The 118,786-nt window shown below is 50.6% G+C and overlaps 4 protein-coding genes and 1 long non-coding RNA gene across 6 annotated transcripts; 1 reads left to right on the top strand and 4 right to left on the bottom strand.

Moving 5' to 3' along the window:
- Positions 1 to 6,527: 6,527 nt before the first annotated feature.
- Positions 6,528 to 11,703, bottom strand: LOC129046931 (uncharacterized). Its single transcript, XR_008508829.1, has 2 exons — positions 11,597 to 11,703; positions 6,528 to 7,302 (listed from the first exon to the last, which is right to left on the bottom strand). It is a non-coding gene; the product is annotated as an uncharacterized LOC129046931 (long non-coding RNA).
- MFSD4A (major facilitator superfamily domain containing 4A) lies at positions 11,299 to 33,278 on the top strand. Its single transcript, XM_036398366.1, has 10 exons — positions 11,299 to 11,767; positions 18,530 to 18,728; positions 19,659 to 19,898; positions 25,421 to 25,589; positions 27,461 to 27,576; positions 27,946 to 28,119; positions 29,402 to 29,549; positions 30,598 to 30,668; positions 30,830 to 30,950; positions 32,033 to 33,278. The coding sequence occupies exons 1-10, from the start codon at positions 11,328 to 11,330 to the stop codon at positions 32,095 to 32,097; spliced, it is 1,743 nt and encodes a 580-aa protein (XP_036254259.1). The 5' UTR covers positions 11,299 to 11,327; the 3' UTR covers positions 32,098 to 33,278.
- Positions 33,279 to 34,628: 1,350 nt separating this feature from the next.
- On the bottom strand, positions 34,629 to 63,380 carry ELK4 (ETS transcription factor ELK4). 2 transcript variants are annotated; one of them, XR_008508828.1, is made up of 6 exons: positions 63,279 to 63,346; positions 50,979 to 51,194; positions 48,765 to 49,700; positions 47,127 to 47,243; positions 41,259 to 43,174; positions 34,629 to 41,174 (listed from the first exon to the last, which is right to left on the bottom strand). XR_008508828.1 is itself a non-coding variant. In XM_036398533.2 (5 exons), the coding sequence occupies exons 2-5, from the start codon at positions 51,183 to 51,185 to the stop codon at positions 43,076 to 43,078; spliced, it is 1,359 nt and encodes a 452-aa protein (XP_036254426.1). In that variant the 5' UTR covers positions 51,186 to 51,194; positions 63,279 to 63,380; the 3' UTR covers positions 34,629 to 43,075. The 2 variants fall into 2 exon arrangements, 1 of the variants encoding a protein (XP_036254426.1); XM_036398533.2 differs by having other exon boundaries at positions 34,629 to 43,174; positions 63,279 to 63,380.
- Positions 63,381 to 71,145: 7,765 nt separating this feature from the next.
- Positions 71,146 to 73,494, bottom strand: LOC118696406 (Krueppel-like factor 15). The gene is made up of 3 exons (XM_036398562.2): positions 73,092 to 73,494; positions 72,557 to 72,968; positions 71,146 to 71,473 (listed from the first exon to the last, which is right to left on the bottom strand). Exons 1-3 carry the CDS (start codon positions 73,492 to 73,494, stop codon positions 71,314 to 71,316), a joined length of 975 nt encoding a protein of 324 aa, XP_036254455.1. The 3' UTR covers positions 71,146 to 71,313.
- Positions 73,495 to 81,865: 8,371 nt separating this feature from the next.
- On the bottom strand, positions 81,866 to 111,781 carry SLC45A3 (solute carrier family 45 member 3). The gene is made up of 7 exons (XM_036398617.2): positions 111,732 to 111,781; positions 111,200 to 111,287; positions 97,669 to 97,956; positions 92,654 to 93,038; positions 91,089 to 91,925; positions 84,781 to 85,046; positions 81,866 to 82,884 (listed from the first exon to the last, which is right to left on the bottom strand). Exons 4-7 carry the CDS (start codon positions 92,799 to 92,801, stop codon positions 82,411 to 82,413), a joined length of 1,725 nt encoding a protein of 574 aa, XP_036254510.1. The 5' UTR covers positions 92,802 to 93,038; positions 97,669 to 97,956; positions 111,200 to 111,287; positions 111,732 to 111,781; the 3' UTR covers positions 81,866 to 82,410.
- Positions 111,782 to 118,786: the final 7,005 nt, after the last annotated feature.

The following is a 118,786-nucleotide window of genomic DNA, read 5'->3' as shown; positions in this document are numbered from 1 at the left end:
TTTGCTCAGACAAGCTGCCCTGCACCCCCTGATTTTTGGGGAGACCACATTAGGACTGCTGGGCACGGCCTGGCCTGGCACTGGGAGCAGCTGGGGCACAGCTGGGGCACAGGAACCAGGGCAGCCCCCCAGTATTTCCCCTCTGCCTTCAGAACCTCCTTTCCCCTCCCTGTTTTGGTGCCCAAATCCAGCTGAGGATGGAGCAGCCAGAATTCCCCCTGCTGCCCTCAGGCCCTCCCAGTTCCTGCCCCCAAACCGGGACGTTCCTGCCCCCAAACCGGGACGTTCCTGCCCCCAAACCGGGACGTTCCTGCCCCCAAACCGGGACGTTCCTGCTCCCAAACTGGGACGTTCCTGCTGCCTTCATCCTCTCCCAGTTCCTGCTCCCAAACCGGGACGTTCCTGCTCCCAAACTGGGATGTTCCTGCCCCCAAACTGGGATGTTCCTGCTGCCTTCATCCTCTCCCAGTCCCTGCCCCCAAACTGGGACGTTCCTGCCCCCAAACTGGGACGTCCCTGCTCCCAAACTGGGATGTTCCTGCTCCCAAACCGGGGTGTTCCTGCTGCCCTCATCCTCTCCCAGTCCCTGCTCCCAAACTGGGACCTGGACTGGCACCTGGGATCGGGATTAGCACCTGGGTCTGGCAGCTGGGGCTGGCACCTGGAGCTGGGATTTGGCACCTGGAGCAGGGTCTGGCACCTGGAGCTGGGGCTGGCACTTTGCTCCAGCTCTCGGTGGGGCTGTTCCCTCCTGGAGCAGGCAGGGATTCCTCCAGCAATCCTTGGGAAATGCTCCATGGGAAGGAAAATGATCCTGGAGCTGCCCCGGTGCCACCCCAGCCCTGCCCCAGCCGAGTCTCCAGACCCTGCATTGTTTGAGCTTTGCCCAGCCCTGCTCTGTTCCCTTCCCGGGATTTCCAGCCTGAATTGTTCCCTAATTGATTCCAGGGCATGGGGAAGAGCAGGAACAGCCCCCAGTGACGCATTTGGGGCCATGTTTTCCTGGTCCCTCCTGGTTCCCTCTTTTCCTGGTTCCCTTTTTTCCTGGTTCCCTCTTTTCCTGGGTTCTCCTGGTTCCATTTTTTCCAGGTCTCTCCTGGTTCCCTGTTTTCCTGGTCTCACGATTCCCTCTTTTCCTGATCTCTCCTGATTCCTTCTTTTCCTGGTCCCTCCTGATTCCATTTTCCTGGTCTCTCCTCTTTTCCTGGTCCCTCCTGATTCCCTCTTTTCCTGATCTCTCTTGGTTTCTTCTTTTCCTGGTCCCTCCTTATTCCCTCTTTTCCTTGTCCCTCCTAGTTCCCTTTTTTCCTGGTCCCTCCTGGTTCCTTCTTTTCCTGGTCCCTCCTGATTCCCTCTTTTTCTGGTTCCCTCTTTTCCTGATTCCCTTTTTTCCTGGTCCCTCTTGGTTCCTTTTCCTGGTCTCTCTCGATTCCCTTTTTCCCTGGTCTCTCCTGGTTCTTTCTTTTCCTTGTCCCTCCTGGTTCCTTCTTTTCCTGGTCCCTCCTGATTCCCTTTTTTCCTGGTCCCTCTTGGTTCCTTTTCCTGGTCTCTCTCGATTCCCTTTTTTCCTGGTCTCTCCTGATTCCGTTTTCCTGCTCCCTCCTGTTTTCCTTGTCCCTCCAGATTCCCTCTTTTTCTGATCCCTCCTGATTCCTTCTTTCCTGGTCCCTCCTGGTTCCCTCTTTTCCCGATCTCTCCTGATTCTCCTTTTCCTTGCTCCTTTCAGATTCCCTCTTTTCCTGGTTCCCTCTTTTCCTGGTTCCCTCCTGCAGCTCTCCCAGTGCCACCCTTTCCTCCCACAAAGGAATTTCCTTCCTTGGCACCAGAGCTGCCCTTCCCGGGTCTCCTGCCAGGACCTGGACAAGGACAGGGCTCCTTCAGTGCCTGGGCTGAGGAATTCTGCTCTTCCCATGGGAGCAGAGCCTGGAGCAGGGCAGGGACCCTCCCTGGGCATCCCTGACCTCTCTCTGCTCACTTTTCCTGCTCACTTTTCCCATTCCCACAATCCAAACAACAAAATTCTTTTGGAGTTTGTAGATTCAGGACAAAATAAGTGCTTTTTTTTTTTTTTCCCCTTCTTCCTTACACAAAAAAGGGGGAAAAAAAGGAACTAAAGAGCATTTTCCCAAGGTTTTCCAACTCTGGGAGTGAGAATGAATTTCCAGGGGCACTGGGCCATGCCACATCTGCAGGGGGAGAAATTTACACCCAGATCCAAAATTCCTGCTGGAGATCGAGGCAAACTGCTGGGAGAATCCCATGGAACCAGGACAACATTCCCAGGATTAGGAAAAGCCCTGCTGGATCCTGTTTATCCTTGCACAGCCTTTCCCTTTTTCCCTATAAATCCCCCCAAAAAGGGTGGGGGGGTTTGGGTTAGGGTTTCCACCTTCTGAGAGAATTCCCAACATTTGGCAATGCCCAAAACCTGGGAAAAAAAATGGGAATTTCTTCCCTCCTAAACTTTTTTTTTTTTCCCTTTCTTTAGAATCCCAGTTTTTCCAAGGAATTTTTGCCAGATTTTTTGGGGGGGATTTTTCCCCTCTGGCATCACGCCCAGAACCCCCCAAGTTTACAGAATTCCAGAGAATTCCAGAGGGTTCCAATTCCCCTGTTACTGATCAGCTCCCAACAGCCCCAATTCCAGATAATCCCGTTTATCCCATGGATATTTGATTCCCACTTGGGAATGTAAATATTTGGTGCCACGCTCTGATCTCCACAGCTGGAAAAAACAACAGAGCAGGGATTAAATCCTGGAATTAAAATCCCTCTTTTCTAACCCTGTCATAAAATTCCAGCCCTTTTAGGCTGGGTTTAGGGGGAGAGAAAAACCCCCTGGATGCCCCATCCATTAAAAAACCCCATTCCTGTCCCATCCCCGAGCAGGATCTCCCAGGTTTTGGAGCACCAATTGGAATTTTCATGGAAATGTTGGGAATTTCTGTGGTTTTCCAGAATTATTTCCCCCTCATTCCATGGATTCTCCCATCCACCGCATCCAGGAGCAGCCACTGCTCAAGGGCAGGCAAAAAAAGGAAGTTTTGCTGCTTTGTCTTGCACCGGTTTTTCTTGGAATTTTTTCCCCCCTTTTTTTTTTTTTTATTATTATTATTACCAGAAAAGAGGATTTTTGGCTGTGCCCTCAGGAAGTCTGTATTCCTGGTATTCTTTTGTCTGGCCAGCTGATGGTTGGGTGAAGGAATGGAATTAAATCAGGGTTTGGGACAAAAACAACAACAACAACAACAGCACTTGGAGGCAGAGCTCCCACCCCTCCATTCCCACATGGATCCTCCTTTCCTGGCCCAGCACATCCACGTGGAGAACCCAAACAACAAAATTCCTTTGGGTTTTGGAAATTCGGGGCAAAATAAATGCATTTTTTTTCCCCTTTTTTTTTTACACAAAAGATGAAAAAAGTGGAATTAAGGAGCGTTTTCCCGAGGTTTTCCAATGTTCTGTTTGGGTTTTTCTGCCTGATCTCCAGCTGTGCTGCACATCTGGACGCTCAAATGGTGCAAAATTGGAATTGGATTTTGGATGTCCCTCCAAAATTGGATGTTGGAGCACAAACAATAAAAATTCCACATTTCTTCATTGCCTTCCTCCATCCTCAGCTCATCCTCCAGCAGGAGAAATTGATGGGAGGGGCCAGGATGGATCCCAAACTGTGAATTTCTCTGGGGTGATTCTTTGGCAGAAAACTGAGAATAAATGTATTTAACTAGTGCTGTACAAACAAAAGACTTGTTTTAAAATAAATGATTTTAAGGATTTATTCCAAAAGAAGTAATGATTTTTTTATATATATATATAGAGAGAGAAAGTTTTTCTGGAATAAATGGAAAGGTACAAAAAATAAATAATAAATAATAATAATAAAGGATTTTATCCATCTGTCAGTCTCTTGGTTATATTTTATAAGAATATTTCAAATTTTCTACTTCAGAAAGATAGAATAGTAAAATATTTCGATTTCTCTTTTCCAGACGAAAAAGATTCTATTTTTCTTTTTTTTCTATTTAAGAGTTTTTTATAAGATTTATATTTTTTCCAGATGATTTTGTGCTTCTTTTTTCTCTCCTTTTTTCTCTCATTTTCTCTCCTTTATCTCTCCTTTCTCTCCTTTCTTTTTCTCTCACAGAAAGAAAAAAAAAAAAAAGGAATTAAAGAGCATTTTCCCAAGGTTTTCCAATGTTTTGGTTGGGTTTTTCCGTCTGACCTGTTGGATTGTGAACTCTCCAAAGTAAAATTTATGGAATATGGGATGGGTTTGTATGGGATGTCTTTTGTATGGGATTTTTCCTCCTTTTTTTTTTTATTTTGATAGGAGAAGGATCTGAGGTTTTTTAGGGTGGAAGGAAGGTGGGAAGTGTCAGGAGTGCAGGTCCTGGGAAGGGTGAGTGGCTCCAGGGAAATCAGCTCTTCCTGCAGCTCCAGCCCCTCTCCCTGCTGGAATTTTGAGCACAAAAATATTGGATTTACAGGGATCCTGGACAGGGAGGAATGATGGATCTCCCTCCATGTTCTCAGAAGGGTTATTTATTATTTTATGATTCTATACTATATTAAAGAATGCTAAACTAAATTGTACTAAAGAATACAGAAAGGATACAGACAGAAGGCTAAAAAATAATAATGAAATAACAAAAAGATAATAATGAAATAATGAAAAAATAATAATTAAATACTGAAAAGTATTTAAATAATACTTTAATTACTTAAATTAAAATTTCATTACAAAATATTTCATTACAAAATAATGAAAACTTGGGACTCCTTCCAGAGTCCTGACACAGCTTGACCATAATTGGCCAATAAATCAAAACAATTCACATGACACCAATGACACAATCACCTGTTGGATAAACAATCTCCAAACACATTCCAGACCAGCAAAACACAGGAGAAGCAAATAAGATTTAAATTGTTTTCCTTTTCTCTGAATCTTCTCGGCTTCCCAGGAGAAGAATTCTGAGAGAAGGGATTTTTCCAGAGACTGTGAATGCCACAGGTTGGATATAAGGAAAAAGTTTTTAGTGAAAGAGTGACCAAGTCCTGGAATGGCCCTGCTGCCCCTGGCGCTGTGTCCAGGCCCTGTGAGGAGGGGCAGCACTGACAGAACCAGAGGACACAGCCCCAAGGGAAATTCAGGATGGGGTTGGATTTGCAGGGAAACCTCAGAGCAGGCAGGAATGATGAATCTGACTCCATGCTCTCAGAGGGCTAATTAATTTATATTATATTATATTATATTATATTATATTATATTATATTATATTATATTATATTATATTATATTATATTATATTATATTATATTATATTATATTATATTATATTATACTGTGTTATGTTATATTATAATTACATTATATTATATTACATTACATGATATCATATTACATTATATTATATTACATTACATCATATTATGTTATGTTATATTATATTATAGAATGCTATACTAAAACTATACTAAAGAATACAGAAAAAGATACCTACAGAAGGCTAAAAGATAATAATGAAATAATGGAAAGATAATGATGAAAACTTGTGACTTTCTCCAGAGTCCTGACACAGCTTGGCCCTGATTGGCCAAAGAGTCAAAACAATTCTCATTAAACCAATCAAACAATCACCTGTTGGATAAACAATCCCCAACCACATTCCAAAGGAGCAAAACACAGGAGAAGCAAAGCAGGTAATTATTGGTTTCCTTTTTCTCTGAGGCTTCTCAGCTTCCCAGGAGAAGAATCCTGGGCAAAGAGGATTTTTCCAGAGAATGTGAATGCCACACAAAAGGAGCTTGGCAGGGAAAACGTCCCTGGTGTCCTTTGCAGGGATCCCAGAGCCCTAAATAAATATTGGCACAACCCTTTGGGCAAATAAAAGCCAAAGCTGCCAGGTCCTGCCCAGGCTTGTGGGGCAGAGCTGGGGAAGAAACGAGCGACAAATTTTTGCCACAAAATTTTCAGGGAAAAAAATTTCCCTTTTCCCACCAATCCAGCTGCTAAAATCCCATGGGATTTGGGATACCCAGCTCTGGAACCCTTTGGGATATTCCTGGAGAGAACCCTCAGCATTGCAGGGAGCTGGGGAGAGCCAGACTGGGATCTGGGGGATCATCTGTGGGGCCTTTGGGGGATCTGTGGGGTCTTTGGGAGATCTGTGGGGCCTTTGGGGGATTTGTGGGGTGTTTGGGAGATCTGTGGGGCCTTTGGGGGATCATCTGTGGGGCCTTTGGGGGATCTGTGGGGTCTTTGGGAGATCTGTGGGGCCTTTGGGGGATCATCTGTGGGGTCTTTGGGAGATCTGTGGGGTGTTTGGGAGATCTGTGGGGTCTTTAGGGGATCATCTGTGGGGTCTTTAAGGGTTCTGTGGGGTTTTGGGGGATTTGTGGGGTTTTTGGGGGCTCTGTGGGATCTTTGGGAGATCCTTTTGGGGCATCTGTGGGGTCTTTGAGGGATCTGTGGGCTCTTGTTGCTTTAGGACATGAAATAAAACCACAGGGACACTGGAATCTCCAAAGTAAAAAAGAAAGAGGTTTAATTTCTGACTCCAACATTTAACATTTTTTATAACCTAAAACTATATTTAACACACTACTTAAGAGAATTAATACAGCATCACTTTCTAACACAACACATACAAGATTCATTTGAATATTTGTGAAAAGCCAGTCATAAAATACATGCATTTTTTTTTCACAAGGATGGTTTGGGTGTCCTTCCATCCCTGTCCTTCCATCCTCTCTTCCCTCCCATTTTTGGGGGCTCAGCCTGGCTGTGCCACCCCAGCTGCCCTCCCTGGCACGGATTTGGGCAGGAAGGAGGAGGAAGCACCGGGGTGGCAGCTCCAGGGCACTGGGTGTGGGAGCAATTCCAGCTGGCTGGGAGGGGATCTGGAGGCAGCACTTCCTCCTCCAGACGAGTGTGACGAGCTCTGCCACAGGTTTCAGGCTGGTGTTTGACCTAGAATGGGAGCCAGGCTCCCCAAACCTGCCTGGCTGGGAGCTCCTGACCCCGAAAAACAGGAGGTGAACACTCCCTCTCTGTCTCTCTGCTTTGCTGAGCATCTTTCCTGCAGCCAGCCCCTCACAGGTGGAGTTTTCTGTGTTCTCAGGAATTCCTCAAGCAGGTTCAGTGGTTCAGAGTTATTTTCTTATCAGCTCAGGTGGTGCTGGGATGTGACCGTGTTCTCAGGAGTTCTTGGATGGGGGAAGAGAAGAGGGGATCTGACTCCATCTTTCAGAAGGCTTGATTTGTTATTTTATGATATATATTACACTGAAAGTATCCTAAAAGAATAGAAGAAAGGATTTCATCAGAAGGCTGGCTGAGAATAGAATAGCAAAGAATGATAACAAAGGTTTTGTAGCTCGGCTCTCTGTCCGAGCCAGCTGGGCTGTGATTGGCCATTAATTAGAAACAACCACATGAGCCCAATCCCAGATGCACCTGTTGCATTCCACAGCAGCAGATAACCATTGTTTGCATTTTGTTCCTGAGGCCTCTCAGCTTCTCAGGAGGAAAAATCCTAAGGAAAGGATTTTTCATAAGAGATGTTTGTGACACTGGGATTTTTGTTTGATCCCATCTCCAAACGAACACGGAGCTCCTGGACCCATCACATGTGGCTGCTGGGGTAACTCTGGGGGTTTTAGGGGTCTCTCAGCCCCAGTTTGCCCTAAATGGGGACAGGGAAAACTTCCCCAACATCTGAGCTCCAAGTCCTTGGCCAAGCTGCCAACCCAAACACTGGGGAAAGCCTTGGAGGAGCTCCAGGATTCTGCTGTCCTGTGGGGCCTCAGGTGGTTCCACCCCAGGGAAACCCTTAGAAAATTTATTTTTGGAGCTGGATTTCCCCACTGTGTTGAGCCTGGGCTGAGAGAGGTGATTCCAACAGCGCAACAAATCAGGGCTGGAGCTCTGCAGTCACTGCAAGCAGGGCCCAGCACTGTAAAAATTACTCCTCTGGTTGAAAATAGTAACTTATATGCCTAAAAAAAAAAATCCTTTCTGCCCCAGAAATGTGCAAGGGCATGGAAAAACCAAAGGATGGTGTTTCCCAAAGGCCACCTGGACCCTCTGGAGCATCCCTGGTGAGCACCAGGGACGCCGTGGCTGCAGCCTTGCCCTCCCTCCATTCATGGTTTCACTCTGCAGCCTGCAGCAAGTGCAGAACTGGGGGTGTTTTAATTCACTGCAAGCACAACATTGATTCCCGTTTGGAAACCAGCCTGGAAGTGCCTCCTCGTGGAGCTAATTCTGGGCTTGCATCTCCTGTGGCTCGCATTTTGATGAGCTCCCTCCGGGGAGAGGAGCTGCATTTCTGTGGAACCAGCAGGGATCTGGGTGTTCTTGTGCTGACTAAACCCACCCACGCCTCGGGGCTTATTTGCAAGCAGATCCTGCACGGCTTGTGTCAGCCCCGATGGAAGGGCCTGATGTTCCTGGGAGATGGCACTGTGATATCCCCAGGAAGTGGCACTGATATTTCCAGGAGTGGCACTGTGATATTCCCAGGAACTGGCACTGATATTTCCAGGAGTGGCACTGTGATATTCCCAGGAGTGGCACTCTGGTATTCCTGGGACATGGCACTCTGGTATTCCCAGGAGTGGCACTCTGATATTCCCAGGAGATGGCACTGTGATATTCCCAGGAGTGGCACTGATATTCCTGGGATCTGGCACTGTGATATTCCCAGGAGTGGCACCCTGGTATTCCCAGGAGCTGGCACTGATATTTTCAGGAGTGGCACTGTGATATTCCCAGGAGTGGCACTGATATTCCTGGGATCTGGCACTGATATTCCAAGGAGTGGCACTGTGATATTCCCAGGAGCTGGCACTGATATTTCAAGGAGTGGCACTGTGATATTCCCAGGAGTTGGCACTGATATTCCCAGGAGCTGGCACTGATATTCCAAGGAGTGGCACTGTGATATTCCCAGGAGATGTCACTGATATTCCCGGGATCTGGCACTGATATTCCCAGGAGCTGGCACCCTGGTATTCCTGGGACATGGCACCCTGGTATTCCTGGGAGCTGGCACTGATATTCCCAGGAGTTGGCACTAATATTCCCAGGAGTGGCACTGTGTATTCCCAGGATCTGGCACTGATATTCCCAGGATCTGGCACTGATATTCCCAGGAGATGGCACTGTGATATTCCCAGGAGTTGGCACTAATATTCCCAGGAGCTGGCACCCTGGTATTCCCAGGAGTTGGCACTGATATTCCCAGGAGTGGCACCCTGGTATTCCCGGGATCTGGCACTGATATTCCCAGGAGATGTCACTGATATTCCCGGGATCTGGCACTGATATTCCCAGGAGTGGCACCCTGGTACTCCTGGGAGCACCCAGGTCACCGGTGTGCTCTGGGTAGGGGCTGGGTTGACATTTCTCACCTCCGGACGCTGCCTCTGTGTCCGGGGTGGTGCAGAGAAGCTGCAGAGGTAGGGAGGGCCTTGCTGGGCCATTTCAGGTTTGGGAATTCAAGCCCTGGAGAGCTGATGCCATCCAGAGAGGGAGATGGAGCAGAATTCAGGTCTCCCAGCTCCCTGGATCTCACTTATCTCCAGATAAAGATCAGGAATGTGGCCCAGGGGAAGCTTTGTCAGTCGTTTCTTTGGGCCATAGCCCCTGGAGTGTGGGACACGAGGATCAGCTCTTCCACCAGTGCAGGGAGATGGATGGGAAAAGGGAGCTGGGAGATGGCAGAATCCTGGAATTGTTCAGGTTGGAAAAGACCTCTGGAGATCACCCAGCCAGGGCCACCTGGAGCAGGTGACACAGGAGCACACCCAGGTGGGTGCTCTGGTGCTCCTGGCTGCTTTTCCCAGCAGTTTTTTATGGAAAAGCTTTGTTACCCCAACCCTTTTGGTAGAAAGGCTTTGTTATCCCAATCCTTTTGGGTAGAAAGGCTTTGTTATCCCAACCCTTTGGGTGGAAAGGTTTTGTTATCCCAACCTTTTGGTAGAAAGGCTCTGTTATCCCAATCCTTTTGGTAGAAAGGCTCTGTTAACCCAATTCCTTTTGGGTGGAAAGGCTTTGTTATCCAACCCTTTTGGTGGAAAGGCTCTGTTATCCCAACCTTTTGGTGGAAAGTTTTTGTTATCCCAACACTTTTGGTGGAAAGGCTCTGTTATCCCAATCCTTTCTCCCTTCTGCCAGAGGAAGGGAAGCAGAGGCTGCTGCAGCAGCCCGGCCTCAAATCGAGTTTTTGCCCGGTAGGGAGAGCCCCAGGCTGTGGCTCAGCGTCCCCATCCGGGCTGGTTTGGGAGGTGTTTCATGCCCTAATGATAAAACCCGGTTTCCGCCGTGCCCTTGTTGAGTCATGCCCCGTCCCTGAGCCTCATTCCTGCCTGGCCCTGGCTGTCCCCATCGGTCACGCAGCACAAGGACGCCGCTCCCGGCCCTCGGGGCGCTTCGGCTGCTCTTTGATTGTTTAATGGCCTCAGGTGCCTGGCAGCCGCAGGAGCCTCGAGTCTGGGGCATTTTGGGGGGGGATGGGGTGCGCTTATCACCCATCCCTCGCTGTCACGGTCCCTTTGTGCCCTGCGGTGCTGGTAGCAGGAGCCGTGCCCGTGTTCTGCGGGCAGCTTGGCACGGAAGAACAAGGGCTGGCATGTAATTTAGGGTTGGCTAAAGATTAAGCTGTGGCCAGGTGCGAATGAGCACCTGCGGCCCCGGAGCGACATTCCAGAGGCACAGGGTCACAGGATGGGCGAGTTCCCGTGCCCGGCCACCTGCAGCCAGCGCTCCGTCATGGCCGAGCTCCGCCGGCTCTTCTCTGCCTGGAAAGAGTGTTCTAAAAATTGCCAGCCTTCCCCAGCTAAAGTAGGTGAAATATTTATAAACCCATCCTCTGGAGAAGAACCTTTTGCGTAAGCATCAACCGCTCCGGCTTTAAAACCCGCGCCCTGCCCCCGCCCCAAGGCGCCTTGTGCTGCTTTACCCAGCGAAGGGGCAACTTTAATTGCGTTTGTCTGGCACGGTGGCACCTTTTCAGGGCCACGGGGAGAGGAGAGAAAGAAAAAAAAAAGAAAAAAAGAAAGGGGGATTTCTGGATTTCCTGCTCCGTTGTGCTTTATTACATCAACGGGTGTAGCCGGGGGCGGGGGCGGGGGGGAAGGAGAGGGGTCGCCCCATTTTGGGAGAGGATGATGCGACCCCCCGGGAGGGATGAGGAGGAGGAGGATGAGGATGGAGGAGGGGGATGATGGAGGAGGGGGAGGGGGAGAGAGGCAAAGCGCCGCTCTCAGCGCCCGGGGGATGCGCGGAGTCCGGCGGGGCGGCTCCGGGGGCGGCGGGCATGGAGAGAGGCCCCGCTCCGCCCGGCCCCGGAGGCGGAGCCAGCGCCCGGCGCGGCGGGATCGGGAGCAGCCACAGCCCGCAAAGGAGGAGCGGGGAGCGGGGCCGGGCACGGCAGCGGGGCGGCGGCAGCGGGGCCGGAGCCGGAGCCCGGAGCTCGGAGCTCCAGCAGCGGGGCCGCCCCGCGCCGCCGCCAGCGCCACAGCGCAGGATGTGGTGGGACGAGCGGGTGTCGGCGCGGTTCCGGAGGAACCTGCAGCCCACCCTCACCTACTGGAGCGTCTTCTTCAGCTTCGGCCTCTGCATCGCCTTCCTGGGGCCCACGCTGCTGGACCTGCGCTGCCAGACCCAGAGCTCGCTCTCGCAGATCACCTGGGTGTTCTTCTCGCAGCAGTTCTGCCTCCTGCTCGGCAGCTGCCTCGGAGGGGTCTTCAAGAGGACGTAAGAGCCTGGAAAACTCAGCGCTCCTCCATGGGGGGCTCCCCGCGCACCCCCCTCCCTCAGCCCGTATCGCGGTGGGCAGCGCCGGCCGGGCTTGGGGGCTGAGCCGGGCTTGGGGGCTGAGCCGGGCTTGGGGGATGAGCCGGGCTTGGGGGATTGAGCCGGGCTTGGAGGGGTGAGACGAGCTTGGGGGATTGAGCCGGGCTTGGGGGATTGAGCCGGGCTTGGGGGATGAGCCGGGCTTGGGGGCTGAGCCGGGCTTGGGGGGTTGAGCCGGGCTTGGGGGGTTGAGCCGGGCTTGGAGGGCTGAGACGAGCTTGGGGGGTTGAGACGAGCTTGGGGCGCTGAGCGGGGCTTGGGGGTCGAGCTGAGCCGGGCTTGGGGCGCTGAGCCGGGCTTGCGGGGATGAGCCGGGTTTGGGGTATTGAGCCGGGCTTGGGGGATTGAGCCGGGTTTGCGGGGATGAGCCGGGCTTGCGGGGATGAGCCGGGTTTGGGGGATTGAGCCGGGTTTGGGGCATTGAGCCGGGTTTGGGGGATTGAGCCGGGTTTGGGCATTGAGCCGGGTTCGCGGGCTGAGCCGAGCCGTGGATGCTGCGTGGGAAAACCATTCCCGAGTGGAAGCGGGCACGGGGGGGTCGCGGAGGGTCCGCAGCCCTCGGGGCCCCCTCGGGGTGGGAATTCCTCCCCCGGCAGCCCCGCTCGGCTCCCGGTGCGGTTCCATCCCCCGGAGAGGACGGAGCCGCCGCTCCCTGGAGCTCCGCTCAGCCCCAGCGTGAAGTTCCAGCCAGAACTTCCCGCGAGGGATTTGTTTTGTTGTTTTCTGGAATTTTTTTTTTTTCCTCCTTAACCTTGGTTGTTTATCGCCCAACCAAGAATATTTTTGGAAGCGCGTTTTAATAACCTCGGCGTCGGAAATGGTGGCAGCGCCGCGTTTGGCAGGAGTTTGGGAGAACACGTGGAGGGATGCGAGTGGTCCTCGTGGTGTCCTGATGGAGAGGGGGGGACACCGAGCCGGGGGGGACCTGGAGGGGCCCCAAAAGGGACTCGGAGCCAGCCTCGTGCCCAGGATGTGTTGCAAACAAATCACCCCGGCTGGCTCAGGGCTGAGGATTGCCAGGGAGGCGTTTGCTTTGGGGCTGGGTGACAGCTCCGGCATCAGCTGATTATTTACGTTGTCACCGATCCTGGGGCGGTGATGTAACGCGTGTGCGTGATCCACGCACCTGGACGGGAGAATTCCCCAGGAATCCTCGGCAAAACCTCCTTAAAAACCGCTGGGTGTGAGATGTTGGTGGATTGAGGGGAGCCCCGGCTCCCGGAGCAGCTGCGAGCGGAGCTGTCCTGGTGCCCCCAGGGTGGAGGGGACAACTGGGGCATTGGGGACAGCACGTGGGGACCTCGCTGCGGCTCTGCCACAGCCCCGGCAGTGCTGGGCCAGCAGCAGAGCCTCTGCCAGCCCCCGGGGCTGCCTCGCATATGTTTGGAGGAGCAGGGAAGGAAAATGCAGAATTCCTGCTGCCAGCTCCTTCCCAAAGCTCCACAGAACCCATCGGGGCTTTTGTGCTTGGGGATTCCCAAACTTTGAGCTCCACTGCTGTGTTTTGGGGGAAAAGAGTGTGTTTGGTGCTGGTTGGGGGAAGCAGGATGTGTTTGGGGTTTTGGAGAAAAAGGGATTTGTGGAGTCCCCACTGGGGACTGACAGCCCTGCCAGGCAGGCAGGAGGGAATATTTGGGATATTTGGAGCTTGTGAGTGTTGTGGGGAGGTTACTCAGAGCCTTGCAGCCTCCAAATGTGTGGGAATAAGAATCGTTCAGGCTCCAGGAGCTCCGGTACAATCCCTTCTTCAGGGATGGATGGGCTGAGCCGCCCTGCCAAGGCTTTATAAATCAAATTACGCCGCCCTCAGGGCCTCGGGGCCGCCAGGGAGGAGCACTGGCCAGGTCATCTTTGCCAGCTGGGAGATGGAAAACTGCTGTGGAGCATCCCTGGAGCCTGGCTGGGAGCTGAGTGTGATTCCTGGTGCCTCAGGGACGCAGATTTTGCTGCTTCCTTGGGGTTAAATGGGTCTGGGTGACCCCCGAGGGACAGCAGTGCCAGGCTCTGGGGCAGGAATGGGTGGTGGCACCTGAATCCAGGCTCTCCTGGGTTCTGCTGGGTGCTGCTCCCTGCTCCTGGAGCTCTGGGAGGAGGGATTTCAGCGCTGCTCTGTCCCTTCAGCACGACCCAGCTCCAGAATTCCAAGGAGATGCAAAGTTGGCACTGGTAGGGGGTGGAGGAACGATGCTGCCGCTCTGCCCTGCAGTCCTGGATTGCTGCTGATCCCTTCCCTGGGTTTTGGGGGTGCAGAGGCAGGGCTGGGGGAGCAGGCCCCCTGGAAATGGGGTCTGAGCTCTCAGGGGACACCCCTGGGGTTTGCTGGGAGGTGTGAGGAGCTCAGCTCCAGGAAATGCAGATTTTCCCAGGAAATGCAGATTTTCCCAGGGTTTGTATCCCTGGGGATGGGGCTGGAGCCCTCCTGAGTCCCTGCTGCTGCTGCTGGGGGGCTCCAGGAGCACAGAGAGCCCCCCAAAGGAGCCCTGAACCCCCCAAGGACTCTTCATGCCTGGAATCAGCTGGAAAAGATTCCCAGGAGCCCCTGAGGGGGAAGCAGGAGCAGCTCCAGCGACGGAGATGGGATGGGAGAGCTGGGAGCACCAGCCTGGGCTCAGACACACCAGGGGGAGGTGAAATTTTGGGGAAATCCTCACTCCTGGCACTGCCAGCTCCAGAGGGAGTTCTGTGCACCTGCATTTCACTTCCCTTCCCCATTTTGTTGCATTTCAGGCTTGAATTGTGAGCTTGAAGCCCTGCACACGCTGCTGACAGAAGCACCAGAGTGCCCCAGATTGGTGTTGGGATTTTTTTTTTAAATTCAGAAACAGCATTTTTGTGTCTTGTTGGAAATTTGCTTTTTTGGGGCAGCCCTGGGCTGATCCCAGTGGTGTGGGCAGAGACCAGGAGGGCACTGGGGAAACTGGGGCTGTGCTGGAGGCCTGGGCAGGCTCCTCTCACCCTGATCCACCCCATTCCTGCAGGGCTGAGGGGATGGGACCCTTTTCTTCCCCTGTGTGTGTCAGCCCTGCTCTGTCCCTGCCCCCAGATTCCATCTCCTGGAGGTTTTGGAGCTCTCAGGACACTTCATTGTCACTGCCACCTTTAGCTGGTCAGAGAGCAGCACAGGATGAGCCCTTTGGGGACACAAACCCCCCCGAGGGTGGCTCTGCTTCCTGCAGGAGCCCAGGGGAGCTGGAGGCTGCAGTGAGATCATCCTCACCTCCTCCACATCCTCACCTTGTCCCCTCGGGGCTTTGGCTTTCTAATGATCGGTTTTGCAAGTCTGAGCTGGCCTGATTATCATCCTTCCTCTTGATCTGAGGGATTTGGAAAACGTTCCCTGAGGTGGGGAAAAAAAAACAAAACCAAACCTGTGCTGGGAGCTGGAGGGATCCTGCTGCAACGGGAACACCGAGGTGGGGGCTCCTAAATCCCTGTGGGAGGGATTTGCTGGCTGGAGCTGCAGGATTGGCTCTGGAATTGCCCATCCTGATCCTACAGGGATCAGCCCAAACCTCTCCTGGGCAGCTGTGGCCTTGGGATGGAGGCAGGAGGTGCTCTGGGTGCTCTGAAATGAAATTTGGGACATTGCAAGGCTCCTTTCACACCCTGCTGGAGGGGAGCCTGCCCTGGGCTGTGCCAGAGCTGTGCTGGGGACACAGAGACCAGGCTGTGACACCAGAGCTGCTTTCCCAGCCCTTTGGAAGGGTTTGGCATCATCAGGACAGGCTGAATTCACAGGGTGCCTCATTTTGGGTGCTTCCCAAGGGTTTTGTGTCTCAGGAATTCATCCCTGGGTGCTGAGCTGAGCCCCCCAGCCCCACCTGGGTGGGGGCACTGACAGCAGCAATCCCTTGGTCCCCCCCTCGTGCCACCACCCTGGGCTGGTGGCATTTGCAGGGGGCACAATTGTGTCCTTAACCCATGGCTGGGGGCAGGGATTTTGACCCGGGGTGACATTTTTAATGCTCATTAAGGACATTAAACCCCCCCAGTCAGTGTTTCACTGGTGATGAAGCTGCTCCCCAGCCAGGCAGGGGGGTCCTGCAGAGTTTTCTTTGTGCTTTTCAGGGTGTGTGTGACTCTGCATCCCTCTCTGCCCCATCACACAGCCCATGAAATGTAGGATAGTCCAAATCATGCACTAGGCCTCTCCACAAAAAAACCCCAAACATTTTGCAGTTTTGGGGATGCTCTGGGAGGTTTTCCCATTGCTCCCAGGCTCAGGTTCCCCAGCTCTGGTGCCTCTGCACCCTGGAGGGAGCAGCCTGAGCTCTCCAGGCTCGGAGCTGCTCCTCTCTCATTTGCCAGGCGCTTTTCCTGCCGTGACTGTGCACATCTCCCAGCTCCCTCCCTCCTTCCCTCCTTCCCTCCCCCAGAAATCCCACGGCTCTGCTGTCAGAGGACCATCAGTAGTCACAGCTTGGAAAATACTGTCTGCTCCTGCCCTGGGCTGGGCACTGGGAGGCTCTGGCACGGCCAGAAGGGGCAGGAGAGGGGCAGGAGGTGCCCCTGGCCCCAGCAGGAGCTGTGAGCAGGACATGGAGGGCCAGGTCACTGTGGGGCTGCAGATGTGACAGGGCCAGGGACAAGCGACATGGACAATGACAGAGCCAGGGCTGTGATATGGCCCAGGGACAGTGACATGGACATGGACAGTGACAGGCCCAGATCTGTGGTATGGCCTAGGTCTGTGATGTGGCCAGGGACAAGTGACATGGGCCAGGAACAGTGGCATGGCCAGGGACAGGCCCAGATCTGTGACAGGGCCAGGGCAGTGACATGGCCAGGGATAGTGACAGGCCCAGATCTGTGATATGGCCCAGGGACAAGTGACATGGCCAAGAGCAGTGACATAGCCAGGGCTGTGATATGGCCTAGGACTGTGATATGGCCAGGGACAAGTGATATGGCCCAGGAACAGTGACAGGGCCAGGGCAGTAACAGGCCCAGATCTGTGACATGGCCAGGGACACTAACATGGCCCAGGGACAGTGACATGGCCTGAGACAGTGACAGGCTCAGGGACAGTGACACAGCCCTGGGGGCAGTGACATGGCCATGGCCAGGCTGTCCTGGCAGGGCAGGAGGGTCTGGCTGGCAGCTGAGTCTCCTCCACCCTCCTCCTCCTCCTCCTCAGAGCCTTCTCCAGCCTGGCTGGGGCTGTGGGGCAAGGATGGGGGGGTTTCCTTGCTGGGCACTGCTCAGACCCACATCCCCCAATTACTGCTAATTACCAACTGCCACCACCCCGGGCTGTGACAGGGACCTGCCGGTGCCACTCTGTCTGCTGTGCCACCCCAACCCCATCTCTCTGCTCATCCCAGTGCTCATTCTCTGCTCCTGCTTCCTTCCCTCCTTCCTTCCTGCCTTCCCTCTTGGCAGCCCCAGGGCCATGCAGTGCCAGCCTGGGCACTGCTCGCTGCCAGAGCTGGGAGGGGACAGATCCCGGCCCTGGGAGGGGACAGATCCCGGCCCTGAGAAGGGACAGATTCCATCCCTGGGAGGGGACAGATCCGGTCCCTCAGAGGGGACAGATCCCATCCTTTGGAGGGGACACCCCCTGTCCCTCGGGCTGCTCCCAGCAGCAGGGGTGGCCCTGCCAGACCAGGGCACACAGAGGGAGCTGCAGAGGCTCCCTGGGAGCAGGACAGCCCAAACAGGCCGCTCTGGCAGTGCCACCAGCCCTGCTGGGAGCCAGCCCTGGAGCTGCTCAAAGTCAGGATGTTTGTGGCCTCACCTGCCCAGCCCCACATCCCTTCCCGTGCCCCCATGGAAGGGACAGGTTGTTATCCTGCCTGGAACAGGGGTTGGGAGGGGTGGTCGCTCTTCTCCTCTGCCCCTCAGAGGCATCACCTATAGGAATGTGCCTCTGGCCTTTGTCCTCTTAAAAAGAAAGTTTCTCCTCAATTACATGAGAAGACATCTTATAGGACCTGGGGGACTTCATCTCAAACTTAAGGAGAGCCAATTGGACAGAAACCAAAAATCCCACCTGAGCAATTTACTAGAAAAAGAAGAGAACAAAGAAACAAATCCCTTTTGTGAGGTGTTTTACCAGGAGCAAGAACTTCTTGCACCTGGCTGGGTTTTTCTCTATAAAGAGTTTTGTTATTTTGCCTTTTATTGAAACCTTTTTGTTTCCAACACTACCACAGAAGCCATCCTGCTGATTTTATGCCTCCTAAGGTAGCTGAGCTATCTTGGGTGTGAAATAGAGGAGAGGAGACCCCTATTTCAGGAGGAGGTGGCAGTGCCCAGGCTGGCTGCAGGGGTGGGTGACACTGGGCTGAGGTGTGGAGCATCTCCCTCCTCTCACCAGGAAATCTGGGGCTGCAGGAGCTGGAGCTCAGTGAGATGGGGGGGCAGCATGGCTGTTGGATTATATGGATTATATCTTTTTCTGACCCAGAAATGGGGTAATTGAGAGGTGTCTTAAAATCTTTTATTCCATTTTCAGTCTCATGAGAAGGGTGAGACAATACAGGTGTTACAATTCACACCATCACAATCAGAAGGTATCTCCTAATTACAAAACACTTGGTCTATCAGCTTTAACCACACCATGCTGTAAATGCCTTAAAACCAAATTTTTTAATAAATTTTCCACCTGTGACTGCTGCTCTGCTGGTGGCCCTGATTCTGTCCTGCCTCTCTTGTCCCCAGGCTGGCCCAGTCCCTGCTGGCCCTGTTTGCCTCGTCCCTGGCCATCTCGCTGGTGTTTGCCATCATCCCCCTGTGCCACAACGTGGTGGTGCTGGCCGTGGTCATGGCCATGGCCGGGCTGGCCATGGGCTGCATCGACACCATCTCCAACATGCAGCTGGTCAAGATCTACCAGAAGGACTCTGCCATCTTCCTGCAGGTGAGAGCGGGGTCCCCAACCCCCCTGGGCAGCTCTAGGATGGACTTTAGGTGGAAATTCTTCCCAGAAAGGGTCCTTGGGCATTGGGAGGGTGGCATCGCCATCCCTGGAGGTGTCTGAGGAAAGCCTGGCTGTGGCACTGGGGTGCCTCCACTACCCTGGGCAGGTTTAGAGTGGAGTTTAAGAGGAATTTCTCCCCAGAAAGGGTGGTTGGGCATTGGGAAGGTGGCATCACCATTCCTGGAAAGCCTGGCTGTGGCACTGTGGTGCTCTCATCACCCTGGGCAGGTTTAGGATGAACTTTAGCAGGAATTTCTTCCCAGAAAGGGTGGTTGGGCATTGGGAAAGTGTCATCACCATCCCTGGAAGTGTTGGTGGAAAGCCTGGCTGTGGCACCATGGTGCCCCCACCACCCTGGACAGGTTGAGGATGGAGTTTGGGAGGAATTTCTTCCCAAAATGGGTGGTTGGCATTGAGAGGGTGGCATCACCATCCCTGGAGGTGTTGGTGGAAAGCCTGGCGGTGGCACTGTGGGGCCCTCACCACCCTGGGCAGGTTTAGGATGAACTTTAGCAGGAATTTCTTCCCAGAAAGGGTCCTTGGGCATTGGGAAGGTGGCATCACCACTCCTGGAAAGCCTGGCTGTGGCATCGTGGTGCCCTCACTGCCCTGGGAGGTTTAGGATGGAGTTTAGGAAGAATTTCTTCCTAGAAGGGGTGGTTGGGCATTGGGAAGGTGGCATCACCATCCCTGGGGGTGTTGGTGGAAAGCGGCACTCAGATCTGGTGACACAGTGGTGTCAGCTCACAGGTTGGGCTCCATCACCCCAAAAGTCTTTCCCAACTGAATTAATTCTGTGATTCCGAGGAGGAGGAGGAGGAGCTGGGGGGGCTCTGCCACCCTCCTGCTCCAGCGTGTCACCTCCTGCAGGCCCTGCACTTCTTCGTGGGTTTCGGGGCCCTGCTGAGCCCCCTGATCGCCGACCCCTTCCTGTCGGACACCAACTGCATCCTGGCCAACGGCACGGCCAACGCCTCCAGCAACCTCCCGCACATCCGCAAGTCCCTGCTGCCGCACCACCCCGGCAACCTGTCCCACTACGACCTGCCCATGAAGGGCATGGTGGTGACACGCGTGTCCTACGCCTTCTGGATCATGGCCCTCATCAACGTGAGTGCTGCAGCTGGGGCGTCCAGCTGGGATCGTGCTGGGAGTACCCAATGGGATCATCCCCGCTCCAGGGATTTGGGGGGTTTGTGGTGTTTGGGGGATCCAGCTGGGGTCATCCCTGGATTATCCAATGGGATTGTCCCAGAATATCCAGCTGGGATCATTCCTGGGGTACCCAATGGGATCATCCCAGAATATCCAGCTGGGATCATCCCTGGGGTACCCAATGGGATCATCCCCGAATATCCAGCTGGGATCATTCCTGGGGTACCCAATGGGATCATCCCTGGATTATCCAATGGGATCATCCTGAGAGTACCCAGCTAGGATTGTCCTGGGAGCACCCAGCTGGGATCATCCCTGAAGTATCCAATAGGATCATCCAAGAATATCCAGCTGGGATCATCCCTGGGGTATCCAATGGGATCATCCCTGGAGTATCCAGCTGGGATCACCCCAGGAACATCTAGGTGGGATCATCCCAGAATATCCAGCTGGGATTGTCCTGGGAGTATCCAGTGGGATCATCCTGGGAGTTGGGATCATCCCAGAAGTGCCCAGCTGGGATCATCCCTGCTCCAGGGATTTGTGGGGTTTCTGGTGTTTGGGGGGGATTCAGCTGGGATCATCTCAAGAATATCCAGCTGGGGTCATCCCTGGAGTGCCCAGCTGGGATCATCCCAGAATAGAGTGCCCTGTCACAGATATATTTTATGAAAAATCCTTTTGTTAGGATTTGTTTCTCCAGAGAGTCTGAGACAGCCACACTTTGATTGGCCATTATTTAGAAACAACCCCATGAGACCAATCACAGATGCACCTGTTGCATTGCACAGCAGCAGATAATTCTTGTTTACATTTCGTTTCTGAGGCTTCTCAGGAGAAAAAAATCCTGGCAAAAGGATTTTTTATAAAATGCGTCTGTGACAGTTCCCAGCTGGGATCACCCCTGGAGTACCCAGCTGGGATCATCCCAGAATATCCAGCTGGGATTGTCCCTGCTCTGGGGATTTGTGGGGTTTCTGGTGTTTGAGGGGTCCTGGAATGGGGTGAGACTCAGGGAAAGGGACATTTGTTGCCAGATCCTGTTTTCATCATGGCTCTTCCCCGCTGGGATTGATTCTGGGCTTTGTCTGAGCTCTCTGGGAGCGGTTGGTGCCTCCAGCACCTCCCAGGCACGAGCCGGACCAGCAAACTCTGCTCACATCCAGAGTTTTTCCTTCATGCTCAGCTGGGGATGGCCTGGCAGGAGGGGATTTGGAAATATTCCCAGGAAAGTGCCCATCAGTGACCTGGATGATGGGACAGAAGTGATCAGGACCTCTCCCTGGTTATTCTTTTCCCTAGAGGTCCCCGCAGGTGTAAAAGTCCTTCCTCTGAGGGGGACAGGAGGGATCTGGTGTCCCTTTTGCCCATCCTAGGAGCAGTAAAATGGGTGATCCTGCCTGGCAGCTCTTCCCCTCTGGAATTCAGCTCTCAGAGCTTGAGGATGTGCACATTCCCCTTCTCCTGTCCCTGGTTTGCCACCCCTCCACCAGCGCCAGGCAAGGGGAGCTGCACCTCCTTTCCTTGGGCTCTCTCCATTTATTTGCACCTCCTTTCCTTGGGCTCTCTCCATTTATTAAATTATTAAAACCCCCATTTTCCCCCATCCAGGGGTTTCCAGGCCCTCCCAGCTCCCTGTGGGAGGAGCTTGGGCAGGTGCTGAGTTGAGTTTCTGGGTAGAATTACCCAAAAAAAGGCCCAGCCCGGGAGGAGGGGCAGCTTTAATTACCTCCAGCTCTGTCTGTGCCACGGGAAATGTGATTTTAATTACTCCAGAGCCAGCAGATCCCGAGCAAACACGTTTAGTTTGGAAGCAGAGTTTCACACCTGCTTTGAGCCCGGTGATGGGTCTGAGTTGGGAATTTCCAGAGCCCTCTCTGTCCCCAGCAGGGACCTGAGGGGATTTTTGGGGTAGGATGGCACCAGGGTCTGTGGGTTTGTGCATCAGGACACGCTGGAGTGCTGCATGCACCAGTGGGTGGGTGGAATACAGAATTCCCAGGATTCCCACAGGCTGTGCAGGAACATCAGGAACGTGGAAAGGAGGCTGGGAGACTGAGAGGTTTTGGGATTAGGGTTAAATAACAAACACCCAGTGGGGAGTTGAGTGTGCTCAGCTCCTGAGCCAAGCTGTGATTGCCTTTCCCAAATCCTCACGGAGGGAACTGATTTTTATTTTATTTTATTTTATTTTATTTTATTTTATTTTATTTTATTTTATTTTATTTTATTTTATTTTATTTTATTTTATTTTATTTTATTTTATTTTATGTTATGTTATGTTATGTTATGTTATTTTATGTTATTTTAATGTTATTTTAATGTTATTTTATGTTATTTTACTACCCCAACCCGCTGGAGATGCTGGGAGCAGCTCAGCTCCAAAGTGCTGACCCTTCTCAAGGTGGAAACAGCAGAGGAAGATGATGGGAAGGGGTTTTTAAACCTCCAGGGATGTGGGTGAAAAGAGTTAAGAACAGAAATGGAAACCAGGAGCAGCAGCTTGGTTATAAAATGGCCAAATCCCACATTTCCAGCCCGGTTTTTGTGTGGATTCTGACAAGGCACGAGCTGAAATGATTCATTTTGAGCTCTTGCTTTTGTTTAGAGTGGAAATGTCTCAATCTGACTCTGGCACAAGTGCTCAGTGCAGAGCTGACAGCAGAGCTGTGCCGATGTTTTTGAAGCAAAATGGGTTTGCTTTGGGAAAATGAAGCAGCTCAGCATAATCAAAACAAAGCGCTTGGATCACTCCCAGCCAAAATCTTTCGCTCAACGAGAAAAATTTTTTGCCTTTTCATCCAGATTTTGGAACAAAACCCCCATATTTTAGAGTTCAGTTCTCCCACAGAAAGGAAATTTCATCACCCAGCCCGTTGGAAGGGGCTGGAAATCAGGGAAATGTTCCGTGGAGAGGGAGGTGTTTGTCAGGAAGGTGCTTTCCCAGGGGAAGTGTGGGACACTCCATTGTGCTCTGAAGGAGCCTGGGACACAATGGCAGGGAAGGATCCCGGATTCCTGGGGGGAATAGCCAGAAATAGCAGCAGGAGGGAAGGAGGGAGCTGGAATATCCCCACGCTGAGCTGGGGGATGCAGCAGCTTGTGGGGTTTTTGGGGATGGAGAAAAGCTGCCAGGTGAGGGAGGGAGCAGCTCTGGGAATTTGGGAAGTGCTGGGAATTGGGGGTTCTGGTGAGGGAGGGAGCAGCTCTGGGAATTTGAGAAGTGTTGGGTGCTGGGAATTGGGAATTCTGCTTGGCCAGGTGAGGGAGGGATCAGCTCTGGGAATTTGGGAATTCAGGGCTCTGCTTGGCCAGGTGAGGGAGAGAACAGCTCTGGGAATTTGGAGGGAAGGAAGGGAGGAAGGAGCTGGAATATCCCCACGCTGAGCTGGGGGATGCAGCAGCTTGTGGGGTTTTTTGGGGATGGAGAAAAGCTGCCAGGTGAGGGAGGGAGCAGCTCTGGGAATTTGGGAAGTGCTGGGTGCAGGGAATTGGGGGCTCTGCTTGGCCCTTGGCTCCTGGTGGGGAATGCTCTGGTGTCCCTTTTTCCCTTTGGAAAAGAAAATATTCCTGCCAAAAAAACCCCAAAAAACACAAAAAGCAGCAAAAAATATTCTGGGAAGGAATTCTGGGAGAAAATGGCACCAAAATCTGGTTGTCCAGGAGGGATGGTCAGGGATGGGACGAGATGGTCACAGCCATGGGTGGGACCTTCTAAAAATGTCCCGGCCTGGTTAAAGCAAAAAGGACCTGCTGGATTTAAAGGTGAGGGTGTGGAGAGCAGGGAAAAACCCAGAGTGGGACTGGGAATTGGGGAATCCCAAACTGGGGGCAATGGATACACCCAGAGTGGGACTGGGAATTGGGGAATCCCAAACTGGGGACTGGGGTACACCCAAAATGGGACTGGGAATTGGGGATCCCAAACTGGGGGCAATGGATACACCCAGAGTGGGACTGGGAATTGGGGAATCCCAAACTGGGGGCAATGGATACACCCAGAGTGGGACTGGGAAATCCCAAACTGGGGGCAATGGATACACCCAGAGTGGGACTGGGAAATCCCAAACTGGGGGCAATGGATACACCCAGAGTGGGACTGGGAAATCCCAAACTGGGGGCAATGGGTACACCCAGAGTGGGATTGGGAATTGGGGAATCCCAAACTGGGGCCTTGTCCTCGAGGCTGGGAGTGCCCAGGGCTGTTATCTGCACAGCCAGGCCCTCTGAGGGGAGGGAATATTTTTGCTAAATCTGCAATTCAGAAGAATGAAATCTGGTCCTGACCTCCGGAAGGATCAGAACTATCAAGCAAATGCGTTTTTCTTCCATGGGACCGAACTCACTGTTCCTATTCCCATTGTTCCCAGAACAATGCAGGCCTCATAAATGAATTCAGGCTCGAGGGGCGGGGTGGGAGGCAGGGTGGGGGGAATTCTCCATACATTTAAATCATGCCACGAGCCAACAAAAGGCAGGAAATTTGGAGCTGGAGCTCACACTTGCTCCCAGACATGTAGAAAACAAGGGAATGAGCTGTCACTTAGGATTTCCTGGCTTTCTCCCCCAGTTGGTTGCAGTGTAAACACCGCTGGGCTGTGCTGGGAGGAGACGGGAGAGCTTTGCTCGCTCCCCTCTGTTTCCTCACCAAAAAGAAAAGAGAAAAAAAAAAAAAGGGAAAAAAGAAAAGGAAAAAAAGAAAAGGAAAAAAAGAGCCATTCCCTGTGGAATTGGAGGCACCAGGGAGTCGTGGCTGTGGGCTGGGATGGGCTCATCCCCTAGGATCGCCGTGCCGGGGGGTCCTGCTGCCCCATGGGCGTGGGGTGGGACTGTGGGAATTGTGATGGGACCATGGAGTGCTGGAGCACCCCTGGATGCACAGAGGACCTCAGAGCTGTGCCTGGAGCCTCCCTGCTCTGCTCAGGCCGTGCCAAGGGGCTGCTGGCGGGCACTGGGCTGTCCCTGTTGGCCTGGGAACCACGGGCTCCTCTCTCAGGAGGTGCTGAGCAACCCCTGCTAATGGCTGGGGATGGGGCTGGGAGCAGCTCCCTCTTCCCTCGGGCAGAATTCCAGCTGCTCTGCTCCCACAGGCTCTGGGCTTCCACTCTTTGGGCAGCAGCAGCCCAGTTTGGACCCCAGAAGGTTTGGGGTTTGTAGGGCCGGCACTTTGGGAGGTTTGTCTGGGGTGCCTGTGCCCATTTCCAGGTGAATGCTGGAGCCTGGGACTGGCTGGGGATGCCCCAGTGGATCAGGAGACTTTTCTTCCAGTTTTCTCCCTCTTTTCCCCTCTCTCCTATCCCACCCAGCCTCAGCATCTCCCATCCCCAGCTCTCCTTGCTCTGAAATTCCCTGCAGGCACCTCCCCTGCGGAATCTGAGCCCAGCACCTCAAAACGCTGCTGCTGGGGCAGCTGGGCGGTGGTTTTGGGGTGGTTTTGGGACGTTCAGGTTCTCACCCCCCCTCTGTCCCCTCCCCAGCTGCCAGTGCCCATCGCTGTGTTCTTCCTGCTCTACAAGGAGCGGATGGTGCCCTGCTTCAATGGCAGCAGCCACCCACTGCTGTCAGCTGATGAGCTGGCCCTGGAGACACGGCCTGGCGACAAGGACGAGCTCTCCACCGCTGCCCAGAGACCCCACACAGCTGCAGGTGAGCTGGAGGTGCCTCTCTTAGGGATTTTGGGGAGGAAAAGCCATATTTGAGTGGCTGGGTGTAATGGGAGATCCAGCGCTGCTGTCTGTTGCAAAGTGTGCACAGGGTTTTCATCCAGGAATACCCAAACAATCCATTTAGTGCCCAGTTGCCCTCAAGTTAGATGGAATCTTGAACAGAGGTTGGTGTCCCAATCCCAGTGAGGTCTCCAAGCTGTGTTTCTCCATTCCATGTTTCTCTGAGCCATCCTGAAGCCAACTCTGGGCTCTCCAACCCTTTAGGGACACGTGGCAGTTGTGCCCCTTCATTCCCTCCTGGTTTTGGGTCACATTTCTTTCTGATTATTCAGTTTAAAAGTGGTCATTGTGCTGCAGATGCTGATTTTTATGGGAAAGGAATAAGAAATAACCAATTTCCCCTCCCTTGTTTGAGGGGAAAAGTGAAATCCAGCAATAGTTTGCTCTTGACCTCATGGCTGCACCCTGCCTTGGGGACAATGGTGACATTGTTCTTTCCTAGCCAGCAGAGACGTGTCACAGTCAATTCTTTGGGTAAACAGCGAATCTCAGAAGTAAATATGGCTTAGGACTTTGGGAAGTGTTCCGTGTTATTCCTGGAGATACGGCTTTGGCCCTGGGCAATGAAAGGGAATTTCAGGGAATTCTTCAAGGTGAGGAGATATGGGAAGGCTCAGGGGCGATGCCAAGCTCTGTGTGTGTCCCCCTTTCCCAAAGGTGCCTTGTTGGGTGCAATGTCCCTTACCCAAGGATCGGGGGCTCTCCTGGGCAGGGCTCCCCTGCGGAGCTCCGGGGATTCGGGGTCATGAGTGCCACGGTTGTGTTTTCATTGCCTGTGAGAGCAGGGCCAGAAGGGGGGAGCCCCAAAATGGGAAAAGGAGCAGGAGCAGCTGCAGTAAGAGAAGTGGCAGCAGAGCCAGGATTTTGGGGTGTGGAGAGCCCAGGATTTTGGGGTGTGGAGAGCCCAGGATTTTGGGGTGTGGAGAGCTGGGATCCCAGGGTATGGAGAGCCCAGGATTTTGGGGTTTGGAGAGCCCAGGATTTTGGGGTGTGGAGAGCCCAGGATTTTGGGGTGTGGAGAGCCCAGGATCCATGGTGGTGAGAAGAGCCAGGATTTTGGGGTGTGGAGAAGCAGGATTTTGGCATATGGAGAGCCCAGGATTTTGGGGTATGGAAAGCTGGGATTTTGGGGTATGGAGAGCCCAGGATTTTGGGGTATGGAAAGCTGGGATTTTGGGGTATGGAGAGCCCAGGATTTTGGGGTATGGAAAGCTGGGATTTTGGGGTATGGAGAGCTCAGGATTTTGGGGTGTGGAGAGCCAGGATTTTGGTGTATGGAGAGCCAGGATTTTGGGGTGAGAAAAGCCAGGATTTTGGGTTATGGAAAGCCCAGGATTTTGGGGGGTGTGAAGAGCCAGGATTTTGGCATATGGAGAGCCCAGGATTTTGGGGTGTGGAGAGCTGGGATCCCAGGGTATGGAGAGCTGGGATCCCAGGGTATGGAGAGCCCAGGATTTTGGGGTGAGAAAAGCCAGGATTTTGAGGTGTGGAGAGGCCAGATTTTGGGGTGTGGGCAGCAGATACCCCAAAGAACCAGGATCCCAGGCTGGGGAGATCCAGGATCCCAGGCTGTGGGCACACCCCACTCCCATTCCCATTTCCTTCTGGAAGCTTAGAGGAAGGTGAAGGTGAGGTGGAGCCCCCCGAGCTCAGCTGTGCCCCACGTTCAGGGTCCAGGCTGGGTCTGTCCTGCAGCTGTCCCACAAAGCAAACCCCACTGAGAGCTGGCAGCCACCCAGCCCCGGGGGGACGTTCTGGTCAGGTTTGCTCTGCATCATTGTTCTCCAGCAGGTCACGAGGATTTGTTCAGCTGCTGCCAAAGCAAGAACTTCCGAGGGGTTTCCTTCACCTATTTTGCCGTGCACATCACCGGGGCTCTGGTTCTCTTCATGACTGATGGGATCGTGGTGAGTGCAGTTGCCCAAATCTCTGGATTTTTTTCCTCCCAAACCCCTGTGAAACCCTCAGGGGCTCCTCAGTGGTGAGAGGGGTTGGACAGGAATGGGAATTTCCCAAGCTCTCCATCTCCAAGGATAAGCAACCCTGAGCCCTAAATGTGATGTTTGGAGAGTGTGGAACTCCGAGAGGGCAGATCCTCCCTTGGGAAGGGAGGATCTCTGGATTTTCCTTGGAATTTTGCCCTTTTAGGACAGACTAAACCCCACATCCTGCTGCTGGTGGATCTGCAAACCCTCCCACCATGCACAGGCTCTCCAGTGAGGGTCAGAGGAGCCTGAAGTCCCCACAGGGATGTGACAGGGAGGTTTTTCCTGCAGGGAGAGTACTCGGGCTTCGTGTACAGCTACGCCGTGGAGGAGCCGCTGGCCGTGGTGCACAAGGTGGCTGGGTACCTGCCCAGCCTCTTCTGGGGCTTCATCACCCTGGGCAGGCTCATCTCCATCCCCGTGTCCTACAGGATGAAGCCAGCCACCATGGTCTTCATCAACGTGGTAAGGATGGGGTTGATTCCTTTGGTGGGTTTGGGGCTGCAACTCCTCTCACACCTGGGGCGTTTGCACAGGTGGGGTGGGCATGGTGCCCTCTGGGTAGCCATGATTTAAAATTTGATTGCTCAACTTTCCTGAGTCTGCTCCTCAGCTGGGAAAGCAGCAGGGAGAGCTGGCACTAAAAAATTGCCCATTTTATTGACATTACCCAGTGACTCCTTCATCCGTGGGGAAATGAATTCCTGGGGTGGCCATGGCCAAGGGAAGGTCACGCTGTAAATTCTCTGCTGAGGCTGCAGCAGCTGGCAGAGCTTGCTGAAGTCAATAAAACACCTTGGGAAAGGGGCAGGAATCCTTGTGAGATGTGTGAGGAAGATCTGTGTGAGGACATGGCAGAAAACAGGGAGGGGATGATCCTAATCCCACTTCTTACAAAGAGAAAAAGCACGAGCAGGGAGTTAACTGCCAATTTACTTGAACCAGAAGTGATTTTGGTGGCTGTATTCTGATAATAAAACACATTACAGTGTGTTATAGTACCCATCTGACAGGGTGGGGGGAAGATTTTGGGATGTTCTGAGTAAGGATCCTCCTGGCTGCCACTGACCCTGTGCAGTGCTGGGAGCTGCTGTAGGACCCAGCAGCTCCTGGAGTCATTGCAGCATCATCGTAACAAATTCCAGCTCGAATTTGGCTTCTTCAGGATCCAAATTTCTGCTGAGCTGGAATATCAGAGCTCCCTCTGCTGACTCTGCCCTGGATCACTCGGGCTTTCCCCAGAGTTTTTGGTTATTTCCCCTACAAGCCAGAAGTGAGGGAAAGTTGATTTAAATGCAGTTGCCTTTTTGGCTTTAATGATGTGGCTGCTTTCTGAGCAGTTATTAAGAGTTAATTCTGTAATTATTGGGAGTGACTTCAGTCTTACTCAGCAGAATAAAGAATTATTGGTGATTAAGACATGTAAATATTGTGGAAGGTACTATTGCATTTAAAAGTATATGTTTCAGATAAAGCCTTAAATTTCTATGTAATGAAATTAAGAATTAATTACCAAGTTATGTAATGAAAATTAGCAAATTCAAAGCCAGATGGATTTTCTTTGGCCATTCAGTTTCTCAAACACTGATTTTTTTTTTTTTTTTTACAGCATATATCCTCTTCCAGACCATTTTCCCTTAAAAATAAACACATTTTCTCTTCCAGAATATTTCCTATTTAAAACCAAACTCTAGACCCTCTTGCACTCGGCATTTTTCTGACTGATTTTTGTGGGTGCTGCTCACAGGTCGGGGTCCTCATCACTTTCCTGCTGCTCCTGATTTTCTCCTCCAGCGTGGTTTTCCTGTTTGTGGGCACAGCATCCCTGGGGCTGTTCCTCAGCAGCACCTTCCCCAGCATGCTGGCCTACACCGAGGACATCCTGCAGTACAAAGGTCAGCTGCCATTTCACCACGTGCATTTTTAGACCCCTATCCCCTTCTTTCAGCTCTTTCCCTCCTCCCTCAGGAGGCCTGGAAGTTCAGGTTTGCTTTTAAAGGCAGATTTGTTGCAGGGAAATGTCCAATTCTCTGTTATGCTGATGAATAAAGACCCCAGGCAGGGATCCAGCCTTGGTTTCGGGTTTGGGGAGCTGAGGGAAGGGCAGGAACGCTGCTTTGGAGGGAGATGGTTCTGAAAACATCACCAGATCACCTGAGCTGGTTCTGAAAACCTCACCAAGTTACCTGAGCTGGTTCTGAAAACCTCACCAAATTACCTGAGCTGGAAAGCCCAGAGTTGTGGTGGTGTTCACAGGGGTCCCAGGATGAGAATCTTGACTCCATGTTTCAGAAGGCTGATTCATTATTTTATGATATATATTATATTAAAAGAAAGTGATATATTAAAACTATTCTAAAAGAATAGGAGAAAGGATTTCATCAGAAGGCTTGAAAGGAAAGGAAAGGAATGATAATAAAAGCTCGTGACTCTCAGAGTCCAAGACAGCTGGACTGTGATTGGCCATTAATTAAAAACAACCCCATGAGCCCAATCCCAGATGCACCTGTTGCATTCCACAGCAGCAGATAATTATTGTCTACATTTCGTTTCTGAGGCCTCTCAGCTTCTCAGGAGTAAAACCCTGGCAAAGGGATTTTTCAGAAAATATCACAGACCCTGGCCAGCTCCCCCAGGAGCTCCCTGCCAGCCTCTGTCTCGAGGGCAGTGAGACAGAAACACAAAAACCTTCCCAGCACATCAGAGGCACCATCAGCTCTGCCAGCACAGACAGGTGACAGGAGATTGAATTTTTTTTTTTACTTCAACTTTCACCTTTCTGCACTACTGCAGGTCTGCTGAGGTATTTTCAGCATTTAGTGGGAATACACATTGAGTGGTTTTGATTTTTGTGTGGTGAGATCCACAGGAAAGCTTTAAGGGAGCACAGGGTGGCCCTGCTGGCTGTGTCACTCTGCTGTCACCACCTCTGTTTCCTCACAGGTTGTGCCACCACAGTGCTGGTGACTGGAGCTGGCATTGGAGAGATGGTGCTGCAGCTGCTGGTGGGCTCGGTGAGTAGCCAGGAGCTGGCAAAACCCAAAATAACTTTGGAATTTACAAGTCAAACCCTCAGTTCTGCTCCTGGGCACTGCCTGAGCAAAGCCCTCCCTGATGATCCACGAGGGATCTGAGCGGTGTCTGATCCCTTTTTGTATTTCCCATCGCACTGCAGATTATCCATGATCGGGGCAGCTACAGTTTCCTGGTCTGTGGGATGATCTTTGGATGCTTGGCCTTCACCTTCTACGCCCTGCTGGTGTTTTTCCACAGGATGTACCCCAAGCCCTGCCCAGGTAAGGGAACCCCAGCCCTGAGCCCAGCTTTGGGATGGGAGTGAGAGCAGCACAAGCCTCACTCCAGAGATTCCAGCAAAATGCAAGGAAATGTTTATTTTCCTGCTGCTTCCTCTCCCCTCTTCCTGCTTTGTCGTGCCCACAAAGCCTTGGCAGGCACAGCTCAGGGTTTGCTTTCTTTTCTGCTGGAGAAGCAAGGGAAAAAAGCAGGAATCACAGACAGCACCAGCTTCCCTGTTTGGCTGAAATCCAGGGAATAAGCAGGGCTGCCATCCAAGGGCAGCTGTCAGGCTCTGGGAAAAGCCTCACAGATAAAGGATTTTTGGGTTATCACCTCACTCTGGAGCTGCTGGTTGTTTTTATATGAAAGGAGCAGAGTGGGACTGGCAAAAACCACATCCAAGTGTGGCTTGGGCTGTGCTGGGCATTGCTGGGCCCCCAGTTTGAGGGGCTGGGAAAGGAATGGAGATTTGGAGAGCCCTGAGGGAGCTGGGAAGGGTCTGGAGAAATCTGGAGAGTTTGGAGAATCCTGAGGGAGATGGGAAGGGTTTGGAGAGTCCTGAGGGAGCTGGGAATGGTCTGGAGAAATCTGGAGAGTTTGGAGAATCCTGAGGGAACCAGGGAAGGGTTTGGAGAGTCCTGAGGGAGCTGGGAAGGGTTTGGAGAGTCCTGAGGGAGCTGGGGAAGGGTTTGGAGAGTCCTGAAGGAGCTGGGCAGGGGCTCAGCCTGGAGCAAAGGAGGCTCAGGGGGAATTTCTGGCTCTGCACAACTCCCTGCCAGGAGGGGACAGCCGGGGGGATTTGGGATCTTATCCCAGGGAACAGGGACAGGAGGAGAGGGAACGGCCTCAGGCTGGGCTGGGGAGGCTCAGGTTGGACACAGCAGGAATTTCCTCATGGGAAGGGCTGGAAGGGGCTGCCCAGGGGGGTTTGGAGCGCCCATCCCTGGAGGTGCCCAGGGAAGGCCTGGACGTGGTGGGGTGATGAAATAACAACATTCCTGAGGGAAAAACCTCACACCCATCCCCTTTAATCTCAATCAAAGCATCCATTGAGGTGAAATACCGATTTAATCTTTGGCAGAGCTGGACGAGGCCTCCCCGGAGAAAGCAGCAGTGCCCGAGGACACGGGGCAGTACCAGCGCTGAGCGAGGGCCCGGCCCGGCACAAGCAATAAACCCAGCCCCAATTAAACATTACTCCCAAGGGTGATTTCACATTTAATGAACTGAATCATGCAAGTTCTCTGCAATCAAAAGCACAGTAGGTGGGGTAAGGCAGAATCGAAGAAATCAAGCCCAAAATGTCGAGCTGAGCACGGGGGTTGTGCCAAAAATCCTGCCAGCCTGATCCTGGGACCAAAGGCAGGGACATTTGCACAGCAGTTCCTCCTGCAAATGAAGTTTTTTTTTTCTCCTGCAAATGAAGTTTTTTTTCTCCTGCAAATGAAGTTTTTTTCTCCTGCAAACGAAGTTTTTTTTCTCCTGCAAATGAAGTTTTTTTTCTCCTGCAAATCAACTTTTTTTTACCTGCTCAGGACAGAGGGTGAAAAGGAAAAGTTGCTCTTTGCTCCTCATCCAAGACTGAATGTCTCCTGGCTTGAATAGATTTTATTTCTGGCCTGTGGTGCACAGGAACCCCCTCGAATTTGCAGCACAATCCTGGGGTTTTATTTGTTTTTGTGACTAATTCTGTGTCACCTCCCTTGATCCTTCCAAAGGGGGAAGTCCCACAGTGGCAGAGCCCCCCAGGTGCACACACAGGCAGCAGGGCCTGTCTCTATTTGCACACTTAATTCCTGTATATTCCACACTCTAAACAGTGTCTTACTCAGCATGCTCAGGCCTCTTCAATGATTTTAAGTAATCATTTGCTTTTTTAAATTTTTTTCTTTTTTGGGAGGGGTTTCTTTGGTTTTTTTAAGTCAAGAATGAGCTGTGCTGGTTCCTTTTGCTTTAAGTCACTCCTCAAGCTGCTCCAGCTGCGGTGTCTTATTTTAATGTTGGTTTTATTTCCAACTTCCAAGCCAAGCTCCAAGAGAGAAGGGATTTATTTTTAATTTTTTTTTTTAATTTTATTTTTGGGAGCCAGGCTCCAGCTGCTTCTCACCTGTGCAATCTCCTCATCCAGGTGCCTTGTGTAAGGTACTCCCACAGCCCCAGCATGGCCTGTCCCAGCCACCAGGAAAGGACTGGAATTTTGGGGAATGTCAAACTCCTCCTGCCAGGAGTGGCTGTGGATGCAACTCCTTGCTTGAACTGCTGTATGTGATGTACATATGTACGTGTGTATATAAAGCAGTGTTTAATTAAAGGTGATTGATTGCTAATTGCTCACTGGCTGGACTCACTCCAACACCTCCAGTTCTCAGGTTTTAAACTCATAAATATAAAATCTAACAGGTTTAAAAAAAAAAAATTAAATTGGTTTTGGCATTTGAAGAGTTGTGGAATGGTTAGGGTTGGGAGGGACCTTAAATCCCATTTTCCCTTAAATCCCATAGAGCCTGAATGCTCTGGGGTTGAACAGAACTGGAATCTCTGCTAGGGCTGGAATCAAATCCCAGAAGGGTTTAGGATGGCAGGATCCTAAAAACCTTCTCATTCCAAGGCCAGGGACACTTCCACTGTCCCAGGTTTCTCCAGCCTGGCCTTGGACACTTCCAGGGTTGGGGCAGCCACGGATTCTCTGGGAAATTCCCATTTTTCCCAGCAGCAGCTCTTCCTTGCCATAAAATACCTCCTCAAACTCCTGCAGAACAGAGCCTGGAGTTGTTAAATTGCCATTTTCCTCCCTCAAGGTGAGCTTGGATCAGGTTAGTGCAGCTGAATTCTGGGTTTAGCTCATCCCTGCACTCCAGGGGCACCTCCTGCCTCAAATCCCATCTATTCTGTGATCCTGTAATGAAACTAAACCCAATTCCAGGCCAAGCTGGGGCACCCCGGGGTGGAATTTGGAGGTTTTTAAGACGCTGCCATCCCAAACCCTTCTGGGATTTGATTCCAGGCTGTAATTCTTCTCCAGCTCCACAGGATGCCACTGTTCCTCTCCTGGACCTGCCCAGATTAAATCACCCGCAATGAAAACAACCACAGACTGCAAAAGCCGTTCACAGCAAAATAAAACCCCTCAATCTGTCCCTTCCTCGAGCCCCTCCCAGCATGAGAGCATCTCTGGGCCCTGCTGGGAGGAAATGAGCACCAAAATTTGGGAAGAAATCTCCTCAGTTTGTGTCACAGCAGGGCTGGCAGCTTTGAGATCATCTCTCATTCTGGCCTGGCAGGTTTGGTAAAGCACAGCTCAATTTCTTCTCCATTAAAATCCACCAGCACACACTTCTTGGGCTTGGTAATTCCAAGAATTAAAAGTAAGTTCTGTTTGGTAAAATTAAAATTAAAATGAGTTCTGTTTGGTAAAACAGAACTCGATTTCTTCTCAATCAAAATTCACCATCGCACTTCTTGAGTTTGGTCATTTCAATCTCCATTTTGGCTACTTAGAGGAAAAACAAAAATCCTAATTTAAGGAAATTTTCACCAGAATAGCACCTGATTTAGCAACACTTTAAAATACAATTTACCTCAAAGTCTGAATTCCCTCCTTAGCACATCCCCTCCACTGTAACTTTCTATTTTCTCTACTGAAAGTAAAAAAAAAAAGCAGTCAAATGAGCAGAAACTTTGTTAAAAATATTTATTTAAAAAAATACAATTGTTTTGCATGTCTGGTTGCACATAACTATTAACATATGATTGACTTGAATAATTTGCTACAATGCTTTTTTTAAAGCCAGCTTGCATTATACAAAGCAAAATCCCTCTGTCAGTTCTTACATAAAATAGTTTTCTTTAACTATTCCCACCCCATTTTTTTTTAAAAAAAGATTGCAATACATTGATTTTTATTTTTATTTTGTTGTTTGTTTTTTTTTTTTTTTTTTGCACAAAAATCGAAGCAATAGAAAAAAGTCACCTGATTTCTCAGGAAAGACCTTCATGATGTTTGAATAACAATTCCCAAAGAGCCACTGCCAAAGCAGCATTTGTCACTTTGAAGTGTCAGGACAGTGCAAAGGAAGTTTTGCATCTTGAAAGCTTTGCCTCTCCTGATTGTATTCAAACCTGAAATGTGCTCAAACAACTCCATCCCTGCCCTAATCCAGTTGCTCATACTTGGAATTTTCAGGATGATTTACACGCTGAAGGTCTTCCTAAATGTTATCTCAGAAGGTTAAATAAAAGCAAAATTTAGTAACACTGAACAATTACTGAAAACTTTGGCTATTTATGTACTTGCATTACATACCAGCATTTTTTTTTTTAAACACAATGGCATTAAGATACTCTAATAAAGTATTTAAAAATAAAAAGTTAGACTGAGAAGCAATTCTGTCCCAGGCAGGGTCACCTAGCTGGAACAAGGGGTGACTTTTACAGTTGTCTTGTCCAGAAAAGTCTCCAGTGTAGGAAGTTTCAGACACTCACTACAACATAACTTTGCCTCTTTAATTTGTAATATATATATATATATATTTATATATATTTATAGAGAAAAGAAAAATGCAACTCTGTTCTGGAAAGAGCCACTGGAAATGTTCCCCTTTTCTGCTGCTTTCAGGGGAGTTTTCCCCACGGATTGTTCTGAAAATCCCAGCAGGGTCAAACTGGGAAAGGGAAAACTCCAGCCCAGAGTTCCAGAGGGAGGGATCAGCTCCCAAAACACTGCCAAGAACCCAGCTCAGCCTGAACATTCCAGCAAGGAACCCACTCCAGAATCACCTTCCCAAGCCAGATGTGCACTCCAGGAACGAACAGGACAACACACACAGCTGGACGGGGGTGCTGGAGCGGCTAAAATTCGATTTAAATTGATTTAAATCCCTTCAAAACACACAAAAAACCTGCCCAGCCCAGGGAAGCTGGAGCAGCTGCTGCTGGATGTGCGCTGATTCCCAGGATTTTGGCCTCCCAGAATTCCTGCTGGTAAAGGATGATGAATTCCAGCTGCCCTGATCTCCTTGAGGGGACATGACCACTCTGTGTTTCCCTGGAATTTTTTTCCCTTTTTTTTTTTTTCTTTTTTTTTCAGCTTTATGATTCCAAATCAACTTCTCAGCTCTAAGAACAGAGGGGAAGAAGCATTAAATGTGCTACTGTACCCATCACAAAGCACTGTGACGTACATAAGGCCATCTGGTAACACTGCAACAGGCTACAAAAAACAGGTTTGGAAAAGGGAATTTTAGGATCATTTTTCAAAGCTACAAAGAATAAATCTCAACCCTGTTCACAGAGAACGAAACGTTTCCAAAGTATATTTTATATAGAAAAAAAACAAAACCAAAAACCTCTGTGCAACTGAACAACAGCACAATAACAACAACAAGAAGAAAAAAATAAAATAAAAGTCAACACAATTCTAGGAAGCAGTTTCAAAGCTTGGAGGGGTTAGGACATGCTAGGGAAAAAAAATAAAAATAAAAATAAAAATGAAAATAAAAATGAAAATAAAAATAAAAATGAAAATAAAAATGAAAATAAAAATGAAAATAAAAATAAAAATAAAAATAAAAATGAAAATAAAAATGAAAATAAAAATGAAAATAAAAATGAAAATAAAAATGAAAATAAAAATGAAAATAAAAATGAAAATACAGCCCCAAAAGCCACCCCAAGGAGCTGAGAACAAAGCCAGGGCTTGGAAAAGGGGAGCCCCCATCCCAGCACACAGCAACACTCCAGGAACCATGCACAGCCTTCCTAAATCACAGAAAAATCACCCTCAAGGAAAGGGAAAAAATCGAAATAAACAACAACAGCTTCCAGTTATTGGTACAGCACTGCTGAAATGGGCTCTGCCATCAGCTGCAGCCCCTCCTGACTCAGATCCCTGATTTCCAAAGGCTCAGGATTCTCCTGTTCCAGCCCTGACTGAGATGAGAACCTCCTGCAACACAACCTCGCAGAGAAATCTTGGAAATCAAGCCCAGCCTTTTGTTCCATGCACACAAAACTACTCAAAAACACATTTAAGACGCTTTTTTTTTCCTTTTTTTCTTTTTTTTTTTCAGGAAATGTGGCAACCAACAATGTCAAAAATAAACCTTTGGCAACTCCCGAGTGCACGCTGAGGGCAGGATTGATTTGAGGGCTAAAAGAGAAAAAAAACCCAAAAAAAACCCTCCCAAAAGAGTGCAAAATATTTCAAAGTGGCCACTGCAGAGTGCAGAATCTGCTCAGAGGGAGGATGGGGATATTTCTGTGGATTTTTGGGGATATTTCTGTGGATTTTTGGGAACACATCCTGCCAGGCATGACCCATCCAGGCAGACTTAAACACTGAGGAATCTAAAAAAAAAAAAAAAAAAAATTACAAAATTCCAATTTTTCAGCTCTGAGTGTGCTTCTCATCAGGGCCTGGAAGAGCTCCACAAGCAAAATCTGCTGCTTTCTTTGGGAGGTGGAAACAAAATTCTTTTTTTTTTTTTTTTTTGCCAGTTTTCGGGTGGTTTCGTTCCAAAATAATTTATAGGAAGCAGATATTTTGTTGTTCCAACAGGGAAATGTTGGAATATCCAGGGAGGAGCAGGGCCTTGCCCACCTGTGGTCAGACAGAAAAAACAACCTGCAGGGAACAGATTTCTTCTGATTCCTGCTTGTTCCTGGCAGAAAGGCAGGAATAAAATTCAGGATTTTAGAATAAAATTCAGGATTTTAGAATAAAAATCAGGATTTTTAGAATAAAATCCAGGATTTACTGACACCAAACCAAAAATTTCACCTTTCTGCTCCAAGCCCTTCAGGGAATCCTGACCAAAATGGGCAGCGCTGCCCTCGTGGCTTCTCTGTTTTGCCCTCCTGACTAAAATGAGTCAGGTTTGAAATTAAAATTGCTCTGGAGGAAGATTTGGTTCCATTCCTAAGGATTTCTCTGTGTCCAGAGCCACCTTTCCCCTCCCCATTCACTCCCAGTGGAATTTTGTGCCCCAAAAATCATCAGGGATGAACAGGACAACACTGGCACCCAGTTGGATGGGATGGAGGTGCTGGAGTGGCTAAAAATTGATTTAAATTGATTTAAATTGATTTAAATCCCTCCAAGACACACAAAAAAAAAACCAAAACAAAACCCCTGCCCAGCCCAGGGAAGTTGGAGCAGATGCCAAAATCACCTTCCCAAGCCAGATGTGCACTCCAGGAATGAACAGGACAACACACACAGCTGGACGGGGGTGCTGAAATTGGATTTAAATTGATTTAAATTGATTTTAAACCCTCCCAAGACACAAAAACCTGCCCAGCCCAGGGAAGCTGGGGCAGCTGCTGCTGGATGTGTGCTGATTCCCAGGATTTTGGCCTCCCAGAATTGCTGCTGGAGAAGGATTCAGCCCCAGATGAATTCCAGCTGCCCTGATCTCACACACCACTGCTGTGTCTCCCTACGATTTCCTTTTATTTTTAATTTTTCCCCAGTTTTATTATTCCAAATCAACTTCTCAGCTCTAAAACCAGAGGGGGAAGAAGCGTTCCCCAAGGCAAAGGGGACATAAAACTTTAGGGATTAACTGCATTTGACCCCAAAATCTTCCTGTGTCAGCCTGGCCCACTCCCCTGGAGCTGCTCCCACTCAACAGCCACTGCTAATTACTGCTTAATTAATTAACTCCTAATCAACCCATAACGCCTCTGGTTAGGCAGCACAGCCCCATCAACCATCCTGGACAGCTCCTGGGTGAATATTCCAGAATTTTGGGCTCTTCTGCCACATGGGAGACCCTCAGGGGCTGCTTGCAAAACCCCGCTCTGATTGCTAAGACAAAACCACCCCACCACACCTGAGAGGCCAAAAAATCTCTTATTTTCTTTTTTTTTTCCCCCCTATTTCTACTCTTCCAGATCCAGATTCTATTCCTCACAGAGCTGAGGAAGGGAACAAACCAAAACAGTCACCCAAAGCTGAGAAGTTTTGAAGTTCCTGTGGATTTTAACAACATTCCCTGCCCCACTGCTGAGGCTGATCTCCAGAGCTGGACTGAAAACAAATCTGCCTTAAAAATGGGAGAGGTTCAACTGCAGAATCAACATTAAAAACCCAAAATGTTCCATTTGTGAGACAGCTGAGGTCTGAAAATGCATCAGAAGGGGGAAATGACCCCAACCAAAGCCTTTCTGTTCTCACAATTCCACCATCCCAAAGATTCCATGGATTCTGAAACCTTGAGATGCTCCAAGTGAAAACAAGGAATTGTCCAATTCCAGGGATTTTATCCCAAGGATTCCATGGATTTTGAAGCCTTGGGATGCTCCAAGTGAAAACAAGGAATTGTCCAATTCCAAGGAATTTATCCCAAAGATTCCATGGACACTGAAACCTTGGGATGCTCCAAGTGAAAACAAGGAATTGTCCAATTCCAGGGATTTTAACCCTTCCTGACCTATTGCAAACCAGAGCTTGAATGTGCCAAAATCTGGCACTGAATCTGCCACATGGGCCAAATTCTGGCACATTTTGCCCCAAAGATTCCATGGATTCTGAAGCCTGGGGATGCTCCAAGTGAAAACAAGGACTTGTCCACCCCCAGGGATTTTATCCCTTCCTGACCTATTGCAAACCAAAGCTTGAATGTGCCAAAATCTGGGCACAGGAATTGCATCCCCTGCTGAGGACAGGTCTGAAACAAAGCTCTAAACCTAAAGCTGCTGCTAAAAAAAAAAAACCCCAAAATTCCTCCATCACCCTCTTTTGACCAGGATCACCCTCCCAGGAATGACAGAACACCAAGGGTTCCATAACCATGGGACATTTTTCTGCTTCCAGGGGCTGCTCCTGGCCAGGAACCCTGAAAATCCAGGATCCCAAACAGAGCCAGGCAGCAGCAGCAGCTGCCCATGGAGAAATCAACCAAAAAACCAAGAGATTTCCAGGAACAAGACATGAGTTCAGCTTCCAGGATTCCCTAAATCCTACCAGTTTTTTTGAATGGTTGTGTTCCATCATTAGAGGTTTTTTCCTATTTCCAGGAGCTGGGGAGGATGCTGGGTTCTTGTTTGTCTCCTACCAAAATTCTTTGAACCTTCCACATAACCCAAGCCAGGCACAAACTGATGCAAAAATTACCAAACATTCCACAAAACCAAAGCTACTCCAGCAACAGGAACCTAAGGAAAAAAAAAGCTTCTGTAATGCTGCATTTTTTTTTAATTTTTTTGTTATTTTTTTTAAAATCACCACGGTACAGAACTAAAACAGAATCTACTCTAACCCCACCTGTCTTAGGCTAAATTAAAAACAAACTGTGAGGAGCTGCACAAAAGTGCTCCTGAAGTGACCTAAAGAACCAGCAGGTGACAGAGGGAGCCCCCAGGGAGGCTCTGCCAGGAATGGGGCCCAGGAAAAGCTGGCAGCTCCCTTTGGAACAAGGAAATCTTCCCTTCAGTCACCTGAAAACTGCAGTGGAGAAAAGGCAGCAAAAGCTGCTCCTCTCCCACCTCTTTCTCCCTTTTCCATCATCCTGTCCACGCTGATTTTTGGTTTTTTCCTGCCTCATTTTTATTTTTCCTGTTTTACCTGGTGGAATCTTTCCCATCCAGGCTGCATTTCCACAGGAAAACCTGGATTCTCTGTGGCACAGCAATTTTGGGAAGCTTCTTGGAGAGGAGCAGGAGCCCACAAATATTTTTTGGGCTTGACCCTCTGCCCAAAGCTATAAAAGCTCACAAAGAATTAAGTGCACAAATTTTTTTTTCAACAGCTAAACTTGGCTTTTCTCCACAAGGGGAACAAGGGGGAAGGGAAGCAATTAAATTGCAAGTTTTTAGTGCTCATTCATGAATTTTCAATTCGAATCCCAGCCTGCAAATGTCAAAAGTCCAAGTATTTGGTAGGCATAAAATTGGCCAACCTGAACCAACCAAAGTGCTGCTATTTACACATAGCTCTAGAAATTTCCCAGAGCAGGCTTTTCCCAAACATGCAAACCAAAATAAAAAATTCCAGATGCCTGCTCTTCACCATCACCCGCAGCTTCGCTTCTGCATTTCAAAAATAAAAATAAAAATGGAAAAAAAAAAACACAAAAAAAGGTCAATATTGCACATTTGAAGAGCTGCTGGCGCAGGAATTTCCTCCTGCATCTGCTGATGTCTAAATGTGAAGCATTTTTTGCCTCAGACAGGAGCCAACAGGAAGACAGGTCACTCCATGAGCTCACTCCCTGCTTCTCCACCTGAAAAAGGAATATTTATTTTTTTTTTCTCCCACTTTTCCCCTGGGCAGGTGAACAATGCCCAAGAAAAAATGTTCCACCCACCTGTCCCAGGTGTCACATCAGGAACACACAAAAAGTGGTTTTGTTTTTTTTTTTTTTTGTATCTCAATGTCAGGATATAGAAAGGGAACAGCACTGCAGGAAAAGAAAAGTCCTGGGTGTTGTGGCTTTTAAAGGGAATTCCAAGCCTGCAAAAGTGGCAGAAGGAAAAGAAAAAAACAACTCTGGAAAAGTTTGAGTTCACCACTTCTCCATGGAATAGGTGCAGTATTTACAGCAAACTCTGTCAGCTCCTCGTGCTGGACAGGGGAAAATCTTAAAATCTTCCTCTGCTCGTGGCAGCCCGGAGGATGCTGAAGGAAGGAGATGTCTCCATCTGTTTTCTGGGAATTTTTAATGGGGAAGATGCTCTGACACCCCCAACTCAAAGCCAGAAGTTGCTGCCTGACATCAGATGCCCCAAATGTGGAAAGACACAAACCCAAAGCCCAACACTCCCAGACTGAGGGGCTGAGAGAGGAGCAGCTCTCATTTTCTCACCCCTCAGTTTTCTCAAAAGGCCTCCTGAGGTGTAAAAAATCCACCTACAAACTCCATCTCACCTCCAATGGCTCTGGAAAAACAATCCTGCATCATTAATCCAGGACACCAAGGAGGTAAAAACAGATTTACCACGAGGTTAAACCCCATGGAACCCCTCAGCCTGGTTTGGGGTCCAACAAAAAAAAAAAAAAAAACTCAAAATCAACAGCTCCACTGCAAAACTTGGGATAAGAGCTGGCAAAAGAGGAGCTTTTCCACGTGGGGAAAAGCAGGAAACTTTTCCAGAACTGTGGGGAAAGAAGAGCAACACTTAATGCTGGGGTGTTGCTGGGCTCTGGAATTGCAGGTCAGGCAGCAACCCCCCCTAAAAACCAAGGGAAAATTCCCCAAAAACTGCAGGGAAAATCCCCCAAAACCCAGGGCAAATCCCCCAAAACTGCAGGAAAAAAGCCCCAAAACTGCAGGGGAAATCCTCCCATCCTGCTGATCCAGCAGGGAGCTCCCAGGCTGTGGCACAAGAAATGTCTGGACTCCAGCATTGAAACTCTGTGAGAAGTGAAAGGAGCTCATCCCACCACTCATAGGAAGGGAAACATCCAAAATCCAGCCCCAGGGGCTCCACAGAATTGTCCTGGATATAAACTTGGAATAAATCCTTGGAAAAAAAAAAAAATTCTCCGTGCAGGAAAAAAAAACCAAAAAAAAAAACCAAAATAAAAATAGAGACAAGGGCAGCAGAAAAGCCCTGGTGCTTTTGTTGCTGCAGAGGTTGTGGTGCCCCCAGGGCAGAGCTGGCAGCACACACCCCATTCCCAAACTTTTCCTGGAATGCCAGCTTCCATCAGGATTCAGGGTTCTCCTTGCTGAGCACAGGAAGCAGAAGAACAGAGGGTTTTGTTTGTTTTTTGTTTTTTTTCCCAAGAGTCACAGAGAAAAGCCTCCTCTGGTGCTGTTTGCTGCAGTCAGTGCAGGGGCAGTTGCTGCAACACCACCCAAAATTCCTTTTGGACACGGGGGGAAAAAAACCTTCCAAAGTGAGGAGGAGAAGAAACTGGAGCTGCAGCTCCTATTAAGGCGTTTGCATATACATTCCCAACCTGGGTTCTTCCAAAAAAAGGGGGAATTTTTGCACAAAAAAGGCTTTTTTTTGTCGGTTTTTTTTTTTTTTTTTTGGATTCGGGAATGGCAACAACTCCGACTCCGACTGTTGAGAATCTCTGTGGAATTACAAACTGCTTGTTTTAAAAAAAAGGTGGTGGAAGGGAAAACGTCCCATATCTCTTTGCCTTGCTGTCCTTGTGCAGAAATCCCATGTGCTATGTCTTCTGCAGGTCTGGGGAAAAGGGGCCAGGGGTGGAGGGTCCATCCAGTCCAGACAGGGTAAATGGGCCGTGACTGTTCAGCACGGATGGGAACTAAGAGATAAAACAAGAATCATCAAAAAAAAACCACTTTAATTCAATGTTCCTCCCACACCTGGGCACGAAGAAGGGCAAAAAAATCCCCAAATGTAACAACAAAACAAAGCAAAGCCACCCCAGATTTCAAGGATGCTCTTGGCTCCTCACTTTTAATTTATTTTTTAATGCCAAGCAGTGTCACAGTGACCCCATATCCTCATTAAAATGTGACTTTAATCCAGGTTCTGAGGAAAACAGGGTCTAAATTACCCCTCAGTTAATTATCAGCTCTTTCCAAGCTGAAATACCCACTGTCATTCCAGCCCTCCTTGTTTATTTTATATCCTCATGGTACAGATGAGGAACTTCCTTCATCTCCATGGAGATGACAGATCCCAACCCAGAAAATTTCATTACATTCTTAAATTTCAAAGAAATTAAATAAAAATTAATTAAATTTGTTAAATTCTACCATTTGCCACAGCAAATTCAGGCAGCAAATGTGGTAATTCCAGTGCCAGAGTGGAAGTGTGAGGGAAAAACATGAGAATTACAACTAAAGGAGTGGTTTTTTTCTTAAATACAGTGGATTTTCTCCTATATAGTAAAAAATACCCTGACCTTGGACACTTCCAGGGATCCAGGAGCAGCCACAGCTTCTCTGGGCCTCTCCACCCTCACAGGGGTGAATTTTAAAGATTTCTTCCATAAAAATCATCAAAAACTGTGCCACACATCAGCACAGAGATCAAACACATACTCTTTCTCCTCATTGGTTGTGAGATTAATTAATATTTTTTAGTTGTGAGATTAATAATTAATTTTAGTTGTGAGATTAATGAATATTTTTAGTTGCGAGATTAATGAATATTTTTCATCAGGAATGATTGGAACAATCAATAGAGCAGAAAATTTCTAAAATTCATGAAAATCCCAACCAAAAAAAAAAAAAAGTTACAAGGAGGAAATTTTTACAGGAAGAACAGACCTAAAAAGGACAAATAATCTCTCTCTAAAGCAGCCTGTGCTGCAGTTGATTTCAACCATTCCTGAAACACCAACATTTACAATATCCTGAAATAAAACCGGGTAAAAAAATAAAATTAATGCTGCAACAGGGGGTAGGAAACAACAACTCCTGGATTATTTCTGCTGCAAATATTGGGAATAATTGCAGGTGTGTTGGAAGCCAGGAAATTCCTCTGGCTGCCCTGGAGGGCTCAGAGACCTTGGCCCAGAGCCCTGGACCCCTGTGCCTTTGGTTTAGCCCTTGGAAAAAACAATTCCCAAACTTCTGTGAAGATTTACAGGCCACAAAAGTTTAGGCAGAATGACAGTGAATTTATCACAGGGTGAAAAATAGATTTTTGAGGTTTTTAGAATGGGGGCTTGGGGTCTCAAGATGGAGGAATTGGGGCGCGCCTTGTCCTTTTTCCTTCTTCTTCTTCTTGGCCTCCATCTTCTGGGTGATGTTGGCACTTTTGGATTGGTTTAAGGTAGGAACTTGTGGGGATCTCTCACTGCTCACAGTGACCCCAAGAAGAGTTGGAAAGTCTCTTTTCCCAGCCCAGTGCTCGAAGAAGGAGTCAGGGCTCTTCATTTCTCTGTCTCAAGGTTGTTCATTGTTTCTTATCTATAAAAATTCTTTCTCCTGCCCTGCCGAGGTCCATCCAGCAGGACAGTTCCAGGCACTCTGCCTGCCCCCAGGGCAGGGTTATGTCTGTATACTAAAAATACATTATTTACAATTACTTTCCAATACCTATCACCTATGTTAGACAGTGAGCTTCTACTCTAAACCAATCCAAAAGTGCCACCATCACAGCAGAAGATGGAGGCCAAGAAGAAGAAGGAGAAGAAGGACAGGACATGCCCAGTTCCCTCTGTCTTGCCTCATGAACCCCCATTCTAAATCCCCAAAATTCTACATTTTCACCCTGTGATTAATTCACTATCATTTTACCCAAACTCTTGTGGCTTGTAACTCCTCACACAAAGCTGGGAATTGTTTCCAGCCCTTGGGGTGCTGTTATGTCTTTTTACTAAAAACTACCTGTACAATATTTACAATTACTTTCCAATACCCACCACCTGTGTCAGACAGTGAGCTTCTACTCTAAACCAATCCCAAAGTGCCAACATCACCCAGAAGATGGAGACCAAGAAGAAGAAGGAGAAGAAGGACAGGACATGCCCAGTTCCCTCCATCTTGCCCCCTGAACCCCCATTCTAAAAACCCCAAAATCTCCTTTTCCACCCCGTGATAACTTCACTATTGTTCTACCTAAACTGTTGTGGCTTGCTGATCTTCACCTAAGGTTGGTGATTTGCTCCATAATCAAACCCAGAGGTGTTTTGGGCTCTGTGCCAGGGTCTCTGAGCCCCTGGCAGGGTCTGGGCTGTTCTGGACAGCCAGAGGGATGTGCTGGGTTCCCACAGAAACTCAGTGTCTAACAAAGGTGATAGGTATTGGGAAATTATTGTAAATAATGTATCTAATCATAATTACAGTAATTATGTAATTATTGTAAATAATTACAATAATGAAAATTATTGTCTAACAAAGGTGATAGGTATTGGGAAATTATTGTAAATAATGTATCTAATCATAATTACAATAATGTAAATTATTGTCTAACAAAGGCGATAGGTATTGGGAAATTATTGTAAATAATGTATGTAATCATAATTACAGTAATTATGTAATTATTGTAAATAATTACAATAATGTAAATTATTGTCTAACAAAGGTGATAGGTATTGGGAAATTATTGTAAATAACGTATCTAATCATAATTACAATAATGTAAATTATTGTCTAACAAAGGCGATAGATATTGGGAAATTATTGTAAATAATGTATGTAATCATAATTACAATAATCATGTAATTATTGTAAATAATTACAATAATGTAAATTATTATCTAAGAAAGGTGATAGGTATTGGGAAATTATTGTAAATAATGTATGTAATCATAATTACAATAATCATGTAATTATTGTAAATAATTACAATAATGTAAATTATTGTAATTATTGTAAATAATTACAATAATGTAAATTATTGTCTAACAAAGGTGATAGGTATTGGGAAATTATTGCAAATAGTGTACATGTGGTTTTCAGTCTAAAAAGACAACTGAGGGTGGTCAGTGTGCCTCAAGCCAACCTGCCAGACAGATCTCAGCAGGCCAGAGAAAGAATTTTATAGATAAGAAGCAATAAATAACCTTGAGAAAAATCCTGACTCCTTCTTTGATTGCTGGGCTGGGAAAAAGGAGCTTGGAGGTATCTCAGGGTCAGTGTGAGCAGCAGAAATTCCGAGAGGAAGGAAGTGGGAACTCCTGGAGAATGGGAATCACCTGGGAAATGGGAATCCCTGGAGAATGGGAATCCCTGGGAATCCCTGGGAAATGGGAATCCCTGGGAAATGGGAATCACCTGGGAAATGGGAATCCTTGAAAATAGGAATCCCTGGAGAATGGGAATCCCTGGGAATCCCTGGAAAATGGGAATCCCTGAAAATGGGAATCCCTGGGAATCCCTGGAGAATGGGAATCCTTGGAGAATGGGAATCCTTGGGAATGGGAATCCCTGGAAAATGGGAATCCCTGGAAAATGGGACTCCCTGGGAATCCCTGGAGAATGGCACTCCCTGGAGAATGGGAATCCTTGGGAATGGGAATCACTGGGAATCCCTGGGAGATGGGAATCCCTGAAAATGGGAATCACCTGGAGAATGGGAATCACCTGGGGAATGGCACTCCCTGGGAATGGGAATCCCTGGAGAATGGGAATCCCTGGGAAATGGGAATCCCTGGAGAATGGGAATCCTTGGGAATGGCACTCCCTGGAGAATGGGAATCCCTGGGAAATGGGAATCCCTGGAGAATGGGACTCCCTGGGAATGGCACTCCCTGGGGAATGGGAATCCTTGGGAATGGCACTCCCTGGGACTGGACTCACCTGGAACAGGGTGTTAGCACCTTGCAGGCGGGCAGGGCTCAGGGGAGCCACGGGGCTCAGGGTGCTCCAGAAGTGGATGCTGGAGAGCAGAGGGCTGGGAGTCAGCAGGATGGGAGTCTGGAAAGGGAGGAGGAGAACAGCTCTGTCAGAGCCCTTCCCAGGGAATTCCAGCCCTTCCCATGGAATTCCACCCCTTCCCACAGAATTTCAGCCTTTCCCCACAGAATTCCAGCAGGGAAATTCCACCCTTTCCCCATGGAATTCCACCCTTTCCTCATGGAATTCCAGCCTTTCCCGTGGAATTCCAATAGGGAAATTCCAGCTTTTCCCCACAGAATTCCAGCAGGGAAATTCCAGCCTTTGCCCATGAAATTCCAGCCCTTCCTCTGGAATTCCAGCCTTTCCCTATAGAATTCCAGCCTTTCCCTATAGAATTCCAGCCTTTCCCCATGGAAATCCAGCTCTTCCCCATGGAATTTCAGCCCTTCCCCTGGAATTCCAGCTTTTCCTGTAGAATTCCAGCCCCTCCCCATGGAATTCCAGCTTTTCCAGCCTTTCCCCTGGAATTCCAGCCCCAACGCCCCCTCAGCTGCCACAACTCCCATCCCCTCCTTCCTCTCCTCCTCCTCCTCCCTGCCAGCCCCTTCCAGCTCTCCCTCCCTCCCCTCACTGAGCAATCCAACCCCTTTTTTTTCCCCCCCAAATCCTGCTGGAAGCCACAGCAGAGCAGCTCCTCCTTCAATCCAGCACTCTGGAAAAGTGGGATTCTGGATTTAAAAAGGGAAAAAAAAAAAACCACCCCAAAACAATGGGCACGAGGCTGCTGCTGGTGCCACTGACAACGCCAGCAACAACAAAAGGAGTTCCCATCCAGCTCCTGAATATTCCAGGTTCACCAGCCAAGCACTTCCCAGGGTGCCAAAAGAACAACTCCACTTGCATTTTGTTTTTTTTTTTTTTCTTTTTTCCCCCTGTCTTCAGCCACTTCAGTTTTCAACCAGCAGCTCCCCCATGGTTTCATTCTAATCCCAATTTATTGCAGGGGAGAGATCACACAGATACAGAATGATTTAACAGCCCTGCTGGATTCAGTTCCCTTCCAAGTTTTCCATGAGACATGAAAGCTTTCCTTTCCCACACAAAGATAACGACCAAATTAAGCAGCTGCTCTTATGGCTGCCTGCTCACAAGCACTTTTGGCTTTAACTAAATGCTGCTAACTGAGGGAAAAAAAAAAAGCTCAGCAGACACCTCTGTGGGGCTGGTTTTGAAGGATTTGCAGGCCCAGCTGAAGGATTTAGGAATAACTCAGTATTCCCCTGGCAAGGTTTACAAAATCCTGCTGGAGCTGGTTTGGGTTTTGCCTCCACACGCCCAGCACCTGGGCACACTTTGGGGTGAATTAACACCAAACTTTTGTTTGATTCAAAAAAAAAAAAAAAAAAACAAAACAATAAAAAACAACCAGGGAGTGACATCCTGAGTTTCAAATCTCTGCATACAATGAACTATTCATTTTCCACTTGCTGTTTTCAAGCATAACATCATCACTATTGTTAGTTTAAACAAAAAAAAAAAAAAAAAGAAAAAAAAAAAAAGAAAGAAAACCAGGAAGGGAATTGAAGGGAATTTGATCACCTGAGAGAAAAGTGCTGGAGTAAGAGAAGCAGTTGGGAGAGAAGGACTCAGGATGCCCAGAGGACTCGGATCACTGCCTGTGATGACCAGAGTGGGAGCCAGCTCCAGCCCTTTGGGTTTTTTCGACCTGGAGAGGTGATTGGCAAACTCCTTCTCCAACCCTGCAGCTGAATCCTGCTGCTCTTTGGGCTCTGGGGATTGGTGCTGGAGGCTCTGGGCCTGCTCCAGCTGCTGGGAAGTCACAGATTCGATGTCTGTGTCAATGTCCAGGTCGGGGTTGGAGCTCAGGGGCGGCGAGGGCGGCGTGGAGGGCACCTGGAGGCCTGGGGACACGGAGGAAATGGGCGGGGTCGGGGTGTAGCTGGTGCTCAAGTTTGGCAAAGGTGCTGGAGGAGCTTCAGGGACGCTGAGCTTGGGCAGGACCAGAGTCTCCAGGGTCTGCAGAGTCTCCTCAGAGCCCAGGGGGAGCGAGGAGGACACGGCGGGGGTGGCAGAAGCCGTGGAGGTGACAGCCACAGCCGAAGTGGTGGAAACCAGGGGGGCAGAGGGCGGTGGCTTTTTGGAGGGCATGGTGACAAACTTGATGACAGAAGGGGTGGGGTCCTGAGGTTTCTTCTCCGTCAGCTTCTCGGCCGGGTTCTCGATCTTGATGGACCTGAAGAGCTTCACGCTGGAGGAGTTGAGGGAGTTGAGGGTGAAGGAGGAGTACAGGCCTGAGTGGATGTAGTCATTACGGCTGGAGGACTTTGCACACGACTGGGATTTCTCCTTGCCACAGTTCTCCACGTCCTTGGGGGTGCTGGTGACCTCCCCAAAGCCGGGCATTTCGGGGTCCCCCTCGATCCGGCCCACCACCAGCGGATCCATGTTCAGGATCTCCGGGTAGGACACGAATTTGTACACAAATTTCTTCCCATTCACCTTCTTAATGATATTCTGGTGGGGAAGAAGACAAAAGTATATTTAGACCTTTCTTCAGATTAATTTTCTTCCTACAAACACTGCCTAAAATAGGCAGAGGAATTAAAGTCTGTAATCTTTCAGCCAAAAAAAAAAAACCCAAAAAACAAGAGAATGTTTCTTCTTTTCCTGTTTTAAAAACACCCTGCGTGTTCCAGTTCTGTTCTCGGAGCTGGCAGACAAAACACTGCAACAGGTGAGCCTAACCTGACATTAAACATACTAAAAACAGCTTAAAAAATGCCAAGAAATCCTCATTAATATAAAAAAAATGCCCATTACCCCCAGCAAGAATCACTTAGCTGGGTACACTATGGGTAATTTAATAGAAGAACTTGCTAAAGGGTTTCTCCAGGACTGCAGAATTGAGAGCTTGCACTTCAAATCAAACCACCTTTATTCTTAATAAGATGATAATAAAGGAAAATAAGCAGCTGAACTTGTCAGCAGAATGCAGGCTAATCAGTTATTTCAATACCACAGAACAGCATCTGTCAAACTTGTTTTGCTCCTCAGCGAAATGCCACACACACTTTGGACTTGGAATTATCCTTATTTATCATTGCCTGATTGCTGCTGAGATCTCTCAGCACCAAAGCAGATTTGTGGCACCCAGTAATGAACACCAGCACCCTCCCACCTGCTCCAGGCTGAGGCTCCTCAGAAACTGGGGGTTATTTTTATCTGCTCCACTCACACACGAGCAGCCGTGGGATAAAGGGAAACAAAGGTGAGACTCCAAGATGTTGGATAAACAAAAGCTTCTTACTCTGCTGGGCTGAAAACAATGGTCAAAGTGAAGGTGAAATACACAGGAAAAAAATAAAAATACTTAGGGATGGAAAATGTTGCTTTTGAAAGAAATAAACGTAAAGAGAAAGCTGCAAAAAGACCTGGAAGTCGTGGTGCAATATTCACGCCCTCCATCATCATCCTCTCCCTGTGCTTTACCTGGATTTTAATCCTTGCAAGGCTGTGTATTTTTGGAAGGGGGATGAGAATCCAAAGGCAAATTTCTATGAGCAAAGCCACCAAGCCACCAGAACCTCCCAAAACCACCAGCGAGGAGGAAACAGCACAGCGATAAATGAAATTAAAAACCGACCCAACACCTTCAAACAAAGCAGCTCAACTTCCTTCAACCTGGCAGAGGCACAGCGAGGAGGAAGAGGAGGAGGAGGAGGAGGAGGAGGAGGAGGAAACAAAGCTCCTTAGCTCAGAGGGATAAGGATTGGAGCAGGATTTCCAGCCTACCTTCACGTAGTAGTAGCGCAGCGCCCGGCTGAGTTTATCATAGTTCATGCTGGGCTTGTTCTTACGGATCCCCCAGAGCCTGGCCACCTCCTCTGCCTGCAGCAGCTTGAATTCCCCGTCGTTGGAGGTCCAGCAGATGATGTTCTTGTTCTGAGGCTCTTGGAGCAGCTGGAGGAGGAACTGCCACAGGGTGATGGCACTGTCCATAGCAGAGAGCTGCAATTCACAAAGGGGAGGTTAAGCCCGGAGCATTTCCCTCCTCTCTCTCCCTACAAGGGGGTGAAAAAATGGAGCAGGGATTGTTATTTCCAAAGGCAGCAAGAGTAAAAAATTATATTAGTCACCAGTCGTGAAAGATGTTCCCTGCAGAACTGAGGGGCTGAGTGCCAACTCTGGCGTCTCCTCCCACATGTCAGTACTTTTCACATGGGTTATATTTAGCCTCATTTAACTAAATCAGGTCACTTTGGGTAAGTTGCAGTGAGTCACTACCCCCCAAAAAAAAAAAAAAAAAAAAAGTTTCCAAGTTGTTCCATGTTCACCCACTCTGGCTTGTGGTGCTTTGTGAGAAGGAGCTCAGGTACAGCCAGGTAGGGATCAAAGCACCCCCTCACCTCCTCCTCTCCCTCCTGCTCCCACCTCGCCGGGAGCACAGCACAACCAGGAACTGCACAGCTCCACGAAGATGCCAGAGCCAAAACAACCCAATCTCCCCTCAGTTTTCAGTCTCCCAATCACCCCAATCTCCCTTCAAATCTTTCTTTTCCAGGTATCACCCCGTTCTTTTTTTTTTTTATAAGAATAAACACAAAAATAAATTAGAATTATTCCAAACACGGCCTTTGCTCCATCCCTGCCACGTCTTACCCACATCAATGATCTAGGCTGGGACTTTCTAGGACTGGTATCAATGATTTAGGCTGGGACTTTCTAGGACTGGTATCAACGATTTAGGCTGGGACTTTCTAGGACTGGTATCAATGATTTAGGCTGGGACTTTCTAGGACTGGTATCAACGATTTAGGCTGGGACTTTCTAGGACTGGTATCAATGATTTAGGCTGGGACGTTCTAGGACTGGTATCAATGATTTAGGCTGGGACTTTCTAGGACTGGTATCAATGATTTAGGCAGGGACTTTCTAGGACTGGTATCAATGATTTAGGCAGGGACTTTCTAGGACTGGTATCAATGATTTAGGCTGGGACTTTCTAGGACTGGTATCAATGATTTAGGCTGGGACTTTCTAGGACTGGTATCAATGATTTAGGCTGGGACTTTCTAGGACTGGTATCAATGATTTAGGCTGGGACTTTCTAGGACTGATATCAATGATTTAGGCTGGGACTTTCTAGGACTGATATCAATGATTTAGGCTGGGACGTTCTAGGACTGGTATCTGCCAGTTGATTCCTGCTCTGAAGTTGTTGATTTTCCCTTCTGCTCACCAGGAGCACAGCACAGCCAGGAACTGCACAGCTCCACGAAGATGCCAGAGCCAAAACAACCCAATCTCCCCTCAGTTTCTATTCCAGCCTCTCAATCACCCCAATCTCCCTTCAAATCTTTCTTTTCCAGGTATCAACCCTGTTTTTTTTTAAAGAGAGTAAACACAAAACCAAATTAAAATTATTCCAAACATGGTCTTTGCTCGACTCTCCATCCCTGCCATGTCTTACCCACGTCAATGATTTAGGCTGGGACTTTCTAGGACTGATATCAATGATTTAGGCTGGGACTTTCTAGGACTGGTATCAATGATTTAGGCTGGGACTTTCTAGGACTGGTATCAATGATTTAGGCTGGGACTTTCTAGGACTGGTATCAATGATTTAGGCTGGGACTTTCTAGGACTGGTATCTGCCAGTTGATTCCTGCTCTGAAGTTGTTGATGCATAAATTCATCAAGGACAGACCAGGCAGGTAACATTTTACCTCAACCATTTCTGACTACACCAAACAGAATTTCCACAAATATTTTTCAGCAGAACACTCATCATTCTGGGTAAAGATACAGTGGGAATTAAACCAAGCAAAATATTAATTCAGCATCTCCTATAGATTCTCTAATTAAGGCAGTTTAAACTTCTTCCTGTGAAATAAAAACAGGAAAAAAATGCTCTGGGGTAGTGAATAACACTGGATATACATAATATTGGATCTACACTATATTTTTCCCTATTTTTTTACCATTTTTGACTACACCAAACAGAATTTCCACAAATATTTTTCAGCAGAACACTCATCATTCTGGATATTAATTCAGCATCTCCTATAGATTCTCTTAGTCCAGAACTGTTTAATTAACACAGCCTAAACTTCTTCCTGTGAAATAAAAACAGGAAAAATGCTCTGGGATAGTGAATAATGCTGGATATACATAATATTGGATATACACTATATTTTTCCCTATTTTTTACTACACCAAACAGAATTTCCACAGATACTTTTAAGCAGAGCACTCATCATTCTGGATAAGGTACAGTGGGAATTAAACCAGGCAAAATATTAATTCAGCATCTCCTATAGATTCTCTTAGTCCAGAACTGTTTAATTAACACAGCTTAAACTTCTTCCTGTGAAATAAAAACAGGAAAAAATGCTCTGGGATAGTGAATAACACTGGATATATGAAATATTGGATCTACACTGTATTTTTCCCCCTCGGAAAGGGGGTCCAGGGGATCCATCTGGGCGGGTTTGATATTCTAACACGAATCCCAAGATATTCAAGCACCGATCCCAAGCTCCAAAGCAAAGGGAGCCGGAGCCAGGCGGGTGTTGGGTGATGTCCCTGTGCACACAGGGCTCAGCCTGCCCTGCCAGCTCATCCCTGCTCCCAAAGCCTTTTATTCCAATCTCATTAGTGCCCAGCACTTGGCCAGCCCTATATAAGGAAGGGAACTGTGTCCAGAGCACTCAGGGAGCCCTGGGACAGGATTAGAGCTGACACTTCACACAGGGCTCGGGGGAAACCAGCTGCCCTGGGGGCATGGCACCTTTCTGGGCACCTTTCTGGGCATTTCAGCCCTCGTGCAGAATCCCTGCCTCGTGGCACACGCTGCCTGATGTGACATTGATCCAGGCAGGGAAATTGCTGCAATTACACGGAACAATCTCCGAGCGAAGGCCACCCACACCCCCTGGTGAGGCTGGCCCGAGGTGCTTTCCCTGTTAATTACAGCACAACTCCCTGCTTGCCCAAATTAATTGCTCAGCGCTCGAAGAAACTGGAGGCTGCGCTTCCAGACTCTTCCCACACCTCTCTGCGCTGTGCCAGCTGATCCATCCGGGATTTAGGCACCAGGAAAACACCTTCAAACCCTTCCAGCACCGCCCTGGTGCTGCCACGGTGTTCCCAGCATCCCAGGCACAGGGCTGTGCCTCGTTCTGCAGGGGGATGATGCAGCCACACGTGGTGGAGCGGATGGAGAGCACGAGGACTGGGCTGTCGGGAGCGCGGAGATGCACCGGGAGCGAGCAGGCAACCGCAGCTGAGCCATCGCTCCCACGCTGTGCTCGGCTCCGGCGCCCCGGGAGCGCTGCAGCAAACTGGTGCAGCGTGGAAATCACGTTAGCAACAGCAATTCACACTGGCAAAGGCTTTGCTTTTAATATTTCCCCACCCCTCCTGCTCAAAATCCACGCAGCTTTCACCCCAGAACTGAACTCCTGTTCTGCTTCCTTGAGGAAATTCCACCTTGCTGTTAATTCCAAGCTAACCCAAGGGGTTTTTTTAAATTTTTCCCCACCCCTCCTGCTCAAAATCCATGCAGTTTTATCCCAAAATTGAACTCCTGTTATGCTTTCCTTGAGGAAATTTCACCTTGCTGTTAATTCCAAGCTGACCCAAAGCTTTTTTTTCATATTTTTCCCCACCCCTCCTGCAAAAATCCACGCAGGTTTCACCCCAGAATTGAACTCCTGTTATGCTTCCTTGAGGAAATTCCACCTTGCTGCTAATTCCAAGCTGACCCAAGGCTTTTTTAAAAATTTTTCCTCACCCCTCCTGCTAAAAATCCACGCAGGTTTCACCCCAGAATTGAACTGGTGTTAGTTATTTCATGGGGCTGCTGCCCTTGAGGAAGTTCCACCTTGCTGCTAATTCCAAGCTGACCCAAGGGGTTTTTTTCATATTTTTCCCCACCCCTCCTGCAAAAATCCACGCAGCTTTCACCCCAGAACTGAACTCCTGTTATGCTTCCTTGAGGAAATTCCACCTTGCTGCTAATTCCAAGCTGACCCAAGGGGTTTTTTTTAAATTTTTCCCCACCCCTCCTGCTCAAAATCCACACAGTTTCATCCCAAAATTGAACTGGTGTTAGTTATTTCATGGGGCTGCTGCCCTTGAGGAAGTTCCACCTTGCCTTGCTGTTAATTCCAAGCTGACCCAAGGTTCTTTTTTCATATTTTCCCCCACCCCTCCTGCTAAAAATCCATGCAGTTTTATCCCAAAATTGAACTCCTGTTATGCTTTCCTTGAGGAAATTCCACCTTGCTGTTAATTCCAAGCTGACCCAAGCCAAGCGTTGCTGCCCAGGTCACAGCTGGTCTGGAATCCAGCTGGAGATGCACAGAATATTCTGTAAAATATTCTGTAAAGCAATATTATTATTACAATTATTACTTATAATATATCATACATAATATATAAAATATACAATATTATATATAATCAATATATAATAATATATATTATTACATCATTATTATTGTTATTGTTATTATTACTACTACAATATTTTGTAAAACAGCACACAAAGAATGGCCAAAAATACTAGACACTAAAAAACAAACAGGATAAAAACCCCAAAGCACCTTTCCCAGAGATGAGCTAAACTGTTCTAAGGAGCGTTTACCAAAGTGAAGAGCTCAGGCTGCTCAAAGCCTGCATTTTCCAGCTGGAAGGATCCTGAGCCAGGGGCAGAGTTACAGACTGTACTGGAGAGCAATTTTGATCAAGTTCCTCCTGATGTTTCTGGCATTTGCAGCTCCAGGCGTGTCACGATTCTGTCTGTCACCCAGAGGACACATGGCACGTCCCCAGCTTGGAAAAGTCTTGTCTAAAAACCATTAAAAAGGGTGGAGAGGCCTCAGTGATCCCCTGGCTGTCACAGAACGGGAGCAGGGAGAATTCTGGAATTGTTCATGGATGGGTTTTAGAGCATAAAACTGAATATTCCTCTTTATTAAATATTCACTGCATTCATCTCCAGGGAATGATGGAGATCCCACAGTGGAAGCTCCTGGAAATTTCAAAGAAATGGGGAATGTGGAGTTTTTCTGGAGGTTCTATCCAAAAGGAAGGCCAGAAAACAATCCTGGCCAAAGCCATGGGATCACAGGTGGATTGTGCCCCTTCAGTGGCCAGGACAGAGCTGATACCTGGGAAAGTCCAATGGGCATCAGGACACAAAGCTGTGTCTCACTGACCTTTACTACCAAAGCAGAAAAATACATTAAAAACCTCTTGTTTCTCCAGGATAAACCAGAACATAAAAAAACCATCACACAAAATGTAAAATCAAAAGCAGCACAGGTGAGCTGAGCCTTAATAAATGTGAGGAAAAGGTTTTTCCTTCTCCAGCTGCTGCAGCTCCTGAGCACTGACAGGGATGAGAAGTGGCTCAAGAAGCCCCTGCCCAAGGTTGTAAACAGCATTTCAACTTTTTAAATCCTCTCACAGCACAAAACCCCTCCTAAACCCAGCTCCTTTTCCTCCAGGATGGGGAATAATTATCAATAATTACCAACACCCCGCCCCAAACCATCCTTTTTTGAGGGTTCTTTTCCCTCCTGAGAGCCCATGGAGAAAAGGGATCCCACAAAATGTAAAATTAAAAGCAGCACCGGTGAGCTGAGCATTACTAAATGTGAGGAAAAGGTTTTTCCTTCTCCAGCTCCTGCAGCTCCTGAGCACTGACAGGGATGAGAAGTGGCTCAAGAAGCCCCTGCCCCACATGACTGAGGGTGAAATGTCCTCACAGTGTGTAAACAGTATTTCAACTCTTTAAATTTCCTCAAAAGGCCCCACTCTCCTCCTCTCACAGCTCTCCAGCAGCACAAAAACCCCTCCTAAACCCAGCTGCTTTTCCTCCAGGATGAGCACACCAATAATTACCAACACCCCACTCCACACCATCCTTTTGTGAAGGTTTTTTTCCCTCCTAAAAACCCGTGGAGGAAGGAAAAGGGATCACACAAAATGTAAAATTAAAAGCAGCACAGGTGAGCTGAGCATTAATAAACGTGAGGAAAAGGTTTTTCCTTCTCCAGCTGCTGCTCTTGCTGAGCACTGACAGGGATGAGAAGTGGCTCAAGAACCCCCTGCCCAAGGTTGTAAACAGCATTTCAACTTTTTAAATCCTCTCACAGCACAAAACCCCTCCCAAACCCAGCTCCTTTTCCTCCAGGATGAGCACACCAATAATTACAAACACCCCACCCCAAACCATCCTTTTGTGAGGGTTTTTCCTTCCTTTTGTGAAGGTTTTTCCTTCCTTTTGTGAGGGTTTTTCCTTCCTTTTGTGAGGGTTTTTCCTTCCTTTTGTGAGGGTTTTTCCTTCCTTTTGTGAGGGTTTTTCCTTCCTTTTGTGAAGGTTTTTCCCCTCCTAAAAAACCCATGGAGAAAGGAAAAGTGAAAAGGGAATGAAGCTGAGATCTTTTCCCTCCCAGCACCATGTGAGCAGGAGGAAAAAATAGTTGCTAGAGGCAGAGGGCAGCTCTGCTTTGTAATGAGGGAGCTAAAATAGAGCACTATTATTGTCTTGAGATCTTCTCCGACGCCTACGGGTGACCCTGGAGTTCAGCAGGAGCTGCCAGGCTTTGGCACAGAGCTCCCAAAAAACCTGAGCCTCCTCCCCTGCTGCTGCTCAGCTCTGCTGGAGGCCTGGCTCTGCACGAGTTTATCCAGAAAATTGGGATTTGGGATTTGTAATCCCCTCTGTGCGACGGCAGGGCCTGGAGGTTTGGATTTTCCTGGCAACGCGGCACCAAAAAATCCAAATATTCACCCTCTGGGAAAGGAGTAAAGGCAGGATTAAGGGGTTTAGGCCTGGCCTAACCCCCTCCTTCAAGGTCTTCTAGCAGATTTCCTGTGCTTTGACTCAACAGCAAATAATCCCCAATAATCTTTCACCTCCATTTGTCGCAGCAGCCTCTGCTCAAGCATCTGCAGCATCTGATGATTTCTGCAGATGGGCTGAATAAAAAAAACAACAACAAAAAAAAAACCCTTGTCAGGCCCCCAGACAGGAAGAAAAGCCCAGAGGAAAGGGAAGGATGTGCCAGGCACAGAGCAGAAGCATCCCCAGCACGGTGTCACAGGCAGGGGACAGCCCCAAAAAGGGCCCTGGAGACACAGAAAGGGCTCCCAGCCCCAAAATAAAAATTGGAATTAAGGCAGCAACAGGTTTGGGGAAGCTCGTGGTGTAGGTGAGAAAATCAAGGTTTCGGTTCTAGGAAATTATTGGAAATTATAGGAAAATCCAGGGAAAAGTCCAGGGAAAATGTAGGAAAAAAATGCAGGGGAAAAAAAAAAACAGGGGGAAAAAAAGGCAGGGGGAAAAAAAACAGGGAAAAAAAAACAGGGGAAAAAAAAAACAGGGAAAAAAAACCAGGGAAAAAAAACAGGGAAAAAAAAACAGGGGAAAAAAAAACAGGGGAAAAAAAAACAGGGAAAAAAAAACAGGGGAAAAAAAAACAGGGGAAAAAAAAAAAAACAGGGAAAAAAAAAAAAAACAGGGAAAAAAAAAAAAAAAGGGAAAAATAGGCAGGGAAAAAAAATCCAGGAAACAAAATCCAGGAGAAAAAAATCCAGGAAATTCCAGGAAAAAAATCAGGAAATTCCAGGGAAAAATTCAAGAAATTCCAGGGAAAAATTCAAGAAATTCCAGGGAAAAAATTCAGGAAATTCCAGGGAAAAAAAATCAAGAAATTCCAGGGAAAAATCCAGGAAATTGCAGGGAAAAAATCAGGAAATTCCAGGGAAAAAAAATCAGGAAATTCCAGGGAAAAATCCAGGAAATTGCAGGGAAAAAATCAGGAAATTCCAGGGAAAAATTCAGGAAATTCCAGGGAAAAAAATCAAGAAATTCCAGGGAAAAAAAATCAAGAAATTCCAGGGAAAAATCCAGGAAATTGCAGGGGAAAAATCAGGAAATTCCAGGGAAAAAAAATCAGGAAATTCCAGGGAAAAAAAAATCAGGAAATTCCAGGGAAAAAAATCAAGAAATTCCAGGGAAAAAATTCAGGAAATTCCAGGGAAAAAATTCAGGAAATTCCAGGGAAAAAAAATCAGGAAATTCCAGGGAAAAAATTCAGGAAATTCCAGGGAAAAAATCAGGAAATTCCAGGGAAAAAAAATGAGGAAATTCCAGGGAAAAAAATCCCAGGAGAGCAGAGCTTGCTGTGATTGCCACTTCCCAAAGGTATTCCCAGGGATTTTTCTGGCACCTTGGGAAGGGCACGGTGTGTGAGCAGCAGGAATTCTGCAGCCAATGATTCTGTTGTGCAATTTTGCTGTGGACACAAGGCCCCGGTGCCTGTCCCAGGAAAACAAACAGAGGTGGGTGAAGGAGAATTTTGGAGGTCACAGGCCCAAGTCCACGGTGAAAAGCTCAAAACCTGAGCAGGATTTTGCCCTCTCTTTGTTCAATTAAAGAAATGAAGAATTGTTGATTAAATAATTGAATAAATAAATGGTTGCCCTATCCCTGACGTGGTTGATGAAGTGTCCAATTCAAATGGGTATCAAAATAAAAGCAAGCAACAGTTTTATCAGCAATATTCCATTCCTAACAAACCTTTCCTAAAAGCTTTTCCAGCTCCCAGGGCTGTGACTCACCTGAATTGGTACTTTGAGGGTTTTATCCATTTTAATTCATTTTAAAAAGAGCCTATTGTCAAAAAAAACCCAAAAATCCACAAATCTGCTGTCCAAACCTCCATTCCCTGATGTGGTGGGAAGCACAGCAGGAAATTGGGTCCTTTTCCAGAGCACACACAGGTGAAATGCCAGGTAAAAACCTCTTAAATGTGTAAAATAAAGGAATTAAACAAAGAATTCTAACTAAACATCCGGAATTCTACACTCCCTTAAAAAATCCCAACCCCTGGCATCTTTCCAAGTAGCAATCCAATCAAACCATCTCTAATAAATAACAAAAACCAAGGAAAAACAAGGAAAAAAACCACCCCAAACTCTATTAAATTCCTGTTTTCCCTTTGCTTCTGGCATTCCCTGCACAGTTGTTCCCAATCCAGGCAGGAAAATCAGATTATTGTGAAGGAGAAGCCGTGGTTATCAAGGCAGGAAGTTCCCTGGAAGGAAATGCTGAAGGATGTCCTCATGATAAGAGCTGCTCCAGAGTTTTCATTGCCTAATTCCACTCCAAGCCTCTCTTTTATTTTTTTTTTTTAACTCAAAACAAATGTTGCAATCAATTTTGTCTCCCTGGCTCAAAATTTGGGCTGCTTGAGACGAAATTTAGGTGTTTTAGCAAAAATGTGAGGGGTTAGGAACCAACTGTTTCAGCTTTTAAGTGCTGAGAAAGAAATATTTCCTTTTTTTTTTTTTTTCTGTATTTTCCAGTTTTTCCTCAGTGTTTTCTGGCCTTTCTGAATTGGCCAAGATCAGGAACAAACCATGAAGGACAACAATGACATCAGGATTTCCATGGGACTCAGGGTGGCAGCAGATGAGCCCAAGCAGTTTTCTGGAGGTATTTGAATCCTGAGACAGAGACAAAAGGGCCCCTTTTTTATTTCAAATTATCACACCTGATAAATTGATGATAAATTAATGGAAAACAGGGGGGAAAAGGGGATTTTAAAGCCCATTTTGTGACATTCCTGCAACTGCTGCAATCCCTCTGCTCCTCCATCCCTGCCTGGGCATGACTGGCATCCCACCACTGATGATGAAATTATTAATTTCCCTGATTTGCCACACTTGGATCAGCATTATTCCTTCCCTAACTCTTTTATTTTTTTTTAGGATCTAAGAGCCCAGGGAAGGTTTAGGACACACAGAGGGGATGGGAAACTTCAAAACCAAAAAAGCCTTTGATGGGTTTGTGACCCTGCTGGGATTGTTCCCCAGCGAGCCATAAAAAAACCCTCAGATTTCCTGGAAGCTCCTAAGGAGATTGCACTCACTTCCTCCTCATCTGGGCCCCGTGTTTACCAACAGCAGATTCAATTAAATTGCCTTGCACAGGCACAATCCCTCTGCTGGAAGGAAAAACATCCCCAGTTCAGAGCAACAACAACACCCCCCCAAAAAAAAAAAAATAAATCCCAATTTAAAATTCCTGCTGGATGGTGAAAAGGAAAAGTGATTGAAGCTGGAAAAGCTCCCCTGGAACAATGTTTATGGTACACTCAGCCCCGTTGTCATGGTGATGGAACAACTATTCCCTGCAAACAGGCACAGAGACCCTAAAAATAAACAGCCCAGCCGAAATCCCCGTGTCAGGCATGGGGAGAGAAATCCCAAATCCCAAGAAACCTTTCCTAAAAGCTTTCCCAGCTCCCGGGGCTGTGACTCGCCTGAATTGTACTTTTAGGATTTTATCAATTTTAATTCATTTTTAGAAAGAGATTTTTTTTAGAAATTTTAGGAAGAAAATTTTTACTGCCCAAAAAAAAAAAAAAAACAACCCAAAAAATCCACAAACTTGCTGTCCAAAACACACACAGGTGAAATGCCAGGTAAAAGCCTCTTAAATGTATGAAATAAAGGAATTAAATTCAAACTAGAGATGCAGAATTTTACACTTCCTTAGAGTGGAGCCTCCAAAGCAAACCACTGCCTCGCTCAGGAGCTGCTCCTTAAAAATCCAGACAAAATAGAAATTCAGCACTTAAAAATCAAGCACAGCTCTGGAGGTTGTCCAGCCCTGCTGGGGAATTTTTGGGGATGGAGAGGAAGGGAGGGAGCTGGAGGTGGAACACAGGTATGGGATGTGTGTGGATGAGAGAACACCAAATAAAAAGCAGGATTTGCAGGATTTGCATACTTTCTCCTCTGCCTCCCCTATTGATGTGGGCAGGAATCCACCCAGTTCAGACAGGGGAGTGAAAAAAAAATAAAATAATAGTGGTGAGGAATTAAAAAATAAAAAAAAAACAGCAGCCATTGGAGCCAAATAAGCAAAGCCTGGATCCAAACAACAGCTGGACTCAGCCTGCAGGGCCTGCACCCAAAAATCCCCTGCACCCAAAAATCCCCTGCGTCCCACCAAGGAACCCCAGGATCCAAACAACCAATTTCTGGATCAAAAATCTCCTGCACCCCACTAAGGAACCCCTGGATCCAAACAACCAATTTCTGGATCAAAAATCTCCTGCACCCAAAGGTTCCCTGCATTCCACCAAGGAACCCCTGGATCCAAACAAGCAATTCTTGGACCCAAAAATCTCCTGGATCTCACCAAGCAAGCCCTGGAGCCAAACAAACTCCAGGATTCCACTGAGCCATCCCTGCATCCAAACAACTCCTAAAGCCAAACAAGCAATTCCTGCACCCAAAAGTCTCCTGCATCCCATCACCCAAATTCTGACTCTAAACAACCCCTGGACCCAAAAAAACCGATTCCTGGACCCAAAAATCTCCAGGATCCAAAAACCTCCTGGATCCCACCACCCAACCTCTGACTCAAAACAACCTCTAGACCCAAAAAAACAATTCGTGGACCCAAAAATTTCCAGGATCCCACCAACCAACCTCTGGATCCTAAAATCTCCTGGATCCCACCAACCAAACTCTGACTCAAAATAACCTCTAGACCCAAAAAGCCAATTCGTGGACCCAAAAATCTCCTGGATCTCAAAATCTCGAGGATTCTACCAACCAACCTCTGACTCCAAACAATCCCTGGACCCGAAGAAAACCCAATTCCTGCAGCCAAAAAACTCCTGGATCCCCCGAACCAACCTCTGGATCCTAAAATCTCCAGGATCTCATTACCCAACCTCTAACTCCCCTGGACCCCAAAAACCAATTCCTGCACCCAAAAATCTCCAGGATCCCACCAACCAAACTCTGACTGAAAACAACCCCTGGCCCCCAAAAATCCGATTCCTACACCCAAAAACCTCCCGGATGCCACCAAGCACCCCCAGGACGGAACGAAGCCGCTCCAGCCCGGATCCAAGCCCAGCCCCGGCTCCCCCCAGCCCAGCCCCGTCCCGGCCGCTCTCCGTGCCCGGTGCGGGTCCCGAGGGGCAGCGCCGGCGGCACCGCCCGCACCCCGCAGCCCGGCCCGCCGCTCCCCCCGAGCTCTCCGCCCCCGCTCACCGAGGAGGAGCCCCGCCGGTGCCCGGGTGCCGTCGGGTGCCGGTGCTGGGCGCGGCCCCCCCGCCGTCCCTCATGCCCGGCGCGGCCGCCGGGGCCGCATCCCGGGCGGGCGGGCGGAGCCGGGCGGGCAGCGCGGGGCGGCCGCCTTCCACACGGCCGGGGGCGCGCGCGCGGGACGGACCCTCCGCGGCCGCCGTAGCGCCGCTTCCGCCCACGGGCCCGCGGAGCTCGCGGGAGGCGGCCAATCGGAGCGCGGCAACGGGAGGGCGCGGGCCAATGGGAGGGCGCGCTGAGGGCGAGGGGCGGGGTTAGGGGCGGGGCCTGGGGCGCGGGCGGGACGCGCGGTCCCGGTGCCCGGACTGGGCCATGTGCGCGGGCCCGGCCCCGAACCGGCCTCGAACCGGGCCCGAATGGCCCCGAACCGGCCTCGAATCGGCTCCGAACCAGCCCCGAATGGCCCCGAACCGGCCCCGAACCAGCCCCGAATGGCTCCGGAACCGGTCCCGAATGGCCCCGAAACGGCTCCAAACCAGCCCCGAATGGCCCCGAACCGGACTCGAATGGTCCCGACATTTTGTGACCATTTGGGTTCATCTTGTGACCATTTGGGTTCACGTTGGGTTCGTTTTGTGACCATTTGGGTCCATCTTGGGCTCATGTTGTGACCATTTTGGGTTGTGCTGCCCAAGGTGGATCCATTGAGGCCTCTTAAATCCCTGTTTTATCCTTTAGCTCTGTCCAGTCTCTGTTCCAGCTCAGCCTTCCCAAGGCCTCAGGAGAGCTGTTGATGCTGGAGCTCATTTCAGCTGCTCCTGGAACGGTTTGGGGTCCCCAAAGACCCCCCAGTGCCACCCCAGCACCTTCCACCACCCCAGGCTGCTCCAGGGATCCAGGGGCAGCCACGGATTCTCTGGGAATTCCATCCCAGCCAGGAATTCCTTCTCAAAATCCCATCCTCTGCCACTGGGAAGCCATTCCCTGTGTCCTGGCACTCCAGGCCCTCGTCCAAAGCTCCTCTCCAACTCTCCTTTATCAGAACTTTCTGCACAAGAAAAGCAGGAAGGAGCTAAAAGCAAGGAAAGGCAGAGAATTTAGGATTTGATGAAGGACAGGGATTTCCCCCCAGAGCACATTGTCACAGGGACAGAGGAAGTTTTCAGCCAGGCTGACCATTAGTTATTCATTTACAGAAGTTAATTTTCTTTTAAAACGCAGCAGAGTTAAAAGTTTTTTGTGTTTTTCCCAGCTCCACTTTCCAAAAAAACCCCAATCAAAATCCAACCCCCCCACTAAAAAAAAAACCAAACAAAAAAACCCAAACAAAAAAAAAAACCCAAAAATAACAAAAAAAAAAAAACAAAAAAAAAAAAAAAAAACCAAACCCAAAAGGGACCAGGCAGGGAGGAGAAAGAAAAGAGGAAAAGAAACAAAAATTCCTCCAAAATCAGATTTCTCAGCTTTCAAAATAATTAAACTCCTCAGAAGTGAAAGCCTGGACATTTTCCCTTTTCTTTTTTTCCTGTGGAAAACATCAGGCAGTATTTCCACATTATCAGAGCTGCTTTTCCCTGGGGAATGCCCGAGCCAGGAACCCCCCCCAGGCTTTTCCCCGTGCCCACCCCTCTTTATCCTGGAGTCCCTTTTCCCCCAGCAAACCCCAGAACAAAGAGGGAAATGAAGCAAAACCCTCCCAGGCTCTTCCTGTCGAGTCACAGGTGGGAGCTTTGCCAGCATCTCCAGCTCAATCCCATTTTTTGGGACAGCTCCAGCACCTGGCTGTGCTCAGCTCGCTCCCAAATCCAGCTGGTTCCTCCAGGAGCTCCCGTGGGGATGGAAAAATCTCCTTTGGGAAAAATCTCCACCACTCCACATCCTCCCCTGGATTTGTCTCCACTCCCCACCAGCACCCCCTAAAATTTTGGCGCTCAGGGAAAAAATGCAGGACTGAACCCCCTAAAAAAAAAGCAGCACAGAGAGGGGCAGCGCCCAAAAATCAACCCCAAGCTGCTCCTAAAGCTGCATCACGGGGGTGGCTGCAGTGACAATCAACCTTTTTTTAATTTTAGGGGGATAAGAAATTTCCTACTTCGTGCAACTCCCATTTTGTTCTGCTCCCACTGCCGGGTGTTTGCAATTCAACGTGGGCTTGTTCCTATCTTAGACAGCATCAGCCAGGGGAAAAAATATAGGACAGACAAAAGGGATGGAATAAAAATCAAGCAGGGAACGAGGCAGGAAAAAAAAAGACAAAAAGCTCACGTGCAAAGAGATTTTAGGAAAGCGGCTCCCGTGTAAACAGCTCCCATTTTAACGGGGAAGAGGCAGCAGAAAAGGGAAAATAAACATATTTAATTGGGGATTTCTGGTGAATGTTAATCAGGTGGCAGCACTTGGAAAATGGATTTTGCAATTTCCGAGGCAAGGACAGAGTCGTGACGGGATACAGAGCCCCCAGTTCTAGGAAAACCCAGGACAGCCCAGGCAGGGGAAAGCAGAGAATTCCAAAACTCATCCCAACCCTCCCCGCACGGCTCTTGGCTGGAGAGGGAGCCAGGAGGGAATGGGAAGCACAGGGAGAAGCCAGAACATTCTGCAGCAGCTGATCCCAGCCCGCCAGGGCCCCGCTCCAGCACGTGGAGCTGTGTCTTGGTTTGAACAGACAGGTTCTGCTCAGGAAGGCAGGAGCCTCCCCTGAAATGGAAAACGTAAAACCCTTCTCTCCTATTTGTTATAAATTTGAAATTAAAAGGCTCTCAGGCAAAGAGATGGGAGCAGGAATGACAGTTCTTTACTAGGGAAGAAAATAAAAATAAAATAATCAATGCAGTAAAACAAAAGAACCCTGCCAGAGTGAGAGCAGTCCCTGCCCCCTGTGTGTCAGGGGGTGGCACAGCCCCATCCCATGGGGGCTCAGCCCTCCTGCAGTGCCAGCTGTGGCTCTGCTGGAGCAGGGATCCTGCACAAGGGGGGAGTTTTCCTCTGCAGCTCCAGGGCTGCTGCAGATGGGCCTGGGCTCCCTCTGGCCATGCAGGGCAGCAGAAGCTGCTCCTCTGGCAATGCACTGGGCAAAGGCTGCTGGGCTGCCCCAAAGCTCAGATTGTGCCCAGGTAGGAATGCTTGGCTCCTCCCCTGGGCGGAGCATCTCCCCATGGGATGATGGGATTGGATCAGCCATGCTGGGACACTCAGTGGCCATGGACAGAAGATAATTAATAATTAATGGCTCATTAACAGCAGATTTCCACCAGGAGCTGGCCCAGCTGGTGGCTGGAGGAGCTCTCAATTGTCCCTCTCTGATTGACCCTCTCAATTGTCCCTGTCTGATTTTCAGGTCCCATTCCCACAAAGGCCTTTCCCTGCTCCTCTAGGAAAACTCAAATTTTCAAAAACTCTTATTTTCTCCCCGCCTCTCAAGCGAAATTCTGCTGCTGAACCACTGTGAGCAGCAGAAACTCATCCAAGAACTGCATTTCCCCCCAGTAAAAACGAAACCTGGAAGGGAGGTTTAATCATTAATGAAAATCCAGTTCTGACTTTATAAGGGAAAAAAAAAAAAAAAGAAATAAAGAAATAAAAAAAAGAAATAAAGATCCCTAATGCTGTGATCCACCTTAGGGCTGTATTTCCAAAGGGTTTTAAAGCAGGATTTGCAGTGGCCCTTGGCTTGGCTCATCCTGCAGGATGAGCAGCCAGCACGAGCTCCACGTGGGCAGCCCAGGGATGTCACTGCTGTCACTCGTGCTGCAGGGAGGGAGGGAGGGCTCTGCTGCTCCTGCTTTCCCCACAGCCCCAGCTGCAAATTTAGCAACAGCGCCTGAGCTCCTCTTTGTGCTCTCCCACGTCCTGCCCCGCTCCAGCTCCGGCTGCCTGCCTGGAGTTCTTCAAAAGCTCTGCTTAGCAACCTGGCAGCCCTGGCTGCAGCGCCGGGCAGCCGCTCCTGCCACCGCAAATCCGGCCACCCCAAATCCTGCCATCACCCCCTGCCATTCCTGCTCCTGCCACCCCAAATCCGGCCACCCCAAATCCTGCCATCACCCCCTGCCATTCCTGCTCCTGCCACCCCAAATCCGGCCACCCCAACTCCTGCCATCACCCCCTGCCACCCCAACTCCTGCCATCACCCCCTGCCATCCCAACTCCTGCCATCCCCTCCTGCCATCCCAAATCCTGCCATCCCAACTCCTGCCATTCCTGCTTCTGCCATCACCCTTGCCATCCCCTCCTGCCATCCCAACTCCTGCCACCGCAAATCCGGCCACCCCAAATCCTGCCATCCCCTCCTGCCATCCCAAATGCTGCCATCCCAACTCCTGCCATCCCCTCCTGCCATCCCCTCCTGCCATTCCCACTCCTGCCATTCCCACTCCTGCCATCCCAGTCCTGCCATTCCTGCTCCTGCCATTCCCTCTCCTTCCCGTTCCCACTCCTTCCCATTCTCCTCCTGCCATTCCTCTCCTCCTATTCCCACTCTTCCCATTCCTGATCCTGCCATCCCGCCCCTGCCATTCCAGTCCTGCCATTCTCCTCCTGCCATTCCCACTCCTTCCCATTCCTGCTCCTCCCATCCCCACTCCTTCCCATGCCCACTCCTGCCATTGCTCTCCTCCCATTCCCACTCTTCCCATTCCTACTCCTGCCATTCCATTCCCACTCCCTCCCATTCCCCTCCTCCCATTCCCACTCTTCTCATTTCCCCTCCTGCCATCCCGGTCCTGCCATTCCCACTCTTCCCATTCCCCCTTCCTGCCTGCCACGGGGATCCCTGCAAATACCACAGAGAAGGGCCTTGGATTGAGGATGAACCCCAAACCTTCTCACCCCCGAAGCTGGGAGCTCTGCCAGCCCCGCAGTGCCTGCGGCGGGGAGCGGAGCGAGGCAGGACGGGGCAGGTCCGGGAGGAGCTGGGGGAGCGTCTGGAGCCAGGCAGAGCAGCAAAGGGGGCAGATAAAAGCACGAGACGGGCGTGAGTCAGGCTGGCACGGGGCCTGGGCACAGAGCAAACTGAGCCAGGCTGGGCACGGAGCCCCATGGCAAAGGGGGCATGGAGAGAACTGAGCCAGGCTGGGCACGGAGCCCCACGGCAAAGGGGGCACAGAGAACTGAGCCAGACTGGCACACAGGCTGGGCACAGAGCCCCACGGCAAAGGGGGCACAGAGAACTGAGCCAGGCTGGGCACCTGGGCTGAGCCAGGCTGGCACATGGTGTGGGCACGGAGCCCCACGGCAAAGGGGGCACAGAGAACTGAGCCAGGCTGGGCACGGAGCCCCACGGCAAAGGGGGCATGGAGAGAACTGAGCCAGGCTGGGCACAAAGCCCCACGGCAAAGGGGGCACAGAGAACTGAGCCAGGCTGGCATACAGTGTGGGCACAGAGCCCCACGGCAAAGGTGGCACAGAGAACTGAGCCAGGCTGGGCACAAAGCCCCACGGCAAAGGGGGCACAGAGAACTGAGCCAGGCTGGGCACAAAGCCCCACGGCAAAGGGGGCACAGAGAGAACTGAGCCAGGCTGGCACCCAGGCCAGGCACAGAGCCTCATGGCAAAAGGGGCACGGAGCAACCTGAGGCAGGCAAAGCCTCTGGAACAACAGGCAGCCCCAAACAGGCTCAGGCAGAACTGGCTGCTGGTCCTGCAGCATCACCCCCAGCTGGGCTGTGCTCCTCCTGGCACCTGGCACAGCTGGCACAGCTGGCACAGCTGGGCACACCTCTCCAACCTCTGCTCTCCCAACCTGTCCAGCCTCTGCTGTCCCACCCTGCCCTCCACAGGGCATCGAGAAGAGCTGAGCTGATTTTGCGCTTTGGACACAACCCAACTCCCCTCCCCAGAGCAGCTCAAGGGCAGCACGTGGAGCTGTGCCCTGCCAGGGCATCGGGGCATCAGCAGGAGGGCACGAGCCCAGCCCGGCTCAGAGCCTGCAGGCACGAGAAACCAGCCTGAGACGGGCTGGCCCAGCCACGTGGAAAGGGCACCGGGCCCTGCCACAGCTCCTGACGCTGAGCTGTGTTTGTGCAAGCGCCTCCTTCCCTCCCAGATGTTTGCAGAAGCTCGGGGAGTTGGCACCGCAGCCGGAGCTGGACTTTAATTAACCCCAAGGCAAACAGGAGGAGGACGTCAGCAGCCTGGAGCTGCCCTGCTCCCCTGGCAGGAGCTCCCAGCTCCTCACACGTCCGTGTGTCCCCTTGGAAATGTCCTTCTGGGGTGGCAAGGCCTTGGCTGGTGCTGCTTGCTGTTCTCCTGGTGGCTTTGAGGCTTCACAAAATCCATCTGCTGCCCCTCTCACCTTGTCAAGCACCCACGGTGGCCAGGGCCAGCCAGGTGGGAAACCATCAGCACAAAACAAAAAGCAGATTTAGGGACAAAACAACCAGGCTGGAAAGTGTCAATATCTGCTGCAGCCCCCACAGCTCAGACCCCCTTCTGTGGTGGTGCTCACAGGGGTCCCAGGACGAGGGAAGAGATGAGAATCTTGACTCCATGTTTCAGAAGGCTGATTTATTATTTTATGATATATATTATATTAAAAGTAAATGATATATTAAAACTATACTAAAAGAATAGGAGAAAGGAGTTCATCAGAAGGCTTGAAAGGAAAGGAATGGAATGAAATGATAATAAAATCTTGTGACTGACCAGAGAGTCTGAGCCAGCTGGACTGTGATTGGCCATTAATAAAAAACAACCCCATGAGCCCAATCCCAGATGCAGCTGTTGCATTCCACAGCAGCAGATAACCATTGTTTGCATTTTGTTCCTGAGGCCTCTCAGCTTCTCAGGAGAAAAGATCCTAAGGAAAGGATTTTTCATAAAATGTGTCTGTGGCACCCATCCATCCCCGTTCCATCAGGGATGGAGGGACAGCACCCAGGGATGGTTCCCACTGCCAGAGCAAGGAGAGACGGGATTTGGGAAGGGATTCCTGGCTGTGAGGATGATGAGGGGCTGGGATGGAATCCCCCAAGAATCCCTGGCTGCCCCTGGATCCCTGGAAGTGTCCAAGGAGCACCCTGGGATAGTGAGAGGTGTCCCTGCCCATGGGACGAGCTCTAGGATCCCTCCCAACCCAAACCATTCTGGGATTCTGGGATTTTGAAACACCCAATTCTGGTTCACAGTGTGACCCCAACATTCCTACACACAGCCCAAATCCACACTGATTTCCATCATGTGTATTTCAAAGAGCAGGGCCAGAAACAACTTGGGAACATCATCACCCTTGAAAGGAGGCACAACAAAGTCTCCTGTCTGCTCAGGAGTCCTTTCCCCCTCCTCAGCAGCGGGTTCTGCTCTCTTTGCCCACCCTGGGCTGGCAGAGAGGAGCAGCAGGAATTAACTCCTGCTGTGTCTTGGTTTGAACAGACAGGTTCTGCTCAGGAAGGCAGGAGCCTCCCTAAAATGGGAAATGTAAACCTCCTTCCTCTGAATTGTTATAAATTTGAAATTAAGGGGGGCTCAGGCAAAGATGTGGGAGCAGGAATAACAGTTCTTTATTAGGGAAGAAAATAAAAATAAAATAAACAATGCAGTAAAACAAAAGAACCCTGCCAGAGTCAGAGCAGTCCCTGACCCCTGTGTGTCAGGGGGTGGCACAGCCCCATCCCATGGGGGCTCAGCCCTCCTGCAGTGCCAGCTGTGGCTCTGCTGGAGCAGGGATCCTGCACAAGGGGGGAGTTTTCCTCTGCAGCTCCAGGGCTGCTGCAGATGGGCCTGGGCTCCCTCTGGCCATGCAGGGCAGCAGAAGCTGCTCCTCTGGCAATGCACTGGGCAAAGGCTGCTGGGCTGTGCCAGCACCTCAGATTGTACCCAGGTAGGAATGCTTGGCTCCTCCCCCGGGCGGAGCATCTCCCCATGGGATGATGGGATTGGATCAGCCCTGCTGGGACACTCAGTGGCCATGGACAGAAGATAATTAATAATTAATGGCTCATTAACAGCAGAGGATTGGTTGTGGAAGAGCTGCAGAGACCTGCCCAGTGAGCAGCAGATCCCTGCCGCCTGTGACAGGTGACAATGGGACACCAACGGTGCCTGGCAGTCAGGACGTGCCGGCCCTGCAGGGCTGGCCCCGGTGGATCCTCAGGTGCTTGCCCAGGTGGTCACTGCGGGCAAACTTCTTGTGGCAGGCCGAGCACTGGTAGGGCTTGAGCCCCGAGTGGGAGCGCTTGTGGCGGGAGAGCTCATCCGAGCGGGAGAACCTGCAGGAGGGGGAAGAGTGCGGATTCTATCACTGGCTCTCTGCAAATATGAAAAGGAATACTGGATGTGTTATGTTGGAAAGGGGTGCTGTATTAATTTGTAGTACTGTATTAATATTTTTAATTTTTTAGTTTTTAATTTCTTTATTTATATTTCTTTATTTTATTTATTATATATTTTATATTCATATTTTATATTTCTATGTAATTTATTTTTATATTAATAATTTATATATATTTATATATTGTTATGTATTTTATTTATTTCTATTTATTATTATATATCTATATATTTTCTTTTTACCTACTCATTTATTTATATATTCATATATATTTTCTTTGTTCATTTTTATATAAATTTATTTGTAATTTATTTTTATACATAATTAATTCCTATATTTTTCATATATTTATTTTTAATTTTTATCTTTATATATTATATGCATAATTTATTTTTATACATTTATAATCTTGATGTAATTTCATATATTTATTTATAGTCATTTATTTTGATATATTATATATTTATATATTTAGATGCATAATTTATTTTTAGATATTTATAATCTTGATATAAGTTCATATATTTATTTATAGTCATTTATTTTGATATATTATATATTTATATATTTAGATGCATCATTTATTTTTAGATGTTTATAATCTTGATATAAGTTCATATATTTATTTATAGTCATTTATTTTGATATATTATATATTTATATATATAATATAGATATAATTTATATACTTATATTTATATATAATAGATATAATTTATATACATAATTTATTTTTAAATATTTATAATTTTTATATATTCAGATATTTATATTTTTATTTAATTTTAATATATTATATATTTATATACATATTATATATAATTTCTATCTATTTATATATGTATTAATTTATTTGATCGATTTAATTTTTAAAATTTTAAATATTTTAATTTCCTGCTAAATATCGTTTTAGGCTGCCCTCTGTACCCCCGGGGCACGGGGGAGTGCCCCCTCCCTGCTGTTCAGGGTTCCCTCGGTGGCACTCGGAGGCACCAGAACCCCCCCGGAGCCCCTTGCTCACCTCCAGCCGCAGTCGGGCCAGGCACAGGTGTAGGGTTTCTCGCCCGTGTGCCGGCGGAAATGAGCCTTCAGGTGCGAGCTCTTGGAATAAACCTTCCCGCAGCCGGGGTGGGAGCAGCGGTGCGGGCGGAGCGGGGCAGGGGGACCCTGCTGGCCCCCGGGGGCTGCCTCTGGCCCCCGCACGTCCCCTGGCCCCGCCGGCAGAGGGGCGATCCTGACGTATTTCTGCTCCGGGATGGAGCCAGGCGGCTGCAGCTGAGGGAGGACGGGCAGGTTTGGGCTCTGCAGGCTGATCAGCAGCTGGGCCACACTGACACCCCCAGGGTGTGCTGGGGAGGGGATGCTGTCCATGGGGAGAGGATGGAGCTGCAGGACAACGGGGATGCTGCCAGCAGCCAGAGCCTGGTCACCAGTGGCCACCACAGGGTCACCAGTAACCACCACAGGGTCACCAGCAGCCAGCACATGGTCACCAGGAGCTACCAAATGGTCACCAGTAACCACCACAGGGTCACCAGCAGCCACCACAGGGTCACCAGCTGTCCCCACAGCGTTTGGGCCATGTCCTGCTCCTCCCTCCTGTGCTCTGGGGATGGGCTGTGTCCCGGAGCCGAGCTCAGCTTTGCTCTCCCCGTTCCACCCTGCTGGGTGAGGCTCTCCTGCCTCACCCCCGGGGAGCTCTGCCTTCTCCCTGAGGAACTCCTCGATCTCCTCCAGCGTGGGGATGAAGTCCTGCGAGGGGCTGAAGTCCGGCAGCCTGAGCTGAGCCTCGCTGAGCTGGGCTTTGGGGGGCCCCTCTGGGTGTCCCTGTGTCCTGTCACCGCCGTGTCCTGGCAGAAGGGACGGTGGCATCCTGCACTGCAGGGCGCTGGCCAGGCTCTCGAGCGGGGAAGGGCTGGGCAGGGAGGGCAGCAGGTCCTGGCAGCTCACAGAGACCATTTGGTGCCTCCCCACACGCAGCTCTTGGCTCAGGAGCTGCTGGGAGAGCTCAGCTGGGCAAGTCTTGGTTCATCTGCAAGGGAACAGCACCGAGGTTATTTCTGAGAGGAACAGCAGGTTTGTCCTTCCAAATGAGCTGTGGGGCTGCTGGTGGATAAAAACCAGCGCTGAGAGATAAAAGAAACAACGGGAAGGATTCCACTGATTGGTGAATGGAAAAACATATTTGATTTTACAAATAAACTTTAGGTTTGCTGATAAACTAAATTAGACATTGAGAGATGAAAGAAGCAATGGGGAGGGAAAAACCCCTAAATTCTGTAAGAATTAAAAATTAAAAGGGAGGGTTGTACATTAGAGGGAAGTCTCTGGGATCAGGTGTTTTGGGAAGTCTGAACCTCTCAAGTACCTCAGAAATGGGGAAAGAGAGAAGGGAAATGTGGCTGGGAAATTGGGAAAAAAGGAGGCTGTGTCCTCCAAAAATTCAAGAGACCCCAGGGCAATGCCCCATGGCCTCTCCCTTTATTCTAATAAAGCCAAAAAAGGACTCCTCTGTCTCCTTTTTGGACATAAACCTCTGGTGTTTGTGGATTCATTTTCCTAACATTTCCAAAGGAGAAAACAAACACGCAAACCTCAACCTTTTAACAAAGCCGGGCTGTGCACCGAAAAGAAAACAGCAGAACCTGGCAGGGCCTTTGTTTTTGAAGAGTCTGACCGAGTTCCTCCAGCAAAGAGGCAGAGTCCCCCCAGGAGCAAACTTCTCTGGGGAGTTTCTGGAGGTGCAAACACACAAAGAAACCCTTCACCCCTCCCTGTGCCACCCACGCCAGAGGGCAGCTCTGCGCCGGGCCTGGCTCCTGATTAGCCAGGAGTTAATTGTGAGCTGTTAATTGAGAGGCTGCTGAGGCTTCTCCAGGCTGCAGGTGTGGGTAGGAGCACGCCCTGACACGGACGGGGCTGGCTCGGAGCTGCCCACCTGCACAGGTAACCCCGAGGCAGCTCCGAGCGCTGGGGATGCTCAGCCGTGCCCGCGGGCACCGCGGTGCCCAGACGTGCCCCAGCTCTGCCCAGGCAGCTCTGCCAGCCTTGGGCACGGCTCAGAGAGCGCCTCAGCCTGGCTGCAGCAAAGCAGGGCCTAAACAAAGGGAATTCTTTGATTCTCGCTCCAAACAGAGCCAGAATTGCTTGTTAAAGCCACTCTGGAGGGGTTCCCAGACTCCTCCTGATGGTGCCCTTGGCGTGTCTGCTGCACTCACAATTTTTTCCTTTTCCTTTTCCTTTTCCCTTTCCCCTTTCCTCCCCAGGGCCCCTGAGGACACAAACCCCACGTTTGCAAACATCTGAGACAGAGCTCAGCATGTCCAGGTGGGAGCTGTGTGCACTCAGGAGGTCCCTGGTGACTGTCACAGAGCCCCCAGGCCCCGCTGGGGCTCAGGGGCTGGAGGGAGGTACCCAAGGACCCCCAGAGCATCCACACACTGTCCCTGTCCCGCTCTGGAGCACCAAACCACCCAGGGCACAGGGATCTGTTCATATTTAATGCAGATTTGGAGTTTCCAGGGGAAAGAAAACCTTTGTCCAAATCCCTCAAGAACTTTTTCCATGAGGTTTCTGTGGAGCTGCAAACCAGTCGGGCCAGTCCTTGTTATCAGCGCTCCTCAGGGTCCTGAGAGCTGCCAGAGGGAATTCTGGAGCCCTCTGGGTTCCATAGAAATGCTCTTTTCCCTAGGAAATTCCCCCACGTGGTGCCAAACCTGCCAGGAACAAGAAGCTGGGGCACTCCCAGTGTGTCCAGCGCAGCTCTGCACCAAGTCACAGTGAGCAGGGACTGTCACTGTCACACGGAGCTAAGGAGGTGTTCAGGCCAGTCTCAGCCTCCAGGCTTCGCATTTTCATCACAGCCCAAATCTGTGCCCTGAACAACCTCTTCCAGGCAGCTCCACTCCAGTTTTAGGATCTTTTGTCTTTTCTTCTCCATCTCCTCTTTTTGCAGGGAAAGCCTCCCCACTCTGGCTACCAAAGGCTCCTGTTTACCTCTCCCAGAGTATCCCAAAACCTGATTTTCCAAGCAGTTCCTGCAGAGCAGTTTGGGGATCTCCATCCCTCCAGCATGCCCCCAGGACAGCTGAATTCAACTCAGGGAGCACAACCCTGTGCTGAGCTGACAGCGGGAATGAAGCATGGCCAGAGGGCAGGAAGGTGCAGAGATTGAGCTGCTGGTTCAGGACTGAGGAGGTCTGAGCAGGGCAGCCCTGGGCAGGTTCTTGGAGCGCTCTGCTCCTGCGTTTCCTGTCCCATTGGGGGCACTTTTCCTGACCCATCCCTCCAGGAATGTCCAGGTTCTCCTGTCCCGTCCCTCCAGGGATGTCCAGGCTGTTCTCCTGAGGTTGTTCTCCTGACCCATCCCTCCAAGGTTGCCCCAGCTGGCAGAGCAGCGCTCTGGGGCAAGGTGGCACATTCCGTGCCCACAGGTACCTGGCACAGGTGTCACTGCCGTGTCAATCCACTTTGCAAAATGCCACCAGCGCTGTCACCCACCCCAAAGCCACCACAAGGAAACGATCCCTGGCTGCAAGGGCAGCACCATTCCCGAGCCCCCCTTTGCGTTTGTGTCCCCGCAGTTTTTCCGAGCCCCAGAGCCCCGGGTTGTGCAGGGGAGCAGCACACGAGCAGCCCGGGCACACGGAGAGCGGCACTCGCCCAAGGTCAGGCACCGAGCAGCGGGAGCTGGGAACGCCAACAAACACCGGGAACCCCCGGGAACCCCCAGCGCCGAGCAGAACCGGGGCTCGCCGAGCCTTTGGGGACAAACCCCGCGGTCCCGGCCGGTGCCGATCCCTCGGTGTAAAGCGATCCCAAGGACGAGCGGGGCTCCGGCTCCACCGCAGCCCCCAGCCCCGGCGGGCACTGCGAGCCCGGGGCTGCCGGAACGGGACACTCCGAGCCCGGGGCTGCCGGAGCCGGGCGCTCCGAGCCCGGGGCTGCCGGAGCCGGGCGCTCCGAGCCCGGGGCTGCCGGAACGGGACGCTCCGAGCCCGGGGCTGCCGGAACGGGACGCTCCGAGCCCGGGGCCGCCGGAGCCGGGCGCTCCGAGCCCGGGGCTGCCGGTCACACTGCCCTGTCCTGCCCGGTGTCCCGAGCAGCGCTGGCAGCGGCGCCCCCGCGTCCCCCGCGCCCCTTACCCCGCTCCGCCGCCCGCGGCTCCCGCGGCTCCGCCGGGGGCGGCTCCGGGACCGCCCCGCCCCGCCGAGGGCTCGGCCGCGGCCGCCGATGCCATTGGCACGGGAGCAGGGACCGGGAGGGGCACCGGGATGGCCCGGGAGGGGCATGGGAAGGCTCGGGAGGGGGACCAGGATGGCCCAGGAGGGGGCACGGGATGGGCACCGGGATGGGGCACGGGAGGGGCACCGGGATGGGCACGGGATGGCACAAGATGGGCACCGGGAGGGTCCCATCCTGTCCCACAGGATGAGCCGGTCCCCGCTGGAGCAGCTCCCGCAGGGGATCCCCCCACCCCGCCATCCGCTCCCCGCGTGCTCGGTGGCCCTGGGAGCGATCCAGGGAGCTCCAGCGCCCCGGGAAAAGGAGGAGAGACCCTGCAGGGAGAGGGAGCCGCTGGAATCCGGGGGGATCCAGGTGTGTGGGGGGGTTTGAACCCAGGGGGATCCAAAGTGGGGATTTTAAATCTAGGGGGATCCAGGTGTGAGGGGGAGGTTTGAACCCACGCGGATCCAGGTGTGTGGCAGGATTTAAATCCAGGTGGGTCCATGGTGGGGATTTTAGATCCACGTGGATCCAGGTGTGCAGATTTTGGGCAGGGCTGTAGCGCTCGGATGCTGCAAGGAGTGAGGCGTGTCCTTGTCGTGGCTTTGGGCTGAGCCCCACCGAGTTCCTCTGCTCCGGGAGATTTTGGGGCTGAACAAAAACACCTGGGCCAGGGGGAGGCTTCAAATTTACAGAAACCAAAACAAAATGGGAAAAACAACCTGAAGGTGCACAGAAAGGGTGACCCGGGTGCTGCTGCGTGTGTCACTGACCCTGTGCCACAGCCTCGCAGTGCTCAACATTATTGCTGATAACACATCAGATAAGCACTGATAATAATTAATAATACTCATTTATGGCCTTGCAGGGCTTGGGAAGGTCTCAGAATCCTCAGGTACTCCCGGCTGCCAGGGTTCAGACACGGAGGGCTTTGATTTACACCGTGTCACAAAATTCCTGGGGACAGCAGCCGGGAGCGGCTCCTGCTCGGGGTTTGTGGCACAGCTGAGCGGGATCGGAGCTTTTTGGGGGAAAGAGGAGTGGCTGTGCAGCCCCACGGTGACACCCGGGGACACCAGTGCCACTCGGAGCCGGACAGCGCGACCTGGAGCCCTCCTGGCCATGCCCGTTATGCTGATTTCCCTGCCCATGTCCCCGCCCATAAAACATTAACCCCGCCCCCGCCTCGTGGCCACGCCCATGTCCCCACCCCATCATCTACCCCACCCTCAAACCGCCCCTTTGTGTCTGGCCACGCCCTAACCCGACCCATGACTCCTCCCCATTTAAAGCCCCGCCCTCGACCCCGCCCATTCACTGACCCCGCCCTCTGACCTTGCTCCCGCCTGTCCCCATCCCAAAAGCGGCCACGCCCAGGCTCTCAACCCCTCCCCTCATTCATTGGCCGCACCCCAGCCATGTCCGTCATTCTCTGGCCACGCCCCCATACCGCCAGTCATTCATTGGCTACGCCCACCACAGCCTGACATTCGTTGACCATGCCCACACATCAGACGTCATTCCCGTGGTCACGCCCACTCACTGTCAGTCATTTCCGTGGCCACGCCCACTCGCTGTCAGTAATTCCCATGACCACGCCCATTCGCTGTCAGTCACTCCCGTGGTCACGCCCACTCACTGTCAGTCATTTTCGTGGCCACGCCCACTCGTTGTCAGTCATTCACATAACCACGCCCATTCGTTGTCAGTCATTCAGTGGCCACGCCCATTCACTGTCAGTCAATTCCCCGGCCACGCCCATTCACTGTCAGTCATTTCCCCGGCCACGCCCACGCGTCCTCCCGCGCGCTCGTGGCGCCCCCTCGTGGCCAGGTCACGCATTTTTCCCTTTTTCCACACCTTTTTATTTCCCCCCCCTTTTTTCCATAAAAATTTATAATAAAAGCCATAAAAGCCTTCCTCTCGCGCCGTATACAAAATATTCACTCTACCAAATAAATAAACCACAACGTCTCACGGGCAGGATGTGACCTCAAAAAGGAAAACCAGCATCCATCCATCCATCCCCCCAGTCCTTCCCTACCCTAGGGAATTTACACAACAAGTGATCCCTCCTCCACCTTCCAAGTTCACCTGTGAGGAAGAGAAAAGCTCCTGCTCGCCAGCTCTGAGCAGCTCGTACCCAAACCTGTGGCCAGACAGGACCAAATCCTGAAGAAATTCTGTGGTCACACAGGGAATATCAGGAACAGCAGTAAGGGATGCTCTTACCCAGACCAGAACATCCATTGCTGCTCTTACATGTGATCCTGACACAGAAAGTTTCTTAGAAGAAGCCAAAAAAAGCCAATTTTGTGAAGATCTCCTCGTCCTCCTGCTCCCTCACCCTGATTTCCCATTATTAGCCCCGGCTCTGCCCCTCTCTTTATCTCTGCTTTATCAGCTGGGGGTTTGAAATGAAGAATTTGAGCCCTTTTCCCCAAACCCCTTCACCTGAAATGAAGAATTTGAGGCCTTTGCCACCAAACCCTTTCACCTGAAATGAAGAATTTGAGCCATTTGCCACCAAACCACTTCACCTGAAATGAAGAATTTGAGCTCTTTACCCCAAACCCCTTCACCTGAAATGAAGAATTTGAGTCCTTTACCCCAAACCCTTTCACCTGAAATGAAGAATTTGAGGCTTTCATTTCCTACCAAACCCCTTCATTGAAATTAAGAATTTGAGCCCTTTCCCATCAAACCACCTGAAATGAAGAATTTGAAGCCTTTGCCACCAAACCCCTTCACCAGAAATGAAGAATTTGAGGCCTTTCCTATCAAACCCCTTCACCTGAAATGAAGAATTTGAGCCATTTTCCCCCAAACCCCTTCACCAAAAATGAAGAATTTGAGTCCTTTCCCACCAAACCACCTGAAATGAAGAATTTGAGCCCTTTCCCATCACCTGAAATGAAGAATTTGAGCCCTTTCTCACCACCTGAAGCTCAGTGTGGAAGCACTTTAGGCACTTAAATCATCAAAAGCATTTGAGCATCAGGGCAGCCTCTGTGCAGGGAAATTTCCTCACATTCACATGAGGAATATTCCAAATAAAGGGGTTTTCAGCCTTGGCTCAGGGGGGGGCAATTTATTCCAGGACCCCCCCAGCTCTGGCAATAGGATTTTGTCCCAAATCCTTCCTGCTGCAGCCTGCAGTGGACAGAGCTCAGGGTAGGGAGTCCAGACCCCAAAAGTGTTTCTGGAAGTGGTTAAGGCAGAGCCAAGTCTGTCCCAGAAGAGCTGCGAGTCAGCGCTGTGGGAAAGGGCGGCTGGCAGCCTTTAATTGAGACAAAAATGAAACCCACAAACGCTGACCCCTGACGGGAAAGGGACGATCCCAAAGCTTTGAGGGCCCGGCTCAGACAGCAGGGGAGTCACCCAGCCAAGGAACAGGCTGACAAAACTCGGCCAAAATAGCAACACTGCACCCTCCAGCCCAACCTCACAAGCGCCTCTGGCTGCCCACACACCTCCACAAAACAAAAAATAATCCCAGACAGCTCGTTTGGGGCAGGCAGAGCTGGAGTTTGTGAGCTCCCAGCACCAATCCAGCCTTCCCTCCCGACTTGGGGTCATTCCTGACTTGGGTCAGCTCCTCCTGGAGGGGCAGGAAGCTGCCAGCAGCAGATTTGTCCCAGCTGGGCCACTGGGGACAGGGAATGGCTCTGGCCAGGGGGAATCGGGCTCTGCTGCCAGCAGGAAGGGACTTGGGGATGGGAGCCAGAACAGCCTGGGCATCCCTGCAGAGATGGGACAGGAAAAGAACCTCAGGAGAACAAGCTGGGCATCCCTGGGGAGGTGGGACAGGAAAAGAACCTCAGGAGAAAAACCTGGGCATCCCTGGAGGGATGGGACAGGAAAAAAACCTCAGGAGAAAAACCTGGGCATCCCTGGGGAGGTGGGACAGGAAAAGAACCTCAGGAGAACAAGCTGGGCATCCCTGGGGAGGTGGGACAGGAAAAGAACCTGGAGATGGGTGAGGAAAACAGCCTGGACATCCCTGGAGAGATGGGACAGGAAAAGAACCTCAGGAGAACAAGCTGGGCATCCCTGGGGAGATGGGACAGGAAAAGAACCTCAGGAGAACAATCTGGACATCCCTGGAGAGATGGGACAGGAAAAGAACCTCAGGAGAACAAGCTGGGCATCCCTGGGGAGATGGGACAGGAAAAGAACCTGGAGATCAGGAAAAACAGCCTGGGCATCCCTGGAGGGATGGATCAGGAGAAGAACCTGGAGATCCCCAGAGGGATGGGAGCCAGACCATCCCTGCACAGCCCTGGAGGGACAGGAAAAGAACCTGGGCATCCCTGGAGGGATGGGTCAGGAGAACAGCCTGGGCATCCCTGGAGGGACCTTTGGGCCCTGGTCAGGGCAGCAGAGGAGCTTTGCCTCCCTCTGTGGGATTAGGGATTCCTGACTGGGAATAAAAGACATTTTATACAGCCCAAGGAGCCACGGGCAGTGAGCAGCTCCAGGTGCGAGTTTGACTCATCAGGAGAGCTCCTCCTGCCCTGCCTCACTGGGCCAGGGCTGAGAACCCCTCTGGGGACTGATTTCCCTGGTGTGTGGCAGCTCCTTTCAGGGGCCACACGTGGAAGAGGCACAAGAGCCTGGATCCATGAGGGGAGAGAGCAAATGCAGGCACTGAGGTGAGACTGAGAACTGTGTGAAGAAAGGTAAAAACAATCATTAAAAAAAAAATATATATAAAAAGTTCTCTCTGTCTGATGCAAGCCAGTACACAGGTAAAGGTTATGTCACTTTTTGGAACTGGTCCTAATGGGATGTTCCTTGTTTTTCCCAAAACAAGGCACAGGAACTTTTCTCCTGGATGGTTTTTCATGGAGGTGGGGAGGGCAGGAATGTCTGGGTACACCTGGGCACCTCCTCAGCCAAACCTTGGCCTCCACACTGCTTTTTTTACCCCCCAGGAAATCTCCTCCCAGTGCCCCAATTGCTGAAACATTGCTCAAGAAATGGGGTAAAACTACAACAAACAGGGGGTGGAGAGGGAAGGAAAAGGAAAGAGAGGAAATGGGAGGAAAAAGAAGAGGAGAGGAGAGGAGAGGAGAGGAGAGGAGAGGAGAGGAGAGGAGAGGAGAGGAGAGGAGAGGAGAGGAGAGGAGAGGAGAGGAGAGGAGAGGAGAGGAGAGGAGAGGAAAGGAAAGGAAAGGAAAGGAAAGGAAAGGAAAGGAAAGGAAAGGAAAGGAAAGGAAAGGAAAGGAAAGGAAAGGAAAGGAAAGGAAAGGAAAGGAAAGGAAAGGAAAGGAAAGGAAAGGAAAGGAAAGGAAAGGAAAGGAAAGGAAAAAGCCAGTGGTTGATCCCCTCCCTGTGCTGCTCCTGCTCAGGAACAAGACCCGTTATCACCAGAGGAAAACCCCAGTTCCCCTTCCCCCTGCAGGACCCCTTTGGTGCTGCTGTGCCGTGCTTCCCTCTGCTAAAGGCACCTTTGGAAAGCACTTCAGGCCCTGAGCACAACGCCCCAAAGCCTCTTATTTACACCTGAGATGAACCCCAGAGCTGGCAGCACCAGCGTGGGGACAGCCGGTGCCACACGAGCGGCCCTGTGGGCATACACAGTGTCCTGTCACCCTGGGACACGCACACAGGGCTGTTTGTGCCACCCAGGTGGCTGTCCTGCTGTCACACGGGGTGCCTGGCCATGTCACCCTTGTCAAAGACAACTTTGGTAGCGAAGTAGATGGCAACCAGGCCGAGGGCAGCAGCTGACACCATGTAGGCAGTGACAGACTGGGTGAGCTGCACGATGGAGCCCATGAAGAGCGAGGGCACCACCTGGGACAGCAGGAAGGCGCTGTCCAGGATGGCCAGGTCCAGGCAGATCCCTCGGCCAGGAGCCCCCAGCTCCGGCTCCCCCACCATGATCCGCAGGGAGACGTCGCAGGAGGAGCTGACACACAGAGCAGAGCTGGGCACGGCCTGAGGGGAGGCTGGGGACGAGGAGGAGGACGGGGAGGAAGAGGAGAAGAGGCTCCCAGCGTGGCCATTCTGGTAAGACAGCTTCTGGCTGGAGAGCAGCCCCTTGGAGAAGGAGGGTTTCTTGTCCAGCAGAGCGGAGTCCTCCTCCTCTTTCCTCTTGTATTTATGGAGAAAAACCTGTGGGAGGCAGAGAGGTGGGTGAGGAAGGAGTTTGGACTCTGGGAGATGAGTGAGGAAGGAGCTGGGACTCACAGGTGAGTGAGGAAGGAGCTGGGACTCAGAGGTGAGTGAGGAAGAGCTGGGACTCTGGGAGGTGAGTGAGGAAGGAGCTGGGACTCAAAGCTGAGTGAGGAAGGAGCTGGGAGTCTGGGAGATGAGTGAAAAAGGAGTTGGGACTCTTGGGACTCTGGGAGGTGAGTAAGGAAGGAGTTTGGACCCTCAGAGGTGAGCGAGGAAGGATTTGGGACTCTGAGAGGTGAGAAAGGAGCTGTGAGTCTGAGAGCTGAGTGAGAAAGGAGCTGTGAGTCTGAGAGCTGAGTGAGGAAGAGCTGGGTGTCTGGGAGGTGAGTGAGGAAGAGCTGGGTGTCTGGGAGCTGAGTGAGGAAGAGCTGGGTGTCTGGGAGCTGAGTGAGGAAGAGCTGGGTGTCTGGGAGGTGAGTGAGGAAGGAGCTGGCACGCCAAGGGAACCTTGTTTTTGTGCAGGAGAGCAAAGCCAGAGCTCTGTGTGTGCTCAGGGCAGTGCCAGCCCGAGCCTGGCCCACGTGAGAAGGGCTCTGGGAGCCCCGGGCTGGCTCTGCCCCACTGGCACAGGACCCAGAGCAGCCCTGACTCACAGGCCTGGGCTGTGCTCAGCCTCTGGGGCTCAGCAGCCAGCCCGGGGACATTCTGTGCTTTTGTCACCTCCTCACTGGGTGCCACTGGATGTTTTTGGAGTTGGTGCTGAGATCAGCTGGGGCAGGGCAGGAGTGAAGGGCCAGGGATATCAGACACCTCGGAGAGTGCAAACAGGAATAAAACAGGAATAAAACAGGAATAAAACAGGAATAAAACAGGAATAAACCAGGAATGTTTGGGGTTTGTGGGGTGGGTGACTGGAAACCCAAACCCAGAGCCCAGCACGAGCAGCCACTTCTCATCTGGGATGCTTCAAAGTGCCACCAGCTGGGACACAGCAGCCCTGGGAACTCAGGGAAGGGCTCTTTTCTCAGCTCTGCACCAAACCTCAACCAAGCTGCTCCATCTGCCTGCCCAGACCCTCCTCACTCCAGCCAGGAAAAGAAAAGGGGCCAGAGGGAACCGAAATCTTTCCCTTCTCACCCTTTTTTCGCTCGCTCTGCTCAAGCTGTGAGGTCTCTGCAGAGTTCCCACAGAGAATCTGCTCACACCAAGGGCAGGAGGGACCAGAGCCAGCTGTGCCCTCCCTGCCTTTCCCTGCCAAGCCTTTGGGAGTGTGGCCTTCCCCCTGCCAGCCCGTGGAGTTTGGGTTTCATTCCATTGATAAAACATCCACGGGAGATCCCAGCCAAGCTGCAGCTCCTGCCAAGCTGAGCATTCCCTCACCCCCTCCATTCTGACAGCACTCCTGGTGCCAGCTGGGATGGGTTTGTTCAATGGGAACATCTGGATGCCTGTGGTAACAACTCCTACTCCTTCCACAGCACAGCCAACCACTGCCCTTGGGATGAAAGAGCTGCTCTCAAACCACAAATTAATTCTGCATTTGCAGCACAAGAGGAACTCCCATTAATCCAGTGTGCAGCTCAGGAACCTCCTAGGACTTCTCCACAAGGATAACATCTGTGGGACAGGGTTTGTGTGTCACAAGTTTCACAAAGTTTCTTCTTCTTGGAGCTTAGGGAATAGGAAGAGCTTGGGTTTTCATTTTACTGATCCTGGTGCTGTGGATGAAAACTGGGAAGCTGTGAGGGCTGAAAATCCTTGGGTTTTGTAGCCCCTCAGGCTGGCAGAGCTGCAGAATTCACACAGGGGACAACTAAACCAGACCAATTCCCCTAAAACACAGGAAAAACCAGAAAATCTGCAGGGCCAGGCTGCCCTGGAGCAGATCCCCACCTGTTTGTCGTGGTGGTAGAGGGATGCCAGCGTGTAGGGCAGGATCTGGAGGGCAGAGAAGGTGAATCCAGTCAGGGCAGCAGAGATGGTGACCACGGTGACGCTGTGGGACAGGCACATGACACAGGCTGCCCCGGGGAAGAACACCACGCTGGCCAGGTACACCGCCCGCGTGCCAAAGCGCTTCACCAGCCTGTCCATGATTGTCGAGAAGAAGATGGAGGTGGTGCACTGCAGGAAGAGCCCCAGGCTGCCCATCCGGACACCTGAGGGGACAGGGGATGGACACTGCCCTGGCTGCCCCCGATTCACACAGCCAGGCTTGCTGCCCTCTGTCCCAAACCCCCAAAACAGCCTTCTCTTGTCCCAAACCCCCAAAACAGCCTTCTCTCAGCCCCAAACCCCCAAAACAGCCTTCTCTTGTCCCAAACCCCCAAAACAGTCTTCTCTTGTCCCAAACCCCCAAAACAGCCTTCTCTCAGCCCCAAACCCCAAAAACAGCCTTCTCTCGGTCCCAAACCCCAAAAACAGCCTTCTCTCGGTCCCAAACCCCAAAAACAGCCTTCTCTCGGCCCCAAACCCCCAAAACAGTCTTCTCTTGGTCCCAAACCCCAAAAACATCCTTCTTTTGGTCCCAAACCCCAAAAAATCCTTCTTTCAGTCTCAAATCCCAAAAACATCCTTCCCTCTGTCTCAAACCCCAAAGACATCCTTCTCTCAGCCCCAAAAACGTCCTTCTCTTGGACCCAAATCTCAAAATATTCTTTCTTCTCTATCAGTCCTTAACCCCAAAACACCCTTCCCTCTCCATCAGCCCTTAACCCCAAAAACATTGTTCCCTGTCAGTCCCAAAGCCCAAAACATCCTTCCCTCGGTCCCAAATCCCAAAAACATCCTTCTATTGGTCCCAAATCCCAAAATATTCTTCCTTCTCTATCACTCCTTAACCCCAAAACTATCCTTCACTATCAATCCCAAACTCCAGAGACATCCCTCCCTCTGTCCCAAACCTCAAAACATCCTTTCCTCTCCATCAGTCCCAAACCCCAGAAACATCCTTCCCTGTCAGTCCCAAACTCCAATTCTGTCAGTCTTTAACTCCAAAAACATCCCTCCCTCTCCATCAGTCCCAAAGTCCAGAAACCTCAAAACCTCCTTCATTCTCCATCAGTCCTTAGCCCCCAGAACATCCCTCCCTCTGTCCCAAACCCCAAAAGGTGCCTCTGTCCCAAACTCCCAAGGAGACAGCGAGGCCCAGAGAGCTCAGCCAGCCTGGGCTGGCTCAGGGGACAGAGCAGCATCACCCAGGACATGCCAGGATTGCAGCAGCCACCCCCAGAGCCCCCTCCTTCCCTCCTGGACACCCCTGGTGTGAAAAATGCATGTATTTTATGATTGGCTTTTCACAAATATTCAAATGAATATTATATGTGTTGTGTTAGAAAGTGATGCTGTATTGATTCTCTGAAGTAGTGTGGTAAATATTGTTTTAGGTTATAACAAAATGTTAAAATAGAAACTGTGCTGTGTAGGATACATTTTTAAAAGAAAGGATTCACAGTGAGATGGCAGCCACGGGACACCTGAATCTTTCAGAGAAAGAGAATTTATTGCTCCATTATCAGGAGAAACGAACTTCTTCCTGCCTTGAAGGTGCTGTTAGGATTCAGAGGAAGAAGCTGACCGTGCCCAGACAGAATCCTGTGTTTGAATGGAATTTATGCATCATGGATGAGGTGTATGAATATGCAACAGGCTGTTGCTTTTAAGGGTTAATCCTCTTTTAACGTGGGGCCTTTTTCGGGCTCGTGCTGCCCAGAAAAGGTACCTGGACATCTGTAACTCTTTGTATTTATTGTCTCACATTGTCCTAATTCAATTTATCCAAATTGTTATTACTCTAATTGCATCGCTATTTTTTTTTTCTAACCATTTTATTACTATTAAACTTTTAAAAGTTTAAAAACAAGCGACTGGCGTTTTCCACACCTGGGACCCCAAACGCCACCCCTGCCTTTGGCACCCCTGTTTGTCCCTTCGTCCCGCTCTGTCCCCAGGAGCTGTCACCTGCAGCTGACCCAGGATCCGCTGTTATCTGATGCCAGGGGCAGCAGCGGAACAAAGGCGAGGAGGGATTGTGCCGGAGCCAAGGTAAAGTACAGAACGTGCCCCAAACTGATGCATCCGGTGGCAATCCGGACCTTACCCCCTTGACAAAGATCGCTCAGATTTCAGGGAATTAAAGCCATTAACCCTTTGGAGCAGGGATCATTACTCAACACGTGTTTCTATGACAGCCAGCACAATGGAGGGCTGAGCTGCTGGCAGCTAAACAGTGCAAGTGTTAAGTAATAATTAAGCTGCCTCGAAGTTAAACAGACACCCAGCACAAAGGGGCAGTGTGCTGCAGGGCCCTGCGAGTGCAAAACTGCAGGAAGGTGCCTCCAGAATAAAATATTTGGATTAAGGAGACCAAAGGAGTGGTTAGGAAGGGATTGAAGGCTCTGGCACAACGCAGCAGGAAAAAATGGGACAGCAGGTGACACGTGGGGACAGGTGAGGGCTGCTGGAGCAGCGTCCCAGCCTGGGAGGTGGCAGCTGCTGGATTGTGAGCAGCTCCAAGGCACAGGGGAGCTGCTGGAGGGCGGCTGGAGGTGGGAATCTCCCAGCAGAATGGAGGGAAGGAGCAGCAAATCCACCCCAGTGCTACAGAGCACCCCTGAAGTAAAGACATTAAAGAATGAAAACACCCTGCTCTGCAAGGATGGGAGCACCCAAAACTCCCTGCTCTGCAAGGATGGGAGCACCCAGAACACCCTGATCTGCAAGGATGGGAGCACCCAAAGACCCTGCTCTGCAAGGATAGGAGCACCCAAAACACCCAAAACACCCTGCTCTGCAAGGATAGGAGCACCCAAAACACCCAAAACTCCCTGCTCTGCAAGGATGGGAGCACCCAAAACTCCCTGCTCTGCAAGGATGGGAGCACCCAAACACCCTGCTCTGCAAGGATGGGAGCACCCAGAACACCCTGCTCTGCAAGGATGGGAGCACCCAGAACACCCAAAACTCCCTACTCTGCAAGGATGGGAGCACCCAGAACACCCAAAACTCCCTGCTCTGCAAGGATGGGAGCACCCAGAACACCCTGCTCTGCAAGGATGGGAGCACCCAAAACTCCCTACTCTGCAAGGATGGGAGCACCCAGAACACCCAAAACTCCCTGCTCTGCAAGGATGGGAGCACCCAGAACACCCTGCTCTGCAAGGATGGGAGCACCCAAAACTCCCTGCTCTGCAAGGATGGGAGCACCCAGAACACCCAAAACTCCCTACTCTGCAAGGATGGGAGCACCCAGAACACCCAAAACTCCCTGCTCTGCAAGGATGGGAGCACCCAGAACACCCTGCTCTGCAAGGATGGGAGCACCCAGAACACCCTGCTCTGCAAGGATAGGAGCACCCAGAACACCCAAAACTCCCTGCTCTGCAAGGATGGGAGCACCCAAAACACCCTGCTCTGCAAGGATGGGAGCACCCAAACACCCTGCTCTGCAAGGATGGGAGCACCCAGAACACCCAAAACTCCCTGCTCTGCAAGGATGGGAGTGCCCTAACACCCTGCTCTGCAAGGATGGGAGCGCCCTCACCCCTCGCTGGGAAGGGAGGGCAGAGCTGTAGCCACGGTATTTTCTGAAAAATCCCTTTTGCTAGGATTTTTTCTCCTGAGAAGCTGAGAGGCCTCAGAAATGAAATGCAACCAATGGTTATCTGCTGCTGTGGAATGCAACAGGTGAATCTGGGATTGGTCTCATGGGGTTGTTTTTAATTAATGGCCAATCACAGTCAGCTGGCTCAGACTCTCTGGTCAGTCACAAGATTTTATTATCATTCCTTTCCTTTCCTTGCAAGCCTTCTGATTAAATCCTTTCTTCTATTCTTTTAGTATATATATACATACTATAAATATATATTTTTATATCAATTTAAATATATATTAATATATATTTTTAAAATATATATAATATATATTATTATATTATTATATATTATATATTATATAATTAATATTAATATTACTATATTATATAATATATTACTATTAATAATATATTAATAATATATTAATATTATAATATATATTAATATATTATATATATAATTTTATATATTTAAATTTAAATATATATATTAATATATATTTTTAGTATATATGTAATATATATGCTAAAAATATATATGATACATTCTTTAGTTTTAACAGATCATTTTCTTTTCATATAATATATATATCATAAAATAATAAATCAGCCTTCTGAAAGATGGGAGCCAAGATTCTCATCTCTTCCCTCATCCTGGCACCCCTGTGAGCACCAGCACAGAGGGCAGTGCCAGGATCTCTCCATCCAGCAGGGCCTGCAGACAGAGCCAGCTCCGTCCTGCCAGACCCAACAGCCCAGCCCCAGGCCAGGGCTGCCCTGCCAGATCCGTGCTGGGAAGAACCAGGAGGTGTTTCCCAACCTTGTGCCACGCTCTGGGAGCCATGGGAAAATGTTCTTTCCTGCCCTATCTGCAGAAAGCCAAGTTTGCTGTAGGTTTTTTTTTTTTTTTTTTTTTTTTTTAATTACCAACAGAGCTGAGCCCATCCCCAGCTCCCAGGAAACTTTTTTACCCCAGGGAATGTGGCAGCAGCTCTCTGGCCACAGAGAGAGGCACAACTTTCCCAGGCATTGGCCTGGGGAGGGCTGTGAGATCAGAGAAAAGAATGAGAAACAATTCTTATCTTCTTTTGCTACACCTGTTATTGTGAACAGGTAAAATGTGCTATGGAGATTTGTTTACCAAAGGGTGGTTTCTTAATTAGCCAGTGGTGATGGTGTTTGGATTGGAGGACCAATTATATCCAGCTGTGTCTATAAAAGGAATGGGTTTCTTAATAAAAATGGAATCATATAATATGAATAATAAAGTAATGGATCAGCCTTCTGTGAATCATAGAGTCAATGCTGATTATTGCCTGGCTGGGGGCCTGTGGTAATCACATATCCTCTGAACAGAGAGAGACACAGCTCTCCCAGGAAAATCCTGGGAAGCTGTGGGAAACTTAGAGGAAAGAATTAAAACTGAAATTATTATCTCTCTCTCTGTAACCGTTGTTTATAGGTATGGCTCTCCAGAGTGTGCTGTTCACAGCTCACCAATGGTGTGAGAGGTTTTCACTTTGACACCAATCAGCTCTCAGCTTGGCAAGTCAGGCTATAAAAGTTGTACCTTTTCCTAATGAACTGTTGTCCTGGATTGCCAAGGGAATTGGATTCTATTTGCCATCTGTAATGGCAGCTGTCTTCTGTTCAGTGGGCAGTTTTCCTTATCTCTTCCACACCCACTCCTCCATCCGGGAAGGATAATAATACTATATTATAAAAATAATTATCTGCTGATATTATAATAATAATAATAATAATCTGCTGATAACAGGCCATTGAACATCACTGTATGGCTGATAAGAGCTACAGCATCCCATTGGCAGATGTGAGTCCAGGGGGAGGAGCCAAGCATTCCTACCTGGATATAATCTGGAGATTCTGGAACACCAGCACAGCTGCTGCACTGGATTGCCCAGAGGAACAGCAGCTGCCTCTGCCCCTGGATCTTCAGAGGCAGAGACTGCACCTTTCTCCAGGATCCCTGCTCCAGCAGAACCAGCCCTGGCACTGCAGGAGGGCTGAGCCACAATTCCAATGGTTCTGCTGCCAACAGCCTGACCCACGGGGTGTCAGGCTGGGTTCTGACTCTGGCAGTGCTGGTTTGTGATGGTGTTCACAGGGGTCCCAGGATGAGGGAAGAGACGAGCCTCTGACTCCATGTTTCAGAAGGCTTGATTTATTATTTTATGATATATATTACATTAAAACTATACTAAAAGAATAGAAGAAAAGGTTCTCATCAGAAGGCTGGCTAAGAATAGCATAGAATGGAATGAATAACAAAAGCTTCTATCTCAGACAGAGTCCGATCCAGCTGACTGTGATTGGCCATTAATTAGAAACAACTCCATGAGACCAATCCCAGATGCACCTGTTGCATCCCACAGCAGCAGATAACCATTGTCTACATTTTGTTCCTGAGGCCTCTCAGCTTCTCAGGAGGAAAAATCCTAAGGAAAGGATTTTTCAGAAAAGTTGTCTGCGACATTGGTTTAGTTTACTGCATTATTTTATCTTTTTATTTTCTCACCCGAATAAAGAACCTCTTTCTCCTGAGAAAGTTTGGCCTCGTTCAGATTCATAACACCCCCACACTCCTCACCTTCATCGTAGTGCCGCCGGGCCTCCGTGCCTGGCTTGGCCCTGGGCACGCCGTGGTACAGCCCCTCGCCAACAAAATCCGTGTAGAACAGCATGAAGGTCATCAGGGCCATCCAGCTGCACAGCTCGGCCACGAAGAGCCTCCGGATGACCCTGGGGATGCGGCAGTAGAGGCCGTGCAGCCGCGGCAGCAGCAGGCACAGCTTCCTCCCCGCCTGCAGCACCCGCCTGCCCTGCAGCAGGCACGGCCCTCGCGCCACCCGCCAGCAGCAGCAGCACCACAGGGACGGCTTTGGTGGCTTTGGGGACACGTCCTTGAGCGCTGGCCCGTCCAGGAGATCCCCCTGCATGGCCGCCTCCTCTGTCACAAACAGCGTGGCCAGCACACAGCCGAGGAAGATGAGGGCCAGCAGGGTGAAGAGGCAGCTCTGCTGGCTGCCCAGGTAGGGCGCCAGGAAGGCCCAGTCGATGGCGGGCAGCAGGTACCCAATACAGCCCCCCAGGCTGACCATGAAGGCGTACATGGAGAAGGCCTGGCGGCAGTTGTCCGGCTCCTGGAAGAGGTCAGAGAGCAGGGCCTCCAGAGGGGTGAAGCACACCTGGCCACAGAAATCCAGCAGGCCGATGCCCACGATGAGGAAGGCGATCTCCAGGGGCCGGGGGTTGAGGGCACACAGGCTGGCCAGGCTGCTGGCGTGGGGGATGACAAAAAGGCTGAGCAGCACGCCCAGGCACAGCGCCCAGATGAAAGGTCTCCTGCGGCCGTAGCTGCTGTGCCAGTGGTCACTGGCCGAGCCGATGAGAGGCACAAAAACCAGCCCAAGCACGGGGCCTATCCCTGGGAAAGAGACACGGGTGTTACAGGGACACAGCTGCTCTGTGTGCTCTCCTAAAATGGGTGTTTTGTCAGTTTGGGAGGTGGCAGTGGGTCACAGCCCCTCTCCCTGCCCTCACTCACCCCCACCCTCCAGACTGCAAGGTTCAACAAAAAAAAAACTACGCAGAAACATCCTTCCCTGTAGCCATGATATTTTCTGAAAAATCCTTTCCTTAGGATTTTTCCTCCTGAGAAGCTGAGAGGCCTCAGGAACAAAAAGTAAGCAATGGTTATCTGCTGCTGTGGAATGCAACAGGTGCATCTGGGATTGACCAATAATTAGAAACAACTGCATGAGACCAATCACAGATCTACCCGTTGCATTCTGTGATTGGCCATTAATTAGAAACAACTGCATGGGACCAATCCCAGATGCACCTGTTGCATTCCACAGCAGCAGATAACCATTGCATACATTTTGTTCCTGAGGCCTCTCAGCTTCTCGGGAGGAAAAATCCTAAGGAAAGGATTTTTCAGAAAATATCATGGCTACACTTCCCTCTGTCCCAAACCTCAAAACATCCTTTCCTCTCCACCAGCCCTTAACCCCCAAACCATCCCTCCCTCAGAGAGGCGACAAAATCTCTCTCAGGGAGGTGACAAAAGCTGCCTACCCAAAACCATGGTCATGAACTTCTCCTCCATACCTAAACCATCCCTCCCCCAGAGAGGTGACAAAAGCTGCCTACCCAAAACCATGGTCATGAACTTCTCCTCCACGCCCACCTCCAGCAGCAGTGGTGGCACGTAGGTGATGCCAGCGGCCAGGCACACCTCCAGCCCGAAGGTCAGCGAGTTGACCAGCAGCAGCTGGGTCCTGCGGCTCTGCAAGGACATGCTGTCCCCAGCCCGACCCCTCAGTGGCACAGGGCTGTGTCCTGCCAGCTGCAGAGCTCCCAGGGATGCCCCCCAGGCAAGGATTGGAGCTTCCCGACTCGGGCTGCCGGGGAGATGCTGCTTCCCATTTTATCAACGGCCAAGAAACCGTCTGCTCCTCTTCCTCTTCTTGTGAGGCGCGGAGAGCCCAGGCAGGGATCCCACTGCAGGCTGCTCCTCCTGCTCACAGGCTGGGGACTGTGGGGAGAGCATTAAACACAGCAGGGAATGAGTTAAAACCGGGGGCCACACGGATGTGTCACTGCTGAAAGGGACAGCGCCCATCCCAGCAGGGTGGGGAGGGATGGGAACAGGGGCAGGTGAGAGGATGAAAGCTCCATCCCTGGTTTATCTCCAAAGGAGGATGGAAAGCTCCATCCCAGGTTTATCTGCAAGGGTTTGTGGGGTAAAACCAGGAGCCACAGGGATGTGTCACCACTGAAAGGGACAGTGCCCATCCCAACAGGGTGGGGAGGGACCAGGAGAGGTGTAAGGATGAAAACTCCATCCCTGGCAGGTTTATTTCCAAGGGTTTGTGGGGTAAAACCACAATGTGTCACCTCTGAAAGGGAGAGTCCTCATCCCAGCAGGGTGGGGAGGGAATGGGAGAGGTGGAAGGATGAAAACTCCATCCCTGACAGGTTTGTCCCCAAGGGTTTGTGACAGGTGAGACAGGGTTTGGAAAAACCCAATCCTGCCCTGGGGGATTGATGACCTCTCTGTCCTGCCAGGGCACCTGGTACAGATGGCAGAGACAGAGGATTTGGGGTCTCCTCTCACAGGGAAATCACTCAAGAGCCCCTCCAATGATCAGAGAGTGCCTGCAGCCACATGGAGTCACCCCCAGAGGCCACCACAGCCCTGCCTGGTGACCAGAACACCCCTGTCCAGGTTCCAGGCTCTGGGGGAAGCAATTTCACCCCAATCCCATCCCTGCCTGGTGACCAGAACACCCCTGTGCAGGTTCCAGGCTCTGGGGGAAGCAATTTCACCCCAATCCCATCCCTGCCTGGTGACCAGAACACCCCTGTGCAGGTTCCAGGCTCTGGGGGAAGCAATTTCACCCCAATCCCATCCCTGCCTGGTGACCAGAACACCCCTGTGCAGGTTCCAGGCTCTGGGGGAAGCAATTTCACCCCAATCCCATCCCTGCCTGGTGACCAGAACACCCCTGTGCAGGTTCCAGGTTCTGGGACAGGTGATTTCACCCCAATCCCATCCCTGCCTGGTGACCAGAACATCCCTGTGCAGGTTCCAGGCTCTGGGGGAGGTGATTTCACCCAAACCCCATCTCAGAATGGGGCACAGAGAACACTCAGTGCCTCCGTGGAGTTTCACAAACAAACCTGACCCACTTTAGCCTCATCTAACAGCAAATGGCAATTATCTTACTCATTAGACTGAGTCATTTATTTGCCCTGTAACTGCTCCCTTCTCTCCAGAGGGGAGAGGCCACGGGATGGGGACAGGGGCTGAGCAGATGCCTCTCAAACCCCCCAGGCTCGCCAGCAGCCAGCCCAGCAAAATTTGCTAAAAACCCCTCGGGGAGGTGAGATCAGTGCTCCCTGAGCCCTCCAAAAGCACACAGGTGTGTGCAGGCAGTACAGCAGGGAGAGTTCTGTCACTTTTCTTTTCTCTCTCCCCCTGTGTCGAGGGGGTGGCTGGCAGGGTGGGGGTGAGGCTCAGCCATCACTCCATCACTCTCTCTCTGTGGAGAAATGCCAATCCTGAGCTCAGGCTGCCAGTGCCACTCAATAAATACCAATTATTCCCCTTTGGGGACGGTCACTCCCCTCAGCTGTCACAGAGATCCCTCCTTTCAACATTTAAACGCCTTGCCCGAGGTCAAACAGCAAACAGAGGGGGGGAAAAATCAGAGGGGGAAAGGTTTTGTTTTAATCACCAGAGGCAGCTTCAAAGGCAGCCTGGGCCAGGCTGAGCATCCCTCCAGCCCACCTTGCTCAGATGTGGCTCCACACAGGATGTGTCAGGGGTGCCCAGCTGGAGCCCAGCCCCAGCATGAGGAATTTCAGCTCCAGCAGCTCCCAGAGTCACAAGGAAAAATTGACTGAGGCACTCAGCCCTAAAGGGGGATGTGATGTCCACTGCCTGCTGTGCTCTGGGGTGTGGGGAGCTCAGAGAGGGGGAGTTACCCCAAAAGAAACCCCAAACATCAAGTGAAAGATGCCTCACACAGATTAAAAGTTGATTTTTTTGCCGTTTGCTGCTGTGACAGAGCTCTGGGGAGGCAGCAGGGATCTCTCCACCTGCCTGGGAATTCCAGTGTGGAGGCAGAGCTGGATTCCTTATCTGCAGGTAGGAACAGACCTCTCCTCCCCCTCCACACCCTCCCAGGGCTTCGAGGAGAAAACAAATCCCTGAAGCAACAACCGTGAACAGCCAGGGATGGGAAATCCCAACTGCAACAGAGCTGCAGATAAAACCGCAGCAGATGATGAACTTCACCCCAACACCCATTCATTCCTCTGTAATTTTTTTAAATTTTCCACAGAAGAGAGACAGGGAAATGTGCTGGGTGGGGAAATCACCTGAACTGCAGATTTGGGAGGACAAGGGCTGGGAAAAGGAGATTTGGGAGGCTCAGGGAGCCAGGACTCACCTGCAGGTGGCTGATTTGGGAGGACAGGGGCTGGAAAAGGGGATTTGGGGGGCTCAGGGAGGCAGGACTCACCTGCAGGTGGCTGATTTGGGAGGACAGGGGTTGGAAAAGGGGGTTTGGGAGGCTCAGGGAGGTTTGGGGGGCTCAGGGAGGCAGGACTCACCTGCAGGTGCTCCCTGCAGCCCAGCCCAGGCTCTCAGCAGAAGCTGCTGCAGCGTTTGCAGGGCAGCAGAGGTGGAACCCAGCACGGGTTTGGTTTCAGGGCCCTCCCTCTGTGCTGATAACAGCAGTGTTATTGTCACCGTGCCACCCCTGTGCCCCAGCCCCTTGCTGAGGCTGAGCAAACACTGCTGGCAACCCCTCAAAGGTGCTGCCCTGAGGAAACCCCAGCTCTGGGCTCACACCTGAATTTTGCCATTAAAAAAAAAAAAACGCCCTGAAATTCACATTTATCACCCTCCTTTGCAGATCTGCTGGTGCTCCAGCAGAGATTTAGGACGTGGGGTTGGTATTTTGTTTTTAAAGGCAACGAGATGTCCCTGCAGTGGCAGCCCCAGCAGCAGCAAGACCAAACACCCTCTCCTCAAACCCCTAACCCAATCTTTCCCAGGGGGATTCATGGACTTTGCAGCTCTGGCATGGAAGGAGTCAGGAAAATCCATCCCCAGCTGGGAGAACAGCAGCATGGGCAGCACCTGCCCATCCCACAGGCATTTTGGGGACCTTTCCCAGCCCCATGGGGACAGCCGGTGCAGGTTGCACTGGCACTTCTCACCCTCCAGCCTCATTTCCCCAAATTCCCACAACAGGAACAGGGTTTGTCCTTTCCCCCTCAAGGAGCACCTTGACAAGGACAACAGCAATCCCCAAAAAGGGATTTTTAGAGGTTTCCTGCACTTGGGAGCAGAAGGGAGCCACATGTGGGCCTGTCCCACAGCTGCTCCCAGAGCTGGCGTGCCATGGGACAGACATCAGCTGCTGCTGCTCCTCTTCCCTCCCCAGGGAGAGCCAAACATCTCAAACCCATGGCTTCCTTCTAAAAACTCAAACCATCTCAAAACCATGGCTCTCTTTTAAAAAAATCCAAAATCTCCAAAGCCACAGCTCTCTGGTTTGCTTTTAAAAAACCCAAAGCATCTCAAACCCATGGCTTTCTTCTAAAAAACCCAAAAATCTCCAAAGCCATGGCTCTCTTCTAAAAAACCCAAACATTTCAAACCCATGGCTTTCTTCTAAAAAACCCAAAAATCTCCAAACCCATGGCTCTCTTTTAAAAAACCCAAAAATCTCCAAACCGATGGCTCTCTTTTAAAAAACCCAAACCATCTCCACACCATGGCTTTCTTTAAAAAACCCAAACATCTCAAACCCATGTCTCTCTTTTAAAAAAACCCAAAATCTCCAAACCCATGGCTCTCTTTTTAAAAACCCAAACCATCTCCAACCCATGGCTCTCTTTTAAAAAACCCAAACATCTCAAACTCACAGTTTTCTTTTAAAAAACCCAAACCACCTCCAAAGCCATGACTCTCTTTTAAAAAACCCAAACCATTTCAAACCTATGGCTTTCTTTAAAAAAAACCCAAACCATCTCCAGAGCCATGGCTCTCTGGTTCTCTTTTAAAAACCCAAACCATCTCCAAGCCATGGCTTTCTTTTAAAAACCCAAACCATCTCCAAAGCCATGGCTCTCTGGTTTGCTTTTAAAAAACCCAAACCACGGCTCTCTTTTAAAAAAACCAAAACCATCTCCAGACCCACAGCTCTCTTTCAAAAAACCCAAACATCCCCAAACCATGGCTTTATTTTAAAGAACCCAAACCATCTCAAACCCATGGCTCTCTGGTTTGCTTTTAAAGCTTCCAAACCAAATTTTCCCTGCCCTTTCCCTGCAGAGAAGCAGCAGATCAGCTCCCAGAGGCTGCCTCACCTGGCAGCCAGGTAGGAGGGCGGGTCCAGGGCAGGAGCAAAGCTTGGCTGGACAAGGGCAGAGGAGAAGGTGAAGCCAGGGAAGATTTTAGGAAAAAAAACCAACCCCAAACACCTGGAGAAGGAGGATTTGCTGGGCATTGATGGACACACACAAAGGAACCTCTCTTCCTCCTAAATCTTCCCAACACAGGGAAATCACATCTCAGCAGAGCTTAGAGTGAAGAGTGAGGGCTGGTTATTTTAAAAATAAAATTAATAAAATGTGGTTGTACTTACCTGGCAGAGAAAATCTCATTTCTTCCTGGAAGAATCCATGTCCTGCTACTCCATAATCTCTGCTACGGGTACAGAGGGACCAAGGGATGATGGTGAATGTGGCTTTGTAGGCTTTGATTTGCAGTGGTTTGTGCAGCTCAACAGACAGCAGTGACCAGACACAGAGAATTTGGCTCAGGGTGAGGATGCTGAGGCACTGGAACAGCTTTCCCAGAGAAAACGTGGCTGCCCCATCCCTGCAAGTGTCCAAGCCCAGCTTGCAGCAGCCAGAGATAGTGGAGGGTGTCCCTGCATGTGGAACAAAATGAGATTTAAGATCCCTCCCAACCCCCAAACCATTTGATAATTTTATTATTGCTGAAGATTGCAATGCAAGATGTTTTCAATTACCATCTGTAGGGCAGATTACCTTTGTCCAGTGGGCAGTTTGCCTTATCTCTCTCTGAGTGACCACAATCACTCCTCCCTCGGGAGGGGACCTGTGCTGATAACAGCCATTGAATGTCCCTGCATTGCTGATAAGAGCTACAGCATCCCATTGGGAGATGTGAGCCCAGGGGGAGGAGCCAAGCATTCCTACCTGGATATAATCTGGAGATTCTGGAACACCAGCACAGCTTCTGCACTGGATTGCCCAGAGGAACAGCAGCTGCCTCTGTCCCTGGATCTTCAGAGGCAGAGACTGCACCTTTCTCCAGGATCCCTGCTCCAGCAGAACCAGCCCTGGCACTGCAGGAGGGCTGAGCCACAATTCCAATGGTTCTGCTGCCAACACCCTGACCCACAGGGTGTCAGGCTGGGTTCTGACTCTGGCAGTGTTGTTTTAGTTTACTGCATTGTTTATTTTATCCTTTTATTTTCCCTTTCCCTATTAAAGAACTGTTATTTCCTGCTCCCATATTTTTGCCTGAGAGCCCCTTAATCTAAAATTTACAGCAATTTGGAGGGGTGGGGAGGGTTTACATTCTCCATTTCAGGGGAGGCTCCTGCCTTCCTTAGCAGACTCCTGTCTTTCCAAACCAAGACAATTATTAATTATTTCTGCCCTGTCAGGGCTGCTTTACTCCCTTAGGAAGGGAAATCCCTTGGCTGAGGTGGGGCTGCTCCAGCCCAGGTGATTCACTCCTCACCTTCCCTGCCCAGGTTTGGCACCCAGAGACAGGGACAGGCAAAGAGCTCCCACTCACAACCCCAACATTACATTTCCAACCTTCTGAGGGGCTCTTTGTGAATTCCCTGAAGCCCTTTGGAAGAAAGGGTGGCAGAGAGCTGCAGGGGGAGAGAGCTCAGGAGCAGCCAGGGCCTTTCACAGCTATCAGTGTCCATTCAGTGCTGCTGAATGGGAAATGCACCATGGAGAATAGCTCTGGCAGGCTCCTGGCACGGAATGGAACCCTCACCTGACCTCTCCTGACCCCCTCCCAAATCTCCTTGACCCCATTCACAGCTCGGGGAGGGGATGGATCCGGGCTCTGGGAATTAACCCCGCGTTTCCTTTGAGCCCTGGGGCTCCATTCTTGAGGAAAGAGCAGCAGCAGCCTGGAAATCCCCTCCAGAGCAGGGTTTGGGATCCCTCCCTCATCTCCCAGGGCAGGGCCCAGCAGCCAGGATCCCTCAGGCCACGGGAGTCACCAAGGGCCATTCCTGGTGGCAGCTCCAGCTTCCCCAGGGACACCCTGGATTTGGGGGATGGTTCTCTCTGCACTGCACCCCCCTGCAAGGGGATCCTGCTGCTTCCAGGGCTAAAATCCCGAGTCCTTTAGGGCACAGAGGGATCCCTGGCACAAGCACACAGCTGAGGGCGCCTCCATTTGGGAATGCACAGCCCATGAGGAATGCTGGCAGGCTGGAGGAAGCTCTGTCCTGCCCTTCACCCTCACACCTCACACTCCAGGGATGTCCTAACCCCATCCCAGAGCCTCTGTCCCACAGCCTGCACCCTCCTGTGGCACAGCAACTGCTCCTGCCAGGATCCTTCCTCCCAGCAAAGAGCAGCCAGCTCCAGCCAGGCCTCCTCCTCCTCCTCCTCCTCCTCCCATTCCAAACAGAGCTCCCTGTGCCTAAGGGGGTCACTGGCTCAGCAGAGGCCAGGCTGGCACTGCTGGAGCTCTCTGGGGCACAGACACGAGCCCAGGGTCATGCCAGGGCTGTGCCAGGGCCAGCAGCTCCCTGCTCCTGGCTGGGCTTCAGCCTCAGGCTGCCCGGGGCATCCATGCAGGGGCAGGGGATGGGCACAGCTGGAGATGGGCACAGCTGGAACTGAGCTCAACTGGAGTTGGGCACAGCTGGAGCTGGGCACAGCTGGAACTGAGCTCAACTGGAGCTGGGCACAGCTGGAGCTGGGCACCCTGAGTCCTGCAGCCAGCAGGGTCCAAGGCTGCTGGGATGCCCCTCAGCCTCAGCCTCACTTCACCCCCATCCTCACCCTCACCTCATCAGGAGCTCCCCAAAGCTGAGTTCAGGTCAGGGCTGGGGGGCTGAAAAGCCCCAGTAAAGCCCAGCTCAGCTGCTGAGGGATCTCCAGCCTGGGCTGGGATCTGTGCTGGTGCTCAGCAGGGTCTGGCAGCGTTGTACCCACTCAGGACTGGCATCTCCTCACCAAACTTCATCAAGCAAAACCTCCCAGACTCCTCAGCACTCCCAACACCCCCAAAATCAGCAGAATTTCAGCCCCGAGAGGCTCAGCCCTCGTGGTCACGCTCCCCTGAGCCAGTGTCAGGGCTGCTGCAGCATTTCCAGCCCTCAGACAAGCTTGGCTGGCTGCACAGCAGAGCCCCAGCTTTGTTTTGCTGCTGCACGACCCAAGCTCTTGCTTTTATTCATGAGAGGAGCCCCCGTTCCGGAGCAGGAGGGGAAATGAGATGATCTGCTTCTGCTTTTCACTCATTTCTGCCGCTTAAAGACTGTCCCCATCACCCCTGGCACTTGATCCAAATCAACCTCTCCCCCCAGGGTCTTTCTTCTCTGCTTATTATTTTTTTTTCCTTTTTTTTTTTCAAGCAGAAGAATCAAAATGTAAATTCAACTGGAAAGGGGGAAAAAATCAGCCCCCTCCAGGTGCCCCCTTCTCCTCAGTGTGGGGACGGGCACAGATTATATCCAGCACCACATGACCAGGGCCTGTATTTATGTGTCAGAGTGTAAAACCCACCCTGCTGAGCTGCCTTTTCTCTGCCTGGGGCTGGGGGCTTCTGCTCTGCGTCTCCTCCAGCAGCCCCACAAAGGGGATTAAGGAGAGCCCCTCAGCCCTGCAGAGTAATCCATCAAATTATCCCTTGTTGGCGTTGCTGTCCTCTTCAGGGGAAAGAAGAAAAAAAAAAAAAAAAAAAAAAAGAAGAAGAAGAAGAAAAAAGCCCTCCAAAAGCTTTTAAAAGCACTGAAATTACACTTGAGCCTGAAACACTCCACCCAGCTGCTGGAGCCCCCAGCACAATGGGCTGGTTGTGAAGGGGATCCCAGCAAGTGAGGAGCAAGGAAAAAGAGATGGACACTTAAAAAGGGCAGCGGCCTCCCCAGGGCTGCAACCCCAACAGGTGCCTCAGACCCCCCATTCCCCAGAGCCTGCAGCTAAAGATTCAAATTTTTCATCTAAATATTTCAAACTGGGAGCTGCTCTGAGATCTCCTTGTCCCCCCAGCCACCTGCAGCAGATCCAGCCCTGCAAGGCTGGCTGGGCACCCACTGAGAGGGAATTTGGGGATTCAGGCCCTGCAAGGCTGGCAGGGCACCCCAGTAACCACTGAGAGGGAATTTGGGGCCTCAGATCCCTCCATTCCCCTGAGCCTGCAGCTAAATACGAAATTTTTCATCTAAATATTCTAAACTGGGAGATGCTCTGAGCTCTCCTTGTCCCCTCACCCATCTGCAGCAGACCCAGCCCAGCAAGGCTGGCTGGGCACCCACTGAGAGGGAATTTGGGGCCTCAGATCCCTCCATTCCCCTGAGCCTGCAGCTAAATACGAAATTTTTCATCTAAATATTCTAAACTGGGAGATGCTCTGAGCTCTCCTTGTCCCCTCACCCATCTGCAGCAGATCCAGCCCAGCAAGGCTGGCTGGGCACCCACTGAGAGGGAATTTGGGGTGCTGGGATGGGTTTGGTGAGCCCTGATGGCCCCAGGGATGCGGCCTCAGAAGAGGTGAGTCCCCAACAAACTGGAGCTGGGATCACAAACTGGGATCACAAACTGGGATCACCCCAACAAATTGGGGCTGGGATCACAAACTGGGATCACAAACTGGGATCACCCCAACAAATTGGAGCTGGGATCATAAACTGGGATCACAAACTGAGATCACCCCAACAAACTGGAGTTGGGATCACAAACTGGGATCACAAACTGGGATCACCCCAACAAACTGGAGTTGGGATCACAAACTGGGATTGCCCCAACAAACTGGGGCTGGGATCACAAACTGGGATCACAAACTGGGATCACCAAGTGCTTATCCTAACAAACTGGGGCTGGGATCACAAACTGGGATCACAAACTGGGATCACCCCAACAAACTGGGGCTGGGATCACAAACTGGGATCACAAACTGGGATCACAAACTGGGATCACCCCAACAAACTGGAGCTGGGCAAAGAGAAGAGCAGAGCTGGTGGCACCCAGAGCACCCACGTGGCCCCAGGGGCCAGCTCAGCACTGAGCACCCCGACACAAAACCCCTGAGTTAAAAAACCACCAGTGCTGAGTGAGACAGAAGCGTTTCCCCATCTGCCACGGGGAGCAGGCAGAAGCCTCAGTGCTCTGCTCTTGTGAGCCCTCCTGTCTGCTCACATGGCTGGGAAAATGGGAAGCGAAACTGGAACTTGTTGTTTGCAGCCGGAGCAGAAATGCTGGGTGAGGGGACAGCTGACCCCTCTGCAGGCCAGCTCTGCCCCAGCACTTCTGGCTTTATGTGGAAAATGACAGTCACAGGGCCAGCCAGAGGAGTCTCAGCAGTGGCTCTGGGGTGGGAAGGACAGTTCTGGTGTCTCAGCAAAACCCAGGGGCCAGAGCAAAGCCAAGGCTGGACACGAGGCTGCAAATCCAACCCCTGGGCTGTGGAGCAGCTCAGGAACAAATGGGGGAGTTTCAGGAGGGATGAGGGGTGTCCCTGACCCCAAACTGTGCCCACACAGGGGTCAGACAAATTTCATCCCAGCAGGAGCCACCAGCACCCAAAACTAAACTCCAACATCCCATCCTGCTTTGGCCAGGAGCTTTTTCCTCAGGAAAAAAAGGGAATAACCCAAACTCCACACATGCTCCAGGCACACACTTCCAGGAGCCACCAGCACCAAAATCTGAGCTCCAGCCATCCCATCCTGCTTTTGCCAGGAGCTTTTTCCTCAGGAGAAAAAAGGAATAACCCAAACTTCACACATCCTCCAGGCACACACTGCCAGGAGCCACCAGCACCAAAAACTGAATTCCAGCCATCCCTGCACCTGAACTCTCTCCATCCTGCTTTTGCCAGCACCCAAAACTGAACTCCAACCATCCCTGCTTTTGCCAGGAGCCCGTTCCTCAGGAGAAAAGAACAACCCAAACTCCACACATGCTCCAGGCACACATTTCCAGGAGCCACCAGCTCCCAAAGCTGAGCTCCAGCCATCCCTGCACCTGAACTCCAACCATCCTATCCTGCTTTTGCCAGGAGGTTTTCCTCAGGAGAAAAAAGGAACAACCCAAACTCCACACATCTTCCAGAACCCCTCTGGCTGCAAATTTTGGGAGCCTGACCTCATGCTCCTCCTCAAAGGAGACACTTGGAGCCCTGGACACACACCCAGGGCCCTTCAGCAGTCACAGGCTGCTCAGGCCATCTCCCCACAGCAATTTTGTGCCCCACGGTCCCAGTTATTTGTGTCCCTGCTAAAAGATCCCTCAGGCAGCCCTCTGACCTCCCCTGGCAGGTTGGGGGGTTTCTCCCTCTCTGTTTTCTGTCTGTAAAATGAGGTCATGGCTTTGAAGCAGACAAAAGAGCCTTTGCAGGGTGAGGAACAGCCCCAGGACAGCTGGGAGAGCTGAGCCCCAGCACTCACAGCCCAGAGCTCTGAACACCCCCCTGGTGCCCCTGGCATGGGAATGGGCAGAGGGAACGAAGCAAAACTCTCTAAATATTTTAAACTGGGAGCTGCTGTGAGATTTCCTTGTCCCCCCACCCATTTTCACCCTCCCATTCACCCCTCTGGCCACGGAGAGGAGTTTTTGTGCCAATGTCACATCAGAGGGGAAGGTGTGCAGGCAATAATGGGAATTTTCTGGGGTGTTTTAAGGGCAAAATCCACATCTCAGGGCTGTAAAAAAAAAACAAAACAGTTTCACGTGCCTGGCTCTGCCTCCTGCCTGCAGCACATCATCAACCCCTGGGGGTTAATGAGGGGCCTCAGATCACTGGGAGACTTTTCCTTATCGCGACAGAGCAGCCACCAGGCCTGGGCCTGAAAACGGCAGATTCCACAATTTTATTTTTGCCTGATAATTGCAAAGATAAGGAGCAATCAGATTTTTATTTCCTGAGGCAGATAAGTTTCACTGGAAGGTCTTGATGGAGAACTTAAGGAGCTTTTGGCTTTCCCCCTTCTCACTATCGGTTTAATGTGCTGTGGACTCACAGCATGCAGGGGTTTAACATTCACCAAAACAAACAGAGCAGTGAGGAATATCTGGAAGGGAAATTTTCCACTTTAAAAAGAAAGGAAAAAAAAAAAAAAAAACAAAAAAAAAACCAAAACCAAAAAACCCAAGGAGGTTCAAAGCTGCCATTTGTCCAGGAGGTGGATGGAGTGAGGCATTTTTACCACCCCCTCACTCCCCACCCAGACAGGAACCTCACTTTCTATTTTGAGCCCTGGAAAGAACATCAGCCCTGAATAAATTATTAGCTTTTTTACTAATGAGGCATGGGGTTCAAGTTCAAAGCTGCCTGGATTTTGCAGAGCCCTCTGAGGGGTTCTGTGGCACAGGGCACGAGGGGGACAGGCAGGAAGGAGCTCTGAGAGCTGAAATTTCTCCCTGTTTGCTGTTAAAAACAGGAATGGAGGTTTGTGCAGCAAACACTGAGCAGGGGCAGGATTTTCTCTCCATGCCAGGCTGCCTCTTGCCATTGTTTGCTGGGGTAAAGTTCAGAGAGCCACAAATGAGGCCCAGAGATCTCTGATATTCCTGCAGAGTGCCCTGGGCACACAGCCAGGGCACCTGGGGCTGGCACCCAGCCCTTTCCTGGGCCACGCTGGCTGTGCCACCACAGGGACAGCCCAAAGGCTCATCTGTGGGAAATGGGTTTGGGGAGAGCCCTTAGGGCCTGACAGAAGGCACACCCAGGGTGAATCTGTGTGCAAACTTTGGGGAATGGCATCTACAGTGTGGTGTGGCTAAGGCTGGCAGGAAAAGAAATGCTTATAGGGTTTTGTGATTTGGAAATAGTTAATTTCTGATTGTGATGCCGTGAATTATACCATATTATATATAGAATAAAATTATATATTATATAATTAGATTTATATTATATTTTCTATATTATATTATATGATCTATTATATTTTCTATACTATATTATATTTTATTACCTATTATCTATTTTATTCTATTAATTCTATTCTATTAATTTTATTCTATTAATTCTATTCTATTACATATAAAATAATTATATATAATTATATCTAATATACTATATCATTATATATCATATTATATATTATAGTCTATTATACTTTATAGTATATATTATATTTTATATTATATTTTATTATCGATTTTATTTTATTATATACTACATTACATTATATTACATTATATTATATTACAGTACATTATATTACATTATATTATATTACATTACATTGTATTATATTACATTACATTATATGTAACATCTGTATTGTCTCATCCTTCTCACAAGACTGAAAATGGAAGAAAACTTTTTAAAACACCTCTCAGTTACCCCATCTCTGAGTCAGGAAAGGGTTTAACCCAACACTCATCCTCTGCTCTCAGCCTGGGATGGATGGGAGGCTCTGGGGGCAGCACAAGCCCAGCCTGGCTTGGAGAACCACAGGTGAAGGAGTCCCTGTGGGATCACCTTCCCAACAGCACATCCTCCAGCCTGAGTGAAGGCATCTCAGCCACTGAGGCTGCAGGAACTTCCCCTGAAACAATATCCATGGGCTAGAAAGATTTAATAGCTGGGAAGCGTCCGTCTGTCCTTCCTTCCCTCCCTGCAGCCATCCCCTGTGTCATTCCTGAGCTCTGCTTTGGATTTGCACACTCAGGGCCTCCCCAGCTCTGTCCTAGACCTGGCTCAGTCAGTCCCCACGGAAAGCCACCCCTGCAGGCCCAGCTCAGCCAGTCCCCATCCAAAGCCACCCCAGCTCAATCAGTCCCCATCCAAAGCCACCCCTGCAGGCCCAGCTCAGCCAGTCCCCATCCAAAGCCACCCCAGCTCAATCAGTCCCCATCCAAAGCCACCCCTGCAGGCCCAGCTCAGCCAGTCCCCATCCAAAGCCACCCCAGCTCAATCAGTCCCCATGGAAAGCCACCCCTGCAGGCCCAGCTCAGCCAGTCCCCATGGAAAGCCAGCCCTGCAGGCCCATTAGCTGCTCACTCGGCCTTGGCCAGGGCACAGCAGCCTTTTGTTCCAGCTGCTCCCGCCGGCCGCCCCTGGTGCACGAATCGTTTGTCACCGATGTTCCCAACAGGAATTGTTTGTGTCCAACACTCCAAAATGTACAGGAATTGTTTGTCACCAACACTCCCGAACACACAGGATTGTTTGTCATCCATATTCCCATCAGGAATCATTTGTCACCAACATTCTCAACAGGAATCATTTGTCACCTACACTCCCAAACACACAGGAATAATTTGTCACCAATCTTCCCAACATGAATGGTTCGCCACCAACATTCCCAAAGGCACAGGAATCATTTGTCACCAATATTCCAAACAGGAATTGTTTGTCGCCCACATTCCTAACAGGAATTTTTTGTCACCAACACTCCCAAACGCACAGGAATTGTTTGTCACCAACATTCCTAAAGGCACAGGAATCATTTGTCACCCACACTCCATCAGGAATTGTCACCCATATTCCCAAAGGCACCTCTGGATCCCAGCAGTGGCCACACAAAGCCCTCCCTGTCCCTTTTGCCCGTACCTGGCACCCCAGCCCGCTGCCACTGTCCCCTCCCTGTCCCTTTGTGCTCCAGCTCGGGGTTTATGGGCCCTGCTGACCCCCAGGGAAGAGCTCACCCCGTGACCACAACAATCCTTTATTGTCTGTGCACAGCTCCAAGGCAGAGCTCGGGAATTGTGCCAGAATCCAGAGTGAGGTAGGCAGTGATCACAGGGAGAGCTCCAACAGGACACCCTGTGTCAGCCCAGCTCCTGGAGGTGACCAAAAACCACTCTGGGTATCAACTCCCCACACTGAAGTGACCCCACAGCCCTGGGAGAGGGGAAGGAACAGGAAAACATCCTGGAGCAGGGGCAGATCCAGCCCAACATTCCCCAGAAAAGGCACAAAATCACCATCAGGGATAAAATCACTCACCAGGTCCAGTTAAAGTGGAGGGGTTTGGTCAGACCCACTTCAAATCCCACCCAAGAGCCAGCTCTGCTCATTAATCCCAAATTAAGAGCAGGGAATTGGGATGCAAATCAGCAGCAGAGCAGAGGTCTGAGCCTCACCTCAGCCTCTCCATGCAGCAAGTCAGATCCCAGCAGGATTCACTCCTCGTGTTTGGGAAGCAAAGTGTGATCCAGGGATTTTCCTGCATGCCCCATTTCACCCAAAGTCTCAAGGCATAAATCTAAAGCAGGATTTCAGTGCTGCCCACAACTCTGTGCACATTATTCCTGGGGCTGGCTCCAGCCTGCCCTGTGAGAACATTAATGTCTTCTGAGTGCTGACAACCTGCACGGATTTGAGTCACTGCACTCATTATATTTCTGTTTTTCCTGAAGTCCCAGCTCCTGCAGACAAATCACCACAGAGAACTTCAGCTCCCAACAAAACAAAGGTGGGGAAAAAAAAACCAAAACACCAAAACAGCTCCTTTGATTGAAGGGAAAAAACTTTCACACCTCACAAACCAACCCCAGCACCCGACATTGTTTTATTTTCAAATAAACCTCAAACTTTGCCAGAGGCCATCCTTGAACTTCCTGAGTGTTCCAGCCCTGGCCAGGATGAGAATTCACCTGCAAGCCACCAAAAGCTGGCTCTGAAATCCCCAGAATTCACCTGCAAGCGACCAAAAGCTGGCTCTGAAATCCCCAGAATTCACCTGCAAGCCACCAAAAGCTGGCTCTGAAATCCTCAGAATTCACCTGCAAGCCACCAAAAGCTGGCTCTGAAATCCCCAGATCAACAAGCCACGAGGTTCCTGGGTGAAGGACAGGGCCAGAACTCGGGATGTGCACTGAGGGCATTTTCTTTTAGCTCATGTGCAGCAGCAGAGAGGAGGAAAAAATGGTTCAGAGCAGCAAATCAGGCACCTGCTCCTTGCTGTGTGTGTTCCACCCCCAGACAAAGGAGCCTTTGGGACCACATTCCTCCTTATTTTGCCAGACAATATTCACGGGGGTCTGTTTCTCCTCTTCCGCAGGCTGGCAAAATGTTAAGCAAATATTTGGGAAGGGCCAGAGGAACTGACATTTTAGGATATGAAAACAAGGAGGAAGGGCACAAACTGGGGGGGGGGGGGGGGGGGGGGGGGGGACGACCTCCAAGGAACACCAGGCAGACAAACAGGAATGGAATGGTGGCCTCAGAGTCCCACTCTCAGCTTTGTTTTCTCAGCAAGCAGCCCCACAGCTCAGAGGGTTGGGCACATCAGCAACTTCTGCAGCTCCATGAGGCAGGGCCAGCCCCTTCCAGCAGCGAGGAGCAGCAGCAACACAAGGAACAGGACAGGTCTCCCACCATCAGCCTGAGATAACCAAACACTGGGGCACAGAACTGCTAAATAATCCTGTATTTTTATTATTTTTCCCATTTTCCTCTTCTTTTCTTCTTGACTACCTTGCAGGGATGGTTTTAAAACTTCCCCCTGCTTCTGAAAGGCCAAGATTCCTCCCTGAGGGGTCTCCATGCCCTTCCTCAGCCGAGCTGGGGGTCCCTGCTCTCACAGGGACAGCCTGGATGTCTGACATGGGACAACCAGAAACCAAGAAATCAGCGCTGGGAAGAGCTGAGAGCTGCTCACGAGCCTCTCGTGACTCCCTTGCTGCACACTCAGCTTGAATCATGGGTTACACGGGGCTGAGGGGGCACCAGACTTGCCAGGGTGGCTCTTTGAGCTGGGTTTTAGCAGTTTGGGCTGGGTTTTAGCAGTTTGGGCTGGGTTTTTAGCTGCTTGGGATGGGGTTTTAGCTGCTTGGGATGGGGTTTTAGCTGCTTGGGATGGGGTTTTTAGCCACCAGGAGCTCTGCTAGGCTGGCTGCCCACTCCAGGAGCCACAGGGCACCATCACCACATGGAATTATTTCCAAAAAGAGGAAATCCAGCCCACTTTGGGTTCTGTACCCACTTTGGGTTCTGTACCCATCCCTTCTGCTCTCCCTGCTCCTGACAAGGTTTTACACCTGCAATTCTGCTGACCCCAAGCACCACCTCCCATCCCTCTGCTCCTTTCCCTCCTGGCTCCCTCAGAGCCTCAAATCCATCAAAAACCTCCCCAAATTTCCCCCAGCCAAGCCAAGCTTTGCTCTGATGTTGCCTCAGCCGTGATGAGGAGACAGCAACTCCTTAAAGAGCACCTAAAGCAGCCCCTCCTGGGGGATAAACACAAACTCAGAGCTCTGATTTTAAGGATTCCCACACTCTGGAAGGCTCAGCCACCCCCTCTGTGACAAAAACACTGCAAAAATCTGAAGGGAGTAAATCACAGGACGAAAACAGACCCTGAGCACAGCACTAAAGTGATTTTTTTTTATTATTTTTAGGAGTCTGAACTCCCAATGCCATCAAGAGAGGCACAAGAGCCCAACCATCACCCTGAGCTCTGTTCTGAGGCTTTGGCTGAAGAGAAAAGAGATGAAACTCAGGGAGGAAAAGCCAAAATCACCCCTCCTCCCCTCCCCAGCACTGCCACTTGAGTGCTCCAGCGAAATAAACAGTTTGGGGAAAAGGTTACCAAGAGTTTATGCTAAACATCATTTCCTAGGGACTCTGGCAAAGATAAAGTAGACCCAGGGCTGTGTTTTTTAACTCAGGGATCAGCCCAATGATTCCAGCCTCTCCCAGCACAGACATGGGCAAAAATCTGCTGATAAAAATGGGATTTTGCTCCTTTTTGCTGCTGGTGGAGTTTGTTTGGAGCATGTGGAGGTGCCCACCAGTGCTCACAGGGGATGGTGCTGGTTCTGCACCTCCCAGCAGCCTCCTGATGCTCACTGGGACCTGCAGAAGGGGACACAGCACCCACAGAAATCACCACAAACTCCCTGTTTGTAGGGGAATATCCCCAAAGCAGCCACAGCAAGGAGAATTCCCTCCCTAAATCCCAAAATCTGGGGATTTATATCCCCTGCAAAGCTCTCATTTAATTTGCTGTTAATTCTGGAGATTCTTGTTATCCGTACCAAATTTCTAATCCTTTTTTTTCTTTTCACTCCCAAATCCTATCAGTCAAGCGCTCTGTGGCAATAAAATCCAGAGTTTTACTCTTCTGTGGCAATAAAATCCCGAGTTTTAGGCACAGCCTGGAATCCCAGGGTTGGCAATCTGGCTCCAGCGCCACTCCCCACGAGGGGAAGCGGCTCTGGATGATGCCAGAAAGTTCAGGCAGCAGCAAATATTTAAAAACAACCAAAAAAAAAAAAAAAAAAAGAAAGAAAGAAAATTGCAGGTGGGGTGAATAATAGAAAAGGTTTCAAGGCTGGTACATGTTTTTCAGGAGTGTCTGCATGACTTCAGTGCCCAGGTCATTTGGGTACTTTTGAAGTTCTTACTCATGTTCTATTTCTATAAATTTGGAGATATTCTCATGTTACACGTGTGAAGGCTGCTCTCCTGAATCACACCTAGAACCAGAACAGGGCAAAAACGGCATTTTGAGCCTGGCCACTTTCTCTGTGCTGCTCGTGAGCCTAACAGCTCCAGGTGGGCACCAGGAAAGCTCTTTCCCTTCCACTTTTACGTTTATTTGTAACATAAAAATGGAAATCGAGCATCTTGCCAGGTCTGGCCATCACCAGCATAAAATGAATAAATTTCTTTTCGTGCTTCTCCCTTCCTCCTGAAGCTGTCATCCGTGGGAAGACAAATGAGCCGTGGAGTTTATATTTATCATAAACAACTCCAGCGCTTTACCACCAAAACCTCGAGCCTGCCAAAGTCTGGAATCCCTGGAATTATCCCCATTGTGGCATTTAGGGACAGCTTGAGGCAGCAGAGCTGGAGGGGAGGCACCAAACCCAAACACAACCGGCGGTAATGAAAATGAGTTTTTCCTTACGGGGGGGTAATGAAAATGAGTTTTTCCTTACAGGGTGTAAAGAAAACTCCCTCTGCTCGCGTTCTAAGGATTCACTCACCTGTCCCCGCAAGTCTTCAGGATTCCTGGGAGTCCATCCCGCTGCCCAAACTCTGCCCGCTCAGGAACCTTCAAACCTTGCGGTGTCCCTGCAGGAATGAGGAGTTTGGGAAGAGCTCGGGGAGGGCGGGACACCCTCCCCAGTCCCTCCTGCTCCGCTTTTTTTTGTTTTTGTTTTCCCGCAGCAGCTCCAGCGCAGGAGCATCAGCCCCGGAGCGCCTCCTCCTCCTCCTCTTCCTCCTCTTCCTCCCGCGGGCAGCGCCGCCGTCCCGGCCGGAGCCGGCGGGCAGCGCTCGGTGCTGCAGGAGCGGAGGGAGCCCCGAGAGCCTCGGGATGTGCCCGGAACCCCCGGGGAAGGCAGCGGGAGCCGCATCCCGGCAGCGGCATCGCGGGGCAGCCACAGCCGCATCCCCGCCCGCGCATCCCCCCCGGCCCGGCCCCGTGCCCAGCACTCCCCATGCCGTGCCCGGCCCCGTGCCCAGCACTCCCCATGCCGTGCCCAGCCCCGTGCCCAGCCCCGTGCCCGGCCGTACCTCGGCGGCAGCCGGGGCTCAGCGCGGCGCCCGCGCCTCCGCCGCCGTTTAAAGCGCAGGTTGGGCGGGCAGCGAGCATGCGCTGCTGCGGGCGGGGCTCCCCCCGCCACGGCACCCCCGCCCCGGGGCCGCACCGGACGAGCATCCCGCAACCCGCCGGGAGAACGGCCCCGGTTCCCAAAGCCCCGCGGGGAGAACAGCCCCGGTTCCCAAAGCCCCGGTGCCCGCAGCCCCGGTGGGAGAACAGCCCCATCCCCGCAGTCCCGGTGCCCGCAGCCCCAAGGGGGACAACGGCCCCATCTCCGCAGCCCCGGTGCCCGCAGTTCCGATCCCGCAGCCCCGCGGAGACAACGGCCCCATCCCCGCAGTCCCCGCTGGAAGAACAGTCCCGATCCTGCAGCCCCGATCCTGCAGCTCCGAGGGGACAACAGCCCCATTCTCGCAGTCCCGGTCCCGCACCCTTCGCCGGGATAACAGCCCCGTTCCCGCAGTCTCGATCCCGCAGCTCCCGCAGGGACAAGAGCCCAATCCCGGCAGTCGCATTCCCGCACTCTTGGCTGGGAGAACAGCCCCATTCCCGCAGCCCCGTTCCCGCAGTCCCGATCCCGCAGCCCAATCCCCGCAGTCCTGATCCCGCACCCTTCCCTTGGGATAGCAGCCCCGTTCCCTCAGTCCCGATCCCGCAGCCCCATTCCCTCAGTCCCTATCCCGCAGCCCCATTCCCGCAGTCCCGATCCCCGCAGCCCCACGGGGACAACAGTCCCGTTCCTGTATCCCCGCAGGGACAAGAGTCCAATACCCGCAGCCCAGTTCCCGTATGCTTGGCTGGGATAACAGCCCCGTTCCCGCAGTCCTGATACCGCATCCCTGAGGCCAAATCCTTCCGGTAGAGCAGCCCCGTTCCCTCAGCCCCATCCCCTCAGCCCCATCCCCTCAGCCCCATCCCCTCAGCCCCATTCCCTCAGCCCCATTGCCTCAGCCCCATTCCCTCAGCCCCGCTCCCTCAGCCCCATTCCCTCAGCCCCATTCCCTCAGCCCCGTTCCCTCAGCCCCGTCCCCTCAGCTCCATTCCCTCAGCCCCGTTCCCTCAGCCCCGTTCCCTCAGCCCCATTCCCTCAGCCCCGTTCCCTCAGCCCCATCCCCTCAGCCCCGTCCCCTCAGCTCCATTCCCTCAGCCCCGTTCCCTCAGCCCCGTCCCCTCAGCTCCATTCCCTCAGCTCCATTCCCTCAGCTCCGTCCCCTCAGCTCCGTTCCCTCAGCCCCGTTCCCTCAGCTCCATTCCCTCAGCCCCGTTCCCTCAGCCCCGTCCCCTCAGCTCCATTCCCTCAGCTCCATTCCCTCAGCTCCATTCCCTCAGCCCCGTTCCCTCAGCCCCGTCCCCTCAGCCCCGTTCCCTCAGCCCCATTCCCTCAGCTCCGTTCCCTCAGCCCCATCCCCTCAGCCCCATTCCCTCAGCTCCATTCCCTCAGCCCCGTTCCCTCAGCCCCATTCCCTCAGCCCCGTTCCCTCAGCTCCATCCCCTCAGCTCCATCCCCTCAGCCCCGTCCCCTCAGCTCCATCCCCTCAGCTCCATCCCCTCAGCCCCGTTCCCTCAGCCCCGTTCCCTCAGCTCCATTCCCTCAGCCCCATTCCCTCAGCTCTGTTCCCTCAGCCCCATTCCCTCAGCCCCGTTCCCTCAGCCCCATCCCCTCAGCTCCGTTCCCTCAGCCCCGTTCCCTCAGCCCCGTTCCCCCATTCCCGAGCCCTCCCCGCTGCCACCAGCCTCATCCCACAGCACCATCCACCCCAAATATCCCACCTTTCTTTCAAAAAATCCCCTTTTTCTCTTTCCCCCTTCCTGCCGGAGCGTTACCCACAGCAGGAGCAGTTTCTGGGTTTGTTTGGGTTTTCTGAGCTGCTGGTTCCCTGCAATGGCCTGGAGTGGATGCAAACAGGGCCCCTGCTATGGGAAGTTTGTGACCTGGCCCTGGACATTATTCATGGTGGATGAGTGCTCAAACCCACATGGCGTGCGAGGGAGAGGGACACAAAATATATACATTTATACAGAGAGAGATCTAAGCATTGTATCAGCACCTAACTCAAAAAACAGGGGCTAAACAGAGCCCTGAATTGAAGAAAAATCAACGTTCTATTCATCCACACAGCCTTGGAGATGAGAACAGAGCAGCCTCCCCTGAACATCTGCAGCAACAAATATCTTATTTTGTGTGTGTGTGTGTGCGTGAACAAAACGAGAGGAAAAATGAGACAAGAATGCAGTTGAGAAAACCAGCTGCTCCTAAATGAATGTTTGCAAATGCTGGGGCGAGTTCTTCAGCTGAGGACTTCAAAAAGTCATCAAAACCCTCGTTCTATTTAAAGCCTTGGCCCTTTGCTTTGTGATGAATTCACTCAGCTCCATGAGCTGCCGAAGCATTACAAAGATCCGTTATTTTTAAGCTTCACAGGGTCCCTCCTTTGGAGCAACTTTGTAGCTCTCAAGGTCAAAAATCCCATTTCCACGTCACATTTCAGCTTGGGTCAGCAGGATGGTGGGGTTTTTTTTGGGTTTTTTCACTGGAAACAGCTGTTCCCTCCCCAAGTTTGCTGGAAGGACTCGCCCTGCACAGGGGAAAGCAGAGGAGCACCTGCATTTGTTGTCACTTGAGCTGATGAGAACTCGCTCACTGGGGTGGCTGATGAGGAGAAACCACACTGCTGTTTCCTGGGGGGGAAAAAGGCATTTTTGGCAGTGCAGATGCTGATAGGAACTGGATAATAAAAAACCCCAAACCCAACAAAAAAACGCTGGAGAGCTGGGCTGTGACTTCAGCTGGGAAAGGGCCAGAATCCAAATTTGGGTGGGGAGAGCTGCCCCTGTTTTTTAGTCAGAGAACTTCATAAGCAATTAAATAGCTATTAGTGCTGGTTTTTTGGTTTGTTTTGGGTTTTTTTTTCAATTTTTTTCCTATTTTTTTCTCTTTAGCACTGGAGCAAATGAGTCTCCCAAACGTTGTGCCCACACAGAGCTGGGCACTGCAGGGCTCAGTGGTCAGAGGAGCAGAGTGAATTTCAATTTCCACTCTTCTATTCCGGGCTCTGAGTCACTGGGTGATGTTGGTTGAGGCAGTTTGGAAGCAGAAATTACAGCCTGGGCTCTCCTGGATGTCCCTGAGAGGGTGGCACAGGCCAAGAGGGAGTGACAGCTCCAGGGTCATCTGCAGCAGCACCAGGACATGGGGAGGGAGGCCACAGAAAGCCTCGTTTCCCTCAAAAATTATAAATTGATATTTATTAGTTCATGCTGGTAGAGAAGGCTGAAATCCCTTACACAGGGTTTGCTGTGGATCACAGAATTATTTAGGTGGGGAAATTAGAATTATTTAGGTGGGAAAATCAGAATTATTCAGGTGGGAAAAATAGAATTATTTAGGTGGGAAAATCAGAATTATTCAGGTGGGGAAATCAGAATTATTCCGGTGGGGAAATCAGAATTATTTAGGTGGGAAAATCAGAATTATTTAGGTGGGAAAATCAGAATTATTTAGGTGGGAAACCAAATAGGGTTTCCCAGAATTATTTAGGTGGGAAATCAGAATTATTTAGGTGGGAAACCAAATAGGGTTTCCCTCCAGGGTCACCAAATCCAAGCTGTGCCCAATCCCCAGCCCCGAGCACTCAATCCAGGAATTGCTTGGACACCCAGGGATGGGCACTCCAAACCTCCCTGGGCTGTTCCCAGGCCTGACCACCCTTTCCATGAGGAAATCCCTGCTCATGTCCACCCTCTGGGGCTGTTTCCCGTTGTCCTGTCCCTTTTTCCTGGGAGCAGATCCTCCCCACCCCAGATTTCATCCAACTGCTGACCCCCACTCTGCTGGTGATAAAGGAATTTTATGGCAAAAATCCCTTGCAATCCCAGCCAGGCACTCTGTTCCTCCATGGAAAGCAGCTGGGGTTGGAGCTGCAGCTCTGTCCTCCCTCTCCAGAGAGGAATTTTCACTCTCAGACTTTTATTTCCTCATCTCCTGCTGCTCCAGGGGGAGCTCAGAGTGCAGGGAGCCTAAACCTGGGCACCCAAACAAGAGCCTGGCTTTGTTTCCACTGATCGTTCAACTAGAGCCAGTCCTGGGCTTAAAAATGGATGATTTTTTTCTGAAGCAGGGCCAGAATAAGTCAGGATTGAGCCGTCATGGGGATGTGCAGAGTGCAAGTGTTTATCAGGCAGGGGAAACGAGGAGCCAACGGCTGCCTCAGCTGTTGGTGCCTGATTAGATCCCAGCAGAGATCAGAGATCCCTGATCTTGATCTGGATCTGATGGATCTAGCCAGGCTGGGCTTGGCATGGCCAGAATATTGTCAGGGCTCAGGCAGCACCACACATGGCACAGAAAATGAGGCTTTAGGGAGCAGCTGCACCCTGGATGAGCTCTCTCCATGGGGAGAATCCCCCTCCACCTTTTTTGTGGATTTTGTGGCTGCTCTGATTTGCTCTGGAAGCCCCAGCTGGGCCTGAGGTGTCTTCAAACCCATTTTGTGCCACGTTACAGAAAGTGCAAGCCCTGAACTTGGCTGCTGACTCACAGCCCAAACCTCTCTGGAGGCAGAGAGCACAAACCCAACCTCAGCACCCCACCCAGGGAGGCTGGAGTGAATATTTACCAAACTTTCAGATCCCAAGGTGGAAAAGTGATAGAGAAATGCCAAAAAAACCACACTTTGGGGGTGCCCAGTGCTGGAATGCCAATAAAACCACACTTTGGGGGTGCCCAGTGCTGAAATGCCAATAAACCCACATTTTGGGGGTGTCCAGTGCTGAAATGCCAATAAAACCACATTTTGGGGGTGCCCAGTGCTGAAATGCCAATAAAACCACACTTTGGGGGTGTCCAGTGCTGCTGCCTCGGGTCCAAAGGAGCAGATTCACATTAGAAAGATCTCCCTTGATGAGCTGATGATTAAAATATTTCTGTGCCAGTCAGGAGTGATGCTGGGCTTTGTTTAATTGTGTGTAAAGCACCTTTTAAAAAGAGGGAAAAGCCACTGGAAGGAGCTTTCCATGGGGAATGCAGAACCCAGAGACCTGAAAGGTGCCCCAGTTCCACCCTGAGCTCATCCTGCCATGGAAATTGCAGCTCCTGCAGCTCCCCTGCCCCAGGTCCTCGGGCTGTGGCAGTTCCTGGGGCACAGGAGCTGCTCCTGCCATGCCCTGACTGTCCCTGAGATGTCCTGGAGTCTCAGGAGCTTTTGCTGGTCACAGTGACCCCGAGATTGTTCAAAGTCTTTTTTCCCAGCCCAGCCCTTGAAGAAGGAGTCAGAGCTCTTCATTTCTCTGTCTCAAGGTTGTTCATTGTTTCTTATCTATAAAATTCTTTCTCCTGCCCTGCCGAGGTCCATCCAGCAGGACAGTTCCGGGCACTCTGCCTGCCCCCAGGGCAGGGTTATGTCTTTATACTAAAAATACATTATTGACAATTACTTTCCAATACCTATCACCTATGTTAGACACTGAGCTTCTACTCTAAACCAATCCAAAAGTGCCACCATCACAGCAGAAGATGGAGGCCAAGAAGAAGAAGGAGAAGAAGGACAGGACACACCCAGTTCCCTCCGTCTTGCCTCATGAACCCCCATTCTAAATCCCCAAAATTCCACATTTTCACCCTGTGATTAATTCACTATCATTTTACTCAAACTCTTGTGGCTTGTAATTCCTCACACAAAGCTGGGAATTGTTTCCAGCCCTTGGGGTGCTGTTATGTCTTTATACTAAAAACTACCTGTACAATATTTACAATTACTTTCCAATACCCATCACCTGTGTTAGACACTGAGCTTCTACTCTAAACCAATCCAAAAGTGCCAACATCACCCAGAAGATGGAGGCCAGGAAGAAGAAGGAGAAAGGCTGGACCTGCCCAGTTCCCTCCATCTTGCCCCCTGAACCCCCATACCAAAAACCCCAAAATCTCCTTTTCCACCCCATGATAACTTCACTATTGTTCTACCTAAACTGTTGTGGCTTGCTGATCTTCACCTAAGGTTGGTGATTTGCTCCATAATCAAACCCAGAGGTGTTTTGGGCTCTGTGCCAGGGTCTCTGAGCCCCTGGCAGGGTCCTGGCTGTTCTGGACAGCCAGAGGGATGTGCTGGGCTCCCACACTGGAGGGTCCCTGCCAGCTGATCCATGGAGCCCCACTCCCCCAGCCCTCCCAGGCTGCTGAGCTGGTGCTTTTTGGCACCCCAGGCCCTGAGCAGAGGAGCCTGGTGGCTTCTCCTGCGCTGCTGAGACAAAAACACATTTCCTGTTTAGAGAGAAAGAGCAAAGATCGGCCCTGAAGTGCTCGGGTACCTGGGCTCCAAACTGCAGGGAGCAGCAGGGCACCCAGGGATCAGCTGGCAGGGACCCTCCAGCACACCCCAGTGACAATCAGGGCCTGGCAAAGGGTGACAGGAGCAGCTCCTGTGCACAGCCCGAGGACCTGGGGAGCTGCAGCAGCTGCAATTTCCATGGCAGGATGAGCTCAGGGTGGAGCTGGGGCAGCTCTCAGGTCCCTGGGCTCTGCATTCCCCATGGAAAGTTCTGCTCCTGAAGGCTCCAAGGGTGGTTTTGGTGCCGCTCCAAAGCTGCAGCACCAAAACCACAGCTTCATCTCCTTCCTCATCATCCTCCCCAGGTGATTGGTGTTCCCTGGGTGAGGCTGCAGGGAGGACACTGCATCAGCACTGGGCTCATTCTCTGTTGCATAATTTTTAACTCCCCCAAAGTTTCATAATATTTGAGTTCCAAGCACTTGGAGTCATGGGTTCAACGAGGGTTTTCTCATTTAAAAAAAAAAAAAAAAAAAGTTTTTCTTTTTAAAAATATCCATGTTTTGGTTGTGGAGGAAAGCTTTGGAACCACAACTGGTCATAAACTGCCAAAGCCAGGGAGCAATTTATTCATTTATTTATTTCTTATCAACCAGGAGTCTCAAGACTTCAACAACTCCAGGATTCTGAGGTTTTGCAAAGCTTGTCTGGAGCAGGGTCTGGTTCTGAGAGATTTTCTGCTTTGCTGGGGTCACTCCCTG

This window comes from Molothrus ater, chromosome 25 (genome assembly GCF_012460135.2).
Source record: "Molothrus ater isolate BHLD 08-10-18 breed brown headed cowbird chromosome 25, BPBGC_Mater_1.1, whole genome shotgun sequence".
In the NCBI taxonomy this organism is placed as follows: Eukaryota; Metazoa; Chordata; class Aves; order Passeriformes; family Icteridae; genus Molothrus; species Molothrus ater.
This window is presented reverse-complemented; position numbering and strand designations above follow the sequence as displayed.

Bases quoted from the DNA above. Each gene is read 5' to 3' on its own strand.
- ELK4 (XM_036398533.2), bottom strand. From the start codon at position 51,185: ATGGACAGTGCCATCACCCTGTGGCAGTTCCTCCTCCAGCTGCTCCAA. The intron at 47,244-48,764 runs GTGATCAAATTC...CTCCCTTTCCAG, and splicing joins CTCCAGCACTTTTCTCTCAG to ACTCCCATCCTGCTGACTCC. The intron at 43,175-47,126 runs GTGAGTCCAGTC...TTTATCTCTTAG, and splicing joins GTGCTAACACCCTGTTCCAG to TTCCCATCCGTGCTGAACAG.
- MFSD4A (XM_036398366.1), top strand. From the start codon at position 11,328: ATGGAGAGAGGCCCCGCTCCGCCCGGCCCCGGAGGCGGAGCCAGCGCC. The intron at 28,120-29,401 runs GTAAGGATGGGG...TGCTGCTCACAG, and splicing joins CCATGGTCTTCATCAACGTG to GTCGGGGTCCTCATCACTTT. The intron at 30,669-30,829 runs GTGAGTAGCCAG...ATCGCACTGCAG, and splicing joins TGCAGCTGCTGGTGGGCTCG to ATTATCCATGATCGGGGCAG.
- LOC118696406 (XM_036398562.2), bottom strand. From the start codon at position 73,494: ATGGTCTCTGTGAGCTGCCAGGACCTGCTGCCCTCCCTGCCCAGCCCT. The intron at 72,969-73,091 runs GTGACCCTGTGG...CTGTGGTGGCCA, and splicing joins AAACGCTGTGGGGACAGCTG to CTGGTGACCAGGCTCTGGCT. The intron at 71,474-72,556 runs GTGAGCAAGGGG...CCCCTCCTGCAG, and splicing joins TGGCCCGACTGCGGCTGGAG to GTTCTCCCGCTCGGATGAGC.
- SLC45A3 (XM_036398617.2), bottom strand. From the start codon at position 92,801: ATGTCCTTGCAGAGCCGCAGGACCCAGCTGCTGCTGGTCAACTCGCTG. The intron at 91,926-92,653 runs GTAGGCAGCTTT...TCTCTTTCCCAG, and splicing joins GTTCATGACCATGGTTTTGG to GGATAGGCCCCGTGCTTGGG. The intron at 82,885-84,780 runs GTGGGGATCTGC...TGCCTCCCACAG, and splicing joins TCTACCACCACGACAAACAG to GTTTTTCTCCATAAATACAA.